Source organism: Schistocerca serialis, chromosome 6, assembly GCF_023864345.2.
Source record: "Schistocerca serialis cubense isolate TAMUIC-IGC-003099 chromosome 6, iqSchSeri2.2, whole genome shotgun sequence".
NCBI lineage: Eukaryota > Metazoa > Arthropoda > Insecta > Orthoptera > Acrididae > Schistocerca > Schistocerca serialis.
The window spans coordinates 273,064,024-273,194,026 of record NC_064643.1 but is presented as its reverse complement, the minus strand read 5'-3'; the positions used below and the strand labels follow the sequence as shown (position 1 = coordinate 273,194,026).

At 41.0% G+C, this 130,003-nt stretch overlaps 1 protein-coding gene across 1 annotated transcript; it reads right to left on the bottom strand.

Moving 5' to 3' along the window:
- Nucleotides 1-15,133: 15,133 nt before the first annotated feature.
- On the bottom strand, nt 15,134-52,555 carry LOC126484571 (pickpocket protein 11-like). The gene is made up of 3 exons (XM_050108130.1): nt 52,453-52,555; nt 44,066-44,255; nt 15,134-15,353 (listed from the first exon to the last, which is right to left on the bottom strand). Exons 1-3 carry the CDS (start codon nt 52,543-52,545, stop codon nt 15,316-15,318), a joined length of 321 nt encoding a protein of 106 aa, XP_049964087.1. The 5' UTR covers nt 52,546-52,555; the 3' UTR covers nt 15,134-15,315.
- Between the last annotated feature and the right edge of the window lie 77,448 nt (nt 52,556-130,003).

Here is a 130,003-nt window from a genome sequence, read left to right as displayed (position 1 = left end):
AGATAGTGTCTCTTCACCCTCAATCAACATCAAAAAGACATCATCAGTGAATGTGAACCACATGCTTTGGAATTCTGGTTGGCTGGAAGGATTCCTCTAGATGACCCAAGAATAGGTTGGCACAGAATGGTATTATGTCAGTGCCCATTGCTTGTACCCCAGATTTGTTTGTAGGTGATGCCTTCAAAGCAGAGTTAACTGTGGTTGAGGATGTGGTTGGTCATGATGACCAGGAAGCAGGAAGGTGGTTGTAGGTTTGGAATCTGTTGGATGTTGGGAAAGTTAGTGTTCAATAGTGGCTACGCCAAAGGCATTAGGGATGTTAGTGTAAAGGGAGGTGGCATCAATAGTGACGAACTGGGTCCATATAATAAAGAAACAGTAACTGTGGTGAGTCAGTGAAGGAAGTGATTGGTATCTTTTGTATAGGAGGGTAGGTTGCAAGTAATAGGCTGAAGGTGTTGGTATATGAGAGCAGAGATTCCCTCAGTGGGACATAGTAACCAGCCCCAATGGGGCATCCTGGGTGGTTGGGTTTATGGACTTTAGGAAGCATGTAGAAGGTAGGAGTGTTAGGAGTGGTAAGGGTGAGACAGACTCTGGGGAGAGGTTCTGGGATGGACCCAACAATTTGAAGAGAGACTGGAGATCCTGCTGGATTTCTGGAATGAGATCACTGTGACAGGGTTTGTAGGTGTCTGAATCTGACAGTTGGCATAGTCCTTTTGCCAGGTAACTCTTGTGGTCCAAAACAACAGTTTGTAAAAGAACACCATCCTCCAACATTGTCTTTATTCAACAAAAGTTATCGATACCAAAAATACTTTCTACCTTTTAAACAGGTCAATATTATGTCAGCTGTTTTTCGAAAAGAATTTCATACATTTTGTACATGAGATGGCATATTTCAGGCTAAAATGTATAAAAATAAATCACTTTATTTTCTTTGTTACAATTGATATGTACTTACCCTGTATAAACAGTTAAAATTACTCTTCTTTTAGAAATATTTGAAATTACGAAATATCTGGCACACTTAAAACTGCTATTATTAATTGTACAATCTGACAATATTTATTAAATTTATTTCTGGATTCGTTTATAAGATAATGATATAACTTGGTGAAGATTCTTCTTTTGTTGAGAAAGTTTGCAAACGCTTTGAAATATTGTTAGTACCACACAATGAAGTAGTAGGAGGCACGCCTCTGATGTGATCAGATGTGTTTTCAATTTTGGCAATAACAATATAATTTTTTATTTAAAAATGGAGATTGGAAAAACTGTGTGCTACAGAAAAATGAGAGATCATAAAAATTACAGAAACAGAAACTACGGAGTAGGCAACTGCCCAGTTAGCCGTGCAGTCTAACCCACTGCTTTCCGGGCAGGAAGACAAGCCGGTGGATTAGTGTCAAGGTCCAGTGTGCCAGCCAGTCTGTGAATGTTTTTTAAGATGGTTTGCCCATCTGCCTCGGTAAATGTGGGCTGGTTCCCCTTATTCTGCCTCAGTTACACTATGTTGATGATTGCTGCACAAACACTGTCTTCACATACGTGTACACCATAATTACTCTACCACGCATACATTGGCGTTACACTCATCTGGTGTGAGATGTTCCCAGAAGGGGGGGCAGGGGGAGGTGGTGTCCACTAGGGGCTGAACTGCACAATAACCCTGGGTTCAGTGTGGGGTGGCGGTGGGGTGTGTGGGCTGCTGTAGCCTGTTGTGGGATTGTGAACCACTGAGGGCTACAGCGGGGACAATGCCTTTCCATCGTTTCTAGGTCCCCAGTTTCATATAATACAATACGGAGAAGGTTTAGTTCAGAATTATCATGTCATTTGGAACACTCAATGCCAAAAATTTCAGCCTCAAGAATCAACTCCTAGACATGACAAACTGGAGCCAACTATGAGAAAAGAAGTTAAGTAAAAAAGTTTATTTGTAAATCTTACTTCTCACAAAGCTTATTAAAAGAAATTAATTAGGAAATGAGAGACAATCAACAGGTGATGTGAGGGAGGATAAGATTACAATTGGTGGCATCTTCCGGGATCAGATGACTGATAATTTAGTTTTGTCTGTTGCAGAAGAAGCGACAGTGATCTGTGCAATTTGCAGTTTAAATATAAATGAATTTTTGATCACGCGAAGAAAAAGGACCAAGGACAGCCCAACAAAGTCGTATCAACAGTGATGAGTTATTACCAACAATGACAGACTGGATCAATTGAAAGAGGACTTTACAACTAAGATGAGAAACACCAAAAAGAAAAGATAAGTACAAACTATTTGTGAAATTAATTTGTTTGTAGACTCATGTGATTGTTAACAAAATGAATGAGATGGGGGTAGTAGCAATGCAGAAGTGAAAGCTGTGGGACCCAGACAGGACATGTTTGAGCCAAGTGAAAGTATAGTTGGCAAAGAAGCAGTAAAAACTGATATTCTGTAGTTAATTTTGGCAGAGCTAGAGAAAATGAAGATAGAAAATAATAGCAAACTTAGTGCAGTTAATGACCAGTTAACTGAAATAAGGACAGACAGTGTTAGCAAATTTACTTCACTACAAGGACAATTAAAAGACCTAAAAACTGAAAACAATAGTAAAATGAATAGGGTACAATACCAAACAGACCAATTTAGTAATCAGTTTTTGGAGTTAAAAAATGGGTTGACAGGGGGGTTAAAAAGTGTGAATGAAAAGGCTGATATGTCTTAGAAAATAAATTTATTGTTTTGGAGAATGAGTTCATTGTCATATCTGCAAAACAGATAAAGAATGCTAATGACATCAGAGTTGGACAGAAGGCCAAAGCAGAAAAAATGAAACAGAACTTTAGTAGTTTGGATCAAAAAATTTTAAATGTTGAAAACAATATACAAACTAATGTAAATGTCTTAGATCAAAAAATTTCAGCAGTTCAGGTAAACTGTATTCACAAAAAACTGTCTTCAAACAATAGGATTGTGTGGTCCAACATTCCTATCAAAAGTTTTCCATCAGGCTATGTACATCCAGTGGAATTTCTACACCACTGTAGAGATAGTTTTGTGTCAGGCATGAGCGACAATCAAAAAATTAAATTTGTTAAAAGATATCTTGAAAGCGAAGCTCTGTCTTGGGTAATTTTAAATTTTAAGTCGATGGAAACATATCAAAGTTTCAAAAAAAAATTTTCTTAATAAATTTTGGTCAGAAGCTGAACAAGGGAAAATAAAAGGTGAATTTCTGTATGATCCTAATTAAAGGAATATGGGTAGTATTCTGAAAGAATTTTACAAGGACCAACTTAAGAAATTAACACACCTTGACAAACCATTTAATGTAATGGCATTGACTGATGCACTCAAAAGGAGATTACCAGAAAGATTGCAGTGGGATTTAGTACATGGACCTGATGATTGTCTTGAACAATTTTTACAATATGTTGACAGCCTGGATAGGGCAGCAGAAAGAGGTATGCATCATAATTATCGAAATGACAGACATCACAATTGTAATAACTACGGAAACAGGGATAATGGAAACTCCTATCAGGGTCAAAATGTTAAGAGAGACAGAAATTTTGAACATCAGCAGAGTAGGAATAATGGGAATAACCATGGGCAATTTAATAGAAGAAACAATCATAGAGGTGACTATTGGGAAATGGTGGTCTGCCTCAGTGAAGGTCCACAGTTTTAGAGTGAGGAAACACAAGAAGCACAGGACCCCTAATTTACTCTTGCAACTAGACAATAATAGCAATGTTAATGGAAATGGAAATGCTGTGTGGCTAGAGCCTCTCATCAGGTAGACCATTCGCCTGATGCAAGTCTTTCGAGTTGACACCATGTCGGTGACCTGCATGTCAATGAGGATGAAATGATGATGATAAGGATAACACAACACCCAGTCCCTGAGTGCAGAAAATCTCCTACCCAGCCAGGAACTGAACCCGGGCTGTTAGGTATGACATTCCATTGTGCTGACCACTCAGCTACCAGGGGCGGACACAATGTTGATGATATGACACAGGTATTTGAAGTTGAATAGAAGGAATATCAGATTTCTCATTTGTGTTTTGATCAAGAGTTTTGGGATACTATGTTTAATTATGGTGATGTAGGTGCTAATCACAAACCAGAATGTGAGAGTAATGAGAATTTTGATGTAGTATCCACTAATGATTTCTTCTCTTTGTCAGAAAACAGTGTTATCGACATATGTAAAACAGGTGATGACTGTATTGGATCTGAATTAGGCAGTATATTTGATACAGGTGTGAATGAGAGCTGTGAAATGACTGAGGTTGGTAAGTCTTGAGACTGATAGCTTATTGTAAATGAATGTAAATGAGGTAAGTAACTTTGATGAGATGAGACTCATGTTGCTAATGATGTTGCTGATGATGTAATTTTGGAAGAATATGATGATGATAATGATGATAAGTATCAGGTATTTGTGGAGTTTAGGAATAACAAAGTTACAGAGTTATTAGTGAATAATGTTGACGATACAGGTAAGACAAATAATGTACGTGATGATGTAAGTGAGAGTCGTGGCATACAAGTCCAGTCAAAGCAGTTTTTCATTAAAGTCATGTAGAGTAATGGTCCAAACAGTAAAGGTCAATTATCTGTAAGTGTAGAGAATACAGGTGATTAGATTAGATTAGATTAGATTAATACTAGTTCCATGGATCATGAATACGATATTTCGTAATGATGTGGAACGAGTCGAATTTTCCAATACATGACATAATTAGGTTAATTTAACAACATACTTAAGTTAATATAACAACTTTTTTTGTGTTTTTTTATTTTTTAATATTTTTTTTTCTTAATTTATATCTAAAAATTCCTCTATGGAGTAGAAGGAGTTGTCATTCAGAAATTCTTTTAATTTCTTCTTAAATACTTGTTGGTTATCTGTCAGACTTTTGATACTATTTGGTAAGTGACCAAAGACTTTAGTGCCAGTATAATTCAAGATTTAATCTTGAATAGTGAAGATCGTCCTTTCTCCTAGTATTGTAGTTATGCACACTGCTATTACTTTTGAATTGGGTTTGGTTGTTAATAACAAATTTCATAAGAGAGTATATATACTGAGAAGCTACTGTGAATATATACTGAGAAGCTATACTTTTTAAAGTTTGTTTGGGAGCAGAATGATGATAACATAGATAAATGTGCATTCTGGGATAAGTTAGCTGTGGTTAGCAAAATTTGTATCCAAATTGGTGGAATCAAGTGAAAAAAGATCTAAGCAGGAAATGTAATTTTGACAGTAATATGTTTTGTGTTCTTTCTGTTATAAGTAATGTTAGTTGTGCTATGGATTCCATCTGTTGTGTTTAGTCGTTACCTGACAACATGAGTAACCAAAGTAATGCTATGATACCAGTTAAGCTGATAAAACCCAGCAAAAACAGTGTGAATGTAGCATTTGATGAAATTAAAAGTGATCTTTTACATGAAGTGTCTAATAACAGAGATGGCGATTCAGATTTTGTGTGTCCATGCATTAAGATTAAGACTGACCAGTGAGAAGGGAACTGTTTGATTGATATATGTAGCCCGATTTGTGGTATATCTGAGCAATTTAGAGACAAGATCCAGTATAATAAGAATTTTGTGGAAATGTCCATTGCACCTGTAAAGATAAGATGAGCTACTGGTAAGCAAAATAAGGAGGTAAAATGTCAAGTACTTTTAACATTTAGTATAGAAGACAAAAACTTTGAACATGGATGCTTAATGACTCCTAGAGTAGAAGAAAATATACACTACATTTGTAGATTCATAAGACTATATAATTGTGTTTTGGTTGTCAGGAATGTAATATGTAAGATGATGTGAATTTAAAGTTCCATCTTATCTACTGACTGAGTTTAAATCTATTTGCAGATTCATACGACTATCTGCTTGTGTCTGTATATGTGTGGATGGATATGTGTGTGTGTGCGAGTGTATACCCGTCCTTTTTTCCCCCTAAGGTAAGTCTTTCCGCTCCCGGGATTGGAATGACTCCTTACCCTCTCCTTTAACACCCACATCCTTTCGTCTTTCCCTCTCCTTCCCTCTTACCTGACGAAGCAACCGTTGGTTGCGAAAGCTAGAATTTTGTGTGTATGTATGTGTCTGTTTGTGTTTCTATCGACCTGCCAGTGCTTTCGTTTGGTAAATCACATCATCTTTGTTTTTAAATATATTTTTCCCACATGGAATGTTTCCCTATTATATTCATATAATTGTGTGTTGTTTGTTATGAATTTAGTATGTAGGATGATGTGATTTCTAAAGTTTTGTCTTATCTATTGATTGATTTAAAATTTATGATACACTATATAATTATGCTTTGTAATAGATTTGTGCTTTAGAGTTTGATACATATATGCCATGACACTAAATGAGCAGATCTTTTTACAATTTTGAAATGGAGCTATGTTCATAATTTATACTGTAAAAATTAGGACTAGTATCTTAGTATATCTGTGTGTATCAGCTTGTTAGTTCATTTTTTTGTTGCATTTAACTCTGTTTGTTAAAGTTTTGCATGTGAACACTTTCTAATCTCATCTGACGTAAATCCTACAAAATTGCTTTTGGAATATAAATAGAGAGAGCATCTGCCAAGTAACGTGAAGAAGGTATTGAACAGCATATTTGGAACACAAAATAATGTTTCAGGATATGATGTGAATGCTAGATAGGAAGTTACCTATCTGTTGGAGCATCTGATAATAACTCTAGGGAGGAAACTGAAAGATGTGGTCAAATTCGCTCCCCACACTGCTGTATGGCTGTACCCTGCTGGACCAGTCTACTTACAAGAGATCATAGGTGCTGGGTAATGTACTCAAGCATCTATCAACTACATCAGTGTTCCAACTGAGGTTTGTAAAATATTAGTCAAGACTGCCAAAGACGGTGTTATTTCACATAAATGTATGGTTCCCCCCCCCCCCCCCCCCCCAAGTAGGGGGACTGACTTCTGTATACATTATGTAACTTTAAATCAGTATCTATTTTTTTATCATCTGTAACTGAATCTTCTAGGTCTTCAAGTATGTAGGTTAGATTGTATGGACAGTTATCAAATAGTGTGGAAGACATTTACTAGTACAGACAACATAACAAGCTGTATACAAGTTTACTTTCATACAATGATTTGGTCTCCAGCTACTTGATTACGTCATCATTCAAAGCTAACTGTGACTCTGTTTACCTACTGCAATATTGTATCTGATTGTAACTTGAGTTGTGGGCAGACTCATGCTTAACTCTGTTTTGGGAATCCCTGGTCATCGCGACTGTGTGTGTGTACTCAAGGACAGCGTACAACTATTGACTGAGCATAGACGCTTCTTACAATTACTCTTTGCATATAATTGAACTTACTGATGTGATTATGAGCTTTATTCATTTTGTTGTGTTGAAACATCTTTGTTGGTTTGTACCTGGTGTGGTTTGGATTCCCGGTCGGTCCCCACATCGTAAGCTTAGATCCTAATATTTTTTCATTATTTCGTCCTTTCATGAGTCAACATATTCTTAAATACTCTGGTTTATTTGGATGACTGATTTTGTACTATATTCCAACTCACGTTTGAGTATATTCTTCTGGTCTGAACCCATTGTTGTGAGTTTTTCGAGTTGCTCACTCATCGTACACTTAGGCTCTGAAATTTTTGTCTTCTCTTCTGAAGATTTCGAAGGTGTGATTGCATGGCTGTAAACTTACAATTTGTAATTCTAACAATTTACCTTGTCTTTGTATTTATTTCTACAGATTAGTGTTGCAATGTCATAGTTTGACTTTGTATTATTTGTCTCGTGACAGTATGTTCCACAGATTTGAAAATCTGAATGCCATGTCCTGCTTATGTATAGATTATGACTTGAATAGTAGGTATTTTTCTTATGTTTTCCGTAATATAGGCAATGGCCTTGCCGCACGAGTAACACCGGTTCCCATCAGATCATCAAAGTTAAGTGCTGTGGGGCTGGGCTAGCAAGTGGATGGGTGACCATCTGGTCTGCCGAGTGCTGTTGGCAAGTAAGGTGCACTTGGCCCTTGTGATGCAAACTGAGGAGCTGCTTGCTTGAGAAGTAGTGGCTCTGGTCTTGTAAAGTAACATACAGCTGGGAGAATGGTGTGCTGATCACATGCCCCTCCATATCTGCATCCAGTGATGCCTGTGGGCTGAGGATGACACGGTGGCCACTCGATACCATTGGTCTTTCCAAGGCCTGTTCAGACAGAGTTTAGTTCTAGTTTAATTTCTGTAATATGTTATGTATCAGATACTTCTGTCCACCTATATTCTATTTTTTTGGCATCATTTTGTACGCCGTTTGGTAAACCTTACAGTCTGTCACAAAATATTGTAAACACATTGTTTCCAAATATTGTGAAGGGAATATTGTAAAGGGACATCCTCCTCTAACACTGCCTTTATTCAACAGAAGTTATCGATACCAAAAATACTTTCTACATTTTAAACAGTTTAATATTATCTCAGCTGTTTTACTAAAAGAATTTCATATGATTTTGTACACAATGTGGTATATTTCAGGCTAAAAATGTATAAAAATAAATCACTTTATTTTCTTTATTATGATCAATATGTATCAACTCTGTATGTATGGTTAAAATTACTCTTCTTTTATAAATATTTGAAATTGAAAAATATCTAGCACACTTAAAATCCCTATTATTAATTGCACAATCTGACAATACTTATTAAATTTATTTCTGGATTCATTTACAAGATAATGATATAACTTGGTGAAGAGTCTTCTTTTGTCAAGAAAGTTTGTAAACTCTTTGAAATATTGTTAGTACTGCAGAATGAAGTAGTAGTGGGCATGCCTCTGATGGACGTGTTTTTAATTTTGGCAATAACAATCTAATTTTTGATTTAAAAGTCAGTGTGATATAGAAAAATGTGAGATAATAAAAATTACAGAAACAGAAACTACAGAGCAGGCTTAGTGTAGACTCATCATGTTATTTGGAACCTACAATGTCAAAAATTTCAGCCTCAAGAATCAACTCCTGGACTTGATGAACTATAGCCAACTATGAGAAAAGAAGATAAGTAAAAAAGTTTGATTGTAAATCTTACTCTTCTCAAAGCTTATTAAAAGAAATTAATTAGGAAATGAGTGACAATCAACAGGTGGGAGGGAGGGTATGATTACAAGTTGTAGAGGATTTGTCAGTGGGTAGATTATAAGACCAGGATCAGATTTTATGTTTCAGATTGTGGTTCCTTCTGCAGGTCCAAGGTTAGCTTGCATGTTGAGGGATTTGGGAATGATGATGAGGCAAGGTTCAAGGTTAAGAATTTCTGGAAAGTTAACAGAGGGTGATTTAGGAGCAGTGGGGGCAGATCATGATTGGAAGGAGGAATGAACTGAGTCAGGCAGAGTTCAACATTGGTCTTTGGTTAAGTCTGATTGGTAGGTCTAACCCCCAAACTGCACCTACCTGCTCTACCCTCTCTCCACCTCAACCCTAGAACACTCTCACAAAGAGCACTTTCCATCCCCCACCTGTACCCTGCTCTCCCTCCCCATCCCTGCCCCAGTCTCCTTACCACCAGCATTCAGATTCCTTCTCCTATCAAGCACAGTTGCTTGCAGTCTGGTCTTGGCAGACAGAGACAGTGGTCATGTGTGCATGAGCTGCATTTGCATGAATGTCTGTGTGCATGTTTTCTATTTCAGAATAAGGCCTTCTGGCCAAAATCTTACATGTTTAGTAGCCTTTTTGTTGTGCCTATCTGTGACTCAACATCACTGCTATATAGTGAGCAGCAATCTATCTTTTTCATAATGTTGTGTTCTTATTATATTTTCCAGATAAAATTTGCTCATGTTTTGAGGTCTAATTTTCATTTTAGATGCTGCCTTCAACTTGACTACCATTCTACTTAGTAATTGATTGTGGTCAGACCCCTTAGCTGATATATACCATGACTCCTTCCACACATGGCCCTGTCTTTCATTGGATGGGAGATGCCTGTCACTAAACAGTGGTAGAAAATGGTGGGTGGATGTATGAGACAAGTTTTGCGCTTGGGTTGACCATAAGGGAATGACTCATGGGATGCAGGATTGGAGTAGGGATGGACAAGAGTATTCTGTAGGATGCGTGGACAGTGGAACACTACTTTGGGTGATGTGGATAGAATTTTGGGTAGGATATCCCTCATCTGAGGGCATGGTGAAAGGTAGTCAGAGTCCTGATGATGGGCGTGGCTGAAATTTTCAAGGCCAGGATGAAACATGGTGTTAGAGGAGTGCTTGTCGGTGGTTTGTTAACAACAGTATTATTAGTGTCAGAGGAGGAGATGGCATGGGAGGTCTGTTTATGGATGAGCTGAAGAGGACACTGTCTCTCAAAAAAATCTCTGGTAAGGTTATGGGTATATTTCAACAACTTCAGCTTGGGGAGGGGAATGGGGAGGGGGGGGGGGGGTTTGGACAGTGAGGCACTATGAAGGAGTTTCCCAAATGAGACAGATTTTGGTAGATGTAATATACATGTACACAGGCAAATGATTTCAATTTCAGAACAAATGAATATTTTATTCAAGAAAAAGAACTTAACAAACTGAACAAGTCAATAATGTGTTGGTCCACATCTGGCCCTTATGCAAGCGGCTTGCCACTGATTCACAGAGTTGTTGGATGGCATCGCGATGAGGGATATTGTGCCAAATTCTGTCTACTTGGCGTGTTAAATTGTCAAAATCCTTAGCTGACTGGAGGACCCTACCCATAATGCTTCCAAACATTATCAATTGGGGAGCAATCCAGTGACACTGACTGCCGAATTCAGGTTTGGAAAGCATGAAGACAAGCAGTAGAAACTCTCAACTTGTGCATGTGGGCATTATCTTGCTGAAATATAAGCCCAGGATGGTTTGCCATGAAGGAGAACGAAACAAGGCATAGAATATCATTGACATACTGCTGTGCTGTAATGATGCTGCAGATGACAACCAAAGGGATCCTGCCATGAAAAGAAATGGCACCCCAGACCATCACTCGGTTGTTGGGCCATATGGCACGTGACAGTCAGGTTGGTATCCCACTGCTCTCTAGGGCATCTCCAGACATGTCTCTGGCCTGGAATCTCATTGACTGAAGTTGAATGTCTTCAGTGATGAGTCCCGCTTCAAATTGAGCCCCGATGTCCATTGAAGATGTGTCTGGAGATGACCCACACAGTGATGGGATAAAACCTGACTGTCTCCTGCCATACAGCCTGAAAACCAGCAGTGATGGTCTGAGGTGCCATTTAATTTCATAGTAGGACTCCTTTGGTTGTCATCCATGGCACTCTTACAGCACAGCAGTACATTAACAATATTCTATTTCTCATTTTGTTGCCCTTCATAGAAAACCATCCTGGGTTTACTTTTCACCAAGATAATGCCCTTTCCCAAAGGTGAGAGTTTCTACTGCTTGTCTTTGTGCTTGTTGAACCCTTCCTTGGCCAATAAGGTTGCTGGATCTCTCCCCAGTTGAGAATGTTGGATCACTATTGGCAGGGCCTAGGACTCTGATGAACTAACACACCAACTGGACTGAATTTGGCACACTAGCCCTCAGGAGAACATCTGACAACTCTGTCAATAAACACCTTGTCAAATAACTGCTTACATAAGGGCCAGAGGCGTGCCAATGCATTATTGACTTCCTCAATTTGTGGAGCTCATTCTCTCGAACAAAACATCCAATTTTTCTGACATTATAATGATTTGTTTGTCTGTACTTGTACATCACTTATACTGATTTCCATCTCTTGTGAATAATTTCTTCCTGATACATCATTTACTTATTTAAACTGTATTTATGGAACCAGCTGAGAAGTAGAGATCAACATCTAGGAAGTGGCTCACTGAGTTGAAAGAAAGTGAAGCGGATTTGGGAGTAGGTGTTAAGGTTATGGGGGCAGGAGTAAAGGTTATCCCTTCAATGGAAATGTCATCAGTGAATCTGAACCAGACAAGAGGTTTTAGGTGTTGACAGAAAACGAAGGATTCCTCCACATGGGACAAAAATAAGTTGGTATAGGAAGGTGCCAAGTGAGTAGCATGGGAGTACCACAGATTTGTTTGCCTCACACTATCCTGCTACACCCTCCTTGTCTTGTACATTGCTCCCTGCTCCCTCCCCATCACCATCCACTTACAGGAAACTGCTTTTGATACTCAATATTCAATAATCAGTCTTTCTACTACTGTGAGCATGTGCATTTGGGTGCTTGTGTGGCTGCATGCATGAATTTGTGCACTCTTACTAGAAAAAGAACAAGAGCTCAAAAGCTGGTGTTTTCTATTATGTGTTTCTGTGCACCACACACCATTCCTCTATAGGTAAGTTGTTGTCTTTCCCTTATTTCATGTAACATTTGGTTCTCTCTTATTTGCCCCATCTTCCTTGTAAGAAACCTACACAACCAAATCCAATGATACCATCTATATCACTTTCACAGAGCTTCCAAGAAATTTCATTTCTGAGAAAAACAGCTTTCTTCTTAAAATTTGAAAATTATTATGCTCCTTATTTAAGAACTATAATAGCAACAAACACTGACAATGCGAGCAACACTGTAAACTACATCATCTAAAATCAAAGTGTTCATTTATCAGTGTTTCCCTTACTGCTGTGAATACCAATACGGGTCTTCTGACTATGGCTACATGATCTTGTAAATTGAGGGAATATAGCTTCTTTCCACCTCTGTTTGGGAAAATCAGACTTTCTGTCCTTTTTTTCTAAATGGAATGTAATTCTGTTTCTATATTGCCTTATTCAACTTTCTGTGGTTTACCGGTTTGGACTACTGTCTCACAAACCTTGCCAGATTAATTGTTATCAGCAGGTACATTCCAACTGTGAATGAATGCTGTTAGATTGCTGCCAGTCATGCTGCAAGGCCACCCAGGTGGGTCATGGCCTCAGGCAAGCAACTGAAAAGTATCCTGTGATGAACATAACTTGTAATATTTTAGAATTCCTTGCCATTTTGTGATAATTAGTTCTGATACAATTTTATCCTCTGAAAGTGGGCAAAGTAAATTGGAAACTGGTGTATGTAAAAATGTAAATTACCACCTCTGTAGCCGAGGGTTAGCATCATTTCATTTAGTTCAGAAGGACTTGGGCTTAATTCTCAGCAACTCTTCAGATTTTTTTTGAAGCAGAGCGATCTAGTTAGGTGGCCCACTCAGCCCTTAGGAGGCCATATGCGGAGCTGCTTGAATAAAGAAACAGTGGCATCATTAAAATTCATTTACTGGAAATAGCAGCTGGAGAGATTGGCAACATGCTGGTCACATGTACCGCGATCTTAGATTGCTCCTTGTACTACCATTTAGGCAGAAGTTGGCCGTTGGGAAAAGGCGTAACACCTAATTCATGAGCAGTTTATACATTGAAGTGACACAAGTCATGGGGTACCTCCTAATATTGTGTCAGACCTCCTTCTACTTGGTGTGACATGTTCTCAACAAGTCACTGGAAGTTTCCTGCAGAAATATTGAACCATGCTGTCTCTATAACTGTCTATAATTATGAAAGTGTTTCCAGGGCATTATGCACCAGAAATGTTTCATGGGAGTCATGTCAGGTGATGTGGGTGGCCAGATCATTCACTCAAACTGTTCAGAATGTTCTTCAAACCAAACACGAACAATTTTGGCCCAGTGACATGGCACAATGTCATCCATAAAAATTCCATGATTGTTTGGGAACATGAAGTACATGAATGGCTGCAAATGGTCTCCAAGTAGCTGAACATAACCATTTCCAGTCACTGACTGGTGTAATTGGAGCAGAGGACCCATCCCACTCCATGTAAACACTACCCACACCATTATGGAGGCCATAATGTGTTTACATGGAGTGGAATGGGTCCTCTGCTCCAACATTGGTTTGAAGAAAATTCTGAACAGTTTGAGTGAATGACCTGGCCACCCACATTGTCCATCATGACTCACATCAAACATTTCTTTTGGACTTATTGCACCACCTTGCACAGTGTCTTGTTGACAATCTGGGTCCATGGCTTCACGGGTTCTGTGCCATCACGATCTCCAGCAGGCAAAGCATTTGCGGTCATGCATTGTCCAGAGCATCCGGCAACAGGACAACCCCATGGCTAATATGAGCGCGTTTCACCAAGTTTCTGTAGTTTAAAAGATGGTGCATTGTCAACCTACACAACATTAGTAATTTTGGTTTCTACTGGCATCAGCTATCCAGGGTTAAAATTTTGTGACAATTTTTCTCCACCCTGTATATATGTCCTTCAACTCTCTGATCCACTTTTGCACATTTATGACATCCATACATTGTGTCCCATAGACTTTGCATAACTGATGATAAATGTCAATAGAGGTAGTGCCTTTAGCACTCAAAAAACAGACCAGTGCCTGCAACTCATACATGGTAGGAGAAGGGTGATATAGCTCATTGTGAATGGCTGCTCAGGCAAGATTGAGCATTGCAGCTGGCTTAGCTTGGTGGGAATTTAAAGGGAAGGGATGGGGGTGGGGGAGGGAGAGCCAAGCTGTATGCCAGTGTTGTCAGATCTCTTGTAAAAGTGTTCCTCATGGCACCAGTACCTTGGAGACCTTATTTTATGGACACACCTTGTAATAAGCACATTTTATTGGTCTGATAAGATGAGGTTCTCATGCTCAGTAAATGCTGCTCAAAAACATATAAAAGTAACCTTTACAAATAATTTCAGTATTGTGAACAGGGCTTTCAAATATGACAAAAAAGTATTATAAAATCTTTAAAACTGGAAAATTATTTTGACTATAATAAAAATATCAGCAAAGTTAAATGATGAGTATTCTGAGTTTATTAACTTATTTGTATAGCTAATCATTTATCAGTTACAAATTTAATGTTTCATAGAAATATGTGGAAGTTAAGCCACTGAATAGAGGAAAGGAATAAAGAAATACCATAACAGTTCTGTCCAATTCCACTTTTGCTTGCATTCTCAAAAATTTAAGGAAATCACAGGTATTGAAGCAGTTTCATCTTTTGATAACAGTCAACACAATATCAAGATTTCATTTGCTTTTCTAAAGAATTCTGTTACTGTTAAGTTTATTTATTCTTATTATGAGAAAGTACTACTCAATTCACTAGACAATGAGTAATAGCTTAATTTATAGGTTGGCATTTAAATTACAGACACAGAATGTTCAAAGTTGAACAGTTGTGAACAGCTCAGAATGTTCAAATGCTCGCTCATATAATGGTTTGATAATGAACACAAACATTCAAAGCAAGTTGCCATTAACTGAAGCTATCACCACAACTGAAACAGAAAAATAAAGAATCAGTATGACTGAGTAGAGTTGCTGAATCTTCTGTCAACGCAATGTTGGAACTGCAAAAATAAATCATAGGCTGCTGGTATGTTCTGAAAACTGTCAAAGACACTTTACTGAGTAAAACACAATGTTACTTTCAGTAAATTACAATAGCATTATCCACAGAAAATTTGTAAAATGATTCAGCTTATATCTGTCAAGAGGGAAACAAATCTTATAAAGCTAAACCTACACCATCTCCCACAAATTATTATGAAGTGGATTGGAAAGGATACTTCCAATCGTACAACTTATTAGGGTTTCTTCTCATTCCATTTGCAACACTGCATCCAAGCCAAACATATTGCCATTTTGACCTGTCCTCAGCTTCTACAGTATCTCCACAAAAGTTTGCAAATTCTAATGTGATGCTTGTGATGTGACACAGTACCCCACTGCAGGCTGTTAATGAAGGTATGAATGTGTGGAATAAGTTGACTGATATGTGAGTGGCTCAAAGTAATAGAACTTAGTATGTTGTCCTCAATGTCGAATATTCAACAGAGACAAGGATATCATCAGGAGTCCTCCAGGCAAGTGTGATAGGACAGCTATTTTTCTCTACATTCATAAATGATTTTGCAGACAGGGTGGACAGCAGTGTGTAGTTGTTTTTTGATGATGCTGTGGTGTATAGTAAGATGTCAAAGTTGAGTGATTGTAGGAAGATACAAGATGACTTAGACAAAATTTCTAGTTGGTTAGATGAATGGCAGCTAGTTCTAAATGTGGGAAAATGTTATTTAATGTGGATGAGTAGGAAGAACCTGTAGTGTTCCGTTACAGTACTACTAGTGTCCTGCTTGACACAGTCAAGTCATTTAAATATCTTGATATAATTTGCAAAACGATATGAAATGGAATCAGCATTTGAGAACTGTGGTAGGGAAGGTGAGTGGTCAGCTTTGGTTCATTGGGAGAATTTTAGGAAAGAGTGGTTCACCTGTGAAGGAGACTGCGTATAGTACACTGGTGTGACCTATTCTTGAGTACTGCTTGTAATCTACCCCTGCCTCACGTCATTTGTTGATTGAGTGGCACTGCCTTTAGGATTAACTCTTTTAATAAGTTTCTAGAGGAATAAGATTTACAATAAACTTTTTACTTATCTTTTTTTCTTTTCCAGTTCATCACATCTAGGGGCTGATTCTTGAAGCCAAAATTTTTGGCACTATAGGTTCTCATGGTTCCAACTGACTTAAATAATGCTGAAGTGAGCCTGTGCTGTATTTTTTGTTTTACTCAAAATTTTATTCTCTCACAATTTTCTATAACACACTGTAGTTACAATTTCCACGTCAACATAGCGGAAAATTGCATTGTTCTTCCCAAAAATAAAAAAACGTCAGATCACATCAGAGGCATGCCCACTACTACTGTACTACTCTACTACTTCACTCTGCGATACTAACAATATTCCAAAGGATTTACAGATTTTCTTGACAAATGACTTTATATTACTGTATGTTATCATTTCATAAATGACTCCAAAAATTAACATAATAAATAGTGTCAAATTACGTAAATAATAATAGAAATTTTAAGTGTGCCAAATATTTTGTAATTTTAAATGTTTCTAGAAGAAAATAATTTCAACTGTACATTCAGAACTAGTACATATTGATTGTAACAACGAAAATTAAGTAATTTATTTTTACAGATTTTAGCTTGAATTATAACACATCATGTAAATAATCATATGAAATTCTTTTAGAAAAACAGCTGAGATATTATCAACCTACTGAAAATTCAAAAACATACTTTCAGTTACTTTATTTCAGGAAAGGTAATGCTAGATGAGGGTGTCCCTTTACAATATGCCCCTCACAAAATTTGGAAACAATGTGTTTACAATATCTACCAAACGGTGTACAAAATTATGCCAAAAGATGGAATACAGATGTACAGAAATATCTGATACATAACATATTACAGAAAAGACAAGAAAATTATCTGCTATACAAGTCATAATTTATACATCTATCAGGACACAGCATTCAGATTTTCGGAACTGTGGAAGATTCTGTCACAAGACAATTGATACAAAGTCAAAACTACAAAATTGCAACACTAAACTATAGAAATAAATACAGAGACAAGGTAAATTACTTGAATTACAAATTTTAAGTTTACATCCTTACAATCACACCTTCAAAATCTTCAAAAGAGAAGATAAAAAATTCAGAGCCTAAGTGTACGACGAGTGAGCCAACTCGAAAAACTGACAAACGTCCGACGGGTACAGACCAGAGGATTTCACTCAGCCGTGAGTAGGAATATAGTACAAAATCAATCAGCCAAATAAACCAGAGTATTTAAGGATGTGTTGACTCATGAAAGGACAAAATAATGAAAAAATAGTAGGGTCTAAGCTTACGATGTGGGACTGATCCATGAAACCAAGCCACTATGGGTACAGACCAGCAAAAATGTTTTGGCACAACAAAATGAATAAAGGTCATAATCATATCAATAAGTTCAGTCATATGTAAAGTGTAATAATAGGTAGCATCTAGCCTCAGTCAACATTTTCATGCTCTCCTTGAGTACACACACACACACACACACACACACACACACACACAGAGTCATGCTAATCAGGGGTACCCAAAGCAGAGTTAAGCATGAGTTTGCCCACAACTCAAGTTCCAATGAGATACAATATTGCAGTACTCAGGATAAATATAGGAAAACAGAGTCATAATAAGCATTGAATGATGACATAATCGAGTAACTTGAGGACCAAAATGAGTGTATGAAATCAAACATGTATACATCTTGTTATACTGTCTATACTACAAACTGTCTTCCACACTATTTGCTGATTGTTCATACAAACTAACCTACATACATAGAGGCCTAGAAGATTCATTTACAATTTATATATATAAAAAAAGAGTACATACTGATTTAAAGTTATATAATGTAAAGGGAAGTCAATCTCCTTATCTGAAAAAAATACATTTATATGGATTAACACTGTCCATAGCAATAATTATTTTTTCTAAGCAAATAGTTCCATGAATTCTTCATATATGATGATTTCCTGACTAATAATTTGCAAACCTCACTCACGACACTGATGTAATTGACAGATGCTTGAGTGCATTACCCAGCACCTACGATCTCTTGTAAGTCGACTGGTCCACCAGGGTACAGTCAAACAGCAGTGTGGGGAGTAGATCCACCCACATCTGTCAGTTTCTTCCCTAGACTTTCTAACACTTTGGACTACTTAAAGTGGTGAAGTATGTGTGTAAACTCCCACTTCTTTAATGATATGACTTAATTGAGATTGTCAGCCGACATTCCTTGCTGCTTAGCTTGCTGCTGCAACCTCCTTTTCTCTTCTTCTCCAAAGTATATTTGCTAGGAACAGGAATTTCCCAAGACTCTTTATACTTATAAAAATAAGCAGACATACGCAGTTTCTTTTGCTTCACTTAATGATGTATATTTAAACATCAAACTTTTACAAATCTCATTTTCCACATAAAAAAACACTGTCAAGTAAGTATCCTCATGTATCCAAAGGTTAGAAACAAAGTCCATTTACACATAAGAGAAAGTTGGCTCAAAAACCAAATCCATTCTGAATACTTGTCTTATCCTCTCCAAGTCCAAGATGAGCATTAATTAACAATATTTCAACTGTTCTTCTTTTTTTTCTACTACAATAGTCAAAGTTAAAGAGCAGCATGGAATAACACAGAAGTTCCTTGAGTCTGCTGTGTTCTTTCATTAAACTTCCATGGCGACACCAGCAAACACTTGTCGGTGCCGTTTGACTGTCGTGTCTACAGTCTTCTTACTACACACTTCGGACCTGCACACAGAGACAGTCGACTCACAGTAGATAGGCTCTCTCACACTTATGTTTAAAATATCATGTGTTCGAGATGGTAGAAGGCTGAGTGGTTCTAGAATTTATGCGGAAATTCTCAAAACAGTACATATCACCCTCCTCAGATCGAACACATGATATTTTATACATATTCATCATGTACGTTAATATCACACATAATAACAATTCACATTTTTACTGTATGCATTTATTACATAGGTTTACATGTACCTTTTTCACACACACACAAAAAAAGAAATACTTTTTAGCTGAGCGATTCTTTGATATCAAGACCTGAGTATTCATTAGTGATCCAGTAATCCTGACTAGTATTTAGGAAACATGAGACTTTATTTTTATTTTCAATCATAAACTTCAGTTGTTTGTGATACTCAAGTAATCTAGTTTCTGTTTTCATCTTTAATACTACGTTTTGTAAGTGTGTATTACTTCTAATATTTTATGTAGTTTGGAGGAACTCTGGGAAACATGAAAGTGTTCCTTTTGATGCTTGTAAACTTACATAGCACATAATAATCCTTGTTGTGTATAGAATTCAAACTTACCAGAATAATCCCTATGAAATGTGTGATTTCTGTCATGATACTGTCCTTTTCTCCTAGGATCAGTATCTATACCTTGCCTGTGGGTTGACCATATGAGTGCAGTTCCTCTCCCTATTATGGTAGGTATGCCCCTTTATACAACATCCCTATACATTAGGCTACAGGTCGTCCTATTTCCATGTAGGTCCGCCTGCCCTGTATATTCAGTAAATGCTGGTTACACCCTCTTATTCTCTCTGAGTAGGCCTCATGGTTCATTACCCCCCAGTATATATTCCTATGTATACTATAATGAAATATTTTCTTGTAAAGGTAAAACATCTATTCTACACTTCGCACCTACTTCTTAATACTTCATCTAATCCCTAGAGTCCTCCTCTACTTATCAACTTCTGTACTTCCAGTAGAAACCATGCCTGTATACACTATTCAGTAGATAATATGCTTACTTAGGCTATTTGAGTCTCACTATCCTACAACTCCTCAATCTGTCATAGTATTTGCTACACTGACTTTTCTTAAATAAACATCATGAGTACTTCAATCTTGCTTGTGTTCTCTTTCATTACTCATGCCTCCTCCTTATGTATACTCTCTTGATGTGAAATCGTCACAGGTTTTTTTCTTCTTTTTTTGTGTATATATGTGGTATATAATTGTCATAGGACAGTTTTTATATAAATAGGTGATGTAGAACCACCATAATAAAAAACGATGTGTGCGTATTTCCCAATGTACACGTATCTTTCCCCCTGCAACACTTGGTGGTTCTCACATCTTTCTAATCTGTTACCTCATTGTTTATGTATCTGTCTCTTTTTGTGTGTATGTAGATGTGTGTTCATGTAGTCTGATTCTTCAGCTTTCTTATCAAAGATAAGATGTAGGTTATTGGAAACCACGGAAACGAGGAAGGACTTCTGCAATAGAAGTAGATGAATATGGGAAGAGGGAAAAAATAGATAGGTCCTCAGATGAGAAGTAAGAAAGGAAATAAATAGAAATGGTTGCTAAGATTGAAGAAGACAGGAAACCCCTCCCACCCCCCTTCCCCAGGGTCCCTACCTCGCAGGTACTTGAGTGAGATGCCAGAGGAGGTTTGGTGTGAAATCATCTCCTACAGAACGGACATTCCCACCTTCACCCTTGAGGTCCCCAAAGCAAATCTTAGCAACCCTTTGGAAATGGCAAGTGATGAAGAATCAGACACACTTGTTTGTGAGGGTCATCGGAAAGGTGTGGTGTGTGTTTTGTGTTAGTCATGATTTCTGTGTTTTCATAAACCATGATTTTATCCACAAAATTCACCCCTTTCAAAACTGATACAAACCCTCCCTTCTACATCAGACCTCATAAAAGGTATAAAATATTTTATATAAAGTAAAAAATCTATATACTATGTTATCACAGTTGTTTAATTAATCACTAATATTATATGTTCTGCTAACTTAATATTTCCACTAAGAAAAGTATGCTTCAAGAAATATAAACTGGATCTCTGGCTCGATTATGGTGGTTCATCTGTCAAAGAATAATGCAGGTGTCCTAAGGTCAGCTCAGCAAGGACAAAAACCTTGCGTAGAGCAAAAGGGCAACAGCTGGCTTGACTATATTACAGTCAGTATGAGAATAGTATTCCCATGACTTCAGAAATTATTTGACAAAGAAAGGGATCACCAGGCAGCCTTCACAAAAACCATTGTTGAGGTCATCGTAATGTCACCTCACATCATCATGATATACAAAATTGATGACATTGGTTTCATCCAGACCTCTACACACAGGTTTTCAAGGAAACTGGTGAAGAAATTATATACTAAGATCATTCCAAGCAAAAATATGACCTAACTATACGTGCAGACTGAGCCGGTCAAAACCAAGGGAGATAAGAGCTGACCAGGTGCACCTAATATGTCTTGTCCCAAGCTGTGCCAAATGCCGGAGATCAGAGACAACATGTGAGCTAATTTCTGCCTCATGCTGCAGCTGAGCAAAGTCAGGACAAGTCCGAATTAAGGACAGGTAGGTGCAAATGCATTGTGCAAATTCCTACCTCATGTGTGCTCTTGCAGGATACAAAGAGTAGTACCAGAAGCACTTATGCAGGTGCTTCTTTAGCTCCACAAGAGATTATATAGGGAGCTAGAGATCGTTAGTAGTCTAACTGGCTGGAACAAGGAAATCTCTCACCTGGAGCAATTTTGGATGATGTGATCACAGATTCTCACTGGTATGGTTTTTTCCAGTACCTCTAAGTGGGGGATAATAGAACAGTTTAAGAATTTGAGGGAATTCAGTTCTGGAAAATTATTACAGAAGAAACACCGAAAACAACTTGGGAACTGACGGTCTTCACTGTGCCCGTTAACTCAGAATGTTAACATCCCTGGGGGATATACAACTTTACGTCCTTTACATTGTAATTTCCCTTTTCTGATCCAGTTGTAGTATGCACTAAAAAATAATGTCTTGGGATGGATTACTGCTTGCACTTGGTAATATCCTTCATTTTTTTGGAAAAACTTATGTGTCTCTTTCTTCAGGGCAGAGCTTTGATGATGTTATTTTACAAGAATTAGGTCATTAACCTTATATTTAGGTTCAATAACTTTTTCATTATGTTTACTCACTCTTTGTTGTGCTTTTTCAACTAAATTCTTAGAAACTATTTCCTGATTCAGTTCATAATTGACAGCAGGTTGTTCAGGCCAATTAAACATTTAATTAGAGGTTCTCCTACAAAAGGTTTGCCTACTACTTCTAAAAGTGTCAACCCTGTCAACAAATGTGGTAATTCATTTAGAATAAGTTCAAAAACTTTAAGTTTCATTGCCCATAAAGTATGTTTTTCATGGCAGTAGGTACGGCATAGTTTTCCAATTTCCTTCATTACTCATTCACACTGATTCGAGGATGGGTTATAGTTGGATATTAGCCCTTGACAAATACACTCCTGGAAATGGAAAAAAGAACACATTGACACCGGTGTGTCAGACCCACCATAGTTGCTCCGGACACTGCGAGAGGGCTGTACAAGCAATGATCACACGCACGGCACAGCGGACACACCAGGAACCGCGGTGTTGGCCGTCGAATGGCGCTAGCTGCGCAGCATTTGTGCACCGCCGCCGTCAGTGTCAGCCAGTTTGCCGTGGCATACGGAGCTCCATCGCAGTCTTTAACACTGGTAGCATGCCGCGACAGCGTGGACGTGAACCGTATGTGCAGTTGACGGACTTTGAGCGAGGGCGTATAGTGGGCATGCGGGAGGCCGGGTGGACGTACCGCCGAATTGCTCAACACGTGGGGCGTGAGGTCTCCACAGTACATCGATGTTGTCGCCAGTGGTCGGCGGAAGGTGCACGTGCCCGTCGACCTGGGACCGGACCGCAGCGACGCACGGATGCACGCCAAGACCGTAGGATCCTACGCAGTGCCGTAGGGGACCGCACCGCCACTTCCCAGCAAATTAGGGACACTGTTGCTCCTGGGGTATCGGCGAGGACCATTCGCAACCGTCTCCATGAAGCTGGGCTACGGTCCCGCACACCGTTAGGCCGTCTTCCGCTCACGCCCCAACATCGTGCAGCCCGCCTCCAGTGGTGTCGCGACAGGCGTGAATGGAGGGACGAATGGAGACGTGTCGTCTTCAGCGATGAGAGTCGCTTCTGCCTTGGTGCCAATGATGGTCGTATGCGTGTTTGGCGCCGTGCAGGTGAGCGCCACAATCAGGACTGCATACGACCGAGGCACACAGGGCCAACACCCGGCATCATGGTGTGGGGAGCGATCTCCTACACTGGCCGTACACCACTGGTGATCGTCGAGGGGACACTGAATAGTGCACGGTACATCCAAACCGTCATCGAACCCATCGTTCTACCATTCCTAGACCGGCAAGGGAACTTGCTGTTCCAACAGGACAATGCACGTCCGCATGTATCCCGTGCCACCCAACGTGCTCTAGAAGGTGTAAGTCAACTACCCCGGCCAGCAAGATCTCCGGATCTGTCCCCCATTGAGCATGTTTGGGACTGGATGAAGCGTCGTCTCACGCGGTCTGCACGTCCAGCACGAACGCTGGTCCAACTGAGGCGCCAGGTGGAAATGGCATGGCAAGCCGTTCCACAGGACTACATCCAGCATCTCTACAATCGTCTCCATGGGAGAATAGCAGCCTGCATTGCTGCGAAAGGTGGATATACACTGTACTAGTGCTGACATTGTGCATGCTCTGTTGCCTGTGTCTATGTGCCTGTGGTTCTGTCAGTGTGATCATGTGATGTATCTGACCCCAGGAATGTGTCAATAAAGTTTCCCCTTCCTGGGACAATGAATTCACGGTGTTCTTATTTCAATTTCCAGGAGTGTACCTTCCCACACTAGAAACTCTTTAAATTCATTACTCACAAATTGGGGGCCATTACCCGTAAGAAACCGTTTTGGTTTACCTACTTTCAGAAAGTATTGTTGTAAACAATGTATAACTGTCTGCATACTGGCTCTTTTGATTGGATATAGTTTAACATATTTTGACCAACACTCTGTGATGACCAAAATGTATGACACTTCTTCCTTTCATTTCGGAACTGGTCCAAAAAAATCTGCTGCTGTGAGATTGCGCAATGACTTAGGCATAATCAGATACATTTTGTACTTCATATGAGTATTATTCTCTTTCACTTTCTGGAAAATTTCACAAGTTCTTATCAGAGATGCTACTTTATGCCCTAGCTTCTTAAAATAATAAAACTTATTCATATGGGCTATACATTTTTTTTTATTCCGAAGTGTCCATATCCTGTAAGAACATACCACACAAGTGCATTTTCCATTACCTTTGGAATGCATAAGTGCCAACATTGTGATGTTACACTGTCTCTCCAAAACAAATAATGACCCATAAATTTCCATTTTCCTACTTGATTAGGAGGTAAGGAATTCTGGATACACATAGAAAACATTTCTGTAAAATAGGGATCATGATGGATATTTTCTGTTATTCTTTGAGCCATCTCTTGTACCCTGATGTTTGGATATTCTACCGACATAAAATTAATTGCAAAAATAATGCTGGGTCCTTCCATATGTTTTAATTCTTCCATTCCTGTTGGTAACCTAGAGAAAGCATCCAGTACAATACTCTCAGAACCTTTTACATATTGTATCCTAATATCATATACCTGTAGGAAAAGCATCCATCGCATTAATCTAATGTGTAACAATTGCCTACTTATTAAAAAAGACAGGGTTTGATGATCTGTATAAATATGGATTTCTGAACCCCATATTGGTGTCTGAAATTTTTGGATACTCCATACAATTGCTAACAGTTCTTTTTCAGTAGCCGTATAGTTTAATTCATGTTTATTTAGACTATGGCTAGCAAAAGCTATGGTTTGGTGTTCTACATTATTTAGATCCCGCCCTCCTTGGAATAGTTCTGCAGCAATACCATAAACAGATGCATCTGTTGGCAATTTAAATGGTTTGCCCATAACTGGATGGTGTAAAATGGGTGATTCAACAAGTGCTCCTTTGATGTTTTCAAACGCTTCATTTGCCTCTTGATCCCAAACCCGCAGTACTCCCTTTCTTAATAAACGTAAAAATCTTGGGTCATCTAGCTGTTGCCCTTGTATGTACTGTTGATAGTATCCAGCCATTCCTATAAATCCCTTCAACTGTCTTACATTTCTAGGGTGTCGACATTCTTTAATGCCTTTGATGCATTCCAGGTCCAGTCTAATTCCCTAAAACCTCAAGTGCTTGGCACACAAAATAGACAATTTCACTGTAATACCTTTCTCTTTAAATTTCTTCAGGGTCCTACTCAAGGCTAGACAATGTTTTTCCCAGGAAGCTGATATTATTAGGATATCATCTACATATAGTATTAAATCCTTCAATAAATCTCTGCATAATGCTTCATCCAGCACCCGTGTAAATACTGACACAGAAATATTAAGTCTGAACAACAATGATATGATTTACCATAAAACAAAAATGCTGTATACTTTTTTGACTCTGGATGTAACCTAATTTGCCAATATCCTGTGGTCAGGTCCATCGTGCAAAAAAACCTTGCTTTCTCAAATTTGGATAACAATTCATCGATGTTAACTAGTCTCTCTCTTTCTGTCTCTATATGCTTATTTGATGTCCGCACATATAACACTAATCGTACCCCACCTATAGCTTTTTTCACCATGACCAAAGGGTTATTCATGGTGCTGGAGCTAAGTTCTATTATATTGTTATCAATCATTTTGTTGATTTCCTCCCTCACTGCTTCTTTCAAACTTACTGGTATTGAATATGGCTTACAGAAGAATGAATTTAAAAATATAGTCGCTGTTGTTACTGGGACAATTGGAGAACACTAGTTCATACTCCAATAAATTTTTTATAAATCTTGCTTTTGTTGTTCTGTTAATATTAGTGACTCATTAACTTTGGCTTGTATGTCAGTTCACTGTGTTCCTGGACGTACATTATTGATCTCTGGTGACAATTGTGCTGTAGCTGTTAATCGCAGACACTGACATTCCGTTGTTTGTTTTCCAATGTAGCTGTCTTTCAAAAATGGTATCCAGCATCTACCATTCCTTTTACCAAAACAAAGAAGATTTTCCTCAAAATTTAAGATGACTTTAAATTCTAATAACCAATCTAAACCAAATAATACATCACTATTAATATTTCCTACTGTTAAAAGTGTTTGATGAAATAAAATATTTCCAACACTGCAGTTCACTTGGGTTTCATGTTTCACAACTTACTTTTTGTTCCTGTTATACCGACTATGTAAACTCCAGTTACTGGCAATGGCAGTAAGTGCTGTTCAGTCTGTAATAAATTACGGAATGTGCTAGATATGAGTGATACATTGCTCCCTAAGTCTATAAATATGTTAACTTCTGAATTTTCCACGGTCCCTACTATTATAGGTTGTGGATTGTAGATAACTAGGTTTGGTTCTTCTAGCAGTAACCATTTTCTTGTAGGTATTCTGTACATGAAATTAACATACTTATCATTGATCAGCCCCCCAGTGTATCTCTATAACCTGGGCCCTGGTCCTGGATCCAGATCACACCACGTTTCCCTCATTATTAGTAATCATAGGTTGGTTACCAAATCAAGATACTACGTTACCACTTTGTGCTCTGTTATTACTTGGTACAAATTCCTGTGAAGTTACTGGACATAAATTCAAAGGTGGATGCTTCTTCTGATAATTGTCATTACCATTTTGTCTATTGCACTGGTGTACTCTAGCTAGGTTGACTTCATGCTTTTTGAAATTATTCCCACTATTCCTTTTGAAAGTCAAATTTTCCACTTGATTCAAAGTTTCATTATGGTCTTTATTTGGGGCATCTAGGGCACCAACAAAGGACAACAATTCTTCAACCATCTTCCAGTCACTACACCAGATTTTTTTTCTTGCATAGATTGGTAATCATCTAATCAAAATTTGAACCAACCCCTCTACCTCCATCGGCTTATCTAAATACTTCACCTGTGTTAGATGCCAGTCAAAATATTTCCTCATGGTACCCCAAGTATTATTGTAGTATTTTTGGTCCCACAAATCTGATATTAACTTTTCCTGGGCACTTGCAGACCAATACTTCTTCTTAAATTTCTTTTGAAAATCTTCCAAAAGGAAAAGTTCTCAATATTTACTGCACCTCATTTGGAGGCTTCTCCTAGAAGGTAACTCACAGCAAATTCAATCTCTTTAGAATCCTCCCAGTTCTTTGGAAAAACTTGCTTGAATCTTTTCAAAAAATGAGTTGGATGTACATCCCCATCTGGCTTAAACTTATGGAATTGTGTTGATAACCCCAAATTCACTCCCCATTGTGAATCAGTAACTACTTCACTAGTTAACACAACATTGGGTGAAGTTGTCTGCTTTTCCACTTTGTCCTGGGTAAGTTTGAATTTTTTCCACAAGTCATCTATAACATTTTGTGTATCTAAAAGTTTGGAAGAAACAATAGGCGACATGTTCTCGGATTCTATTCTCTCAGTAACTTTTCAATCTATAATCCCTTCAAATTGTTCCTCCACACTACTTATATTTACTGTATCAGAGTTAGCTATCCTGTCTTGAAAACTTCTTTCTACATTTTCTACTCATGTATTAATGCCTGTAATTTGTGACTGGATTATTGGCATTAACTTATCTTGCTTTTCAACACTCTCTTTTAAAGTATGCAATCCCTGCTTTACAGCATCAAACTTAACATTGCATCCATTTTCAAATGATCCTAATTTTTCATTGATTTCTGATTTTAAGGTATTATATTTTTTCTCAGTATCAAATTCTAACTTTTTTGATAAATCTTGTAATTGATCATTCTGTTTCTGACTAAAGTCAATGAACAGTTGATTTACATGAATGTCCAATGAACTGGTTAATTCTTTCTTTAAGTCTAACTTCAGATCCTCCACTTTACTATTCAAGGTGTCGAATTCGATCTTTAAAGCATCCATGCCTTCACCTAGATTTCCAAATTCTTTGCTCTGTGAGTCGACTCTGGCATTTAACAATCCTAAAATTTCATTGTGAGCATTGAAACTAGAATGTACTAAGTTAGTTCTTTACTTAGAGTTGCATTTAGTGCCTTACTTAGAGCAGCATTCTGAGTTTTGATTAGATTTACTAACTCAGACCAGTCAGGCCCTTCTTTAGTAATTCTCATAGCCGTGCCTGGTTCTGACATCTCTCCAATTTTTTGTATACTGTCCATGCTTTTATAGGCTTTAGCTCTTGTGAGCATTTAATACTAATTTCAATTCTACCAATTACAGAGTAAAAGTTCAACCTACAGTATTTTGTAACACTTCTTACTAGAGTAATAAAGTTTTTATTTCATGCTCACCCGGCATAGGATTCTCGCTGCGTAGGTGGGCAGATGTAGTGGCAGGTCAGCACCAGTGAATAGAAGCTGGTGCCAGCGGCGGTGGATGTAGGTTGGTTACAGCATCTGCACCCCAACAATGTGTGTGAGAGCTGTATGCTCCCCGCACTGGATCTTCTTGGTCAAATCGTTCTAAGCGTCTCTCTCCTTAGTCTAATAAATCGAAATCTTCTCTCCGGTTTTTGTCGTTGTGACTTTCTTACATCTTCTTCCTTATTTGCCTGTACAAATTTTCTCCATTTGATTTTTAGGCTTAGTCCAGTTTCTCGTAATGGTTCTCTTGCCTTGTTATGGCAACATATAATATCTTCTTATCTTGTTTTCGTCTCAAAGTTCCTGTTCTCTTCTGTCCTTTCACACAGGTCGCCACATTCTAACTCTTTGGACTACTTAAAGTTGTGTATAAACTCCCCCTTCTTTAATGATACAACTTACTTGAGATTGTCAGCCAACTTCCCTTGCTGGTTAGCTTGCTGTTGCAACCTCTTTTTCTCTTCTTCTCCGAAGTATATTTGCTAGGAATAGGAATTTCTCAAGACTCTTTCTACTTATAAAAATAAGCAGACATACCCAGTTTCTTTTGCTTCACTTAACAATGTACACTTAAACATCAGACTTTTACAAATCTCATTCTCCACATAAACAAACACTGTCAAGTAAGTTTCCTCACGTATCCAAAGGTTAGAAACAAAGTTCATTTACACATAAGACAAAGTTGGCTTAAAAACCAAATCCATTCTCATCCTGAATCTGAATACACGTCTTATCCTCTCTAAGTCCAAGATGAGCATTAATTAACAATATTTCAACTGTTCTTCTTTTTTTCACTAAAATAGTCATAGTTATAAAACAGCACGGAATAACACAGAAGTTCCTTGAGTCTGCTGTGTTCTTTCATTAAACTTCCATTGCGTGACTGGCAAACACTTGTCGGGGCCATTTGAACACCATGTCTACAGTCTTCTTACAACACACTTTGGACCTGCACACTCAAACAGACGATGCACAATAGATAGGCTCTCTCACACTTATATTTAAAATATTGTGTGTTTGAGATGGTAGAAGGCCGAGTGGTTCTAGAATTTACACGGAAATTCTCGAAACACTACAACTTCTCATCACATGCTCCAACAGATAGGTAACTTCCTGTCTAGTATTCACATCAAACCATGAAACATTGTTTAGTGTACTAAATATGCTGTTCAATACCTTCCACACATGACATGTTCTCCCTATTTATATTCCAAAGCAAGTGTGTAGGATTTACATCAGATAGGATTAAAAGTGTTCACATGTGAAACTTAAATAAACAGAGCTAAATGCAATGAAAAAATGAACTGGTCAGGTGATACACACAGATATACTAAGATACTATTCCTAATTTTTACAGTACAGGCTATGAGGACACACTACTAGACATTTAATGGCATCGTCTCATTTCAAAATTGTAAAAGGATCTACTCATTTAGTCTTATGACATATATGTATCAAATTCTAAAGTAGAAATCTATTACGAAAGATAATTATACAGTTGTATGAACCTTTAAATATAGTGTATCATAGGTTTAAACTCAGTCAATATAAGAAACTGAACTTTATAAATTACATGATCTTACATAATACATACTACATTATTGACAAACAAAACACAATTATTTAGTTCTACAAATGTGCAAACATAGTGTCTATTTTCTTCCAGATTTGGGATCATTATGCATCCATGTTCAAAGGTCTTGTTTTCTATACTAAATGTTAAAAGTACCTGAGATTTTATCAATTTGCTGTGCTTACCTGTAGCTCCTCTCAGCCTTACACTACAATGGCATTTCCACAAAATTCTTACTGTACATGATCTTGTCTCTAAATTGTTCAGATATACCACAAATTGGGCTACCTGTATCAATCAAACAGTTACCTTCCCACTGATCCATCTTAATTTTAATGTAAGGACTCCCAAAATCTGAGTCACCTTCTCTGTTGTCAGATGCTTCATGTAAAAGATCACTTTCAATTTCATCAAATGCTACATCTTTGCAGGATTTTATCAACTTTACTGGTGTCATAGCATTACTTTAGTTATTCATGTTGTCAGGTAAAGGTTGAACACAGTAAATGGATTTCATGGCACCACTAACATCACTTGTTACAGAAGGAACACAAAATACATTGCTGTTAAAATTATATACAATAGAATAGAATAGAAGTTTATTGCCTTGTAAAACAGTTTCAAACCATTGACTTAATGCACAGGAGACTCATCAAAACACAAAAACTGGTTTGCAATTTTCCTTATAATACCAGTAATACAATATATGGAACTGAATAATTACTTAATTAAGCAATTAATAATTTTTCTTCAAAAGTAACAAATTTCTAAAATTAACTGTCCTAAAGACTTGCTCTTTCCTGCTCAAATTTTCAGATTGTCATTTATGAATTCTTCAACTGAGTAGTAACATTTCTGCTTAGTTCTTCTTTCACTTCATTCCACCAATTTGGATATAAATTTTGACTAACCACAGCTAACTTATTCCAGAATGCACATTTATCTGTGTTACCATCAATCTGGTTCCAAACAAACTTCAAAAAGTTTTCACCTTCATTCTCTAAGCTCACCGATAACTCACCTTTACTGTTTGGGTCGTTAATCTCCATGACATTAATGAAAAACTGTTTTGACTGGACTGGTATCCATGACTGTTACCTACAATATCACATACATCACTTACTTTATCTGTGTTGTCAACATCATTCACAAGTAACTCTGAAACTTCTTTATTCTTAAATTCCACGTATACCTGATACTCATGATCATTATCATCATCATATTCTTCCAAAATTACTTCATCAACAACATAATTAGCGATACAAGTTTCATCTCTATTAAATTCATTTACCTTACCTATATTCAGTTGCAATACGCTATGAGTCTCAGCCTTACCAACTTCAGTTATTTCACAGCTCTCATTCTCATCTACTTCAAAAATGCCACCTGGCTCAGATCCAATACAGTCATCACCTGTTTTACAGACATCAATAACACTGTTTTCTGACCAAGAGTAGAAATCATTAGTACATACTATATCAAAATTCTTACTACTCTCACATTCTGGTTTGAGATTAGCACCTACATCACCATAATTAAACAAAGTACCCCAAAACTTTTGATCAAAACATAAATGAGAAACTTGATATTCCTTCTGTTCAATTTCAGATACATGTGCCAAATCATTAACAATCTTATTATTGTCTAATTGCAAGTGTAACTTGGGAGTCCTGTGCTTTTTGTGGTTCCTCGCCCCAAAACTGTTGGCCTTTATTAAGGCAAACTGCAGTTTCCTGAGTAGTTACTTCTATGATTGTTTCTCCTATTAAAATGCCCATGATTATCCCCTTTATTCTTGGCCTGTGCTGTTCAAAATTTCTGTCTCTATTAACATTTTGACCCTTATAAAAGTCACCATTAGCTCTGTTTCTGTAATTATTCCCATTGTGATTTCTATCATTTTGAATATTGTGGTACATGCTTCTTTCTGCTGCCCTATCCAGCCTGTCAACATATTGTAAAGAATGTTCATGACAACCGTCAGGTCTGAGAACTAAATCCTACGGCAACCTTTCTGGTAATCTTCTTTTGAGTGCATCAGTCAATGTCATTTCATCAAATGGTTTATCAAGGTGTGTTAATTTCTTAAGTTCGTTCTTACAAAATTCTTTCAGAGTACCATCCCTATTCCATTAATTAGGATCATTCAGAAATTCACCTTTAATTCTCCCTTGTTCAACCTCTGACCAAAATTTATTTAAATATTTGTTTTGAAACTTTGATATGTTCCCACTGACTTAAATTTAAAATTATCCATGACAGAGCATCACCTTCAAGACATCTTTTAACAAATTTAATTCTTTATTGTCACCCATGCCTAACACAAAACTATCTCTACAGTGGTGCAGCAAATACACTGGATGTACATCATCTGATGGAAAACTTTTGGTAGGAATGTTGGACCATGCAATACCATTGCTTGAACACAGATTTTTGTCAGTGCAATTTTCCTGAACTGCTGAAATTTTTTGATCATCTAAAACAGTTACATTAGTTTGCATATTGTTTTCAGCATTCAAAATTTTTTGGTTTAAACGGGTAATGTTTTGTTCCATTTTTTCTGCGACAGCCTTCTGTTCAACTCTGACATCATCAACATTTTTCGATTGTCTTGCCAATTCACTTACTAGCTCATTTTCCAAAACAATAAATTTATTTTCTAAAACATCAACTTTTTCATGCACACTTTTTAACCCCTCTGACAACCCATTTTTTAGCTCTGAAACCTGAGTACTAAGTTGATCTATTTGGTGTTGTACCCTCTCCATTTCACTATTGTTTTCAGTTTTCAGATTATTTAATTGTCCTTGAAGTGAAGTAAATTTGCTGTCATTATCTATTCTTATTTCAGTTAACTGATCATTAACTGCATTATCTGTTCTTCTTCCAGTTAACTGATCATTAACTGCACTAAATTTGCTATTGTTATCTGTCTTCATTTCCTCTAGTTTTGCCAAAATTAACTGCAAAATACTAGTTTTTACTGTTTGTTTGCTGACTATGGTTTCACTCAGCTCACACATGTCCTGGTTGGGTCCTACAGCTTTCACTTCTACATCACTCCTACCCTTGTCTCTATTCATTTCGTTAACAAGCTCACAAGTCCACAAACAAATTAATTTCACTGATAGTTTGTACTTATCTTCCTTTTGTGATGCTCTTGGTTGTAGTTGTAAAGTCCTCTTTCATTTGATACTGTCCATCATTGTTGGTAGTACATTGTCACTATTGATGTAATTTACTTTGTTGGGCAGCCCTTTGTCTTCTTTCTTTGTGTCATCAGAAAGTCACTCAAACATGAACAGCAAATGACACAAATCACTCTCCCTCTTCTGCAACAGACAGAACTTCATTATTAATCAATTGAATCCCGGACGGTGCTACAACTTATAATCTACCACTCCCTCACATCATTTGTTGATTGTCACTGTATTTATGGTTAACTCGTTTAATAAGTTCCCAGATGAGTAAGATTTACAATAAACTTTTTTACTTATCTTCTTTTCTTGTAGTTGGCTCTAGGTCTTCACATCTTGGGGCTGATTATTGAAGGTGAAATTTTGGACATTATAGGTTTCCCACGGTTCCAACTGAAGTAAATAATGCCGAAATTTACAATTTAAACGTCAAACAATCTGAAAATTAAATTGTTCCTCCCAAAAATAGAAACACATCCGATCACATCAGAGGCATACCAACTACTACTTCACTCTGTGGTACTAACAATATTCCAAAGGGTTTACAAATTCTCTTGACAAATTGTCACATAGTCCACTCTTAAGGGATGGAATACAGCATTAAATTCACAGTTGTAAGCGAGAGGTTGCTTGGGAAGACCTCGGAGGAGTTGGCGGAATCGGGTATTCATACAGTGACAGACTGGTGACGGTTAGTACACAGGCTAAGTACACATGGAAACAGCTTCTGGTCAGCCAATGTGTGACTGAGGTCCCATATAGCAGCTCGAGACGTGACACAAGTGCCTCATGAGTTCCCCATATATGGTAATGTACACTCCTCATTGGCATTGTGCATCAGAGGGAGTGTTGCAGAACTTGATGAGCGTTACAAAAAGGGATTTGCCCCAACCCAAGTGGGAGCACAATTGGTAGTCATCTGGGGTGCTACCACTGAGCCAGGTGTCGCCAGGCTGTGGACTTAGAACAGCTAGTGTCATATTGGGATTGAGAGAATACTGTGAAGATAGTCTCAGAACCATGAGATAGAATGCAGGTGACAGAGTTATGTGAAGCTGTTTATTGTTACATTGTGAATTGAATAGAAGAAGCTAAAGTCAGTACTGCCAAGAGTGAACTTCCGATGAACTTATTAATCTGAGTATGATTAGACCTGAGTTTCCTTGTGCTGTTAACCGAGTTCTGTGTCCCCGAACACCCTCTTTAACTTGTGGATTCTTACAGGGTGAGTTCTGCAAGCTGCCTACGTGAAATTTGCCCATCTATTACATCCATCAATGTAAGCCCTTGCAACTCCAACATGTCCTTCTGACTCCCTCTTGGGACACATCAGGGGTGGCGAACTCTTTTTGGTGTTAGGTTTTAAGTACTGAATAGGCAAACCAAATCTAGTACTTACGCAAATAAGGGCACTGAAATAGGCGTTGGGAAGCTCAGTGAATCACTAATGTCAACTGGGAATGTGTTGAGGGAAGAATTTCAACACCAAAGGGGCTGTCGCTGCCACCAACACTGCTGCCACCACTGACACTGCAGCCTCAGCCGCAGCAGTGCCATCATGAGCGAGAAGCTCACCATAGCGAAGAGCCTGCCATTGCCACCACCACCACCACCACCACCACCACCGTTACCACTACTGACACCAATGCTGACAGCGACACACACAAAGTGAGCAAGAGGCTCACCTAACTCAGAAGCAGACACCAGGAGAATGACGGTGAGAGTAACAGAAGGTTAGTGAACATGAGTCCACCTAACAAGGCAGGGAATGACTTCTCAGACAGTAGGGATCGAGAATTTTTAAGTTATAGTAAAGCAACGAAATTAGTGCCAGTAAAATATAATGGTGATCGTGAACAATTATCCGAATTCATAAACAATTGTGATAACACATATGAGTTAGTGGATCCTAGTTGTAAGAAAGTATTTTTAAAATTTGTTACAGGGCAAATCACTGGCGCAGCTCACTGTAAATTATTAGTATGTGATCATATGGAACAGTTCGTGTGATTCTAATTAAAAATTACGAAAATAATTGAACTTTAGACTATTAAGCTTGCAAATTATTTGGCAGTAGTCAAGCACGGTATGAGAGTGTGGCTCAATGGGGCACCAGAATAGATGAGATGCAATTTCATTTCAGGGAGGCCATGAAAAGAGTAATAAATGCAAAAATATCTTGGAAAGTAACACATTGATTGGAAAACTTGGACGGGCAGTTTACATTCAGGGACTCTATGAGGATAGGATAAAAACGATTGTTAGAGCTCAAGGGGAGTGTCTAACATTGTTGGAAGCCATTGATTTAGCAGCAATCGAAGAGAGTGCCATGGCCATGGATCGAGAAAAGTTCAAGGGGACAGCCCTCTAAAACAAAGCCATGGAGTGAGTACCAAGAGTTTTACGTGTTTTTGGGAAGGTAACTTGGTGTGCGATTGTAGGCGCAAATATCAAGTAAGGCAAATCAATCGGACTCTGATGCCTACTCCAAGACAAGGTCAGAATAGAATTCCTATTAAAGAGATTGATGTTTGTCACTTCAGAGGAAATGGGTCCAGATGACAGAGTCCACCTCCAGTACAGTGCAGTCTGGACAACCTGACGTGACATACACCCCCATGTACACAAGGAAAACCAGGGACGTGTTTTACCTGTCACCACCTGGGACACTATGCCAGGCACTGTACACTGTACAGAGAGCTGATGGCTGAATATTGCCAAGAAGACTGGGCAGGGAAATGAACATAAAGCATAATGGAGCAGTCACTTTACACTGCATCTGGCATTATACTTGCTGCGGACTGTACCAGCAAGAATGATTTTATTCAACTGAACTGCGCAGATTTGTGTAACCTTCAGGTAAAGTTATTAATAGATAGGGGGGCTCATGTGAGTTTAATAAAAGAAGAAGCACTGAAGCCCAGGAAAAACTGGGATAAAAAGAAAGCTGTCACTATACGAAGTATTGCAAATGAGGAGATCCGAACTGAAGGCAGAGTGAGATTAGTCTTGTACACTCTGCAATTGGCTGAATCTGTACAAAATTTTCAGGTCACTGGGGCAAGCATTGATTTACTCTTTGATGGACTATTGGGAAGGGACTTCCTGGACCAGCAGAGTGTAATTGTTGACTACACTGACCAAAGACTTAAGATATGGAATGATTGGATCGAGTAGCAAGAGGCAGACAAATATGCCAAAATAGCTAAATTGGGAGCTTTGCCAAACAGAATTACTGACATACAAGTTACAAGGAACCAGAGGTACACAAACAGGAAGCAATAGCACAGAAACCAGCAGCTGCACATTCAAGGAGGGGATGTTTACCCAGGCAAATAAACACAAGCAGAATTAGAGATACGGGCCCCTGGCAGAGGCAGCCAAACAGACTATTAGCACCTGTTGCAATTGACCAAACTAAGGCTATCAGCATCACAAAAAGAAAAGAATTGCAACTGTGAATTTCGCCAGAAGGATGCGTTGCCAGGCAGGGGAGGAACAACAGTAGTCAGATGATAAGAAGCCAGCAGCAACAGCGACCAGAGGTTAGCACAGAAGTGCCGATAGGACCACAAGAAGAGTGTTTTGTGAAAGTAAGATTAATTCCGAGACAAGAAGTACGACCAGGTGTGTTCACCCCAGATGCAATAGTGTCCTTGCAGGATGGATTGTATATTATGAGCATGATAAACACTCACAAAGAAGAAATTTGAATGCCAGTACCAGAGTTAATGGCAAATCCTGTGCCTCCCCCAACTGACTGCAAAATCAGACATGTACGAAGAGATGCAACCGCTACTGTTAAGTCAACAAAAGGCCTTCTGCTAGAGAACATGCGAGTAGGTCATATGAACAGTGAAGAGAAAGAATCACTTACCAAATTGTGTGTTGCTTACAACAACGTGTTCCATTTATCGGGAAGTCAGCTAATGCATATAACAGTAGTGAAGCACCAGATGCCGCTACTGCCAGAGGCAGCAGGCAGGATTATCAATCAACAGCCATACAGAATTCTGCACACCCAGCAAGAGGCACTGAACAAGGAGGCTGACAGTATAATATCCCCTAGTAACAGTCCTTATAACTTTCCTTTAATAATGTTGCCAAAGAAATTAGATGTGAGTGGACAACGAAAGTGGAGAGAGACTACAGAAAGTTAAATGAGATATCACTCAACATGGTGCATACTCTTCCCCATATTGATGAAATACTAGACAGTGTAGGAAAAGCAAAATACTTTTCCACATTAGATCTGGCAAAAGGATTCTACCAAGTGCTTATCAACAAAAAAGATAATGAGAAAACTGCCTTTAGCAAACCTACAGGTCACTTCGAATGTAATAAAATGGCCATGGGATTGAAGACTGCACCATCCATGTTCCAAAGATTGATGAAAACAGTGTTGACAGGGATACAGGGTAACCAAGTTTTAGTATATTTAGGAGATACAGTCATCTTAAGAACTTCGCTCAAGGAGCATAATGCTTGATTAGAGGCAGTGTTCAAATGACTGAGACAAAACATTTTAAAGCTACAGATAGATAAGTGTGAATTTCTGAGAAAGGATGCCATTTTTTTGGGTCCTATGCTGATGGCCAAGGGGCTTCATCTAGATCCATCCAAAGTGGGAGCCATCTGGAAATAGCCACAACTGCAAATAACAACACAGCTGAAAGCGTATTTAGGCCTGGTGAGGTACTACCGGCGTTTTTTAAGCAAACAGCGGGAACAGCCAAACAGTTGTATGAATTGTTGATGAAGGGAGTTCCATATAGCAGGGGGACTCCACAGGAAGAAGCTTTCCAACAGTTAAAGGAGAAAATAATTAGTCCACTTGTATTAAAGAACTCAGATTCTGAACAAGAGTTTATAGTGACCACAGACAATAGCCTTTATGCTATTGGTCTGTAATCGGTCAAGGACCAATTGGCAAGGATCTACCAGAAGCCTTTACATCCAGAACACTCAACAAAGCTAAACAAAATTACAGCACAGTAGAAGGAGAACTACTCATGATAGTGTGGGATGTTAAGTACTTCTGACCTTATCTGTTCAAAAGAGAGTTCAAGATAGTGACAGATTACAAGCCGCTCACATGGCTCGGTAGCATCTCTGATCTATCTTCCTGTCTGATAAAGTTTAGGCTGAAATTAGAAGAATATGACTTCCAGATTTAGTACAAGGAGAGCAAACAAAATAAGGTTGCAGATGCATTGTCTCACATTCGGACTGTATGTGAAGCAGAAAGTGACACAGCAACTAGAGCAACAGGAAGCACCATGTTTGGAGAAGATAACACTGTAGACTCGCAGATAAGGCTAGGAGACAGCAGTACCACCGAACTGTCAGAAACATGCCAGGGGAGCTGCCAAAAGGAGTAAATGAGGCCGATGTAAGTAACAAAGAGAAGCTAGCAATAATGAAGCAAATGCACATGTCTCCAATTGGAGGCCACCAAGGTATGGGTAGAACATATGAGAGAGTGAAGCAATATTGTAGCTGGCCAGGAATGAAGACAGACATAGAGACATTTATTTGTGAGTGCAACAGTTGCCAGAAAAACAAAATTACACAGGTTAAGACTAAGCAACCATTACAGATAACGCCCACCCCAGAATTTAAATTCGAGAGATGTGATGTGGACATAGTGGGCCCATGGTCACAGTCGCTGGTTGGTAATGAGTACCTTTTGACATTTCAAGATTCCCTGATGAAATTCCTTGTGGCAGAGCTACTGAACAAACAGGATACAGATACCATCGCAAGGAAGTTGGTAGAGAACATTACACTAAAATTTGATATACCAATTGCACTGCTGAGTGATATGGGCAGTAATTTTGTGAGTGACATGATGAAATGTATGTGCAAACTGTCAAGAATTGAGAAGCTGTAGATGATGAGCTGTCACCCACAAATGGAGCACTGGAGTGGACACACAGAACATTAACGGAAATGTTAAGACTTTTGTAAATAGAGATGAAACCGATTGGGATATGTGAGTGCCATTCGCAACATTTGTATTCAATATGACGCCCCCCCCCCCCCCCCCCCCCCCCCCAAAATCCCTCATAGTGCTATAGGGTATATGCTGTTCGAATTATCCTTTGGCAGAAAATGCAACCTACCAGGACTTTTGCAAAGGAAGCCAGGGAATGTTACCTATAACTACCATGATTATGTCACAGAGATACGTTAGAGGATGCAATTGTTACATCAAGAGGCCAGGACAGCTACACAAGAAAGTAAAGAAAAGAATAAGTTTCAGTACGATAGAACACAAAATCCCAAGACATTTAAGGTTAATGACCGAGTGTTATTGTATGATAGAGCTTATGAAGGTGTAGATCAAGGAAATTAGACAGTCAATAGAGAGGACCTTATCAAGTGGTCACTGTGGACAGACCAAATACAATAATTAGGATAAAGGGACAGAAATGTACGAAGGTACATGCAAATAGGCTGAAGGAATCCTTCTAATTACAGATGGCAGGAGTATGAGACTTGTGGGGATGGCTAATCGCTGGCAATATGGTAACCAGCATAGTGGGACAAACAGAGACAATGAAGGACATACAGTTACAATGATTCCAGTCTGCACCTGGATGTATTATGACAAGCAAGAATGGTTAGTTTACACAGTACTACTTGGCGCATAGCGATATATTTTACTTTGAAGGACTTGCACGATAAGTTTGACAAGACTCTCCAAGCCGTGAACCTAGCGGTGTCAATCTGCATAATGAGATTACATACAGTGAAGTTGGCCACAGAAAAGTGTGAACATGCACAGCAAGCTATAATGTGGCATGCAGAAAATATAAGTAGAGTGGAAGAATTGATAGGGCAGTTAGCAAGACAAGAAACCATCAGACAGAAAGAGGAATTTTGAATTTTATAGGGGAAGCAAGTAAGATTTTGTTTGGCACTTTAGATGAGGAGGATGCATCATTTTTTAAGGCTAAGATAAATGTTCTGGAGGAACAGCAATGGGAATAACTAAGGCAGTCCAAGGTCCAAGTGACAATAGTGAAGGCCTCCCTAGTGAGTTTTAATCAGACCATCAATGTGGCCATGAAGAATGAGAAAATAATCACTGAAGGAATTCAAAAAATACGTATACAGGTGGCAGATTACAAAAATAGTACATCTAAAAAGTTGCTGCAAGCCTTAATTCCGATAACAGTGACAAAGTTGGTACAATTAACAGCAATGTTTAATGAACTGGAAAGGGAATATGATTTGCTAATTATAGCCTCATTGAATGCACAGAAAGAGTTGTTAGAGCATCACTTAATAAATTTGGTATGATGGTGTGATACCTAGAGTTAATTAAAGATAATATGAAAGACAAGAAGTTCCCCATTACGCTAACTGAGGACCAGGGTTACCAACTGCTAGGTATTACAGATTTAGATGTATTTTTAGCTGGTAGTACTTTAAGCTATTTTCTAAATGTACCACTAGTGGATAGCAATGAGTATACTATATGTAAGGGATGGCCATTACCCACAGAAGCTGATACAACTAAGAGATTGTTTACATATATTACTCCCACAACAGAATTCTTAATAATTGATGAAGCCAAAAGCTAGTATGTACAGTTGTCTCTTCCACAGCTGAAATGTAAACATATTAATAGTAAGCATTAGATGTGTAAGCAGAGTTTGTTTCTTATGTCTACCTATGATCATGAGAGATGTGAAGCGTGAATGCTGCAGCTGGTTCAAGAGGTACCTAAGGATTGCAATCAAAAATACATAATTCTGAATGAAAGTATCTGGATGCAGACACAGGAGAACAAATGGTTATTGTGGCTCCCAAGGACTAAGGATTAACAGTTCTGTGTAATGAGTTACAGCTGATTGATGCCATAGTATGTGGTACCAGAAAGTTAACATTTCTAGGAACATTTAAGGGCTATGGAGCTCAAATTCTGCTACAATCAGAGTGTATGCTACATAAAAATATAAGTAATGTAGATATAGTACCTTCCTTAAATACAGAAGTAGACTGTTGTATTATAGAAGATGAAAAACAGAAAATATCGGAAATACCTGTTAAGTTACCTTTAGAGCATGTAGTTCATCAGATGGATGATCTGAAAGCTGCATGGCATAAGATTGATGAGTTGCCAGATGAAATTAATTATCAACAAAGAACTGCCTTCAAGGGATGGCTGATGAGTGAGTATTCCACCTGGAGATACTCAGCATCCCCTATATTAATTATAATTATAATTTTGTGATTTCTGTGTGTTTATTGTGACTGTTGTAGGAGTTGTGGTAAGAAATTGTATCAAATAGGCAGTACAGATTGTTGTACGAGAATTTGTGTAATAAGTACCATTGTAAATCAATGTGCCCCACGAACATGTGTCAGATATAGCCTAGCTCAGCAAACTGATGTGAACTATAAGGAGAATGAGCTGGACTCTTATGACATTTAGGTCAACCCAGTATCCTGCTTCAGCTGAACAATGACTAAGAAGGACTACCAGTACTCTGCCAGGGAGGATTAAGGAGAATGACTCCCTCGCCCCTATAACAGATTCCCCACAATTATGCACAGATAAATGATAAATTCCCTTCACAGACTGGACAATAATACTTGCAGCATTAGGGTGTTGAATTATTTTATAAATGTTTAACTATATTGTAAATGAAAAATAAGACCAGCTATACTTCTAATGATGTAAAAATATATGGAATGTTGTCCAATCCTGTTGACAATGAGAAAAATGAATGGTCACATGTGATGATGTATGTCATGTTACAGTGTAGAACAAATGTAATAAATGGAACCAGTGATCCAATGGCCTTACTGATGACGCAGACAGAAAACTTTATGGTCCCTGACGACAGGTTCTACAAAATTTTTTGTGGGGGATGGGAGGTGTTATGAAATCCGTAGGGATGGAGTATGGCATAGAGCTCACAGTTGTAAGCTAGGGGCTGCTTGGGAAGATGATGGTGGAGTTGGGGGGTCAGTCGGGTATTTGAACAGTGACAGACAGGTGACGGCCAGTACATAGGCTAAGTACACATGGAAACAGCCTCTGGTCAGCCAACGCATGACTGAGGTCCCATATAGCATCTCGAGACAGTGACACAAGTGCCTCATGAGTTTCCCATGTATGGTAATGTGCACACCTCATTGGTGATTTCTGTCAAAGGGAATGTTCTAGAAACTTGATGAGTGTTATAAAAAGGGAACCTGCCCCAAGGGGGAGCACAGTTGGCAGTCGTCTGGGATGCTAACCCTGTGCCAGGCATTTCCAGGCTGAGGACTTAGAACAGTTAGAGTTGTTTTGGGATCAAGATAATACTGAGAAGATAGTGTCAGAACCATGAGATAGAAGGCAGCTGATAGTTAGAGTTATGTGAACCCGTGTATCGTAGCATTATACATTGAATAGAAGCTAAAGTCAGTAGTGCCATAAGTGAACTTCCAATGAACTTAATTAGTCTGAATTTGATTAGACCTGAGTTTCCTTGTGCTGTTCATCAAGTTCTGAGTCCCTGAACACCCACTTTAGCTTGTAGATTCTCTACAGGGTGGAATTCTGCAAGCTGACTATGTGAAATTTGCCCATCAATTACACTGATCAAGGTAAGCCCTTTTAATTACAACGTGTCCTTCTCACTCCATCTCCGGACATGACAAAATTACTTTCTATTACTTTACATTATCATTTTATAAATGAATCCATAAATTAACATAATAAATAGTGCCAAATTGCATGAATAAAAATAGAAATTTTAATTGTTCAAGTGTTTGATAATTTCAATAGAAAGTAGGTTCAACTGTACATTCAGAGCTAGTACATTCTTTTAGAAGAACAGCTGAGATATTATTAACCTACTGAAAAAAAAATTGGTATTGATTACTTCTGTTGAGGAAAGGAAATGCTAGAGGAGGGTGTCTCTTTACATGCTCAAGTGTTTGGGATCCATATCAGATTGGATTGAAGGAAGACATGAAACAATTTAGGTTAGTTACCGGTAGGTTCGAATGACACAAGTTACAAAAATGGTTTGAGAACTCACATGGGAAACCCTGGAGGAAGGACAACATTCTTTTTGAGAAACAGTATTGAGAAAATTTAGAGAACCAACATTTGAATCTGACTGTTGAATGATTCTACCGGCACCATATGCTGCATGTAAGGACCATGGAGATAAAATTTGAGAAATTAGGGCTCATATGGAGGCATATGGACAGTCATTTTTCCCTTGCTCTTTTTGCTTGTGGAACAGGAAAGGAAATGACTAGTAGTGGTACAGGGTTCCCTCTCCCATGCACCACACAGTGGCTTGCAGAGTATCTATGCAGATGTAGGTATACCATCTGGATTACAATAAACTATGACATATTTTATGAGTCTGTAAGTAAGACAATGTCTTTAACAAAAATTTGGTCAAGAGGAACCTCTCTCTTATGAAGATGCAACAGTTTGAAAATATTTGGTTGTCGGAAAGTGTGTAGAATTAACAAAAAAGAGAGCTAACCTTTGTTAGGGAATGTAAAAGGCAAACAACCACAGAGTTTGACAGCAGCATCCATACGACGCTCCATTAGACAGTTTTTGTATGTATATCTTTTCATTGTAGCTAGTTTCAACTCATCTTCAAAATAGCAGCCATCATAGCTTCTTTTGTATGGCTGAAGGTCTCGTACTGCCTCTTCAGTGTCTATAATCTGTAGAAAAAAAAAATACTTTGATATTGTTACAACATTTTTTTAATAAAAATGAAAATAGCATTTAGTATTTGCTCATAAAGATTTGCACTAACTGATGTAACTACAGATACTTGGAGTCATGCTTACTGGAGGCTCAACAGAACTACACTGAAGTGAAAAAAGTGTCAGACCTCCTTCCATCTACCATAGTGCAGCAACTTTATGTGGCATGGACTGAACGAGCCACTGGCAGTTCCCAGTAGGAATATTGAGCCATACTACCCTATAGCCACCCATAATTGCAAAAGTGTTGCCAGTGCTTGATTTTGTGGATGAACCAACTTCTCAATTATGTCCCATAAATGTCTGATGGGATTCATGTCAGGTGATCTGGGTGGCATAACCACTCATTCAAATTGTCCACAATGTTCTCCAAACCAACCACAAACAACTGTGGGTAGGTGATGTGGCACACTGTAATCCATAAAAATTCCATCATTGTTAGGGAACATGAAGTCCATAAATGGCTGTAAATAGTCTCAAAGTAGTTGAACATCCAGAGGACCCAGTCTATGCCATAAAGAAAGCACGCACCATTATGGAGCTACCAGCACCTTGCACAGTGCTTTGTTGACAATTTGGGCTTTGTTGGCTCTGCACAACACTCTAACACTACCACCAGCTCTTACCAACTGAGATTGGGAGTCATCTGACCACGCCATGGTTTTCCAGTCATCTAGGGTTCAACTGTTATGGTCACAAGCCCAGGAGAGACACTGCAGGTGATGTTGTGCTATTAGCAGAGGCAATCATCTCCATCATCTTCTACCAGTGCCCATTAATGCCAAATTTTACTACACTGTCCTAACAGATATGTTTGTCATACATTCCACTCTGATTTCTGTGGTTATTTCAGGCAGTAATCAGTGTTGCACATCTCTTAGCACTGACAGCTCTAAGCAAATACTGCTGCCTGGGTCATTAAGTGAAGGCCATCAGCCACTGTGTTGCCATGGTGAGAGGTAATGCCTGAAACATGGTATTCTCAGCTCACTGTAGACACAGTGGCTCACGGAGTATTGAATTCCCTAACAAGTTCTGAGATGTAATGCCCCATCATCTAGCTACAACTACCATTCCGTATTCAAAGTCTGTTAATTCCTGTCATGTGGCCATAATTAATCTGAAACCTTTCCACATGAATCACCTGAGAACAAATTACAGCTCTGCGAATGCACTGCCCTTTTTTACCATGTATATGTGATACTACCGCCACCTGTATATGTCCATATTGTTATCCCATGACTTTTGTCACCTCAGTGTATTATGGAATTGTACAAAATAATGTATTTTATATAGACAAATATCTATGAATTATGCAGTACTTAAAAATTCCAATTTCAGTTGTAAACCAGCTGCCTGATATATGCTGTATTTAGAGACACAAGCAATACTTTCTTCTACAAAAACCTGTATTAACATATTTAAACCTTAATAATTGTTTCACATTAACAACTCCATTCTTATAAATAAGAATAAAACAATGTGTAGAATTCAGTCCTCTTGTTAATATAGCATTGCAATGTCTAGAGTGAAATACAAATGCCACATGGATCACATGCCTGTGGAAGACCAAGGTGAAATATTTGTCCTTTTATTTATATATTTATTTACATTTTCTTTACAAGCTGCCAGTACAATTACAGCTTTTGTAAACATCACAAACAATTACATAACCAATAATTAAATTTACAAAAAAAGTTTTGTATTACAGTTGTTGTGAAGTGATTGTGCATCATTATAGAAAATATATTCAAGACACAAAGTGTTCATGCTAAGCCACATTTTTGCTCACATTTCTTTATTCTTCGGTTTTTGTAATTATTCCTTGTATTGGTTCTTACTATGTATTCCCAGACTGTTTAATTCTTTTGTACACTATGCTATTAAATATTGCAATAATGCAGATTTACTTTAAACTGCAAAATTTTTGGCAACACTGGTGCAATCCCAGTGATCCTGGGCACCAATCAATGTAATATCTGACAATAACTGATGCAATACCCAGAGTTAATCAATGTTTCATACAGTTTCTCTCTGAACATTGAGCATGAACCAAGAGTACCAGCCAGTGATGCACAGTCCATGCATTGCACCACAGTTCCCTCTCAAACATCAAGCATGAATCAACTGCACCAGCCATGTCATGTACTGTCCGTCTTCTGAATCATAATTTTGCAATGTCAGATCTGCCACTGACTGTTGATGTGCCTCTGAGCACGTTGATTAACACAGCCTTGGTCAAACTAGAACCATTCTAGCAACAAAACCCAGTATTGTGGCTTGCACAGCTCAAGAGCCAGTTTGTAGTAGTTCATGTCACCACTGATGAAACCGAATACACTTACATTGTTGCTGTGTTTAATGAAAGCAGGGCTACATAAGTGCAGGATACTTTGCCAATACCATCAAGCACCAACTGATACTTGACCATTAACAATTCCCTATTCACTCACCTGTCACAGTCCATAGCGTAGCATCTAGAGAAGGTACTGTATGCTGTGGATTTAGGTGACCACATTCATTCATAGTTACTTAACAGTTATGGGCTCCAATGAGTAACACTGTGAATGAGGATATCCTACAGAACATCTGGATCTTGTGCCTACCAACAAACATGCAGAAAATACTCACTGTATGCGGCAGAAGATCTTGATGCACTTGCATGAACTGCAGACCACGCCACAGAAATGTAACTGTCCACAGGTGTAGTAGCTATTGGCTCACAGTCAGATAATATTTTCAAATCATTAAAGGCACAAATCGCTGAACTTTCTGTGCAAGTCGCTGCTCTGTAAACACATCATTCTAGTCACCAGCCACAACACCACCAGTCACTGAGGAAACACAACAGACTGTCCTCAGCCATGATGATTTGCTTGTATCTTAGGTGGTTTGGCTCTGAAGTACAGTCCTCTGTCAAAAATCAAACAGAGGAAAATCCAGGATGGAACATAACAATTATGAGACGGAAAGTTGCTGCTCACCATACAGCGAAAATGCTGAGTCGCAGATAGGCACAACAAAAAGACTCGCACAATTAAAGCTTTCAGCCATTAAGGCTTTCGTCAACACTAAACACACTTACACACACACACACACACACACACACACACACACACACACACACAAAAATGCAACTCACACACACAACTGCACGAGTTGCCTGAGACTGCAGTCATGTGTGTGAGTTGCATTTGTGTGAATGTGTGTGTGTGTGTGTGTGTGTGTGTGTGTGTGTGTGTGTGTGTGTGTGTGTGTGTGTCTAGTGTTGACGAAAGCCTTAATGGCTGAAAGCTTTAATTGTGAGAGTCTTTTTGTTGTTCCTATCTGCGACTCAGCATCTCCGAAATATGGTGAGTAGCAGCTTTCCCTCTCATAATTCGTACAGTCCTCTATGTGAGATAGAAAGTGTGTCCAGAGGTCAGTAATGACAGTGACTGACTTCCCACATGTCAGCTGTCAACTATTTGTCACTGAGTTTGATACAAAACTACAATTCTTAATGGATGCAGGAGTATCCATCTTCCTATTTGACTCACCTGAGTAATGATCACTTTTGTCTCTCGGCCACGTATGGTTCTGTCATCCAGATATATGGACATATGACACTGTCACTAAACCTAGGCCTATTTCACAAGTAAAAATTTATTGTAGCAGATGTGATGCACCCTATCCTTGAAGCAGGATTTCTATCATTTTATGGCCTGCTACTGGACCGTTGTCATTATTTTTGTATGTCCATCCTTGTGAGTGGAGGTTTGAGGGACTTCAGCTGTTCACTTATGAGTAAAGTGGACCACCTATAGCTGTCCTTATGATGTTAGTTATTGTATGGCTACCAGTTTTGGTACTTCAGTGCACCACATTCAGGCCTTAACTGATGCTAATGGTGTGAACTCCATCCATATACATGATTCAGCAATAGCCAACATTTATGAACTGGTTTTTGCAGACTACTTGTGATAACAGTGTTTTGTCTCCAACCAAAAACTACCAACTGGTAGTTGGCCACTGATGAATCATGTATACAAATGGAGTTAAACCCACAGCATCAGTTAAGGTCTGAAAATGGTGTACTGAAACACTGGAATTGGTAGCCATATGATAAACAATGTTGTAAGTACGGCAGTAGATGTTCCATTTTATTATATTCGTCATTAGACAGTCATAAACGTGTATGCTATGGAGATGATACTGCTGTGCAAATGATCGCAGATGATTCTCCATACAAAGATCCTCTTAAACAGTTCCTGGAGATAACTCAGCAGCTATCTACACTAGTGCCAGTTCAGCATTCTACAGTACATTGCATACTGACAAAACCAGGACCACCAATTAAGGCTCAAATTTGTCACCTGACACCAGGAAAGTTGAAAGTAGTGACACCTAGAGTTTTCCTTTATGGTTGTGCAAGGAATCTGTCCACCTGGTGAGCAGCATCTGGTCCTTGCTGCTACACGTAGTTCCCAAGAAGAGTAATGGGAGGCATGCTCAATGCTAGAACACTTCCTCATTGCTATGTGGTTCCACATATTTAAGACTTTGCATTCAACATCCATGGCAAGCATGTCTTTTCCACATCAGATCTGGTAATTGTGTTTTATCAAGTACTCGCTGTTCCAGAAGACAAAGGTAAATCCACCATCTGTAGCCCATCCAGTCTCTGAATTTACGAGAATGTCTTCCAGGTTATGCAGTGCTGTGCAGATCTTCCAGCATTTTATGGATGAAGTTACACGAGACCTTGACTTCTGTTATGTTTACATTGATGGTGTCTTGATGGTGCCCGTTTCCAAAGCTGAACACCTGGAACATTTATGCCATGTCTTTACTTATCTGCATCCACAAGGATGACTCATAAATCTGTCAAAGAACATCTTTTAGGCATCAGAAGTTACTTCTGGGTTAGTTCACTTCTGGGTTACACTATAAATGCCCAAGGCACACAGCCACCACAGGATAAAGTAGAAGCCACAAAAAACTTTGCCCAGCCTGTGACTGTCCATGAGATACCACGATTTCTTGGCATCATTAATTTCTACCATTGTTTCATGGGCAACCATGGACTCTTGGTTCACCAAAACCAAGTGACAATTTGCCATGGACAAGCAAAGCTGAGATAGCCTTCAACAATATGAGGACTGCAGCCAATGGGCTTGCACTGTTAGCACATCCTATCCTGCAAGTGCCACACCTTAATGGTAGATGTGTTTGTGACTGCAATATGTGCTGTACTTCAGCAACAAGTAGGTGAACATTGGCAGCCCTTAGCTTTCTTTAGCCAGAAGCTATCTTCACCACAGAGAGCTTGCCAATGTATGATCATGAATTGTACATGGTGTACAATTCAATAGAGAAATTCTGGCACATGGTCAAAGATGAACACTTTATGCTCATCACTGACCGCAAGCCACTGACATATGCTTTCTATCAGAAACTGGATAAAGCCCACCACATCACCTATACTACGTACATTATACAGGACAATTTATGACTCATATAGTGAATATCATGGGGGAACTGATGTGTCAGGAGATGCCCTCTCTCATGCAGAAGCAATTACAGGTGCAGTTGATTATGAAGCACTCACTTTGGCACAGCAATCTGTCTATGAATTCTAAGATTTACTGACACAGCCATCTAGTCAGTAGCTCCATCATGTCCAAGTACCACCATCAGTTGTGCTGTAGTGTTGTGATGTCTCCGCATCGAACCACAACCGATTGTCATTGTTAATGTTTGACAATAGACAATTGCAATCCTGCAGGATTTATCTCATTCAGGGATCTGAGGTATGACAAATTTGCTTAGACAAATTTTTGTGTGGCCAAATGTCGGTAAAGATACAAAGCATTTGTGTACTAGTGTATGGCCAGTCAGTGGAATAAGATCAACCGCCCTGTCAGTGCACCTTTGACACAGTTGTCACCTGACCACTGATTTGACACATACATTTTGACATAGTCAGACATTTATCAACATCTGAAGGATATACTTACTGACTGACTGCCATCAACCACTTCACTCATTGGTGTGAAGTCTTTCTCATACTTGACATTATTGCTGCAACAGTTGGAACCACATACTTTTATGGATGGATTTCTCATTTCAGTGTGCTCTTCGCATTACCACAGACCAAGACAGACAATTAGAATCCTACCTGTTTAAGGCATTTTCCACCCAGTTAGGCATGAAGTGTATTCAAACAAAGGCTTGTCACCTGGCAGCAAATGGTTCAGTGGAATGTATGCAATGACAGTTAAAGGTATCCTTTTGATATCACAAAGTTGGATGGAAATGCTGCCAATTGTCCCCCTGGGACTCTATGCATCTATCAAGGATGATCTGAAATCTACAGCAGCAGCTCTTGCCTATGGCCAATCAATCCAATTGCCAGGGGAGTTCCTCAACAATATGTTCCTTCTCATCCTGTCCAGTAAGTCCCTCCTGACTCGGGGTTCCGGGCAACTTTTCTAAACTGTACCCCTTTCCTTAAATCTCTCCAGAACTTTCCTTCGCCCTTCTTCCTTCCCTTTTCTCTTCTGCCAGGAGAAGGAGCCACTGGCTCCAAAAGCTTGTGAAAGTTAAATTCTTTTTGTGTGTGTGTTCCCGTGGCCCTGTTCGGTGAGTAGATTTTTAATCTGTGAATTTGCATTATATTATCAAAATTTGATTATTTTCATTGCTATAAACACTTATCCCATTGTTCAACAAGGCACTGAAATCCTGCAGTGGAGAATTCTTGTGACAGCGTTTGAGTCTAACAAATGACCTCTTGGGATATGACAAGTTTATTTGGTTCCTTAAATTGCTGCAACGCACAAGACCGATGTTTTGTGGGAGTAGAGAAATAACCCTACTTGTGGATACAATATGCCATGACTGGATAACCAGGGTGGCATGGGTGATCCTTGTTTCTGATTTTATTTCTTGTCCTTTACTGAATTCCTATGTACAATTGAACACAAATTTCTATTAATTACAGTTATAACCATATATGAGATGAATTTTACTGTGGATGTGCTCTGCAAACAGCCCCTCAACTGACAAAAACACATTGTTCTTCAAAAATGGTTCAAATGGCTCTGAGCACTATGGGACTTAACATCTCAGGCCATCAGTCCCCTAGAACTTAGAACTACTTAAACCTAACCAACCTAAGGACATCACACACAACCATGCCCGAGGCAGGATTCGAACCTGCGACCGTAGCGGTCACGCGGTTCCAGACTGAAGTGCCTAGAACCGCTCGGCCACCAGAGGCCGGCACACATTGTTCTAGTTGGGTAAATACTCGTAGCACATTTGACATCTTGGTCTGAATTCAGATCATTAACCATTGGCCTTGGAATACTGTGAACTAGCTACCTTCTACATGACATGTGCTGCTACCTTCTAGATAAGTATAGGCACAAAATTTAAAACAATGTGTATGGTATTCTGTGCAATTCAGAAAAGCTGGTGTTGTTGGCAAGGATCCATATGGCACAGGCTGTGAAGCAGTCATTGAGATGAGGGATATCATGTTTGGTAGTGTGTCCAGCAACAGGGTGGTCCACTTGGGCTACAGTTTGCAGTGGCCACTCATGGAGACAGACAGCTTGTTGGTTGTCATGCCTACATAGAATGCAGCACAGTGGTTGCAGCTTAGCTTGTAAATCACACGACTGGTTTCACAGGTAGCCCTGCCTTTGATGGGATAGGTGATGTTAGAGGGGTGGGAAGGATAGTGGGCAGGACATTTTTCATTTCAGGGCATGACTAGAGGTAATTGAAACCTTGGTGGAGGATGTAATTCAGTTCCTCCAGTCCTGGATGGTACTGAGTTACAAGGGGCATACTCCTTTGTGGCCAAAGTCCCACAGTGTGGTTTCAGTTATCTGAGAGCTCAGACATGTGTGCAAGTTGCATTTCTGTGAGTATGTATGTGTGTGCATATATGTGTGTCTATTTCTGACAAACGCCTTAATGGCTCAAAGCTATAACTGTGCAAATCTTTTTGCTGTGCCTATTGTGATTCGGCGTCTTTGCTATATGGTGAGTAGCAACTTTCCTTCTCTGATATTGTTACATTCCATCCTGGATTCTCCATTGTTTGATTCCTACCTTAGAAATAATTCACTAAAAACAAAAGTATTACAAATTTTAATACCTGTGGCCACATAGGAAGAAATAGTTCATGCCCAATAGGTATAATCATCTGCGGTACACTCTCATCTGGGTAGCTGTAAGAGTAATGTAGCATGACCTAAAACATAAATATTTTATCTTACTTTATTGTTCTAATCAAAACAAAACTAGGATTATTTTATTATGGGCTGTTTTTGTACAGCCTGCACTAATACCAAAGAAATAAAATAGCACTGAAAGACCCAACGTAACTTTCAACTCAATCAGTGATTCAGTTAACAGGTAGCTACATATTCTCTGTGCAACAATAATTGCTTCTCATGTATGATAAGTATGTCATCTATGTTTGTCATATACATACTTTTGGATTAAAGGAGACCCTGCACAAAAAAGTAGAAACACTGAGTTATTGCCAGGCACACTCAAAAGAAAGAAAACTTGCTAGCTTTCAGAGTCATCCTTTTAACAGCTAGAATAAAATGCACACACACACACACACACACACACACAGTGGCTAAGAGCTCAGGTGGCAGCCTGTTTGTCAACAAAGATTGCAGGAGGGAAGGTTGGCGTGTACAAAGGCTAGGCACGTAATGCACAATGTGGCATGTGGTGGGGATCAGCGCACACTGAAAGTGACATAGGGACATGAATTGGGAGGGGTGACAGGGTGAAGGAGGGGGAAACTGTTCGGTGGAGGGTGTGGGGACACTGGGTTACCTAAGACTGAGGACAGGACAATTACAGGAGTGGGGTATGTGTAGTAAGGATAACGCCCATCCGCATAGATCAGAGAAGCTGGTGGCGGAAGCAGTGGTCATTCATTCTGGTGGACAACTGGTTGGTAGTCATACAGATTGAAAAAGCTGTGCTGAGTTGGTGTATGGCATGGCTACTTACTCAGGTAGCCCAGTGTCTGATGGGGTGGAAAAAATCTGTGACAGGGATGGAGTAAGAGGTGCTGGGTGGGTGGACTGGGCAAGTCTTACACCTAGGTCTGTCACATGGTTAGGACCCCTCTGGCAAGGGGTTCAGAGGGGGAGTTGTGGAATGGTGGTCTAGGATGTTGTGGAAGTTGGGTAGGTGACAAAACACCACTTTATGAGGGGTGGGAAGGATCTTGTGCGGGATGTCCCTCACGTCAGAGCAGGATGAGAGATAATCAAGGGGCCAATGGAGGATATGGTTCCATTGGTCTAGTGTGGGATGGTATTGGATGACGAGGTATGTACTCCTTTGTAACTGATTCTTGATTCTTGAGGATGGTGGGAGGATTGGGGGTGTGTAGGACTATGGCACAGGAAATCTGTTTGTTCACTAATTTTTTTTGGGGGATTGGGGGTGGGGTGGGTTGGGGGGGAGGGGTGTTGCCATCTGTAAAGGCCTTTGTGAGGCCAACAATTTCGCCCCCACTGTCATGTCCCTCCCCTCCCTCCCTCCCCAATTCACATATTCACATCACCTTCAGCATATGCCACTCCCCACTGGCTCCCTCAATCATATATTACATGCCTAGCCCACATACCCTCCGACCCTCACTCCCACATTCCTAGCCAGCATACCAAATGCCTCCCTACAAACTGCTAGCCACTCATCTCTTGGCCCTCTCTGTGCCTCCACCCCATTTTACACTATTCCCAGCATAACCAGTTCATCTGCCAAGGTATGGCATTGGCACAGTTAGTCCAGGTGGAACCAAGTAGTGGCAGTAGCATGTGTATGTGTGCACGTACATGCACACATGTGCATGTGTATTTACTCTAACTCATAAAATGATAACTCCAAAAGCTACAAAGTTTCCTTTCTTTTAAATATGCCTATCGACAACTAAATGCTTCTACTTTATGTTGAGTGGTCCCCTTTAATCCAAAGTACACCAACAGAAAAAAGTACACCCTTTAGATATTTCCAGTGCGCTCACAATTTATTGTTGCAACAGTGCACATAGAGTACATGAAATGATTACATTTACAGATCAATAACACAAACAGTTTTGAGGTACCATGTATCAACCCATGCTGAAACATCCATATTAGTACATGGTGTAGCGTTCACAGGCAGAAATGCAGATGCTGACTGTAATCCAGTCAATCATACATATGGCAAATACTGTCGTGGGATGTGTTATTTGGCACCTGCTTGATCTGTTCATGTAGTTCTGTAAGAGCTGTTTCTTGATGAGGCACATGAGTCACTTCTTGTCACATCATATCACACAAGTGCTCGATTGGAGACAAGTCTGGAAGTTTTGCTGACCAAGGAAGTTGCTACACATCTTGCAGAGCACATTGAGTTTCACAGGCAGTGTGTGGGCAAGCATTATCCTACTGGAATAACACATCATCTTCCTGTTGGAATAATGGCAAAAGAATGGGTCTAATAACATTCTGCACGTACCGAGCACTGATTAGTGTCCCCTTCAGAAAGACCAAAGGAGAGCAAGTGTTGTAGCTTATCACACACTGGACCATAAGGTCGGGTGTGGGACCGTTGTGTCTTGGATTAATGCACTCTATGAGTCAGCACTCATGAGGTCTACATTGTATGTGGAAACAACCATCACTTTTGTCACTGAAGACCACGGTGCACCATTCCATCTTCCAAGTGACCCTCTGACAATACCAATTGAGCCATGCACATTGAAGCTGTGATGTGCGTGGAAGATGGGTAGGGGTGTGCATGTCTATAGCCCCCTAGTAACCAGTTTTGCAACAGTTCATGTTAACACATCTGGGCTTAGAAGCCCTCTTATCTGTGATGTGGTAGCTGTACGATCTCTCACTGCTGTCCTTATATTACAACAATCCTGGCATGCAGCTATGCTGCATGAGCATCCAGAACCTCATCTATGGGTGTTAGAATGTCCACAAGACCAATGACACCAACATTATTGCACAATTCATGTAGCACTTCCAACATGTGCGGCAATTCTCTGAAAGGACCACCCTTCCACTCGGCAGACCACTATTTGACCCCTTTCAAAGTTACTCAGTTGGATGTAGGAAGCATTAGTGTGTCTCTTTGGCATGATTGTCTGCTTCCCTCACACGTTTTCACCACACAGAGTCTTCTGACTGTGAGCTTTCCCTATTAAAGGGCAAACACAGATGGCACTCTGGTAGCTATACCACTACACTCTCTGTTGGCAGACAATGTTGAAACCATTATCAGCACATCTACCATCTGTCAGTTGGTACATGCCATAATTGTATGGAAATTGACACTGTCTTTCCAGATGTTCTAATGTTTTTTCATCATTGTAATTACATTCTGAGATAACTTTCCTACAACATTTATACTGCCTAGTGGCTCTCTACTTTCCAATCCTCATGTCATCCCTCCTTTGCTAGCGTCCATAATTAAATCCTCTTTATCTCTCCTGTATAGTCCATCTGCATCTTTTCCTATAGTTTTACTCTTGTCTTTGTTACAAACAAACACTTTGTTGGTACTGACCAACTTGGTTGCATGCAACTTTTGTGACACCCTATAGCATTGGTTGTGGCCGTTAAGACTGTATCGCACACCATTCTATGTACCACCTGTCCACCAGATCACAGTTATAACACTTTCCAGCAACTAACCACTACATTTAACCACTGAATATGCCCATCCCTCTTCACACATTTCCTTTCACAGAAGTGAGGACAGCCGTACTCAACCTGAAAACAGATCCTGATCTAATCATCCTCCCTGCAGACAGAGGCAGCACCTCTGTTATTATGAATCGAAGTGACTAGCTAAAGGAAGGCCTCCACCACCTGGCTGGCTCCATCGCTTACAAATTCTGCCTGAATGATTTCATCCCAGAAGTCCAACATGACCTCCAATCCCTACAGAAATCCATAGGCCCTTCCCAGAATCTCTAAACTGAGCCCATCACCCTCCTCACTCCAACAACACACTGCACACCCACCTTCTACATGCTCCCCAAAATCCACAAACGCAACAATTCTGCACATCCCATTTAACTGGCTATTGTGCACCCTCTAAAAGAATTTCCACTCTTGTTGACCAATACCCGAAACCATATGCTTGAAACCTAGCCTCCCACATCAAACATACTAACCACTTCCTTCACTGACTTTCCATCATTGCCTCCCCCCACCCCATTTACCTCCTGCACCCATACTCATCACTGTTGATGCCACCTCCCTATAAACCAACACACCTAATGACCATGGCTTGCTGCTGTGGAACACTTTCCCAATATCCGTCAGACTCCAAACCCACCACCTCACTTCTCAAACTTAGCATCTATATCCTCACTTACAAATATTTTTGCTTTGAAGGAAGATGTAGAAAGAAGTTCATAGCACATTCATGGGCTCCTTCCTATGCCAGCCTGTTTATGGGCCATCTACAGGAAACCTTTCAAGCCTCCCAGAACTCCCACCCCATAGTATGTTTCAGGTTCATTGGCGACATCTTCATGATATGGACTCAGGGCCAGGACAACCTATCTACATTCATTCACAAAATCAACACCTTCTCTCCCACTTGTTTCACCTGGTTCTCCTCCATCCATACAGCCACCTGTAGACAACTATCTGCAGTGATGAAAACTCCTTTGCCTGGCATGCTGAAGGCCTCATGAAGGTGTTTACAGACTGGCAATACCCTTCAAACCTAGTCCAAAAACAGATTTCCTGTTCCATATCCTCATACATCACTGGTCCTCCCACCAACTGTATGAATCAGCTACAAAGGAGCATCCCTCTCATCAACCAGTGTCACCCCAGACTGTAACAATGGAACCATATCCTTCACCAGTACCTTAATTATCTCTCCTCCTGCCCTGAAATGAGTACCATTCTACCCAAGATCCTTCCCCCACCTCATAATGTGGTGTTCTATGAGCAACCTAACCTCCACAACATCCTAGTCCATCACTGTACCACTCCCATTCCCAACCCTTTGCCACAAGGATCATATCACTGTGGCAGATAAAGGTGCAAGACTTGGCCAGTCCACCCAACCAGTACCTTCTACTCCAGTCCTGTCACAGGCTTACCCTTCCCATCAGAGGCCAGGCAACCTGTGTAAGCAGCCATGTCAAGTAGTGTTCCTGCTGCAAATACTGCACAACTTTTGCTATTGGTATAACTACCAACTATCTGTCTACAAGGATGAATGGCCATTGCCAAGAACAAAGTTGACCACCTAGTGGCACAACATGCAGCTGGCACAACATGGACACATTCAATGGTTGCTTCACAACCCAGGCCACCTGGATCCTTCCCTCTGCCATCAGCTTCTCTGAACTTCTGAACTATGCAGGTGGGAGTTCTTCTTACAATACATGCTCTATTACTGCAATTGTCCTGGCTCCAATCTCAGGTAACCAAATGTTCCCCCAATACCTCCCCCACCACATTTTCCATCTCCTCCATCCTGTCTCATCCTCCCAGTTCACACCCCCCTGTCACCTTCAGCATGTGCCATTCCCTATAGCCCCCAGAATTGTGCATTACATGCCTAATACCATATACCTGCCACCCCTCCCTCCCACATTCATAGTTGGTAAACAAGCTGCCTCCCTCTGAGCCATTAATAACCAATGTCCAGTCTCCCTCCTGCCTCCCTCTCCCAACCCCCTCAAGTACACTATCCCCAAAACAACCAGTTCACCTGTTCACCTGTGAAAATTCAGTACTGGCACTGTTAGTGCTGCTGGCACAAGATAGGCATATGAAGGTAGGTGTGTATGTGTGTGTGTGTGTGTGTGTGAGTGTGTGTGTGTGTGTGTGTGTGTGTGGGTGGGTGGGTGGGTGAGTGGGTGGGTGTGTTGGTGTGTTTGCTTGTTTTACTCTAGGTTGTGGAAGGATAACCCTGAAACCTAACAAAGTTTTCTTTCTGTTATGTGTGCTGTCAACAATACAATACATATACTTTTTGGTGAGTGATCTCCTTTAATTCAAAAGTACTTACTATATACAAAAATTTTCCTACAACACTTGTCTTATGTTTTATATGTTTATGAATGCGACTAAATACCTTTTACTTTAACAAATGCATCACTTTAGTTTATGAAGGGAAATATAATTTTCTGAGCTAATCTGACACATATTCTTTAGTAATGAGTTGGTCCAACACATTGAACTCGAAAATGTATATATTTCACTATTGAGTCACTAATTCACTCATATAATTGTAATGTGGCAGACCAATATGCAGTACAGTGAAGTGATCAGTACCACAACTGATATACATCCTGATCCATACACAGTGAACAGGACAGATGTTGTGTAATATCTGCTAACTTTGCCTTTCATAATTTTCCTAGAACAAGACTCTACAAATTTCATTACAGTTTAAAAAAAGCATATTGTTGGATGTCAAATTATCATTATTTTACATAAAACTGCCTTTGCTGAACATTCTGGAAAAGTGACATATTATTGGTTCCCTTAAGTAGCATCTTCAAATTGTATATTTTGAAAACAACTGTTGTAAAATGTTAATCATCTAAACAAGAATTATTGGAAATGTTAGTATTAAAAGTGGCAATGGAATTAAAATATTAATTTGAATTTTGTCTGCTTTAACTGTTTCAAGAGTATATTTTGTACTAAAAGTGTTACTCTACCACTATATCTGAACTACTGAGGAACTGTTAGTGTTAATAGTAAGTCTGTTTCCTCAATCATGTTAATAATGACATACAAAGTCTAATTATCATAATGTAGAAATTATGGACATCACTCATCAGTCAATATCTGTGTGTTAAGAGTCAGTGTTAGTCAGAGTATGTATTTTGTCAGTCAATATGCAGGTTTTGTCAGAACTGATGTAATTTGAGAAGTTATGTTCGAATACAGTATCAAAATACATATAAACTGCCTTCATTGCCTACTGGAGTGCATAAATGAGATCCTACATGCATGAATACCCAGTTTACATTGTATGCAATGACACTGTTATGACAATCACATTGATTTGATTAGATTAGATTAATTATTCATTCCATAGACCCATAAAAGAGGGAATCCTCCTGGGTGTGGAACATGTCAGATAAACACATTACAAAAATGTAATTAGAAAAACTTGAGTTTCATTAATTTTAATGATCTTCAGTCAATAAACAGTAAAATTATGTACATGAATTAAATTTAAACTTCTAATATTTACAGGTTTAATACTTACATCTGCTGTCATTAAATCCATCATTCAGACATTTCCTAGTTTCTTGGCTATTACAAGCAAGTATTGTCAAAAATTAAAGTAAATTATTCATTTCAGTGATCCTCAGTTAAGAACAATCAGATTATGTACAAGATTTAAAATTAAACTTCCACTATTTACAGACTTAAGACTTACATCTGCTTTCCATACATCCACCATTCACACAGTAGGTACTTACTTGGCTGTTACAATCAAGTATTGTCAAAAATTAAAGTGTAATAAATTTTTATTAAAATGGTCTACTGCACTTGTTGAGAAACTCATGGATGGTATAGAAGGAGTTGGCCACCAAAAATGCTTTTAAATTATGTTTAAATTGTCTGAAACTAAACTCTTAATGGGTGCTGGTAAATTATTGAAAATATGCGTTTCTGAATACTGGACTCCTTTCTGGGCAAGATTGGTGATTTTAAATCTTTATGTATATTGTTCTTATTCCTAGTATTGATACTGTGTACTAAGCACTTAGTTGGAAAAAGAGATGTATTATTTACAACAAACTTCATTAAGGATTAAATATACTGAGAAGCTGTGGTTAATATGCCCAATTCTTTGAATAGCTTTCAACATGAAGTTCTTGGATTTACCCTACTCATTACTCTTATTATACGCATCTGTATTCTAAAATTTTTTTCTCTGTTTGTGGAGTTACCCCAAAATGTGACACCATATGACATGATGGAGTCAAAATAAACAAAATATGACAGTTTTTTTATTTTTATATGTTCCTATGTCTGACATCATTCACATTGCAAACACAGACTTGTTTAGGTACTTCAGCTGTTCATTAGTATGTTGCTCACAACTGAATTTATTATCAAGTTGTAATCCCAAGAATTTTACACTCTCAACTTCTCCTATTTCCATGTCATCATATTTTATACACACACCAGAAGGAAATCTCTTCCCAGCTAGCACTCAAGCTTATTTCAAGGCAGATATAGAGTTCAGGTTCAGTTGAAAATTCAAGATCGAAAAATCAACCTGTTACACAGTTTACATCAAGCTGTAAAAATTCAGCTTGAATTAAAATAATTTTCCCAAGCTTGAAATAAACTTTAATTTCCCTGGAAGGCTGTACAGCAGATGCGCACGAAGCATAGCTTCCATAGATGTCCACGGGAAGCGCCACAAGCGTTTATAAGCATTGCACTGACTCTGCTAGGTTTACAGCCATTTTACCTTTGTGACGCACATTAATGATTGTTGACTGTTGTGAAGTTTGTTTTATACTGGAAAATAGTTCGGTAAGTGTGTGGCGTCTACTGCCTTACTGCTACACTGGGTCTGAAGAGGATATATAGTGTATTACAGGTACGTTGGTGCATTTTTCTCTAGTGGTACGTTAATATTACAAATGTTAAATGTTATTATGTAACGTAAAGAAATATATTCTTTTACATAGAAAAATTGAGCCTGGATGAAAGTGAAATGGATTACCAGCTAAGAATAGATATTACAAGTTGTTCAGCAAATAGAGGTCATTTTAAACTAGCTCTCTAGTATGTGGCACCAATAAATTAAAACTTAATGTTATTTTACCTTTTTAAAATCTCGCCTTTTTTTGCTCTTTTACATTTCAGTTCCATTGAACTGGTAATTTCTTAAATTCATTTCGATTTCATCTTTTATTTCATTTTGATTCAGTTTTACTCACCAAAAAATAATTGTGGTTAGAATAAAACGTCTACATTTTTCTAAACGGTAGTTTCTTTATAAGCTTACAGTATGAGGTGTATATGATTTCAAGTAATTGTTTCTTTATAATTCAGATTAAATGGCCCTGAAACTGTTAGAAATAGTGATGTGTGGCTTCTTCATGAAGTCATCGCAAAACTACCTAAATGTCATCTTTACTTCAAAAATTTCAAACAAAAAGTTATTTCAAATTACTTTAAAACTCTTTGGAATGAAGTCACCAGAAGCAGCTGCTTACTCAGTGACGTTTATACTAGTTAATGATTCTTACTACATCAGCGAGTTTGAAGTTATTTTGCTAATCTGGAGCATAAATTATATTTAGGTTGATCAGTTTCAACTTTTTACATTTTTTATGTTTAGGTATGGCTAACATTTTCTTTTACCTGTTACAGTATCATTATACCGGCAGAAGTCAGCGATATTTGATCCTGCTCTGGTCTGTGTGCTGGGGCCAGAGGGGCTTCAGATTAATTAAATTTTAAAATAAAACAATTTTAAACACTTTGAAAATAAAAAATTTTAAACATAAATGTCCATTCTGATATTTATTCAATTAATTAGGTTCAATAAATTCAGATTAATAATTATATAGCTTAAAACAAGCTGTAAATACCAGGCTGTATTCCACGTGTGTAGATATAGTTGGAGCCAAACTTGATAAGTCAAGCTTGAAATATATCTTGAACTCTGCCAAGTTTGATGTTTGTTTCAAGCTAGAATCCAACTAACAGGTCTGAATATTCCAGCTTTGATCAAGCTTATATACTTGAACTTTACATCTGGAAACAAGTTTGAAACTGGCTTACTGTGCTATCTGGGTTGGAAGTTCTGAACTGCATATAGTGGGTCTTCTCAAAGTTTAATGACAGTGAATTGGCTATGAACCACTTATTAATGTCAGTAAAAATTTGATTAGCTACCCTTTCTAAATTTATATTTGATTAATTATTTATTACAATGTTTGTATCATCTGCAAATAACTCAGACTTGACATCTGGTAATGTAACAGCTGACAGGTCATTAATATACACAAGAAACAGTAGTGGACCTAGTATGGAACCTAGGGGAACACCACATGTAATTTCTTCCCAGTCAGATGATGTCTGATTGCCTACTGCTGAAGTATTACATAATGACACCCTTTGTTTTCTATTAGTAAGATGACTGAAACCACTTTGCAACACTACCAGTGACTCCATAATATTTTAATTTAGTTAAAAGAATGCTGTGATTCACACAGTCAAATGCCTTTGACAGGTCATAGGATATACCAGTTGTTTCTAATTTGTTGTCCAATGAATTAAGGACATTTTTGCTGTACTTTTAAACAGCTTTCTCAATATCAGAACCCTTAAGAAACCCAAACTGTGACTTTAACAGTATGTTATTTTCACTAAAGTGCTTAAGTAGATGCTTGAACATAACCTTTTCAAAGATTTTTGAAAAAGCTGGCAAAAGTGAGATCGGTCAGTAATTTGATGGCATTTCTTTGTCCCCTTTCTTGTGGAGGGGTATAACCTCAGCATATTTAAGCCAGTCCGGTAATGTTCTTGTGACAAGTGATTGATTACACAAGTAACTTAAGATATGACTAAGCTCACATGAACACTCTTTTATTAACTTTGTTGATATGTTATCATAACCACTAGAATGCTTTGATTTCAAGGACTTTATGATGGATTCTGTTTCTTTGGGTGAAATAAGTGTCAATTCCATTTTACTGAGATTGCTTGCGTGACTGGTCTCAGATATTCCATTGCATTATTTACTGAACCTGACAACCCCATGCTATCAGTAACAGAGACAAAATATTTGTTTAAATGGTTTGCAACACAACATGCATTTGTTACCAGGGTTTCATTTATTTTTAGAGCTATTTGTTCCTCCTCATTTCTGGTCCTACCTGTCTCTTACTTAACTATATCCCATATTGTTTTTATTTTATTGCTGGATGTATTTGTCTTCTTCTCATAGTGCAGGTGCTTAGATTTCTGGATAACCTTCTTCAATACTTTGCTGTAATTTTTGTAATGAGCTATAATGCTAATATCAAAGGTGTCCCTACGTATCAGATACAGTTTCCTTTTTGTCTCACATGATATCTTTATCCCCCTTGTGATCCATGGTTTCTTATTAGACTACTGCTTAATTTGAGTTACCTTCAGGGGAAAATAATTTTCAAATAAGGTGCTAACTTTATTAATGAATGTTTTATATTTTCCATTTGTGTCTTGGATGCTGTAAACATCCATCCAATTAATTTCTTGAGCGATCTCCTAAATTTCTCAGTTTTTTACTGTTTTATTGGTCTTCTGTACTCAGTTCTGATAGATGTTTTACCCTGACAATTTTCAAAATTTAATGTTAGGTGTTGCATGTCATGGTCAGATAGCCTATTTACTACTGATCTGTAATGTGGCTTAGTTGCCTAGAATTGTCTATAAATATATTATCAATGGCAGTCATGACAATGTAACTGATTTCAGTAACTGTTCACTGACAGTGTTTTTCAGGACATCTATATTAAAATCGCCAGCAACCACTAGTTCTTTGTTTTTTAACTTTAGATGAGATAATAAATTTTCAAGACCGTTTATAAACAGGGTGAAATTTCCTGGAGATGCTCTGTATATGGCTACTATTATAAAGGACCTATTATGAAATTCTATCACTGTTGCACATGCTTCTAAGTGCTGCTTTAAGCAAAATTTATTAATGTCAATATTCTTAAATTTAAAACTGTTTCAACAAATGTGGCAGCTCCTCCTTTCTCCATCTTTTGTCTACAGACATAGGATGCTAACTCAAATTCCGTAAGGTTTAACATATCTATACTAGTGGTCACATGATGTTCAGAGAGGCAGATTATATCAACTAGGTTCGATGATTCTGATTCATCAATGCACATAAGTAGTTCATTAATTTTACTTCAAGCCCTTGAATATTTCGATGCACTAAAGATAGTTGGCATTTCACATTTACCGAGATGAAATCAGGTGGAAATAAAATTTCTGCTTATTGGTGTAAATTTTTAACCAACAGCTGTGTTCGCTGATCCAATGTACCAGGATTATGCTGTATGATTTCTTTATCTTTGTTTCAATCTTTACTTCTCTCAGAACTTGACTTCATTCTGTCCTACTTATCCTAAAAAAGGTGCTGCTCCAACAACTATCACCACTGGTATATTACCACTCATAGCAGTGCCTCCCCCCTTACATTTGCTGCTATTAGCCTGGCCAGTTTACCCTTCCCTTTCCTTGATTATAAAGGAACCAGAAGCTAAGTAGCAGCTTCATAACTATCAACTACAATTTATATCTGCAACTCTAAAAACCTTCATGAGTTATTTTGAAGTGAATTACAAGTTATTTTTGACATCAATTTATCTTACCATTTGTAATTGATTGTTAAACAGTCAAATAATGCAACTCTACATTCAGATATCACAGTGCGATGCAGGACCTCAAAGTTACATGGAAATACCATCAACTCATGAACACAGTAGTTGTTAATCAGTAAGCAGTTAAGAAGAATAGATGGAAAGTGTAAAAATGTAAGGAATAAAGCCTTAATATTAATCAATCTTTATTTGATTGTTCTCACAACAAGAACTTTTTGTTGCTATCATCTTTAGTGATTTAAACCTACTGTGTTAACTGTCAATCTCAAAATACTTTAAGTGCTGCACCTTTTATACAAGAAGTCTTTCAAACTCTGTATTCCCCTAACCTTTAATATCATCACCCACAGTGGAAGCTCTTGTTAGGGCACTATAAAAGTCCTGAGCATCTCCAGAAATTGAGCCAATTATGGAATGTAGATCTTTAGGTTTGAAGCCCGTGTGAATTTTCTGCTAGGCCACAGAGGTGTTACATTTTCAAATAACTTTGTACTTGGTTGTCAAGCTCATCATTTCTTAACATCAGTTGCAGAAAACTTTACCTAAGACATTTTGGACATTAAAATGGAGAATGGCTTTTCTTCCAAGGATTATTTTCTGTATTTATGACCAAGAAAACCTTTTTTTTTTCATGTCCACTCTTCTCTTTGTTACCATCACCTCCAAACCTCTTTTTTTTAAGAAAACTGTTCCCTGATACCACTTACAATGGGTGTATTGTTTTTGTTATTTTGATATAATTATTATGTGAAACAAATACTAACAAAGAGATAGAGGGGCTGGCCAGTACTTACCTCAGCTCAGTACAGCCGATAGATACACATAAAACAGAACTGAAAATTTACATTCCTAGCTTTCGGAACTTTGTTCCTTCATCAGGGAGGAGAGAGGGGAAAAAAGGGAAGAAGGGAAAGTGGATTCAGTTACTCACAACCCAGGTTATGAAGCAACAGGGAAAGGTAAACAGGGAGGGTAGCAAGGATGGAGGCATGGTTGTCAGAGGGAAGCCAAAGATATTCTACTGTAAGTACTGTGCCAGCTTCAAACCAAAGAGGATGCATACAGAAGTAAAGAGGTATATAGTATAAAGATAAACACAACTATGTAGGATGAAAAGATGCGTGAATGGCTAAAGAGGAAAGGGAAAGAGGAGAAGACTGAAGAGTGAATGGGAGTGAGGTTGTTTAACGTAGGTTCAGTCCGGGGGGATGGCGGGATGAAAGGATGTGTTGGAGTGCAAGTTCCCATCTCCGCAGTTCAGAGGGACTGGTGTTGGGTGGGAGAAGCCAAATGGCACATACGGTGTAGCAGGTGCCTAGGTCCCTAGAATTATGCTGGAGGGCATGCTCCGCTACTGGGTATTGGGCATCTCCTAGGCGGACAGTTCGTCTGTGTCCGTTCATGCGCTCAGCCAGTTTGGTTGTTGTCATGCCGATGTAAAAGGCTGTGCAGTGCAGGCATGTCAGTTGATAAATGACATGTGTAGTTTCACACGTAGCCCTGCCTTGAATTGTGTATGTTTTACCAGTAGCGGGGCTGGAGTAGGTGGTTGTGGGGGGATGCATGGGGCAGGTTTTGCAGCGGGGTCGGTTACAGGGGTAGGAACCGTTGGGTAGAGAAGGTAGTCTGGGAATATTGTAGGGTTTAACAAGGATGTTACGGAGGTTAGGGGGGCGACGAAAGGCAACTCTGGGTGGTGTGGGGAGAATTTTGTCAAGGGATGATCTCATTTCAGGGGTTGACTTGAGAAAGTCGTATCCCTGGCGGAGTAATTTGTTGATGTTTTCGAGGCCAGGATAATATTGGGTGACAAGGGGGATGCTTCTGTGTGGTCTGGGGGTAGGAACATTGTTGTTGGACGTTTGCCATCTTTGTGGTCTGGACTCATGGTGAAGAAACACTCCTTAATTTCCTCCATAACCTCAACTCCTTTTCGAATCTGAATTTCACCTGGTCCTTCTCCAAAACCCAAGCCACCTTCCTGGATGTTGACCTTCATCTTGTTGAAGCTCACATCCACACCTCTGTCCATATCAAACCCACAAACAAACAACAGTACCTTCACTTTGATAGCTGCCATCCTTTCCACATCAAACGCTCCCTTCCCTACAGCCTAGGTATTCGTGGCAAACGTATCTGCTCCAGTGACGAATCCCTCAACAACTACACCAATAACCTGACCAGTGCTTTCCTCTCCCACAACTATCCTGCAGACCTTGTTCACAAACAGATTTCCCGAGCAATACATTCCTCCCCGTCCAACAACAATGTTCCTACCCCCAGACCACACAGAAGCATCCCCCTTGTCACCCAATATTATCCTGGCCTCGAAAACATCAACAAATTACTCCGCCAGGGATACGACTTTCTCAAGTCAACCCCTGAAATGAGATCATCCCTTGACAAAATTCTCCCCACACCACCCAGAGTTGCCTTTCGTCGCCCCCCTAACCTCCGTAACATCCTTGTTAAACCCTACAATATTCCCAGACTACCTTCTCTACCCAACGGTTCCTACCCCTGTAACCGACCCCGCTGCAAAACCTGCCCCATGCATCCCCCCACAACCACCTACTCCAGCCCCGCTACTGGTAAAACATACACAATTCAAGGCAGGGCTACGTGTGAAACTACACATGTCATTTATCAACTGACATGCCTGCACTGCACAGCCTTTTACATCGGCATGACAACAACCAAACTGGCTGAGCGCATGAACGGACACAGACGAACTGTCCGCCTAGGAGATGCCCAATACCCAGTAGCGGAGCATGCCCTCCAGCATAATTCTAGGGACCTAGGCACCTGCTACACCGTATGTGCCATTTGGCTTCTCCCACCCAACACCAGTCCCTCTGAACTGCGGAGATGGGAACTTGCACTCCAACACATCCTTTCATCCCGCCATCCCCCTGGACTGAACCTACGTTAAACAACCTCACTCCCATTCACTCTTCAGTCTTCTCCTCTTTCCCTTTCCTCTTTAGCCATTCACGCATCTTTTCATCCTACATAGTTGTGTTTATCTTTATACTATATACCTCTTTACTTCTGTATGCATCCTCTTTGGTTTGAAGCTGGCACAGTACTTACAGTAGAATATCTTTGGCTTCCCTCTGACAACCATGCCTCCATCCTTGCTACCCTCCCTGTTTACCTTTCCCTGTTGCTTCATAACCTGGGTTGTGAGTAACTGAATCCACTTTCCCTTCTTCCCTTTTTTCCCCTCTCTCCTCCCTGATGAAGGAACAAAGTTCCGAAAGCTAGGAATGTAAATTTTCAGTTCTGTTTTATGTGTATCTATCGGCTGTACTGAGCTGAGGTAAGTACTGGCCAGCCCCTCTATCTCTTTGTTAGTATTTGTTTCACATCTTATATGAGATTTTCCATTAATCATTTAGATCACCTATATGGTCCACATCCTTCATTGTTTTGTCCCTTTTGTTAGCTATCACTTACGTCTGTCATCTTAACACTTTCTCTTCTTCAGTGTTTTATATATACATAAATAAATATTTTCGTCACCAACTGTGCTAGTTGCATCTTCCTCCTATTATCTTGTTCCGTTTATAGTCCTCTTCTCTTTTTTATTTATTGATTTATTTATTCAACATTTCATAGTTTTAACGTTCGTTATTCGCTGTTTCCCAGCCAACAATCACTGCCAACAATCTCTGCCACACCTACCAGTATCATCCATTTCCGTCGATTTCTTGTTGCCGGCGATATTTTTGTGCCATTGGCTATCTTTCTCTGCCACAAGAATAATTTTTTGGGACATTTCTGCGCCACCCGCGATCTTTTTTGCGGCACGCGCGATCTTTTTTGCGGCACGCGCGATCTTTTTTGCGGCACGCGCGATCTTTTTTGCGGCACGCGCGATCGCTTTTGCGGCACGCGCGATCGCTTTTGCGGCACGCGCGATCTATTTTCGCCACTCGCTATCTCTGTTTTTGAGCTACGTGTGTTCTTTTTCCCCTGATCTGGACATACTTGCTTGGTCTGGTCAACTTTTTCCGTATTTTTCTTATTTAGTGGTCTTCCTTTGGTATTGAACATTACCAACACAATTTCTTTCCTTCTCGTCCTTCCCTCCATGTTTTACTCCTTCTTATGATTACTATTTCAACTTTAGTTATTTAATTTCCCTACCCACCAGTTACCCACTATGTACCCCAATCCTATACCACATTATTTATATTCATTCCGGAAACATGCATTCACTGTAGCCAAACTGCAATCCCACATACTTTTCCTCCAGTCCTGCTTAACCTTTGGAATTACCCCTAAAGGGCTTACCTTAAAAGTTCCCATCTCCGGGTGCAATTCCTCCTTCCACCAGTCTCTCCTGGACTTCCAGAACCTTCAATCCTTAGCCCTTACCCAACTTGTCCTGAATCTCTACACTACTTCATGTAACCACCACTCCCAACAGCTCCTATCTCTCTTCAAAGTCCTCCACCTCTCAAACCCTTGCTTGGAGAACACACTGAGGAACATCATCCTAGAAGCCAGCTGCAAACTTGAGTTCCATGCCACACACCACCTGAAAAAACTATCCACAGTGCTAGTGCAACACCTAAGAAGTGGGGTCCCTCTCCCTATCCCTCACAAACACCAACCACAACAGAACCTTCAACAAACCCCCCTCATAGCCAACAAACCTAGCCTAGCCACCCTACTCAATCTCCCCATCCCAGCACATACCCCACACAGACCAAATCGCAACTATAACCACAGTCAAATGCCACATATCACCAGTCCCAATTCAGTCCTAAACCTCTCATCCAGATCCCTCTCTCCTCCAGAGACATCTGTTCTATCAAAAGGCTTAACCTTTAGCCCCACACCTAAATTCAACCACACTGCCCTGGTTAAAGATCTCCTCTCATTCACCCGGAACCTCAACTGGAAATATCACTTCACTACCCAAACACAGCCCCCAAGTACTAGACCCAGTGTTGAACCCTGTCTAGAACAGTTCCGACTGCCTTCTCAAAGGGATCCTCCTCCCCTCCCCCAAAACCATCCCTTGCAGACATTTCAGGAATTCCTCACATCCAGTGTTGCCTCCCATTCCTTCTTGAAGAACATCCCGACAACCCCCAACATCACCCCAGCTGAATCCCGTGCCATTAAGGAGCTGAAAATAGACCGCTCTATTGTCATCCTCCCGGCGGATAAAGGCTCCACAACTGTCGTACTTGACCGTGTGGAGTATGTGACAGAAGGACTACGTCAACTCTCTGACACCTCAACCTACAAAGCTGTTACCCAGGATCCCATTCCCTCCATCCAGACTGAGCTGCAAAAAATCCTGAAAATCCAAGGTCCCTCACAAGGCCTCACAACGGCTTCCATAGACTTACTCACTCCACCTGAGCCACGTACCCCTACCTTCTACCTATTACCCAAAATCCACAAAGAGAACCATCCTGGCCGTCCCATTGTAGCAGGCTTCAAATCCCCAACTGAACGTATCTCAGCTCTGGTAGACCAACACCTACAACCTATCACCCGCAGACTCCCATCCTACATCAAAGACACAAACCACTTCCTAGAACGCCTCAAATCCATTCCCACTCCTCTCCCACCTGAAACCTTTCTTGTCACCATAGATGCTACATCCCTTTACACAAACATCCCACATACCCATGGTCTCTCTGCCCTTGAGCACTACCTCTCCCAACGCCCACCCGAAGATCTTCCAAAAACCTCGTTCCTTATCACACTTACCAACTTCATCCTCACCCATAATTACTTCACTTTTGAAGGCCAGACCTACAAACAAATCAGGGGAACGGCCATGGGAACCAGGATGGCTCCCTCCTATGCCAACCTCTTCATGGGCTGCATGGAGGAGGCTTTCCTGAAGACCCAACAGCTGCTTCCCCTGGTCTGGTATAGGTTTATAGATGACATCTTTGTGGTCTGGACTCATGGTGAAGAAACACTCCTTAATTTCCTCCATAACCTCAACTCCTTTTCGAATCTGAATTTCACCTGGTCCTTCTCCAAAACCCAAGCCACCTTCCTGGATGTTGACCTTCATCTTGTTGAAGCTCACATCCACACCTCTGTCCATATCAAACCCACAAACAAACAACAGTACCTTCACTTTGATAGCTGCCATCCTTTCCACATCAAACGCTCCCTTCCCTACAGCCTAGGTATTCGTGGCAAACGTATCTGCTCCAGTGACGAATCCCTCAACAACTACACCAATAACCTGACCAGTGCTTTCCTCTCCCGCAACTATCCTGCAGACCTTGTTCACAAACAGATTTCCCGAGCAATACATTCCTCCCCGTCCAACAACAATGTTCCTACCCCCAGACCACACAGAAGCATCCCCCTTGTCACCCAATATTATCCTGGCCTCGAAAACATCAACAAATTACTCCGCCAGGGATACGACTTTCTCAAGTCAACCCCTGAAATGAGATCATCCCTTGACAAAATTCTCCCCACACCACCCAGAGTTGCCTTTCGTCGCCCCCCTAACCTCCGTAACATCCTTGTTAAACCCTACAATATTCCCAGACTACCTTCTCTACCCAACGGTTCCTACCCCTGTAACCGACCCCGCTGCAAAACCTGCCCCATGCATCCCCCCACAACCACCTACTCCAGCCCCGCTATTGGTAAAACATACACAATTCAAGGCAGGGCTACGTGTGAAACTACACATGTCATTTATCAACTGACATGCCTGCACTGCACAGCCTTTTACATCGGCATGACAACAACCAAACTGGCTGAGCGCATGAACGGACACAGACGAACTGTCCGCCTAGGAGATGCCCAATACCCAGTAGCGGAGCATGCCCTCCAGCATAATTCTAGGGACCTAGGCACCTGCTACACCGTATGTGCCATTTGGCTTCTCCCACCCAACACCAGTCCCTCTGAACTGCGGAGATGGGAACTTGCACTCCAACACATCCTTTCATCCCGCCATCCCCCTGGACTGAACCTACGTTAAACAACCTCACTCCCATTCACTCTTCAGTCTTCTCCTCTTTCCCTTTCCTCTTTAGCCATTCACGCATCTTTTCATCCTACATAGTTGTGTTTATCTTTATACTATATACCTCTTTACTTCTGTATGCATCCTCTTTGGTTTGAAGTTGGCACAGTACTTACAGTAGAATATCTTTGGCTTCCCTCTGACAACCATGCCTCCATCCTTGCTACCCTCCCTGTTTACCTTTCCCTGTTGCTTCATAACCTGGGTTGTGAGTAACTGAATCCACTTTCCCTTCTTCCCTTTTTTCCCCTCTCTCCTCCCTGATGAAGGAACAAAGTTCCGAAAGCTAGGAATGTAAATTTTCAGTTCTGTTTTATGTGTATCTATCGGCTGTACTGAGCTGAGGTAAGTACTGGCCAGCCCCTCTATCTCTTTGTTAGTATTTGTTTCACATCTTATATGAGATTTTCCATTAATCATTGATATAATTATTAGATATATAAAGCTGCTTCTTATGCTTCAATACTGATTCTAAGTTAGAAAAGGTGGAATTTGAAGTAATGCATGTATGCTTGAAAGCTACGGGATATGTGGAGTTGCCCACAAATGGTTTGAATCATATCTGTCAGACAGGTATCAGAAGGTGGAGATAAGCCAGGCAGATAGGACATATTCATCAAGATTCGAGAGAGTTTTGTATGGAGTACCCCAGGGATCCTTATTAGGGCCATTACTGTTTTTAATATTTATCAATGACCTACCAAGTCAACTATCTGAAGCAGAGGCAGTACTGTTTGCTGATGATACAAGTTTGTTTGTTAAAGCAAATAGTGAAGCTGACTTACAGGAAAAAGTCACATTAGCAACAGACGAAGCAGACAGATGGTTTAATGAAAACAGACTCGTTGTGAATGCCAAAAAAACAATGTGGATCAACTTCAGACATATTACAAATAAAATAAAAACTAACCTTACAGTAGAACTGGGTAAGTGTAAGATTGAACAAGCATCATACACTAAATTTTTGGGAGTATGGTTTGATGAACACTTAAGATGGGAAAAGCATGTAATATCATTGAACAAAAAATTAAGTCAAACATGTTATATACTTAGAATGCTTAAAAGCTCACGTAATATTAAAACAGTGTTATGTGTTTATTTCCCATTCATTCACAGTTTATTAAGATACGGCGTACAGTTTTGGGGGAACATCAGTCTAACAAAACACTCATTTAGACAACAAAAGAAGGCAGTCAGAATAATAAAAGGTATAGGATATAGAGACTCTTGTAGGCAAGCTTTCAAAGAATTAAAAATCATGACACTACCATCTTTATACATATATGAAAGCATATGTTTGTTAAAAGAACACGAGGAATTTTCTACATTAAACAGAGAATTTCACAACTACGAAACAAGGAATAGGAATGATTTCCACAGAGAAATTCATAAAACAGCTATGTATCACAAAAGTGTACTATACCAACCCAAAATCCTCTACAGTGGTATCCCCAAAGAACTAAAAATAATACCAAAACTGTACATATTTAAAAGAGAATTAAAAAACATGTTATTGAGCAATAGTTTTTACAGTATTGAAGAGTTTGTGAATCGTTGACAATAAAAGCGCAGTTAATATTTCCCTGACATAATAAATATGTGTAATTGCTCACATTTAAATACTTGCTGTTTCTATGAAAGTGTGAAACTGTTAATGTAAGAATGTAAATAATCTTTGATGTGAGAATCACTAACTTTTTTTTTGTACATTGTTATCCTACTTGTATATTTTTATGTTAATGTTCTAAAAGTTCTATTAAAATTGTAATGTCTAAGTGACAAGTAAATTCAATTACAAATTTTCATGTATATGTATTTTAAATTGTAATGTTTATTGACAAGTCCTATATCATTTCGATGATTTACTACAAGGACGCTAATAAATTGAATTGAATTGAATTGAAGCTGTGTACATTGGCAGTGTGTTGCCATTTGCGAGACTGCACCATGGAAGATCAGTACTGTGAACTTTTGATAGAGGTACCTATTTCAACCCTGCCGCACTACGCTTGTGCTCAGTCGTCATGTTACTATTGCTTGCATACATTTGCCTTATCTTACTGTGTTCGGTGTACATTATGGTGATTGACATATATGCCACAGTCTAATAAAGTAGTAATAACATTATTGGTTGTGTTGTGTATCCAACATACAACACAAGTGACGATGAATATGGGATTGTTCTCCATGCAGTCTTAAGTCTCTGGTTGGTCTTCCATTGCATCTACAGTGAATGACAGAGCTACTGATGAGTTTTTGCACCAGGTGGTTGATCAGGAGGAGGCTCTTACTGCAGCACCAAAGCATCTCAGTCAATGGCAGAAGGCATTCGCCACAGCGCAATACAGTCAGACCCAGGAATTGCAAATGCTTACCTCTGTTTTGGCCACTTTGGGTCTGTCTCAATCTACACACCTGCTGCATCGCCCCTTGCACCTCCTGTTTGGCCTGTCACTCTGTCACTACCCCAGTCATTTATACCCCACATTCTCAGGCTTAAGATGAGTCCGTTCAAGAATAGGAAGCCTATGAAAAACATTTGTAGCAGCATTCTCATGCATTTGGATTGACTGATGTTACCTTGTGCTGTACTTTCCTTTTGTCTTGGTTACAGCCTCGTATGTATCAACTCCTTTGCCAACTGGCCTCCCTGCAGGATCCATATTCACTCTATTTTGATAACATGTGTGACCTTCTTTCAAAAAACTAATGTAAATGGATGCATGTCTTTGCCACTCGAGTTGAGTTCTATTGGTGTTGTAAGAAACTGGAACATTCCTATAAGACTTGTGCAACTGAGCTTCACAGTTTAAACCGTCATTGTCACTTTGTCATTGATGTAAATAAGTTTTTATATGCTGACCAAATGGTTCGTGATGCAATCATTCATTTGGCCCCCAATCATGAGGCCCCCAATCATGAGGCACATGAGTGGACCCTTCAATGTGAAAACACCTCCCTCTCTGATGTTCTGACTATTGCACAAACGTTTGAAGTTTTGAGGGCTGTGGGTGCAACATGGTGTGAGGTTGAAAGGTCAAAGAAGTCCAAACCACTTGCCTGCTCCTCCCGTTTGCCGGACAGTTCACAGGGGGACGATATGGTGGCAGCAGTCTGTGCATGAGCAGAACATCTGTGCAGCTGGCCCAACTCACTGCAGCAGCTATGGCCACAGCAGCAGCACAGCAAGCCCAGTAACAAACAACAATGCAAGGGCTCCACGCCTCCATTTTGTCTGTCATGCTTTGTCACTCATGACAGGCTGGATTGTCCTAAATGGTTAGCTGTTTGCTACCACTGCAACAAAATGGGCCACATCGCTGCTGTTTGTAATGCAAAATTCCAACAGCCTATTGGAGACACTGACATGGATGTCAATTGTGTATCAGCAATCTCCAACGCACCCAACAAGCTTTTTATTTATGTCAAGGTTTATCAGAAGGTTTTGCAAATGCAAGTTAATGCTGGTGCTGCTGTGTCATTAATCAACTTGCAAATGTACATTGACTTGAATTCTCCACCTTTAGCAACCACTGAATTTTCTAGTGGTGAACAATGCACACACCAAAAATTTGCTTGGTCTGGATGCCTTCAACCTTTTCAGGTTTTCTATTTTACTACTTAATCTCGTCTTTGATCAATAGCATTATACACAACACCACTCTTTATGCTCTGAATTTTCCGCCATGTTTTCTGTGGAGTTGGGTTGTGCCAATAATTTCAAAGCCCACATCACAATGAAACTTTTGGCCAGACCCCATTTCTTTTGGCTCACCCAGTGCCAAAGGCGATCCATGACCAAGTCAAGACAGAGCTTGACCACCTCACAGCGTCTGGGGTTGTTCAACGACTCACATTCAGCAAATCTGCTACCCTCTTAGTCATTGTCAAGAAGCTGTCAGGATGGATACACCTTTGGCTGTACCAGATATCTTGATGATATTGTTGTCTCCAGCTCCCGCACCGCTGAACATCTCAACAACTTACGTATGGTGTTTTCAATGTTACAGACCACTGTGTTAATATAATTTGGAAAAGTGCCACTCCTTTCAACTTTCTATCAAACCCCTTCATCAGAATGTCTCTACCATTGTGGCTCTTCTATGTCAATCAAGGAACTCAAGGTTTTTAGATAAGATTGGTTATTATCATTAGTTTTAGCTGGGGGTGGCTTCGATTGCACAACTGTTACATGCCTTGTTACATAAGGGGATGTCTTTCCACTGATCATAGGCATGTGAAATGACATTTTCCAAACTAAAGTCAGTGTTACAATCTGCACCTTGCCTCGTAACCTACCAACTGGGTCAACAGTTAGTGTTAGGAAAAGATGTGTCCCATCATGGGCTGTGGACGGTGCTAGCTCACACGTATTTTGATGGCTCTGAGCGGTCTATTGCATATGGGTTGAAGACACTTAATTTGGCTCAGATTAGATATTCACAAATAGAGAAAGAAGCCCATGCCATTGTTTATTCCTTAAAGAAGTCTCAGGTTTTCCTGTATGGTGTAAAATTCCATCTCATCACGGATCACAAGCAATTAGTTTCGCTGTTTAACCCCTCAGTGTCATTTCCAGACAAAACAGCATGTCGCCTTCAGTGTTGGACACTATTCCTCCCTCACTACAACTATGAGGTTCAGTTCTACCCCATGGCTAAACATGGAATTGCTGATGCGCTGTTGCATCTTCCAGCTAGCCCAGATCCAGGTTTTCATCAGGAGGAGTTACTGTGTTTACACAATGATGAATGTGCTCAACAAACTGTTGATGGTTTTACAATCACCAGTGCTTGGGTTGCGCAGGATAGTGCTACCAATCCGATTTTACGGAATGTGATGCATTGCATACAACATGGCTGGCCTGAGGTGCCTTCATTGCGGGCACTCGACTCGATATGTAAGTACTATGTGTTTCTGTATCATTTCTCTGTTGTTGATGGTGTTCTACTCCTTGATACGGCAATTCAGTTCCTTGTGTAGTGGTTTTTTGGCTCTCCATTTGGAGATCGTGGAATTGCTGCATGCTGATCACTGGGAGGGGGTGGGGGGGGGGGTGGAGGGAGGGGAGGGTGTGTCACACACCAAGGCGTTAACCAACCACCTGTCTTTAAGTCTGGTTTGGATGGCAACATCACTCATTTGCTTCCGTCATGTTCTCAATGCACACCACATCAAGTTGCCCTGTGGACAGTGTTCTCTCTGTGGCCGCATCCTTTGCAGGCCTGACACTGTCTCCACAATGATTATGCCAGCCGTTTCCTTAATGCGTAATGTCTAATAGTAACTGATGCATTCTCTCAGTTCCCATATTTTGTTTGTTGTCCGTCAACTTCAGCCTCTTCCACCGTGCCAGCGCAGGCAAAAATTTTTTCCACTGAAGGATTTCTGGCAATGTTGGCCCTCAGTTTGCGTTGCAGGAGTTTGCCTCCTTTTGCAATGCCTGCAGGATTCCCCACTTTTTCGCCCTGCCCTTCCACCAACAGTCCAACAGTGAAGCGAAAGGTTAGTTACAACATTCGAAACACAAATGAAAAAAGTATGTGACGTGGTTTTTGGACAATACTGTCTTTGATCAGTTTCTATCCTCTTATGTGTTCACATTATTCGGCGACCTCAGCCCACCCAAACTGCTCCATGGGTGTCAACCCTGGACACTCCCTCATCTTCTGCAGTCATTGTCCCGTTTCCTGCCAGGGTTGGCTGTCTGGGTGCATGGGTTTGGTCGTCACACATAATGGATTGTCATCGTGATCTCGTTATGCTGCGGGCACTGTCTCTGCGATGTCCTTATGGAGGAAGACATCTGTGGGCGTCATTATGGCCAGTTGCTCCTGTACGTGGATGACCAGATAACACAGCCGGGATACCGGCATCGCTACGCCTGTCTGCATTGCTCACTGGGTCACCTGATGCAGTTGGGTCCCTGCCATGACAAATGAGAGGTCCCCCGTCACTGGTGGACGAACTTGACGTGGCTTCTTCAATACTGCTACCTGCGCCGATGCAGCTGCTGTCCACACCAGAGCCATCTCACCCACCTCAGCCACCAACTGCAGAGCACTACCACCACCAGGCCCTGGACCTGATGTGGACATGGAGTTCGTGCTGACATTACCCATCCTACCATATGGGTTGACAGGAGAAGGCAGACTGTGACGTTGCCTGCACCCCAGGTACCTCTGACCAGACGCCCCAGTATAAGCACATTATATCAGCCAGAGTCTCACGGAGCAAGATGCCATGGACATCTCGCAAACCCAAGCTGTTCCCCAAGGAATGAAGTAATGTGCGGACACTTGAAAGCCGTGCACATTAGCAGTGTGTTCCAATAGAGCCCACCATGGGTGGGTTCCTATTTAAACCTTGGCACACTATACTCGTGCTCAGTTGGCATGTCATTACTGCTTGCATACACTTGTCTTATCTTATTGTGTTCAGTGTATGTTGTGGTGATTAGTGAGCCTGCCACAGTCTAATAAAGTTGTACTAACATTATTGATCGTGTTGTGTGTCCAAGTTACAAAAGAATTATCTTGCAGAAAACTGTGATCTGATACAAGAAAGTGGAAATGATATGTCCCTGCTTTCAATATTTATCTCTAGTACAAGATTAAGAAATTTGTCTACACTCCTGGAAATTGAAATAAGAACACCGTGAATTCATTGTCCCAGGAAGGGGAAACTTTATTGACACATTCCTGGGGTCAGATACATCACATGATCACACTGACAGAACCACAGGCACATAGACACAGGCAACAGAGCATGCACAATGTCGGCACTAGTACAGTGTATATCCACCTTTCGCAGCAATGCAGGCTGCTATTCTCCCATGGAGACGATCGTAGAGATGCTGGATGTAGTCCTGTGGAACGGCTTGCCATGCCATTTCCACCTGGCGCCTCAGTTGGACCAGCGTTCGTGCTGGACGTGCAGACCGCGTGAGACGACGCTTCATCCAGTCCCAAACATGCTCAATGGGGGACAGGTCCGGAGATCTTGCTGGCCAGGGTAGTTGACTTACACCTTCTAGAGCACGTTGGGTGGCACGGGATACATGCGGACGTGCATTGTCCTGTTGGAACAGCAAGTTCCCTTGCCGGTCTAGGAATGGTAGAACGATGGGTTCGATGACGGTTTGGATGTACCGTGCACTATTCAGTGTCCCCTCGACGATCACCAGTGGTGTACGGCCAGTGTAGGAGATCGCTCCCCACACCATGATGCCGGGTGCTGGCCCTGTGTGCCTCGGTCGTATGCAGTCCTGATTGTGGCGCTCACCTGCACGGCGCCAAACACGCATACGACCATCATTGGCACCAAGGCAGAAGCGACTCTCATCGCTGAAGACCACACGTCTCCATTCGTCCCTCCATTGACGCCTGTCGCGACACCACTGGAGGCGGGCTGCACGATGTTGGGGCGTGAGCGGAAGACGGCCTAACGGTGTGCGGGACCGTAGCCCAGCTTCATGGAGATGGTTGCGAATGGTCCTCGCCGATACCCCAGGAGCAACAGTGTCCCTAATTTGTTGGGAAGTGGCGGTGCGTTCCCCTATGGCACTGCGTAGGATCCTACGGTCTTGGCGTGCATCCGTGCGTCGCTGCGGTCCGGTCCCAGGTCGACGGGCACGTGCACCTTCCGCCGACCACTGGCGACAACATCGATGTACTGTGGAGACCTCACGCCCCACGTGTTGAGCAATTCGGCGGTACGTCCACCCGGCCTCCTGCATGCCCACTATACGCCCTCGCTCAAAGTCCGTCAACTGCACATACGGTTCACGTCCACGCTGTCGCGGCATGCTACCAGTGTTAAAGACTGCGATGGAGCTCCGTATGCCACGGCAAACTGGCTGACACTGACGGCGGCGGTGCACAAATGCTGCGCAGCTAGCGCCATTCGACGGCCAACACCGCGGTTCCTGGTGTGTCCGCTGTGCCGTGCGTGTGATCATTGCTTGTACAGCCCTCTCGCAGTGTCCGGAGCAAGTATGGTGGGTCTGACACACCGGTGTCAATGTGTTCTTTTTTCCATTTCCAGGAGTGTATTTGAAAGATGTGTGTCTATGTAGTACTCATTTTAAAAGAAAAACCAACCCATTTCCAGGATCACTAGTTTAAGATTTACTTTTAAAGAACTCACAAATTGGCCAAGGAACGGGAATTGAGGTCTGTTGCAGAAAGATGGGGGGGGGGGGGGGGGCATATGATATCTCACTCGTGCCAAAGAATGTTCTCAAAGCGGCCCTGTTCCTCTTCACATCACAAGGGTTATTACAAAAGTAAGTTGTGTTGAAACCACATTTTTCTATCTTAAATCAGATCACCAAACATTTTTGTTCAATTTTTTAAGAGTAGGTTAATGGAAGCCTGTTTATGACAATAACATTCATTAATGGTTTCATGTAATGTAAGTATCCTACAAACAGGAAAACGAGAAAGTTCTCTTCTTGAAGTGATGGAGATGTTTGATACAGCGAATGAGGTTTCTCAGAAGAGAAGAAAATAAAAGTTCGCTAATCTAAATGTTAGGCTGGAATCTGAAATTGCAGGATAATTGAGAACTGAAAAATGAGTTTGCATTCTTGGCAAAAAGCAGTGTTTCTGTGTTATGCGCGCTATGGATATTTTAAAATATGGTTCCTTATGTCTGTTGAACTTCTCCTGTTTAAAACTGATGTTCTCACAAAAGATTTCGAATGCAGGCGCATGGGAAAGTATTTTGTTTTTTACCTTTACGCCGTGCGACACATGTAGGGTGGAGACGTACTCATCCTGGACATCACTGACCACCACAGAGAGGCCCATCTGATGCCCAGCAGAGCTGATGCGTCGTGGGCTCCCCACGTTTAGCTGCCTCTCGTAGCTGCAGCAATGACATAAAACAAAGAATTAATAAACTCTGGAGAACATCTCAAGTCGTCGACATGCATGTTGGCACATACGGATACAGCGGATGGACGAAAATGTGGATACCAAAAACACAACACATTACCATGTCTACCACAGTGTTGGAAAGCCGAATGATGATGGAAATGGATAGCGATCACGCACCATTCTCTCCACAGTAGACCACGAAGGCTCAATAATATTGAGCTCTGGTGACATTATGGGCCAGGACAAATGCGTCTATTCGACCTTGTGCTCACAAAGCCAGTCCTGGATGAAAAAAAATGGCTCTGAGCACTATGGGACTCAACTGCTGTGGTCATAAGTCCCCTAGAACTTAGAACTACTTAAACCTAACTAACCTAAGGACAGCACACAACACCCAGCCATCACGAGGCAGAGAAAATCCCTGACCCCGCCGGGAATCGAACCCGGGAACCCGGGCGTGGGAAGCGAGAACGCTACCGCACTACCACGAGATGCGGGCAGTCCTGGATGATGTGAGCTGTGTGAAGAGGGGTCATCTGATCCTTGAACACAGCATCACCGTTACGGAACAAACATTGTACCATAGGATGGACCTGGTCAGGCAAAATGATTATTCTTGGAACAAAACTTGGCCATAAATTCGAAACAAGAATCATCTGACCAAATGACTTTCTTCTATTGCCCATAATCCAGGTTTTATGGCTTTTGCAGCACATTTTCCTGTAAGGGCATTTGAATCTCGGAGCTGACAGCAGTTTGTGCGACATTCTATTTTGCAGTGAGTTTACAGCTGTTGTCATCCTATTTTTTCGTCACAGTCCTCTTCACTGGCCATCTGGTACAGTCACTCAACACACACTTTCGCCTGCAGTGTGACTTAGCGGATGGCGGTTTTCTGCTCTGCCTGTATGAGGTATAAATCTTCGATACATCGCCTCTTGAAACCCCAAACACTTGAGCTGCCTTGGATACGGAAGCACCAACGATTTGCCTGGGATTGACTTTACTTACCTCTGACATAACACACTCACAACTACACAGAATAGTGTTCTGACCACGACTGACTCTTGCAGTGTACTGAGGACATCGCACAGTTGCTATTGGTCGTCAATCGCAACAGCGCAGTCTGGAAGTTTAGCTAGCGGCTGCATTTATTTATGTTCGAGCACGCATTTCTCGCAGTGTTTCCATATGTTTGTCCAAACCCTGTACTTGTACTATATGCACAATATACTAGGTGTACAACTTTGCTTCCGCCGTTTGCCGATAGTTGGCGACAACGATAAGTAACGGTCGCAAGAAACAGATCGCAGACGTCAGGCAGTTAGTTTGGAGCTCGGTCAACATAACCTCATTCAAACATTAGTCGATTTGTGTCTGCATCATAAAGTTGTTCTTGATTGAAAATGTCAGTTTACGAGCCTAATTCTCATCATTTGTGGGAAGTGTTTTGTTTCGATATGAAGAAAACAGCGGCTGAGTCTCATCGAATGCTCCAAGTACGTATGGTAAGGACGCTATTAGTGAAAGAACGTGTCGTGAGTGGCTTCAACGCTTCTAGAACGGTGATTTTAACGCTGTAGACCGGCATAGTGGTGGAAGAGAGAATGTTTTCGAAGATACAGAATTGGAGACATTACTGAGTGAAGACGCGCGTCAAATTCAAGAAGAATTGGCACGATTAGTGGAAGTGACACATAAGCCATTTCAAAACGTCTCAAGGCTACGGGCATGATTCAGAAAGAAGAACCTTGGGTCCCATGTAAGCTGAAACCAAGACACGTTAAATGGCGTTTGTGTGTTTGTGAACAATTGGCTTAAATTGCTCTGAGCACCATGGGACTTAACTTCTGAAGTCATCAGTCCCCTAGAACTTAGAACTACTTAAACCTAACTAACCTAAGGACATCACACACATCCATGCCCGAGGCACAATTCGAACCTGCGACCGTAGCAGTTGCGCAGTTCTAGACTGTAGCGCCTAGAACCGCTCGGCCACTCCGGGCGGCTGTGAACAGTTGCTTCAGAGGCAAAAACGGAAGGGATTTCTGCATCGCATTGTGACTGGCGACGAAAATTGGGTTCATTATGATAACCCTAAACGCAAAAAATCATGGCGATATCCCGGTCACGCTTCCACGTCGACAGCCAAACCGAATATTCACTGCTCCAAGATCATGCTCTGCATTTGGTAGGATCAGCTTGGCATTGTGTACAAGGAGGTGTTAAAACCAAGTGAAACAATCATAGGTGCTCGTTATCGAACGCAATTAATGCGTTTGAGCAGAGCATTAAAAGACCAACGGTCGCAATACAGCAAGAGGCACGGTAAAGTGATTTTGCAGCACGACAACACTTGGCCCCACGTTGCAAAAGAGGTCAAAACGTACTTGGAGATGTTAAAATGGGAAGTCCCATCCCACCCGCCGTATTCTCCAGACATTGCTCCCTCTGACTATCACCTGTTTAGATCAATGGCGCATGGCCTGGCTGACCAACATTTCCGATCTCATGAAGAAGTCACAAACTGGATGGATTCATGGATCGCTTCAAAAGCGAACAATTTTTTCGACGCGGGATTTGTACACTGCCTGAAAGATGGGAGGAAGTGGTGGCCAGCGATGGAAAATACTTTGAATGATACATGTGTAACCAATGTGTTTCATTAAAGCCTCAAATGTTGGGACTAAACGGCGGAAGCAAAGTTGTACACCCTGTAACTTCACACTTGTCTGGGAGCAGAGGAATTGGTGGAAGGAAGTAGGATGACTTGGGGCCAGTATGAATTGTCTTCACCCATTTCCAGCTTCAGTTATAAAACAACAAAACAGCGCATCATAGCCATATTGTATTGTAGTAGGAATTGTGAATGCAGTGTTCAATCCACTCTGCTGTCTGCCTTGCGAGGAGGAGGCAGGGCTTGTTCCTCCCAAACCTGCCCACCTGCCCTCCTCTCCCCCCCGCCACCCTCCGCCACCTGGGTGTCACCTAAGAAACAAATCCATCAGAGATATTTCAGCACTTCCAAAACTGTCCAAGTCGACTGTTGGTGATGTGCCAGCAGATTGATGCCGTATTCCTGGACTTCAGGAAGGCATTTGATACGGTTCCGCACTTACGTTTAGTGAAAAAAATACGAGCTTACGGAATATCGGACCAGGTTTGTGATTGGATTCAGGATTTCCTAGAAGAAAGAACACAACATGTCATTCTTAACGGTTCAAAATCTGCAGATGTAGAGGTAATTTCGGGAGTACCGCAGGGAAGCGTGATAGGACCTTTATTGTTTACAATATACATAAATGACTTAGTTGACAACATCGGTAGCTCCGTGAGGCTATTTGCAGATAACACGGTTGTCTACAAGAAAGTAGCAACATCAGAAGACTCGTACGTACTCCAGGAGGACCTGCAGAGGATTAATGCATGGTGCGACAGCTGGCAGCTTTCCCTAAACGTAGATAAATGTAATATAATGCGCATACATAGGGGCAGAAATCCATTCCAGTACGATTATGCCATAGGTGGTAAATCATTGGAAGCGGTAACGACCGTAAAATACTTAGGAGTTACTATCCGGAGAGATCTGAAGTGGAATGATCACATAAAACAAATAGTGGGAAAAGCAGGCGCCAGGTTGAGATTCATAGGAAGAATTCTAAGAAAATGTGACTCATCGACGAAAGAAGTAGCTTACAAAACGCTTGTTCGTCCGATTCTTGAGTATTGCTCATCAGTATGGGACCCTTACCAGGTTGGATTAATAGAAGAGATAGACATGATCCAGCGAAAAGCAGCGCGATTCGTCATGGGGACATTTAGTCAGCGCGAGAGCGTTACGGAGATGCTGAACAAGCTCCAGTGGCGGACACTTCAAGAAAGGCGTTACGCAATACGGAGAGGTTTATTATCGAAATTACGAGAGAGCACATTCCGGGAAGAGATGGGCAACATATTACTACCGCCCACATATATCTCGCGTAATGATCACAACGAAAAGATCCGAGAAATTAGAGCAAATACGGAGACTTACAAGCAGTCGTTCTTCCCACGCACAATTCGTGAATGGAACAGGGAAGGGGGGATCAGATAGTGGTACAATAAGTACCCTCCGCCACACACCGTAAGGTGGCTCGCGGAGTATAGATGTAGATGTAGATGTAGATGTGCTTGTGAAGCAGAAACGCGAAGGAACAACCACAGCTAAGCCAAGCCCAGGTAGATCTCATGTACTGACGGACGGGAACTGCCAAGTATCACAAAGGATGATCATAAAAAACCGCACTAAATCCTCAGAAGGAACCACTAGTGACTCCAAAGTGCCTCCAGCAACCTAGGTAGAACAATGTCTGGTTGTAGGGAGCTGGAAAGAGTGAGGTACAGTCGGCGAGAAGCTCCTCGTAAGCCATACATTACTGTAGTCAATGCTAAGAGGCACCTGAGGTGGTGTTAAGAGCAGAGCCACTGGACAGTGAATGACTGGGAAAAATGATCTGGAGCGATGAATCGTGCTATCCTCTGTGGCAATCCTATGTAAGGGATTGGGATTGGCGAATGCCTGGAGAACCTTAGCCGCCATTATGTGTAGTGCCAACAGTGAAGTACAGAAGAGGCGGTGTTAGGTTATGGAGGTGCTTTTCGTGGTTAAAGTGTGGTCCCCTTATTGCGCTTAAGAAGTCGTTAAATGCGTAAGGATATGGACACACTCTACAGCACTCTGTTCTGCTTAGAGTTTGGAGACAACAAACTGTTTGGAGACAATGATTGATTGTATCAGCATGGCATTGCACACTGTCATAAAGCCGCATATGTGAGGCAATTGTTTTTCGAGAAATGGACTGGCTTGCCGAGAGTCGTGTCCTAAATCGAAGGAACATCTCTGGGATCAGTTAGAATGTCGACTTTGCTCCAGACCCCAGCATTCAACGTCGCTACTTTCGCTTGGTTCTTGAGGAAGAGTGGGCTGCTATTCCTCCGCAGACATTCAGACACTTCGTTGAAAGTATCCCCCGCAGAGTTTAAGGCGTCATAACCACGAAGGGTGCACACACCCTTAAGTGTCCATATGCTGAAATTGCGCACTACAAGATATGAAAACGCCAGAACATTGTAAGTTTATTTACCCTATGCACAAATAGAACAGTAAGCTCTGGATGCCTATGAATAACAACGCAATGCTTCTTGGGCGCGTGGCTTGGTGCCAGTGTAGTGTCTTTCACTGTGCGGTGGAATGTCCTAGGATTGATTGCAGCTGATGTCCCACAATGTTGGGAGCTTCTAGTCGAAATCGATGGTGACGTTCCGCGATGTGGTGCAGAGGCAGCATTCAGTGGGGACCGGTAGGCTGGACACGGCAGCTGATGATCCTTGGATTGCGGATTTAGTCAGACGTCCGTCAGGTGTGCCTAGCACCCTTGGCAAGGGGAGCTCCGTACAGAGGACCTGCAGCAAGGTAGCCACGGCTTTACTCCCTATGGGTTTTGGCTGCGATCGGTGAGGAGAGCCCCATACCGAAGACAGCAGAAGGTTGGCGCCTGTGGCCATGGAGCTGCTCCGGTGAGCAACTCACAGACACCAAAATCCAAAATATCAGAAGGGCAAGGCCCGTGTTACGACACGGAAACAGAACGATTGCAGTGCTCCATGTGGCCTGGCAGTGAACTTTGAACACGAGAAATATGACACGGAAATCCCTATTAGTGCTTTTTGGAATACTAGTCCTAGATGAAAATATTTTTCATTTATACTTTATGAGTGAGTCTGGTAGCTTTTGGTAAAACATATTTATTTTTAAAAGCCAACATTGAAATTTCGACTGTGTGGCTGTTATCAATTGAAAGTTACGTTCCTGGTTACGACCATCTTGTACATATTTCACTCTTTGAACTGCAACATAAATATGTTGTTCGTATGCTGTTTCGTTTTTGCTCTAATCTGTAATACTGAGTTGGAATTATTAACTCTGCCCAGTATTATGGATGCCAGAAGAAAGCAATCAGAATACGAGTAACATATTTACAATGCAATTCGAAGAGTGCAATACACGCGAGAGGTTGCAATCAGAAGCACACTGCGATGAATCCAACTTCCGTTAGCTATGAAACCAAAACAAACATCAGCCAATAAGAACGCGAGGTGATGGACTGATAAACTGGCACTGTTCCAAGTGGTGTGGCAGCGAACAAGTGAGTTGCACCTCTGTGGTGCAACTGACGTAGATGCTATCTACGTAATGACCTCCTTACACTAGGATGTTCTTTCAAAAAGGATTTGGCTTTAGACATTTGCTTCAGAAGTATGGGCCAGTTTTATTTTGTTAGCGTACAGCGTATGCTTCTAACTTTTCTGTGATGCCTAACGTTTATGCGGTTTTTAAATTTCAAGACTCTACAGTTAATGTTTAGTTGCGTTGGGTCTCTTGTAGGATTCATGCACCTGGGGATAATTCCCTAGTTCGCTTATCAGTGGATCGTCAGAGTTGCTCGCCATCTAGCAAAACGCAACCACTAGTTCTCGAAATCGTTCTTTCAGGGTTTTCTCTTCTGTGACTTTGTGAGTGTCAGCTGTTGGGAACCGGGTGTGGATGCGCAGCGGTCGTTTTAGTGTCCTCTTTCGGTTTCTTAACAGCCTCACCATATGTGATTTGCCTGTGTAGCCCCAAACAGGGCAGACATACTTTAGGATTGGCTTCACTAGCGTGCAGTAAAGTCGCACACTTGCTGTTGCCGCGAGGCTGCTGTTGATGTTGGAGAGGGGGTACAGAGTATCCAGTCTAGCGCTAGCTTTTCTCCAGAGATCCTCGATGTGGTGCCTCCAGGTGGGGGGTTGATCGAGAGGGACTCCTAGCCTGCGGTGCATTTCCAGGGCATTTCTCACCTGTGTAGATGTAGTGATATGTTTTGTTGCATGGTGTGGAAGGAAGCGCTTACCTCGTCTCTGTGACAGCATGACTGCTTATGTTTTTTCATTACTTATTATGAATCGCCATTTCTTGGCCCAGTTTTCTGTCTTGTCGAGCGAGTTCTGTAATTTACTTGTAACTGTTCTCCTCCTGTTGCTGCTGCTTGAGAAGAATTCTGCGTCGTTAGCGTAGTGTGCAGTTTGTGTCTGTGGGGCTGTCGGTGTGTCGGCAGATACAAGTTGTACAATGCTGGGCCTAGCATTGACCCCTGTGGGACACCAGCACATATGCTGCGCTTAGACCACTTGGTGATGTCTGCTTTGATGCCCAATGTGCGGCTGGATAAGTAGCTGTTCAGTAGCTTGACAATTTGGCTGGGGAACCCTAGTGTGTACAACTTGTACACTAGACCAGCGTGCCACACACTGACGAACGCCTTGCCTACGTCTAGCAGCACTAGGCCTCATTAGCCTTTCCGGTTATGGCTACTGTGGCGGCATCGACTACTCTCATTAGTTGTTACGGTGCTGAGTGTCTATTTCAGAATTCGAACTACACTGCTGGCCATTAAAATTGCTACACCACGAAGATGACGTGCTACAGACGCGAAATTTAACCAGAAGGAAGAAGATGCTGTGATATGCAAATGATTAGCTTTTCAGAGCAATCACACAAGGTTGACGCCGGTGGCGACACCTACAACGTGCTGACATGAGGAAAGTTTCCAGCCGATTTCCCATACACAAACAGCAGTTGACCGGCGTTGCCTGGTGAAACGTTGTTGTGATGCCTCGTGTAAGGAGGAGAAATGCGTACCATCACGGTTCCGACTTTGATAAAGGTCGGATTATAGCCTATCGCAATCGCGACATTGCTGCTCGCGTTGGTCGGGATCCAATGACCGTTAGCAGAATATGGAATCGGTGGGTTCTGGAGGGTAATACGGAACGCCGTGCTGGATCCCAACAGCCTCGTATCACTAGCAGTCGAGATGACAGGCATTTTATCCGCATGGCTGTAACGGACCGTGCACCCACATCTCGATACCTGAGTCAACCGACGGGGACGTTTACAAGATAACAACCATCTACACGAACAGTTCGATGACGTTTGCAGCAGCACGGACTATCAGCTCGGAGACCATGGCTGCGGTTACCTTTGACGCTGCATCACACACAGGAGCGCCTGCGATGGTGTACTCAATGACGAACCTGGGTGCACGAATGGCAAAACGTATTTTTTTCGGATGAATCCAGGTTCTTTTTACAGCATCATGATGGTCTCATCCGTGTTTGGCGACATCGCAGTGAATGCACATTGGAAGCATATATTCGTCATCGCCATACTGGCGTATCACCCGGCGTGATGGTATGGGGTGCCATTGGCTACACGTCTCGGTCACCTTTTGTTCGCATTGACGGCACTTTGAACAGTGGACGTTACATTTTAGATGTGTTACGACCCGTGGCTCTAACCTTCATTCGATCCCTGTGAAACCCTACATTTCAGCAGGATAATACACGACCGCATATTGCAGGTCCTGTTCGGGCCTTTCTGGATACAGAAAATGTTCGACTGCTGCTCTGGCCAGCACATTTCCCAGATCTGTCACCAACTGAAAACGTCTGGTCAATGGTGCCCGAGCAACTGGCTCGTCACAATAGGCCAGTTACTACTCTTGATGAACTGTGGTACCGTTTTGAAGCTGCATAGGCAGCCGTACCTGTACACGCCATCCAAGCTCTGTTTGACTCAATGCCCAAGGCGTATCAAGGCCATTATTACGGCCAGAGGGGTCGGCCGAAGTGGCCGAGCGGTTAAAGGCGCTACAGTCTGGAACCGCACGACCGCTACGGTCGCAGGTTCGAATCCTGCCTCGGGCATGGATGTGTGTGATGTCCTTAGGTTAGTTAGGTTTAAGTAGTTCTAAGTTCTAGGGGACTTATGACCACAGCAGTTGAGTCCCATAGTGCTCAGAGCCATTTGAACCATTTTGAACGGCCAGAGGAGGTTGTTCTGGGTACTGATTTCTCAGGATCTATGCACCCAAATTGCGTGAAAATGCAATCACATGTCAGTTCTAGTATAATATGTTTGTCCAATGAATACCCGTTTATCATCTGCATTTCTTCTTGGTGTAGTAATTTTAATGGTCAGCAGTGTACAAATGAAGGAGCATTCCTTCGCTGTATATGTGTTGTTCAGTGTGAACCATTAGGAGGCGCTAAGCGTGGGGAATAAGGTTATTGGACAGTGGTTCTGAGGGAAGATGGAGTCTTTTCCTGGCTTAGGGATAGCGACCACTTTGGCATGTTTCCATTGTTTCGGGAACTTTTGTGATTGTGTGATCTCACTGAATGTTTCTTTTAGTTTCTCTCGATAGCTGGGGCAGGTTTTTAAGCAGTTCATTGGAGAGGAGATCGTGGCCTGGGTTTTCTTAGTAGGTAGTGACTTGACAGCATTGGCTACTTCCTCTGGTGAGAAGGTAATTGCGTTGTCAGCGACGTCATCTTCTGCTGCAAGAAATGCTGCTAGTTGTTGTCTGGCCATTCTTTCATGTTCTCAGTCCTGTGCCTCTGCTGGTGTGAACTGTTTTTCCAATACGTCAGTGAATGGGTTGGCTTTGTCCCGGGCGCTTATCACTAGTCCTCTGTCGCCACGCAGAAGTGGCATCCTTGTGCGTTTTTTTCGTGAATTGTTTGGCGGTTTGCCAGAGGCTATTTTCCTGCACTTTTAGAGCCACGAGGCACTTTGACCATCTCTCTTTGTAGTCTACTGAGCAACCTCCTGGTGTTCGATTTCCGCGTTAGTTTCCAGTCTTTCACGGCCCTATCTTTGTGTCTGATCTGGGCAAGCAGCTGGGGTGCAGTCGCTTGGTGGGGAGTGGGGCTGTAATGGTTCTGGGTGTAGCGCCCTGTGAAGTGTTCTCAGTTTCTGCGCTTGTGCACGGCGGAATGCTGGGTGGGCGGCAGCCATCCGCATATGTCGATCTCAAAGATTAGAGGATTGCGGTCGGAGGACGTTCTGTTCAGTGAACTCGCGGCCACAGATCCTGCGAGACCTTTGTAACAGCTATATCGGGGGCGCCCGACCTGTTGCTATACAAGGGGAAGTGTGTGTGTTTCTCAGGGCCCCACACATGTAGGTGGTGGATGCGCTTGGTGCGTTTCAATTGTCAAAAAAATGGTTCACATGGCTCTGAGCACTATGGGACTTAACTTCTAAGGTCATCAGTCCCCTAGAACTTAGAACTACTTAAACCTAACTAACCTAAGGACATCACACACATCCATGCCCGAGGCAGGATTCGAACCTGCGACCGTAGCGGCCGCGCGGTTCCAGACTGTAGCGCCTTTAACCGCTTGGCCACCACGGCCGGCGTCAATTGTCAGCCCGCTCTGTTTGCACACCTGCTACGACAGTCTGTGCGTTTTGCATTCAGGTCGTAACCCAACTATGAGCTTGCCTCCAATTTGCCCTAATTTCTTTAGATCGTCTGAGCCGCGACCTTTATAGCCGTATCGTGTAAGGATACTGAGACCAGCGCTCGGAGGCACGTGACTAGCGGCACCGAGATAGCGCAAGCGCTGGCAGCGATAGCTGCGGTGACACCTGCGCCCCCAGGGCGCGTGGCGAGCGCTGGAGATTTGGAGGACGAGGGCTGTTTGGAAAGTAAGGAAAAATCGGTCGCGAAATGGGAACCACAGTGAAAATATGTGTTGGGCAGTGTCTGTAGTATACCTGTGGGTACTGTCACGTCGCTCTTCTCAGTTCTGAGCGCACATTGAGCCTAGAAAATAATGTCTCCCGCCAAGCGTGGGTATCTACCGAGAAATTTCGCCTGGTTTCGTGCAACTCCACGTAAGGTAATTGTCATGCAGTTTCTTCTTCATGACAATTCTCGCCCGCACACTGCAGGGGCAGTGGGGGCGCTGCTGCAGTCTTTTCGATGGGAAGTGTGTGATCATCCGCTATAAGCCCGGACTTGGCTCTCTCTGATTTTCATCTAATGATCCGCTGGCCATGAAGACAACATATTGGCACAGAGAACGAGCTGCAGTCAAGCGCAGAAAATTGTCGGAAAAAACAAGAGGTTTCCTTCCATGACGAGGGTATTGGAAAGTTGGTACAACGCTACGACAGATGTCTATGTCGGGAGCGTTGGTTGTGTAGACAATTACCTCGAAGAAAACGGTCTATTGACACACAGTCAACATGGGTTTAGAAAACATCGTTCCTGCGAAACACAACTAGCTCTTTATTAACATGAAGTGTTGAGTGCTATTGACAAGGGATTTCAGATCGATTCCGTATTTCTGGATTTCCGGAAGGCTTTTGACAATGTAGCACGTAAGCGGCTCGTAATGAAATTGGGTGCTTATGGAATATCGTCTCAGGTATGTGACTGGATTAGTGATTTCCTGTCAGAGAGGTCACAGTTCGTAGTAATTGACGGAAAGTCAGAGTAAAACAGAAGTGATTTATGGCGTTCCCCAGGGTATTGTTATAGGCCCTTTGCTGTTCCTTATATATATTAACGATTTTGGAGACAATCTGACCAGCCGTCTTCGGTTGTTTGCAGATGACGCTGTCGTTTATAGACTAATAAAGTCATCAGAAGACCAAAACAAACTGCAAAACGATTTAGAAATTATATTTGAATGGTGCGGTAAGTGGCAGTTGACTCTAAATTACGAAAAGTGTGAGGTCATCCACATGAGCACTAAAAGGAACTCGTTAAACTTCGTTTACACGATAAATCAGTCTAATCTAAAAGCCGTAAATTCAACTAAATACCTAAGTATTACAATTACGAACAACTTAAATTGGAAGGAACTCACAGAATATGTTATGGGGAAGGCTAACCAAAGACTGCGTTTAATTGGCGGGACGCTTAGAAAATGCAACAGATCTACTAAGGAGATTGCCTACACTGCGCTTGTCCGTCCACTTTTAGAATACTGATGTGTGATGTGCGATCCTTTTGAGATAGGATTGACAGAGTACATCGAGATAGTTCAAAGAAGGGCTGCACATTTTGTATTATAGCGAAATAGGGAAGAGAGTGCCACTGAAATTATACAGTATTTGGGGTGGACATCATTAAAAGAAAGGCGTTTTTCGTTGCGACGGAATCTTCTCACGAAATTACAATCACAAACTTTCTACGCCGAATGCGAAAATATTTTGTTGACACCGACCTATATAGGGAGGAACGATCACCATGATAAAATAAGGGAAATCAGAGCTCGTGCGGAAAGATATAGATGTTCATTTTTTCCGCGCGCTATAGGAGATTGGAATAATAGAGAATTGTAAAGGTGGTTTGATGAACCCTCTGCCAGGCACTTAAATGTGATTTGCAAGAGTATCCATGTAGATGTAGATGTAGATGGAGTAGCTGGAAGGTGTAGTTAGCTGTTGCAAATAAAATTGTTTTGATTTTCACTGCGGTTTCCATTTCGCGATCCGTCGTTCCTCACTTTCCGGTAGTTCTCGTACTTGCGTTGGATTATTTCCTTGTGATTTCTGGACTCTATGTGGCGAGCAGGCGAGGAATGCATGCCACTTCTGCTGCACGGTTGTCTGAAGGGTAGTCGAGTCATAGGCGTTATCTGTACGATTCTAAAGATCCCGTATTAATATCAACAAATAGTCCTGTCCGCGAAGTAAAATTGAGGGAAAAATTCGTGTAGTCGCAAATTTTTGTACAATACCATGAACAACAGGTGCTGGAGGGGGGAACGTTTTAAAAAGTCACTTTTTTACGTTCCTTTTGAATAACTCGAAAACCGCGGCTTCTAGCGAAAATATTTCCTAGTACAAAATTAAACTACATTAAATTTCCTGCAAAAAAATTGCTGCTAATTTTTTCTCTAGAGCTGATAGTTCAGGTATTGCAGGGGATGGAAAACTCACAGATTATTAAATATATTGTCTTAGTAGTATAAAGTTAATGTTTATCTTTACATGACGTGGTTCAGTAACAGTATTAAATGTGTGTACAAAATCTATGCGCAGTAGAGCCGTGTGAAGAATTAAATGTGTTCCATGGGTTTAACAGGCGTGCTTTGAAACAACAGCTTGAAATTGATCCAGATTTTCTGCCAAAGTTCACATTATTGGTGATGAGTCATGGTGCTACGGTCACGACCCAGAAACAAAGCAACAGTCGAACCAATGGAAGACGTCATCGTCGCCCCGTCCAAAAAATGTCGTAAAGTCAAATCGAACATCGAAACAATGCTAATATGCCTTTTTTCTGCCAAGGGTGTAATTCATTCAAAGTTTGTTCCCCCAGATCAGACCGTCAATCAAATCTTTTATTTGGAAGTTTTAAGAAGACTGCGCAACAGTGTTCGTCAAAAAAGACCCGATTTGTGGCAGGCAGGAGACTGGTTCTTCCACCACGACAACGCATCTGCACACACAGCCATCTATGTTAGACAGTTTTTGGCTGAATATAGCACGGTTCCTCTACCCCACGCACCTTACGCATCTGACCTGGCTCCTTGCGACTTTTTCTTATTTCCATGCATGAAAAAGGGAATGAAAGTACTCGGATTTGACAGCAATGAAGAAGAAAAAAAAAAAAGAGGGAACAAGTCTACAAAAAATGTTTCGAATGGAGGATGCATCGCTGGGACAAATGTATTAGTTGTAACGGATTGTATTTAAGGGGTAGGGTTGTTTTGTAAGCAAGTTGAAAATATATAGCTTTTTAAAAATATTTTTTTTGGTTACCACCTCGTACCTCCAGTACGTTGTCCTCGACGGCGAGAGTTGCTCAGAGACAAAGGGTGTTGCCAGTAGTGCCCCAGGGAAGTGGAAGCAGGACCGCTGTTTTTCTCTAAATATAAATGACCTGACGGGGGGTGAACAGGAATTTACGGCAGTTTGCTGGTGACACTGTGGTATACGGCAAGGTGTCGTTGTTGAGTGACTGTAGGAGAATACAAGGTGACTTAGGCAAAATTTCTAGTTGGTATGATGAGTTGCAGCAAGCTCTAAACGTAGAAAAATGCAAGTTAATCCAGATCAATTAGAAATGTGGTGCTTGACACAGTCATGTAGATTAAATATCTAGACGTAATGTTGCAAAGTGGTACGTGTGGTGTCTTGCCCGCTCGTTGCTAATAGGGTGCCTATGGGATGCAGTGTTCTCGCAATGCTATACAAAAATTTCAAGCAAATAACATTAGTAGTTTTATTTCTACAAAAGCCAATTGACAATACTTTACTGCAACAAACGTCGTTAGCGAGAGGCGACGTGAAAACAGAACTGTTCTGACGATACACAGAGTCCAAGGAAAGACTTGAGACTATATATTTACTAAGATGGTATCTGTTCTTTTGGACATGTCCGAAAGAACAGATACCATCAGAGTCCAAGGAAAGACTTGAGACTACATATTTACTAAGATGGTATCTGTTCTTTCGGACATGTCCGAAAGAACAGATACCATCTTAGAAAATATATAGCGAAGGCTCGCCGGCCACTTGACCATCTTCTTCTTCTGTGCGAATGCACAAACAGTGCCTGAACTCTTACGGGAATCGGCAACGCGCCGCGAGTAATGAGTATAATAGGCGGGGGCACAACGAATGTAGTGCGGGACAATACGTTTGAGAATGTGGGTTTCGCGGAGACGAGCTGCCTTGGCGTAATGGGTAACGTGTTTGACCGATAATCGAAAGATTTTGAGTTCAGACCTTGTTCGGTGCTTGATATCTAGCCGGCACGGTAGCTCAGCGTGTTCGGTCAGAGGGTTTAGCTACCCTCTGTAATAAAAAACTGAGTAAACGGATCAACGAACAACCTGAACGGGTGTCACTGGACGTCCGCCACGAACGATTTCAACGAACAATATAGAACAAAATGAGATTAAAAAAAAAAAAAAGATGGATAGAGCGTCTGCCATGTAAGCTGGAGATCCCGGGCTCGAGTCCCGGTCGCGGCACACATTTTCATCTGTCCCCGTTGACGTATGTCAACGCCTGTAAGCAGCTAAGGGTGTTCATTTCATTGTAAAGACTTGATACTGTCACGTTGCAGACTCTGGCCGATCTTGGGCGGCCGAAGCTAGTAAGAGCTGAGTTTATATGCAGCTGCTGCAGATGGCGCGCCCAGCGTGGCGCGGTCCGATTCCGCGCACCATTGGCCGCCGATTCTTCACTGCCTTCTCCGGTCTTTACTTTCACCTCTTCGTTCCGGCGTTTGTGGTTACGCCAGAACAGTACGAAATGGAATGAACACGTCAGGTTGCTAGTAGGGAAGGTGAATGCTCATCTTCGTTTTATTTGAGAATTTTGGTAAAGTGAAGCTCATCTACACTCCTGGAAATGGAAAAAAGAACACATTGACACCGGTGTGTCAGACCCACCATACTTGCTCCGGACACTGCGAGAGGGCTGTACAAGCAATGATCACACGCACGGCACAGCGGACACACCAGGAACCGCGGTGTTGGCCGTCGAATGGCGCTAGCTGCGCAGCATTTGTGCACCGCCGCCGTCAGTGTCAGCCAGTTTGCCGTGGCATACGGAGCTCCATCGCAGTCTTTAACACTGGTAGCATGCCGCGACAGCGTGGACGTGAACCGTATGTGCAGTTGACGGACTTTGAGCGAGGGCGTATAGTGGGCATGCGGGAGGCCGGGTGGACGTACCGCCGAATTGCTCAACACGTGGGGCGTGAGGTCTCCACAGTACATCGATGTTGTCGCCAGTGGTCGGCGGAAGGTGCACGTGCCCGTCGACCTGGGACCGGACCGCAGCGACGCACGGATGCACGCCAATACCGTAGGATCCTACGCAGTGCCGTAGGGGACCGCACCGCCACTTCCCAGCAAATTAGGGACACTGTTGCTCCTGGGGTATCGGCGAGGACCATTCGCAACCGTCTCCATGAAGCTGGGCTACGGTCCCGCACACCGTTAGGCCGTCTTCCGCTCACGCCCCAACATCGTGCAGCCCGCCTCCAGTGGTGTCGCGACAGGCGTGAATGGAGGGACGAATGGAGACGTGTCGTCTTCAGCGATGGGAGTCGCTTCTGCCTTGGTGCCAATGATGGTCGTATGCGTGTTTGGCACCGTGCAGGTGAGCGGCACAATCAGGACTGCATACGACCGAGGCACACAGGGCCAACACCCGGCATCATGGTGTGGGGAGCGATCTCCTACACTGGCCGTACACCACTGGTGATCGTCGAGGGGACACTGAATAGTGCACGGTACATCCAAACCGTCATCGAACCCATCGTTCTACCATTCCTAGACCGGCAAGGGAACTTGCTGTTCCAACAGGACAATGCACGTCCGCATGTATCCCGTGCCACCCAACGTGCTCTAGAAGGTGTAAGTCAACTACCCTGGCCAGCAAGATCTCCGGATCTGTCCCCCATTGAGCATGTTTGGGACTGGATGAAGCGTCGTCTCACGCGGTCTGCACGTCCAGCACGAACGCTGGTCCAACTGAGGCGCCAGGTGGAAATGGCATGGCAAGCCGTTCCACAGGACTGCATCCAGCATCTCTACGATCGTCTCCATGGGAGAATAGCAGCCTGCATTGCTGCGAAAGGTGGATATACACTGTACTAGTGCCGACATTGTGCATGCTCTGTTGCCTGTGTCTATGTGCCTGTGGTTCTGTCAGTGTGATCATGTGATGTATCTGACCCCAGGAATGTGTCAATAAAGTTTCCCCTTCCTGGGACAATGAATTCACGGTGTTCTTATTTCAATTTCCAGGAGTGTATAAAAGGCGATTACTGTTCCAGTGTTTGGAATGCTCACCGAGTTGGATTGAAGGAAGACATCAAAGCAGTTCAGAGACTTGCTGCAAGATTTGTTACCGGTAGGTTCGACCAGCACGCAAATATACAGATATGCTTCGTGAAGACAAACGGGAATCACGGGAGGGATGACGACGCTCTTTTAGCGTGGCACTATCGTGGAAATTTAGAGAACCGGCATTTGAGGGCCACAGCAGATCGATTCTACTACCGTCAAAGCACACTTCGCGTAAAGACCTTGAAGAGAAGATGAGCGAAATTAGGGCTCGTGCTGAGGCTTATAGATAGTCATTTTTCCCTTGCCATTATCGACTAGATTAGGAAAGGGAGTGACTAGTAGTGGTACGTGATACCCTCCGCCATGCACCGTATTGTGGCTTGTGGAGCACGTATATAGACGTAGATGTAGGATGACTGAAAATGAACTTCCCGTCTAGCAGTGTAGAACATTGTGTTGAGATTTACGTAGGTTGTGTCCATATGCATTTCTTGTGTTAGTGTCATCAGTAACGCATAGATTTTCCACGTAACGTTAATGCATTTTGTAGAAAATGAACACCCACCGGGTATGGCTGCGCACTGTATCGTTAGTGATTCATTAGGAACCGTGTGGAGGCTTGGTATAACTTTCTGAAACACCTTGTAGTTTCTCCTTGTGACGTAGTGGAGTAGATAGAGTGGGAAATAACCTGCTCAGTCTTCAGTTTGCAGACTTCTGAAGGAGGGACGCGCATTGACACAACCAAGCGACCTACCTTCCCTCGCTCTTCCACCCTCTCCCCTTTTACTCCCTCACCATTTCCCTCACCCTGTTACACCCCCGGAACACAATTTATTAATTAATATAGCTCTACAGTACTTAGAGGTACTGCACACGTTTAATATTTACTTTTAACCTACTTCCATTAAGGATAAACAAAAATTTTATACCGTTAAAACAATATTTTTAATCTTCTACGATTTTTCGTCACCTGCACAGCGGAAACTATTGGTCCTATAGAAAGAATTAATAGGACCATTTTACAGGAAATTTAATGATGTTTAATTTTGTACTGAGGACCATTTTCGCTAGAACCTGTGGTTTTCAAGTTATTCGGGAAAAAACGTAAAAAAGTGACCCTTAAAGCCCTCTCCCCAATCCCTATCCCCTCGCTCACACCCCATTGGCCAGGATTTTCAGTATGTTGTTCATGACAGTCCCTCCTACCACTGTAAAAAAATTTGCGATTGCACGAATTTTTTCCTCTAGTCGACATTTTTTGGTCTTCGTTGTCTGGGCTACAATAGGTGTTCGGATACTTTTGATCAGGTAGTGTATGTTATACCAGGTGCACACTGGGACGCAGCCGACGCTGGGTTAGGCAGCGCAGCGTAGGAAAAACTATGCAACGCAGTACGGCCGCGCTTTGGCAGGCAGTAGCGTTCCTTTGGAGAAATATCTGAACTCATCTCTATTAGTTCAGAACCTGCTTCAGATGCTGAAATGGAAATGCTGATGTTATTGTACGATTCTCCAAAATAGTCATAAAATCAGAATGGCAAAATGGATACGTGAACAAGCGAAAAACTCATGGTGAATTCCCTGAGACGTCTCTGCTTACTGACAAAAGGGTCAGAATATTTCCGTTTAAATAGATGTCAGTTCTGCGAAGATTCACGAGCTTTTGCGGAAGCTTATTTTTCTGAAGTTTGCAATGCCCGCAGTAAAACTAGTCGTGTCCTTAAGGTAATTTTTATTTAAAATAACCTAAATTTAGGTCGTAAAACATAATTTTTTACAACGAACCACAGTGGTGCTGTTAAAATTCACAAAACTGGTAAGTACAATTTACATAAATGCCAATTTTACGGTTTAGTAGTACACAGTTAAGCCTGTGGTATAATAGCCCATAAAATAAAAACCAAAAAAGTTTAATATGGGAAATAGTTCATATAGTCGCAAATTTTTCTACAGTAACAGGAAGAAGTTCCATGAACAACATACTAAATATTCTGACCGTGAGGGTTGAGTGTGCGATGTGGGTGCATTTGAAAGTCACTTTTGTACGTTTTCCTTGAAGCACTCCCCTGATCTCTAGCGAAAACGTATTCCAGTACAAAATTAAACCACATTAAATTTCCTACAAAAATGTTCTTGTTCATTTTTCCTATGAGACTAATAGTTCGCGCAGAGATCGAGAGAACGCTGAAAATCTTTCGCACCGCGGATGCGATGTAGCTTAGGTTGTTTTTAACCTCCGACGCAAACAGAGGGGTGTTGGAAGTGTAAGGTGCGTATTTGTCTGTGGCATCGTAGTTCCCAAACGAACGGTCTGCTTTTAATGCAGATTTTTTATTTGAAAGGTGGGCTAATTGGGACGGTTCTTAGCTATGTTCCACGAAAGTCTGTTCAGCCGTTTAAATTTCATCAGCAATATTCAATAAAAGTGTTTCCCGCCAATGCGCTCTCCTGATATATGCATAAGAGATACATCAAGTTACGTAGACAGCAGAGCACAAACAGGTGTAAATAAAAGTCGTCCAGGACTTTGACCAACAAGTATGATTTTTGTCTTTTGAAGTTGCCCGTTTCAACACCTACAAAGCAGAAAAAGGGAGACTGTGACTGAATTGCAGAACATAAACATATGCTCAGACTTTTTTGTAGTTCTTTTCGGAGTCTACAATTCAGTACTAAATCAAATGATTTTGCCGTAATAGTCAGGCAGCCTATGGCAAGAGAGCGCAATGGCAGTCCACTTTCTTCCAACTTGATTAAGATTTATTGTCACTGCTTATTGCTTGCGTTACCTAAAGTAGGTAAATATATACTATAACATAGTCAATGATTATATGTGTAAATTAAAAAGAGAAACACGTAAATCGCATAGGTGAAAAAGATCTCTCGTCGCAATTTCGTGTTTCGTCCGGAATGTATTTGTGGGCATGTGGGGATAGCTTGTCGATCGTAGCTCTTATACTTGTAAAATATAAAGTTTAAAAAGCGTGAGATAAAACTTTAACCAAAATTTTAAAATACCCCGACACAAAGAATCTCTAAGAAGTAAAATATGCTGCCCCTTTAAGTTTAATATAAGCAGTAATATTTTGATCCAAGCAGCGTCTCGTCGAGTGACCTGTAAGCAAATAAAATAAAAACGTAATACAGTATAAAAAAGAATCATCCCATTTGCACGACTATATTTCTGAAATTATTAAAATATGAAATGAATTTTGTTTTTTGATGAATGGGAAACTAAAAAAGTTTTTTCATACCTTTTCGTAGATGTTTAACGTGCCTCCCTTGAGGAGCACGGCATATGTCAATGTGGTATTCAAACTGTTCCCATACTGCAGCGAGCATGTCTTGAGTTACAGATTCCTCAGCTGCTGTTATGTGATGTCTCAGTTCATTCATTGTTGGTAGAGGAGGCACATAAATGGTCGTATAAACCCCCGCAAGCAATAATCATGTACAGTTAGGTCCCGTGACCTTGGAGGTTAGTAATGTAAGGCTGAATCATTTGGTCTAGTGTGACCGATGCATTGTCAGTAATCCTTTGATTTAAAAATTACCACACTTCCAGATGCCAATGTGGTGGTGCCCCATCCTGTCGGTAAATGCTGTCGTTCGAATCAGTCTCCAATCGCGAGAGAAGGAAGTTCTCAAGCATATCGAGATATATGCTTCCTGTAACAGTGTTCTCGGCAAAGAAAAATTGACCATACACCTTTTCCCATGAAATAGTACAAAACACATTAAATTTTAGAGAATCCCTCTCACATTGTACCCCATATGCTCACATTATGACGGTTCATCTTCCCATTTAAATGGCATGTTGCTTTGTCACTAAGCACCAAGCGTGGAAGAAAACTGTCATCCTCCAGCTTGCAAAGGACGAAATTACAGAGCTCCACACATTGTTGTTCACGAAGAGCTTGTAGTAGCTGAATTTTGTATGGTTTCATGTGTAAACGTCGACACAACATACGCCAAATGGACATCGGTGGCTTGCAGAACTGTCGAGCTGCGTGGCAAACGGATTTCTGTGGACTCCTTGTGAAACTATGGCGGATGCGTTCGACGTCTGTGTCAGACATTCGCGAACGGTGTGGTGATTTGCCTTTACACACACAACATGTTTCTCGGAATTGTCCGTGCCATTGTCTAGAGCTGTGTGCTGTAGGAGGATCCACACCATATCTAGTGTAAAAGTCACGCTGAACAGGTATTACTGACCTGCACTGCACAAAACGTAGAACACAAAACGCTTTCTGTTGTCCCGACACCGTTTTTCTAGAACTGAAGTGAGCACACACTGCTGGTACCTAGCGGGAACCAGGTAAAACTCAAGAGTTTGCTCTTTCAACAGTACGTTGTTTCATGCACATATCTCAAATAACACAATAATTATTTTTTTAAATTGGGTGAATCTTATTGAAACACCATGTATATCAAACAACGGTAAAGTGTGAAATTTAAATACAAGTAAGCTACCTAGGTAACGTAGGTAAATATCAAAACAACAATATAAAATCGTTGAAGGTAAGTCTTAATTCATTTACTCCGAAAAATTCGCAGTACAGGCGCAACCGTCAACAACGCCTGCCCTCATGCGACTGCACTTCGGGTCGCCATACTTGGGGACGCGCCACGCACAGCACGACTCCCTCTCGCGGTTTAATGAAGCGAGTGTTCACAGTATAACATAACAGTCGCCACAGTTGGTCTCGTTTTTGTCAGGCATAGCGATAGCAGCGCCCCAGGAGGCCAGCAGGCGATACTTCTGAATACCATGTCGGATGAGTGTGAGTACTATCGTTTACATTGATTTGCAACATAATTTTTGCAATAAGGAGAGTATGTAGTGCCATTAAAGTCGACAGTAACTGAAACAGTGCACCACGTCCGTGATTATTTAGTTTCCTAAGGATCCGGGGATACACGAAACGGTGCATTACAGGGCAGTTTATTTACGATTCTCTTACAGAGTACAGAAATTTACAGAATAATGTCGTTTTCATTAAATAATAAAAAAATTGCTGGTAAATACCAGAAGACCTGACCCGTTGCAGAAAGAGAAGAGTACCTACTCAACAAAGCAGAGTTTTGTTCGCTACAGCCGGCCGGTGTGGCCGAGCGGTTCTGGCGCTTCAGTCTGGAGCCGCGCGACCGCTACGGCCGCAGGTTCGAATCCTGCCTCGGGCATGGATGTGTGTGATATCCTTAGGTTAGTTAGGCTTGAGTAGCTCTAAGTTCTAGGGGACTGATGACCTCAGATGTTAAGTCCCATAGTGCTCAGAGCCATTTGTTCGCTACACTTTCAACCAAAGCAGTGAGTGTGGAGCGTAGGCAACCTATAGGGAATGTATTTCGTAAATTATTAAATATGTCAAGTAAGCCACCACAACTGTAGCTTAGGAGAGAACCACACAGACGTGATAACAGTTCGCCGAAAGCAAGAAAACTGTTACCCAACTCATAAGAACCCAACTCCATAGTTGTTGCTAAATCTGAGCGCAAACATTCGTTTTTGAAGCAAAAGTAATTACTTTCACAAAAATATTCTTGTATTAGAAAGTCGAGTGAAGTACGAGAAAGGGCGAATCGTTGGACGCTATAAAATTTTTTTAAAATGTCAACGTCCCTTTTATAATAACAGAAATATGTGTTTCTTACGCGTGATACGTGTTTATAATCTCTTGCATCCAGCGGAGTAAGTTACAAATATAGATATATTCTGAAGTATTTCTTCATGAAGTATTTGTAGCTTATGTGATCGAATCAGTGTGATTCGGTTGTTTTTACATGTATTTCACGATAATTCAAGTCTCTTGGTAACTTACTAACGCACGCAACGCCAAAATGTAAAAATTATCCCTTAATTAAATTCAAAATAATTAAAAAAAAACATTACTCTTACAATGCATATGGCTGCTTTCTCACCGCTTGGAGCGCTAGTGTTGTTCCAGCTGTCAAATGGTAACAACTTTCGCACCAGAGAGTGTCGTTGTGGTGAGTTGGAAGACTATCATCAAACCACTGCAGGACATAGGCCTCGTAAGAAAGATCATTGCCTGAAACTAAGTTCGTACGTAATTATATAAAAATGTGATATAAAATAAAGAGGTACCGTAACTCTATTCTTTAACAATGTTAGGCTAGTCTAAACAGGTTTGTTTTCATATTTTTTGCAACAAGTAACTATGGCTTCACCAGCTACTTTGAAGTGTGGGTGCGTGACACGCAGGACAGGAAGAGATGACGCCAAACAGAGGAGGCTTTTACCCAGCAGTAATGAAAGCACGCTATTCTAGAAAGGATAGCTGCTGTTAACTTCTCTTTTTTTTCTTCTTTTTTTGTTTACTTAGCGATTCCCCGACGTGACAACACTTAGCTCAAAATACTGCTATTTATATTAAACTTAAAGGGGCAATACATATTTTTTTTTTTACTTTTTAGAGGTTTTTATGTAATTTTTAAAATTTTTAGTTTAACCATTTAGTAGGCCAATTTGTGTTTCCCGACTTGATGTATCACAGGTCTCCTACATCAAATTGTTCGTCTCGAGTTCCTGTACGCCATTGTGGTACGCTGTAAATAATAGTTGCTTACACTCTGTTTAAATGTGTTTTCACGCCTTAGCAACTAGAGGAAAAAAGGACTACATAAGTAGCTTTAAAAAATTAATTAGGTATATTGTTGACAGTGTGAGCTGAGCTTAGGTCCAGCAGTTGAATTTGAATCATTTCTTCTGCTGAGTAACAAGCAGTTTTAGCGCTCAGAATCGAGGCATTTCGGATTCTTGAACAGAAGGACACTGCGTCTAAATTCTAGCTGTTGTATAGGAACCAGTGAATCACAAAAACGCGCTGCACTGCCCAACCCTCGCCTCAGTGTGCAATCGGCTTACAAAATTAATTTTGTCAAGTACGTGGCGCAGTGTAAGAAGACACTGGACTTGCATTCGGGACGTTGGTGGGCAGTTCATTCAACTTGTTCAAGAAGCTTTTCTGGTAGCTAGAAAGAGACTTGCTGGCGAAATGTGCTTGGCTGTCAAAATGGGTCATCCATAAGATTGTGGAGACTTAACTTTGGACCGTAGGCAGCCTTTACTCATGACCGGGATTTGTTTGGAGTTTGTGAGAGGACATTCGATAAGATTCTGTTGCAATAACCGTCGAAGGCAAGAGTTGTGGATGTTATTCACACAAAACAGGATAAGAAGAAAAAAAAGGTGCTTCAGTCTAACGTTCCTGGGTGAAAACCTCATTAGAGACTGATAGGGAACGAAAAACGTGGTGGCCCTTTCAGAGCAACCGTCCTGTCATGTACGTTATCTAAGATAGCCATGGAAAACTTTAATATTTGCTTGTCTGGACAGAGAATGTGAATTCTGCTCCTCGTGAATGGGATCCTAGTGGCTTATCCACTGCGCCATCTCGCTCGTTAAAAACTGCTAATGGTTCAAATGGCTCTAAGCACTATGGGACTTAACTTCTGAGGTCATCAGTCCCCTAGAACTTAGAACTACTTAAACCTAAATAACCTAAGTACATCACACACATACATGCCCGAGGCAGGATTCGAACCTGCGACCGTAGCAGCCGCGTGGTTCCGGACTGAAGCGCCTAGAACCGCTCGGCCACCGTGGCCGGCAAAAACTGCTAATACCGCTGGTATGCAGAAATAAACTGCACATAATAAATGTACGGAATGTTCTTCACAACTCAACTCAACCAGTGCTGATATCATTTGGAGAACTTACTAAAAGGAAAAAAATAAAAAGAACCTCACACTGTTACCTGACTATTTCGTCGAGCACACCGAGGTAGTTGAAGGAGCAGCAGTAGCCCTCGAAAGTTTTTCTCAGAACGAAAATTTCACTGCAGCGCTGTGTTCTCCCTTTCCACTTGCATGTTGGCAACATGCTGTCGCAGGACGGTGATATCTGTGAGTTAAACAAAGAAGCAGGCGTGAAATTGTAATTAACTCTAAAAATAAAAAAAGTCTTTCACATGTATTGTCTAGATGTAAAAAATGAAATAGACTAGAGATACATTTGAAGCATGCCATTTGCTGTACATGATATCGAGTATCAATCAAGGTGCGCCAAATGTTTCTCTAATCTGTTCTATTTCTTACTTTTGGACAAATCATCTACTAAAACATTTGACCATTTTTTCACATTTTGTTTTTATTTTCAAGTTTGTTGCTTTCCTATCGTCTTTTGTTCTTGAAATTGATTGTGATTCGACATCACACCAATGTAACTTCTTATGCATAAATTAGCGATGCTCTAATGAGACGAAATTTTTGACACCTAATTTTCCTTCCCAATGCCTTCCATTTTCTAATGTCTTAAATTTAGACCGTGGTTCGAAGGAAGCCTTTATGGCAGTTGCACAAAATAGTTAGGCTTTGAAGAGATGTACTTTTTGGCACTTCATTTACATAACTAGCAACAGCTGTTCGTGAAATTTCCGTTTCCCCTCACATCATTAATTTTCTTAATTACCCTGATTATTTTCAAACAAAACCTTTTTGTTTGTAAAATTAGAACTCACGCTGGTCAAATCAATAGCCCATTTGTCAATTTCCCCCTATTCATTTCACTATAAATATTCGGACACAGACCCGTCTAAAATTTATATGGAGTCTTGTTTTCGCTCCACTCAAACATTTGAAGCAGAACGTAGCTTATAAAAAGTCCCTAGTTTGAAAAATTCTTGAGCATTGCTCTTATTCTGATGGGTAGACTAATACAGGAGATACAAAAGATACAAAGAAGAGTGGAATCTTTGTCACGGGCTCGTTTAATAAGTGCGAGAGTGTCGTGGAATCACTCATCAGAAGAAATAGGCAGATTGCACAAGAGAGGCGTTGAGTTTTATGAAAAGATTTACTGGTAAAATTCCGAGAGCGTACATTGTAAAGTCAACTCACGAATATTACTTTCTCCTACGTACATCTGAACAAATGATACCGACGGTAAAACGTAGAAATGCGAATTCATACGGAGACTTCTCGACAGTTGCTCCTCCCACACAACATTCGTGAATTCAACAGGAATGTGGAGAAATTTTAGTGACACCTACCCAAGCTATCCTCCGCCACAAACCGTAAGGCGTTCAGAAATACAAGTCACTGAGGAATGAAATGAAATGAACAGGAAGTGCAAGGAAGCTAAGGCGAATGACTGCATGAAAAATGTGAAGCAATCGAAAAAGAATAGGCTGCTGGAAGGACTGACGAATCATACAGAAAAGTCAAAACAAACTTTGGGAAATTAAAAGCAACGACAGTAACGTTAAGAGTGCAATGGATATTCAACTGTTAAAAATGGTTCAAATGGCTCTAAGCACTATGCGACTCAACTTCTGTGGTCATCAGTCGCCTAGAACTTAGAACTAATTAAACCTAACTAACCTAAGGACGTCACACACATCCATGCCCGAGGCAGGATTCGAACCTGCGACCGTAGCGGTCGCTCGGTTCCAGCGCCCAGAACCGCACGGCCACTCCGGCCGGCCAACTGTTAAATGCAGAGGAGAGAGCGGATAGGTGGAAAGAGCACACTGAAGACTTGTGCGAGGGGAAGACTTCTCTGATGATGTGATAGAAGAAGAAACAGGAATCGACAGAGAAGGGATATGGGATCCAGTATTAGAATCAGAATTAAAAAGAGCTTTGTAAATCTTAAGATCGAATAAGACAGAAGTGATGGATAACATTTCATCAGAATTTCTAAAAGCCCTAGGGAAAGGGGCAGCAAAACGACTATTCAAGTTGGTGTTTAGACTGTATGAGTCGGGCGATATACTATCTCACTTTTCGGAAAAATATCATTCACACAATTCCGAAGATTTGCAAGAGCTGAAAAGTGCGAGAATTATCGCACAGTCAGCTTAACAGCTCTAGCATCCAAGTTGATGAAAGAATAATATACAGAAGAATGGAAAGAATATTGAAGATCTGTTAAAAGACGATCAGTTTGGCTTTAGGAAAGATAAAGGTACCAGAGAGGCAATTCTGACGTTGCGGTTCATAATGGAAGCAAGGCTAAAGAAAAATCAAGACACATTCATAGGATTTGTCGATCTGTAGAAAGCGTTCGACAATATAAAATGGTGCAAGATGTTCGAAATTCCGAGAAAAAATAGGTGTAAGCTACAGGGAGAGACGGGTATTATATAATATGTACAAGAGGCAAGAGGGAATAATAAGGGCGGACAACCAAGAATGAAGTGCTCGGATTAAAAAGGGTGTAAGATAGGGATGTAGTCTTTAGCCCCTACTGTTCAACCTATACACTGAAGACGAAAAAGGTTCAAGAGTGGGATTTAAATTCAAGGTGCAAAGATGTCGATGTTATGATTCACAGGTGACATTGCTATCCTCCGTGGAAGTGAAGAATAATTACAGGATCTACTGAATGGAACGAACAGTCTAAGGAGTGAAGATTATGGATTGAGAGTAAATCTAACGGAGATGAAAGTAAAGAGAAATAGCAGAAATGAGAACAACGAGAAACTTTACATCAGAATTGCTGATGACGAAGCAGATGAAGTTAAGAGATTCTGCTATCTTGACAGCAAAATAACCCGTGACGGACGAATCAAGGACATAAAAAGTAGACTAGCACTGGCAAAAAGGCATTCCTGGCTTTTAGAAGTCTACTAGTATCAAACATAGGCCTTACTTTCAGGAATAAATTTCTGAGAACGTACGTTTGGAGCGCAGCATTGTATGGTAGTGAAAGATGGACTGTGGGAAAACCGGAACAGAAGAGAATCGAAGCGTTTTAGGTATTGTGCTACAGACGTATGTTGAAAATTAGATGGACTGATAAGATAAGGAAAGAGGTGGTTCTGCGCAGAATCGGAGGGAAACACTGACAAGGAGAAGGGACAGGATAATAGAACATTTGTTAGACATCAGGGAATGACTTGTTTGGTACTAGAGGGAGGTGTAAAGGGTAAAAAAAAAAACTTTAAAGGAAGACAGTTATTGTAATACATCTAGCAAATAATTGAGGACGTAGGTTGCAAGCGCTACTGTGAGCTGAAGAGGTTGACACAGGAGAGGAATTTGTGGTAGGCCACATCAAACCAGTCAGAAGACTCATGATTAAACAAAATAAATAAATAAAATAAAATAAAAAGTAAAAAAGTTGACGTGTGCTTAGTGTACCCAATGAAAAACATAACCAAAGCAATTTGAAAGAATAAAGCAGAGTCATAATCAGCAGTGATAAAAGTAGCGACAGCGTATGACCTCTGGACACACGATTTAATGGATGCAATGAGGTGCGAAAATCGACTTCCTGCTGCGCCTCGAGCCAACCGCCTGGCCGATGTGGCGAAAAGCGAGCGAAGAATGTTGTTCGAGAGAACTACGGCAAATGTAGCCTCAGTTCTCAGTTACGGAAAACGGGAGAAAGACGAACGCTACAAGTGAAATACTGTACAGCAGTTGCCATAAACGACAACGTCACAATTTATACATCCACGGTTAAGATCACAATCAAAATTTTGGAGCAGACTACCATTGATGTCAATGCCACACTATAAATCCAAGGGTCTGGGGTTTATTCCTCAGTTCTACGATTTTTCTGTCACATATCGCTTCTTTTTACGTTTGAAAATGGTCTGTAAACATGAAAAATGCGAAATTGCGGCGTAGTATGGAGTCCACATTAAACTTTATGTGTCTTTAACTGATTGGGTAAATCAGTTTCAGTGTTGGAGGAGTACAAATAACGGCAGCTTTGTGGGTACCATACCTGGCAAAGCACTGCTGCGTTGAAATAAATCTTTTGATTGAGGGCTGATTTATTTTAGCACAGGTATGGCTATTGGTACATTCGAATGTACATGTGAACTTAAACTTTTAGTAGCCAAATAAGCATCCAATAAAGACTGATCATTGCATTAAGTTAAACTACATTTATTTTTTCTACTTTTTACCTTGTAACATAACAAGCACAGAATTTTTTCGTGGTTTATTAGCAGTTTGTTGTTTAGTATCACGCTCCGGAAGCACAGTAGCAAGATTCTGGTCTTGTCACACAGGCAGTTATCCTGCTGGAAAATGGCTGGCCGCTGTGACCGAGCGGTTCTAGGAGCTTCAGTCTGGAACCGCGCGACAGCTACGGTCACAGGTTCGAATCCCGCCTCGGGCATGGATGTGTGTGATGTCCTCAAGTTAGTTAGGTTTAAGTAGTTTTAAGTTTTAGGGGACTGATGACCTCAGATGTTAAGTCCCATAGTTCTCATAGCCATTTGAACCAGTTGGAAAATGTCGTCGCTGTCGAGGAAGACATTAAGAATGAAGAGCCCCGAGCAGTCCCAAATAGCATTCACGCAGTCCACAATTGTCACCGTTACTACGATTACTGCCACAGGCTCCACGGAAGCCCAAGTGTACCTCCCCCATCGTATAATTCTGTCCCCATCAGGTTGTATTCATGGAAGCACTTCGTCTGGAGGATGGTGCATGCGCACAAGGCCATCGATCTGGAGTAACGAGAAACGTGATTCATCCTACCACGCGACGCGTTTCCATTGATCCACGGTTCCAGTTAGATGAATCCGCGCCCACTGCTATTATAATTGAACACGTCTATGGATCGAGATGGGAAAACGAAGGGGTCGTCGGCTGCGAAACCCATGTTTGCTGTAGAAGGGGCGGCCTAGGGGCAGGTGCCGATTTCCGGTCGCGGTTTCCTATCCTAAATTTGTTCTTCAAGAGACTCCCTCCAATCCCTACAAGTTCGTCGGTATCATTTTGTAACATCCTTTATACAGGATAAGTCATAATTTGTGACGAAAACTGACACAGTTGAAAGCGTATGATAATAGAAGCATAAACTTCCCAGTAAACATGTATCCTCAAACGACGTGTCTGCGTGATAATTGCGGATGTGCGGTTACGAGCCATCACTGACTTCATTTATAGTAAACATCTTTTATGATTTACCCGCTGCTATCAAGGGGCTGTCCGCGACGTGATGATGGTTACAGTACAGAACACCTGCAAGCGGCGCAGTTGTTATTAAACCACACTTACAGCACGGCCAGGGTTGATACTGTGTACAGTCGTAACAGTCGCGTCACTTGTCTGAACAGTGTCACATATAATGACAGCGACGAAGAGGATGCGGACATTAGCTGACGGCATTGCATTGGAAGCTGCACCTCTGACAAAAATACCCTGGTCGAATGCAGCCTGGTAGTCGTATATTTACGACGATCGTCAGCATCTCCAACAGAAGAGCGTAGCTCAACCGAGGTTCTACATATCTTTACATATCTCCTCAAACTCTTCTGGTCCTGGTAGGCTAATGGATGGTGGATGGGGTTGTCAGAGGGTCTACAGCGAAGTTCCATTATTTCATGAATTTCCTTTCCTCGTAGACCTTACGATGCAAGGAAACGCACTAAACCACTTTGCTCTTCTTTTTAGGCCTCAGTTTCTCCGTTTTCAGCACGAGTGAGTGCAGTGGACGGTCAACGCGTGCAAGCGTTCGCTCTGTCGTCACGTGGGTGTGCGCCGAGGTCCACGACAAAGACAGGCTGCGGCGCGTATCTCACAGCACGTGACGCTGCAGGTCACGAGTGACAGCAGCCACCTATGGGGAGAGCGAGTACTATTTCAGGTGAGTTTATTTATATAATATGAATGCATGATGTCTGTTCTGTCGAACATGTCCGAAAGAAGAGACACCACGCATTCATATAACGATTCGCCTCGATGGGCAAGGAATCCGCAACCTCCAGTGCGGATGTACATTTATGTTCGACCTCCAGTGGGAACCTCGACTACGGATAGGCGGCGCTAGGTGGGAATGTGAATCGGCCAGGAGATGTGTCCAGATAGTCCACGCCTGTGTGGTGACACTGTGCCTTGGTGGTTCAGTGGTTGCTGCAACTCCCTAGAAAGTAGGAGGTTCCTAGTTCGAATCCTAGCCTGGCATACATTTTTACTCGTCATCGTTGATTCCGCATAAAGTTCCGATGTAGCTGATATCATTAGTTCACTACCTTTCGCCTCCCCTCCCCTTTCCACTTCCACTTTCACTTTACATAATCAGACGAGTTTAATAATTCTTAACTCTGTATGTAAATGCATGCAAGCTCTAGATAGCATATGACAAAGTTAAGATCTTTAATAGATACCTTTCCATTGGCATACTGTTTTCCTGTGGATCCTGCTTGGAGCAGAGCGTTCGCGAAGGGTGGGCAAACTGTGACGTCACGAGTATCTTGAGCGGCCTGTATTTCTCGTGGGCCCCAGTGTGTGCCCACGTCGCTCCAACGGCGAGTTTGAGTCTTGTAGGGACCACACCTTATTCCTTAGGCAGTAGCATTACGATCCATTCAGCGGTTTTCATTTTACTGTCTCCGACTCGTTTCTTTTTGAATGATCCAAATAAATCGGTACACCACAATTTCATGGGATAGAACTGATGAAAGGGCAGCTTAGTGCTGAGATAGAGACCTGGCCTTTATTTTTTGCAATGACCAGGAATGTGTCAATGTCTTTTTTCGTGTTTCTCAGTTACCACTAGAACTCTTAGAAGTTCTAAAGAACTAAGAATAATGAACTTTCCACTTTAAATTTCTTTATACTTTGGCATTCTATTTTTATGATATCTTCTACATTAATGGATTTAATTAATTTTAACTAGATCCTTTTACTGAATTTTTAGTAGATAGTTTTTGGATTGTGACTTAATCATGAATGGTAGCCAATGGTCGTGCTGTGGTGCGCCCTAAACCAAGTAATAGCAACCATTCATGAATGATATGTACGAAGAAAAAGTCACGTGAATGAACTATCCCGTTTCGAAATGAGGCTCAACCCGACGATTTCAATACTCTCAAACCGATACGGAGGATAATTCTTCTGTAATTTATACGCCTTCAAAAGCTGCTGTAATGTGTGTTTGTTAATCGACAAGCAGCTTCCGTCAAGCGACAATCTTAAAGTTACGATTATCATTACACGAGGATTAAGGAAGCTTCCTTGACGTCAGGTACATAATTACTGCCAGTTCAAGAATCTGTCATTTACACATGTGTTCATTTTCTCATATATTTCATTATTTTTTTTGTATAAGACAAAGGGTGTATGTGTGACAGATGCTGCAACTGAAAATCATGCACATCACGTTAAGGAACCTCCGTTTAACCTAAGGCTGTTTACAATTTGTACAGAAACCAGATGGTAGTTATAAGAGTCGAGGGACAGGAAAGGGAAGCAGTGGTTAGGAAGGGAGTGAGACAGGGTTGTAGCCTATCCTCGATGTTATTCAATCTGTATATTGAGCAAGCAGTAAAGGAAACAAAAGAAAAATTCGGAGTAGGTATTAAAATCCATGGAGAAGAAATAAAAACTTTGAGGTTCTCCTTTGACACTGTAATTCTGTCAGAGACAGCAAAGGACTTGGAAGAGCAGTTGAATGGAATGGACAGTGCCTTGAAAGGAGGATATAAGATGAATATCAACAAAAGCAAAACGAGGATAATGGAATGTAGTCGAATTAAGTCGGGTGATGCTGAGGGAATTAGATTAGGAAATGAGACACTTAAAGCAGTAAAGGAGTTTTGCTATTTGGGGAGAAAAATAACTGATGATGGTCGAAGTAGAGAGGTTATAAAATGTAGACTGGCAATGCCAAGGAAAGCGTTTCTGAAGAAGAGAAATTTGTTAATATCGAGTATAAATTTAAGTGTCAGGAAGTCGTTTCTGAAAGTATTTGTATGGAGTGTAGCCATGTATGGAAATGAAACATGGACAGTAAATAATTTGGACAAGAAGAGAATAGAAGCTTTCGAAATGTGGTGCTACAGAAGAATGCTGAAGATTAGATGGGTAGATCACATAATTAATGAGGAGGTATTTAATAGAATTGGAGAGAAAAGGAGTTTGTGGCACAACTTGACAAGAAGAAGGGATCGGTTGGTAGGACGTGTTCTGAGGCATCAAGGGATCACCAATATAGTATTGGAGGGCAGCGTGGAGATTAAAAATCGTAGAGGGAGACCAACACTAAGCAGATTCAGAAGGATGTAGGTTGCAGTACGTACTGGGGGATGAAGAACCTTGCACAGGATAGAGTAGCATGGAGAGCTGCATCAAACCAATCTCAGGACTGAAGACCACAACAACAACAACGATATTCGTTTAACATGAAGATGGTCGCCGGACCGAAAATGGTTGTCGATAAATAAATACACATTACAGCAGCTTTTGGTGGTTTCGTAATGACGTCCTTTAAGTCCAGCGAAGACATTCAGCACTGTGCCTCTATCACAACAATAGCGATGCGATATAATAAATATCGTTTCAGATGGGGACCTAAGAAGCTACGCGACGATTACATTGTCTCATCAAAAGTATCCGGTCACCCCTATGTAATGCGGAATGAACAACTGGCTGTCACTAGAGGGTGACCCGCCAGTGTAAAAGGTGGCGGGAAGTATTGTGTTGTCAGTAGGGAAGCAGTAACAGCAGATTATGTCCGAAGGATAGCTCAGTGACTTCTAATGCGAACTATTCATTGGATCCAGAAGGAATTTTTCATTCAGCAGTGGAGTGGGCGCTGATGTGAGTCTTCCTGGCAGATTAAAACTGTTTGCTGGAACGAGACTCGAACACGACACCTTTGCCTTTCGCCTGCAAATGTTCTGTGATCTTTTTTCTTTAGTTTTCCCTTTTTTAATCTTTTTTTTTGGACGGGGGGGGGGGGGGGGGGTTACACTGATCTTCGCTTAACGTGAGCGGTCGCCTTAAGAGCCTTTTCTTTTTTTTCTATTGTATGAAACTAAGGCGATGTTGTGTATAAAATAAAATATTTCTAGAAAACGTATGTAATAGACTTCTCCAACAACACTATTTTAAGTGGTTAGACACTGGATTCGCATTCGAGAGGACGACGGTTCAATCCGCGTCCGGCCATCCTGATCTAGGTTGTCCGTGATTTCCCTAAATCGCTCCAGGCAAATGCCGGGATGGTTCCTTTGAAAGGGCACGGCCGACTTCCTTCCCCGTCCTTCCCTAATCCGATGAGACCGATGACCTCGCTGTCTGGTCTCCTTCCCCAAAGAACCCATTAACACTATTTTACATGAATGGTATAATTTTAATAAACATAACAAAGTGATTCGTTTAGTACAAAACAATAACTGTTCGTGGGCACGTTCCTCGCCGATCCCGTTGTACACGGTGTTGGTACCGGGTTCGTCTTCAAGTATGTTGGTGGATCTTCTCCACTGTCCTTGTCCTTTCTTATTCAGAGTAATTTGTTCAAATGGCTCTGAGCACTATGCGACTTAACTTCTGAGGTCATCAGTCGCCTAGAACTTAGAACTAATTAAACCTAACTAACCTAAGGACATCACACACATCCATGCCCGAGGCAGAATTCGAACCGGCGACCGTAGCGGTCGCTCGGCTCCAGACTGTACCGCCTAGAACCGCACGGCCACTCAGGCCGGCTCAGAATAATTATTTGCAGTAACTATATTCTCCTACCCGGTCCATCCCAACTAGGCGGGGGATCAAACAAGACACTCCGTAAAAAATTAGCGTAATATGTTCGATATCTCGGATTTTGCTTAATCAATGAGTGACGTTCTTTTAGTAAGGCCTAGAAGTCTAGCACATTCTTACTGACCTCTCGGAACAGGTAAAGTACAGTCAGACCCCGAATCCAAGTCATTGCATTCGTCTTCGTTCGGGAAAAATATGTAATATTTACAACATAAAAATAATAACAGATAAAATAAAATGTTAATAAACCCAAAAAATAAGCTGTAAGTTTAAGTAAACGCAATCAACAATATAACATAGGAATCAGTTTAATTTTTAAACGAACTCCTCGACAGAGTAAATGGAGTGACATTTGAGGAAACTCTTCAGTTTCGATTTGAAAGCGCCTGGATTACTCCTAGGATTTTTGAATTCTTGTGGTAGCTTATTGAAAATGGATGCAACAGTATACTGCACATCTTTCTGCACAAGAGTCAAATGCAGGCTGGATTTCTGCCTAGTATTAATTGAGTGAAAGCTGCTAGTTCTTGGGAATAAGCTGATATTGTTAACAAGAAGCGACAGTAAAGAATATTGTCCGAACTGCCCGTTTCTGAGACAAAAGTATCCTTTGAGAATGGGAAGCTTTGCCCCAAAATACAACACCGCACGACGTAAGTGAATGAAAATAAGCAAAATGGACTACTTTTCGTGTCGAACATTCACTTACTTCAGGTAACGATCGAATAGTAAAAATGGCAACATTAGGTTTTTGAACAAGGTCTTGAATATGGGCTTTCCACGACAGTATACTATCTATCTGAACACCTAGAATTTGAACTGTTCAGTTTCACTAATCATATGCCCATCTTGTGAAATTAAAACGTCGGGCTTTGTTGATATGTGTGTTACAAACTGTAAAAACTGTGTCTTACTGTGATTTAGCGTTAGCTTATTTTCCACAAGCCATTGTCGTATGTCATGAACTGCACAATTTGAAACAGAGCCCACGTTGCACACAACATCCTTTATTACCAAGATAGTGTCATCAGCAAACAAATGTTTTAGGATTACCTGTAATACTAGAGAGCGTATCATTTATAAAATTAAGAAACAGGGGTGGCCCCAGCACTAATTCCTGGGGCACCTCCCATATGACCATACTCCACTCAGCCACCACATCACAGGCATTCTCAACACTGTGAATAATGACCTTTTGCTGTCTGTTGTTAAAGTAGTAGGTGAACCAATTGTGAGCTACTCGCCGTATTCCATAACGGTCCAACTTCTGGAGCAATATTTTTTGATCAATACAATCAAATGCCTTAGTTAAATCAAAAAAGATGCCTAGCCTTCGAAACCTCTTGTTTAATCCATCCTGTACCTTGCAAATAAAAGAGAATATAGCATTTTCAGTTGTTGAACTACTTCTAAAGCCGAACTGTACATTTGATAGCAAATTATGTGATATAAAATGAATAATTATCCTTACATTCACAGCCGTTTCAATAACTTTAACAAACCCTGATGGCACAGAAATAGGTCTAAAATCGCTTACATTATCCCTTCCTCCGTTCTTATAAAGCGGTTTTACTACTGAGTACTATAGTCGTTCAGGAAACTGGTCATTCCTAAAGGAAAAATTACAAATGTGGCTACGTACAAGGCAATCATATGCAGTAGAGTACTCTGATATTCTGCAGAGAGTCCTTAGCCTTCAGTGATTTAATTATTGACTCAAGTTCCACCTTGACACTATCACAGAGGAGCATTTCAGACATCAATCTCGGAAAGTCATTTTCCAAGAGAGTTATATGATTCCCTATAGAAACTAAGTTTTTACTTAATTCACCAGCAAGACTCAGAAAAAGTGGACACAGTGACGTATCCATCACGTGATTGTGTGTAACCTCGAACGAATTACATATTTCCCATTTACTACCTAATAACCTTATAAAGCTGTTCAAGTCGACTTTGATGAAACGCGGAGGAACAATCACATCTTAAATCTAGACCGTGCAGACATCATGTACTGATGGACAGGGATCCTCAAGCATTGGGGAAGGTAGATTTAGAAAAATCGCACGAAATCAACACAAGTAATCACTCGTAAGTTCCAGAGTGCTACCAGGAGCCCAGCTAGCACAGTGACTGTGCACAGGAAGCGAAAAAGAATGGTGCACAAGGGTCAAACTGCCCCTCATTCTGTAGTCTTTGCTATGAGATGTTCGAAGTGGTGTAAACAGCGACTCCACTGGAACGCGGGCAATTGGAAACGAGCAATTTGGAGTGATGAATGTGCTTTATCCGATGGAATATGTGGTGTACGGGAAGGTGTCATCGTTGAGTGGCTGTAGGAGGATACAAGATGACTTGGACAGGATTTGTGATTGGTGTAAAGAGTGGCAGCTAACTCTAAATATAGATAAATTAAATATAGATAAATGTAAATTAATGCAGATGAATAGGAAAAGAATCCTCTAATGTTTGAATACTCCATTAGTAGTGTAGCGCTTGACACAGTCACGTCGATTAAATATTTGGGCGTAACATCGCAGAGCGATATGAAGTGGGACAAGCATGTAATGGCAGTTGTGGAGAAGGCGGATAGTCGTCTTCGGTTCATTGGTAGAATTTTGGGAAGATGTGGTTCATCTGTAAAGGAGACCTCTTATAAAACACTAATACGACCTATTCTTGAGTACTGCTCGAGCATTTGGGATCCCTATCAGGTCGGATTGAGGGAGGACATAGAAACAATTCAGAGGCAGGCCGCCAGATTTGTTACTGGTAGGTTTGATCATCACGCGAGTTATACAGAAATGCTTCAGGAGCTCGGGTGGGATTCTCTAGAGGAAAGAAGGCGTTCTTTTCGTGTATCGCTACTGAGGAAATTTAGAGAACCAGCATTTGAGGCTGACTGCAGTTAAATTTTACTGCCACCAACTTACATTTCGCGGAAAGACCACAAAGATAAGATAAGAGAGATTAGGGCTCGTACAGAGGCATATAGGCAGTCATTTTTCCCTCGTTCTGTTTGGGAGTGGAACAGGGAGAGAAGATGCTAGTTGTGGTACGAGGTACCCTCCGCCACGCACCGTGTGGTGGATTGCGGAGTGTGTATGTAGATGTAGATGTAGAAGGGTTTGGCTTTGGCGAATGCCTGGAGAACATTACCTGCCAACACGTGTGATACCAATGTTGTAGTTTGCAGGAGCTGGTGTTACGCTGTGGGGATGTTTGTCGTGGTTAGCGCGTGGTCGCCGTATTGTGCTTAATAAAATGCTAAATGTGGAACGATATGATCACATTTTACAGCATTGATTAGTGCGTACAGTAGAGGAACAATGCTTGATTGTATCGGCATGGCAACGCACCCTGTTAGTTAGTTGGTGTCGTGTTCCATTGATCAATCGCACGATACGGTAGCCGTTATGATGATGTGGAATGTGCCAAGTCCACAAGCAATGCACATATGAAACAAGATTTTTTAATATATATATATATATATATATGGTGAAGAAGGAGTTGTCGAGGAGATATGATTTCAATTTATTTTTAAAGCTATTACTGCTGTCTGTCAGATCAGACATTTTATTTCATCTTGTAATTAGACGAAAATTTTTAGAGCAGCATATTTTACACCTTTCTGTGCCAAAGATAGGTTGAGTAAAGGATAGTGTAAGTCAATTTTGTCTGGTATTATAATCATGAATGTCACTGTTCTGTCTAAACCGGTGCATGTTGTTGAGAACAAATTTCATTAGTGAGTAAATGTACTGCGAGGCTGTTGTAAGAATTCCAATCTTTTAAAAAGATGCCTACAAGATGTGCGACTATGAACCTCACACATAATTCTAACCACTTTCTTTTGCGCAGTGAAAACTTTTTATCTAAATGTTGGGTTACCCCAAAATATTATTCCGTATGCCATCAGAGAGTAAAGTATGCAAAGTATGTTAGCTTACTAATTTTTATATCCTCAAAATTGGCAATTATTCTGATTGCAAAAGTTGCTGAACCTAGTCGCTTTAGAAGATCCAAAATATGAATTTTCCAGTTAAGATTCTCATCTATATGTACACCCAAAAACTTTGTATGCTATACCCTGTCTAATGACTTCTGTTGATGTGTTATATTTATTTGCAGCAGAAAATTGGATGTTTTTTCAACGTTTAGAGCAAGCCCATTTGCAGAAAATCAATTAATGACTTTTCCGAAGACCTTATTTGTATCATCTTCCTTTGTATCATATTCCTTTACTGGATTAATAATGATGTTTGTATCATCAGCAAACAGTGTCAGTTCAGCTTCCTGTTTCAGATAGGAAGGGAGGTCGTTCACACATATCAAGAACAGCAGGGAACCATGATAGAACCCTGTGGAACACCTAATGTAATTTTACCCCAGTTAGATGAAGTGGCAAACTTATTTAAATCACTTGACCCATATAAGGAAACGTTTTGCTTCCTGTTCTGTAGGTATGACTTAAACCACTCATATGCTATTCCATTTATACCATAGAATTGTAATTTGTGTAACATAACGTCATGGTTCACACAGTCAGATGCTTTGGACAAGTCACAGAAAATTGCGATTGGTGACATTTTACTATTTTAAGACTATTATGTGGACAGTGAAATTGTATATTGCTGTCTCAGTGGAACAGCATTTTTGAAATCCGAACTGCGATTTACTAAGTATCCCATTACTGTTGAGATTGATACCACTCTTGAGTACATTACTTTCTCGAAGATTTTTGAAAATGCTGTAAGCAAGGATACCGGCCGATAATTATTGACATCTGTGGTGTCCCTCCTTTTGTAGAGAGGCCTGACAATGGCACATTTTAACCTGTCTGGGAAAATACCTTGAGTTAGTGATGCATTACATATGTGACTCAGAACATCAGCTGTAATTGCTGCACATTGTTTTAATATCTTATTAGAGATGTCATCTACCCCAACAGAACATTTATTTTTCAAAGATTTAATAATTTTACTTATTTCACAAGAGGTTGTTATGTGAAAGTTAATCTGACTAAATTTTTTCAGAGTTATAAAACAGCACCTGTGAGCCAATGAGTTGCAAACATTAACATTCCAGAAATGGACAGGCCTGCCTGAATCCAGTGGAACATCTTTGGGATGAGTTAGAAGCCTATATCGCTCAGGACCATAGTGTCCAATATCACTGCCTTCTCTGGTTTATGTTCTTGAGGAAGAACGGGCTGCCATCCTCTCGCGGAGATTCGAACACCTCACTGAAAGCGTCCCCAACAGAGCTCAAGTAGTCATAAAGGCGAAACGTGGACACAGCCCATATTATTGCTCACTAATATGTGTTTGGATATCTTTGACCGGATAGTGTGTATGAGAGTAATACCATCGAAAGTTTGGAATTTTCTGGTTTATTATACTTCCGGGAAAAGAAGTAATCAACAAATTTCGAAAATAGTCACAGTAACAATTTTATGGAAAAAGAGAACGTGAATATTGCCGGGGGGGGGGGGGGGGGTCATTAAAGCAGATCTCAACAGTAGATGTGTTCCACAGAAGGGAAATCGGGATGCTGAACGCAAATCAAAAATGGCAGGAGATATTTATTTGTTTGGATCACGGAAGAGAGTCCCTCAAATGCTGAAAAACCTTAACTGTCAGACGCGTGGAGACAGAGGCTGACTACCACGGGAATTTCTACTCAAAACGTTTGAAGAACCGGCATTAAGGATGAACCTAGGAATATGCTACCGCCTCCTACGTATAGCTGCCGCGGGGCTCAAAATGGTTCAAATGGCTCTGAGCACTATGCGACTTAACTTCTGAGGTCATCAGTCGCCTAGATCTTAGAACTAATTAAACCTAACTAACCTAAGGACACCACACACATCCATGCCCGAGGCAGGATTCGAACCTGCGACCATAGTGGTCGCTCGGCTCCAGACAGTAGCGCCTAGAACCGCACGGCCACTCCGGCCGGCCTGCCGCGGGGCTCACGAAGACAAGACTGGCACGTGTTTCACAGCGTGACGTACAGTGTTTCCGCAGAAATTTTTCCAGGGGGAGCGGCAAAGCTCTAAAATTGTTATTTTTTATTTAAATCAGTTTGCCAGTTTCGAGAAACGTCGTGCCATAAGAACTACATTCTATAGGTTACAAAAAAGCTTATTGCACCCCAGAAAATTGACGATTATGCACTCAATATATGAATAAAAAGTACACTTCAAGTTCAACGGGGGTACGGGGAGGGTCAGTTTCCCCACCTTAAGCATCCACAATACAACAATGTAACTCAATGGCAAACATTTTTGTAAGAACGATGTAGGCTTTGCTGATTTAAGATTAACAATAACGACTTCATGTTTCCGAATGTATAGTAACTGCTTTGAAAGAATTCAGCATCAGGTTAATCCAAAGCATACAAAGTGGTTTTGATACGTACATTATATCATAAATTATAGTTTAAGAAACTTCGAAGTGATGCTTGGCAAAAATAAGTATTTGTATGGCATAAATTTTCAGTTCGAAAAAAGTCTAGCTATTCATGAAACAGAAGTTCAGTTCGGGGTAAAAGCCTTACAATAATTGTCCTTTTTCTGGGAATAGTGATTATGGTTCTTATCTCTTCGTCAGCCAAATAGATTCGTTCTTTTGAGCATTCTAACAGTGAACAAGGAACTGAGTTCGTTAATCAGTTCTGCAAATTCATATTGAAACAATGTTTCAAAATCTTCTTTACCTGTCTTTCCGCTAGATTCTGCACTAACGTTACACATTTGGAAGTAGACTTTCTGCTTTTTTATCGTACTGAATTGAGACTAAACGTGTAACTTATTTCCCTCAAAGTAGGGGAACATTTTTTCGCTGACTGTATGATAGAAAAACAAGAGCGTCTAGAGCATGTTTGAGCTTTGTGCTGTGCATGGACTTTCAGTATTTTGTATGGAGCTTAGTCGAATAACAGGAGAAGATTCGTTGATGTATTTTCATCGACATATAAAGGCCACTAGGTTGTCATTCAAAGTGTGTGAATATTTCTTCTACACAATACATTGAAATCGATAGGAAATACTTCATTTAGTGTCTCAATATTAGGTCTACACAAAAGTATGCCTCATCAGACGTTTATATTCGCTAATGTCATACTATAGCAGTGGGATACCACTGGGTACACCTGTGAACCACGCCCAGAATGCATCGATTAATGTTTCACTAATCGACGGCGGCATATTGGTGACGTTAAACTGACAGACATACTGCGTTTCCTATAACACCGCACCAGTGTGACATTCTAGTAGTGTAATATCCACCGTCTTTGTCATGTCATTAGTGATCTCATGTAAATGGACATGCATCGAACTTACATGTCCAGAGACTGGTCCAGCCTGAAACACAACCAGTTGCCGCTAACGATCCGTGGACCCTTACACATGGAACGTAGCAGCTTCTGCTCTACGATTAGTTTCAGGAACTCGCACAGTCATTTCCGAGTCACGAACAAGAAGTTTTTGCTACCTGGGACTGTTTAACACTGTAGTGTCTTTCTTAGCGCTAGAGTGTTGCGCAGTACTGAAACGAAACGAAGTATCTCTTATGGAATGAATAAGCCGTTTAGTAATACTCTGTTATTCTTAGTGCCACAATTCGTATACCATCTCAGTGTGCAACTACTGTGACTACAAAATATGACCATGTGTCAGATATAACCGCGACCTGAGAATGAATATGTATTAAATTGGAATTTGACTTCAGATACGATGTAAGGAAATTGAGGGCTATGCGAGGGAATTATCACTACAGAAAAGGAATTTTCAGCTGCAGACATGTGGCGTTAACATGATTGGGCAGCTCACTCAGAATTGTTTTTAATGATTAAAGTTTTTGTTATTTCTTGATAGTCTATGAATACATTGTTCAACTTAAACAAAAGCTTTGCAGCCCTTTCTCTCTCGAATCAGCACTAGCTTTCTTCTGAAGTTTTCGACAACCTTCTGTCGATATTACAGTCTTTTAAAACATGCTACGTCTCTCTATCATTAATGAAGTATAGACATAGGCTCAAAAGCGTATAAAAATTAGAGTATCCTCTAGAGGGAAATTCACTTAAATTCTCTTCCCCATATGCGATGGATATTGTGGCCATTCTATTTTATTTGCAAATATTTATTTAAGATGAAGATAGTACCATTTGACATGACTAAGGAATGCCATGTATTTTCAAAACTGTTCGACCATTAACAAACTAATTTCAGTTTAACGAGTTTGTCTGGGCCATCCTACGCAGCAAGCACAGAGCTATTTGTATTATACATAAAAAGCGCCTTCTCTTGCTGCAAAACAAATAATTTCAGTTTTTTGAAGACTCATTTAGAGCGAGCTTTTCCTGAGAGAGAAATGTTCATCGAGTAAGCTTACTGACGACAAGGTCAGAATAACAGTATTTTCTGTTTTTTTTTTTAAATATATGTCCATTATTTGTTGTGTTACCACTCAGATTCGTCAAGTAAGATTTAATACATCTGTGCGGCTACGACAAACAATCCGCTAAAATTAAGATAACCTTAGTCTCATCAGTAGCTGAAAGAAAGTAACTGAAGCACTCGATACTATTGACATTGCACCAGGGTGGAAAATGTGCTATTACAGGGGTATGCAATACAACTTCATAATTTGAAAACAGAGCTCTCATTCGACATGGAAGAATAATTAAATAGGCACTGAGAGAGGGTAGAATAGGTATGTTATAGTATTATGAGAAGAGATTGCATTGTTCTCAGTTTTCGCTCTCACTAGTGTGGCGAAAATAATCCTAGATGCTGGACATAGTGAAACTGTGCAAACTAGACGCGGCGGATGTAGGGATAATACCAGCCTCCGTCTTCTCTCCAGCTACGAATTAATGGCATCTCCTCTTCAGCTTTACTTGAAGTAAACATCGCTGTTTTGTGACTTGAGACTTCCGGTAATGTACGATTTCTTGAACGTGCTTAACCAGATCGAAGAAGCCTTGAAACCAGCAATGTTTATCTCAGTTGCTATTTGGAGGGACCAGTCTAGCGATCTTCATCGGCAACAGTACATTGCCTCTCACGAGCAGCTTTACACGGTTCATATCTCAAGCAATACTTGTAGTGCGTTTTAGCAGTCAAAATTTTGAAAGATTGTTTCATTCGGTGTAATCTTCCGGTATAAAAATTTTCAGGACATGTTTCGACAAGTGAGATTAGACCTTTCCCTTGTTAGTAGGTCTATAGATTATAACCTCCTGTCTCGGCTAAATCCTAATTTGATTTATTTTCTGGATCATCAAAGTATCTGTTGTACAGTATATAACATTTTGCGAATAGTTGCGAAAGACCCTAAGTATTGGTAGACTGCGCCCAGCGAAGGAACATTCTTTCAAGGGAGTGAAACAAACCATTCATTGTAAACTGTCTAATGTTTAACTGCAGTGTCAGAAACGTATTTAAATTTTGATTACTAGCCACCGTTTATTTTTAATTAGTAACTGTTGAGTGGTTGTTCTGCACTTTATTACCCCAGTTCTCATTTCCAACACTAGCCACGATAACCTACTTCACTTTCACAGTGATGTAAGTTACAACACTCTTCTGTACCCCAACCTTCCCCAGAATAGTGCAAGCTAAGGAATTTTAATTGTCTTCCTCGCCGCCTTTATACTGGCAAGTCTAACAAACAGAATATCTTTTTTTGCAGATGTAATGGGAGGTCAGATTGCCGCATACCCGTGGGTTGATTAGAAGATAACTGTAAGATTCAGGCTGAAGTAATCCGAACAAGAAATAAATCACACGCCAAAATCATTTCTTGTTGGCTCCTAACAAGAGCTCACCTTCCTCATGAAGACGTCCAGAGACACGTTGTTAAGGTCCAGGATGGCTTGGGCCAACCTCAGGTGGTCGATATCCTTCTCTCGTGGTTCGATCAGTTCCACGAGCTTTCCCAGTTCCTGAACTCCCTGGTCCAGGCTCATACCTTCAGGCAGATACCTGTGAAGCCAACACGTCATGTTTACAGTCCGACATAAGGTAATTCATGCGAGTCAAGTGATGAGTATAATTATACTATTCGGTTGTAGGGAATCAGCGCGTTAAGATGGGTCAATGTAGAGATTTTGAGAGAGTGGTAGTTAGGAGCAATCGTGTCATGACGTTCCTATCACCACGCCGTGAATGAAGTTACCCGAGTTTTGGCTGTCTACAAGGAATGGTGTACCACGTCCAGTCATGTAACCTGTATAAGAATGGCAGGCGTAAATATATCCTAAGCGGCGGGGACAGAGGACCTTGGCAGTGACAATCGGCTTCAAACCCCGTCAGAAATTGCTGCTGTCAGTGAATGCAGGTCTGTCTCAACCAGTTTGTGAGCGAACAATGTAATAGACATCTGGAGTCGAGTACCTTGCAAAAAACCGTTCCTTAAAGCGGGACATAAGGCTGCACGTCTTCAGTCTTTTCAAACATCACAGAAAGTGGACAGCAGTTGACTGAAGGTGTGTAGTGTGGTCCAAAACGTGCTTCTTTTCAAATGATACAAGGCGTCGAGTGTTCTGGCAGCGCAATGAGGCGTTTAACACTCAGTGTGCGGAGAGTGTAACTCTGCGGTAAGCAGTTGTGTGATGTTTTGGGGGTGTTTTTCATAACATGATTTTAACCCACTCCTTCAGATTATCGTGAACATGATCCAGAAGTTAAACATTCTCAGTGATCAATTATTGACTTTACTTCTACATTTTCATAATGAGTAACTTTATATTATGGACACTCCCACCTCCCAAGATGACAAGGCCTTGTTCACAGGACTGCACAAATATGTTCCTGGTTTGACAAAAAAATCAGGCACCCTATAGCATCTGGAGTCGGCAACTAAATTACTCGATGTTAATCACATAGAATAAATCTAGGGTTACTTGAAACATCAGGTGAAAGGTAACAATCAGCACCCCTGCAGTTTGGTAGCTCTATTAGATCTAATCATCCGTCCATGAGTGGCTTCAGCTGGACATGGCATATATGAAGGAACTTACGGATTCTCTTCCTCGCCGAGTTAGGATTATCATCAAGGCCAGAAGCTGTGTTATGTGGTCCTAGCGTAATGTCTGTCCGCTGTGCGCTGCTGTAAGCGAGAGTAAAATGTAGTTGCATAATACACCTGCTGTATTAAATATTTTGTCAGTCCTAATTGAAGTTGGCGATTCACTAATCCTGCTGGTGAATTGAAATAATTCATGGAAAAAAGCATATAAGCATGTCGCACATTCTCATAAAATTCTCAAAGTGCATCATGTCATTTAGTATTATTTTTAAGTCTTTTCTGTAATTTGAAGAGTCATCATTGGAAAATATGTGCAAGCAGCAAGAATGACAATATTTCCACGTCGTATAGCACCCTGAGTCTAAAAATTCGGATTTTCTGCACTTAAATTCAAAATTCATTTTCAGAAACGTTTCTAAATCGGCTCAGTTGGTAGCTGAATACCATTATGTGGTCATTATACCGAGTTTGCACATGTGCTCAATTGAACCAGCGGAAAAATGTTACTATCGGAGCACACAAAAGGCGCTTATGCTGTTATTTAAAGTACTCTGACGGAAAAGTGGGGTTCCAGGTGCCTCATTCTGCTTTCCCCATTTAAAAATTTTCCTAAAAAGTTTGGTGTTCGAATATATTCGAGCCCTTTTATGCTGAGAGAGACAGAGAGAGTTGCAGTGGGAAATAGATGGAAAAGTAATAAATACTGGAAGATAGTAGACATTGCTTGTGATATGGAAAGAGTGAAGAATACAGCGAAAGTGTGAGAGAAAGAGAGGGCCACAATGGTAGTGGAACATAGTAGATAGTGACAGAATAGTGCCAGGAAAAGTGTGAAGGAGACAGTTCCAGTGGGAGAGAAATAAAGAAAAGAAGGAAGTGGATGTGGTTGAGAGCCAATGATAATGACTGGCATAGCCTATGACAATAGAACGAGGAAGATACAGATAGTGACAGTGAGAGGAGACAGCAGCAGTGAAAAGGAATGAATGAGGTAGTGGCTGTAATAGAGAGCAAGAGAGAGACAATGCCAGTGGGAGGAAACAGTAGGAGTAGCACAGAATGAAGGAGACTGTGACTGTGACAAAGGGTAAAATGTCAGAGAGACGCAAAGAGATAAAGACAATGAGTTGGGCTGAATGATTGAGTGAGAAGTGGGAGCGGATATGTATGAGCGACTTACAGGGACAGACTAATGGATGTGACCGAGTAATAGAGGAGCTTGTGGGAGTGCGAGGTGAGCTGCATGCTAAAAGGAGTGCGGATATGTTCACATGCCAAAATGGTTGGGAAAACTTTTGAAGTTGGTGAGGAAGGTAGAATGAGACAGTTGGTACCCCATTATTCAGTCAGAGTCTTTTAAACAGGAGCCTTTTTTGTGCTTCGATAGGAGCATTTTTCCTTCGGCTGTTTTACTGTGTGCATCTAAATTAACTACATTTAGACTGCCTACAAGAGAAAGCAAAATAATACTAAACAGATTCTTATAACAAAAGAAATTAGAATTAGTATTGGGAGGTGCTACATTATGAATGTGTTTACTGTCGGTGGTACGAATGATAATAAAAAAGTACCATTATTTTGATAGTCTTTCTCGGTTCTAATACACGTTGTTTCGTTGGGCACGGGATATGCATATATGCTGTAATTTTCTTCATATTGCATCACAGGTAGAATACCTTGCTTTTGTTACTGTTTGAAATTCCATGCTACAGTTAAATGACAAAAGTCCAAAAGATTTTCCCGTTTCTCAAGTACCAAAATTAAAGAAATAGTGTATTAGACATAGGCTAAAGATTTGGTTTTGAAGGACAAACTTCCAAATTAATATTATGAAATATATTAACGTAGACATTGTATATGGATGTATCAAAAAGAATTGTCGAGAACAGTGGTCCAGAATATGGGGAAGTTAACGAAATGCGTTGAATCTTCGATAACTGTATTTTCTTCACATTATTTGCACGATGAAGGTGCACCTCTTCACACATAGTGTCACCATAAACTTTAGCAAAAAGTGTGAGACAGGTGAAATATCCTCACATTTCAAAAAGAACGTAATATTTCCAATTCCAAAGAAACCAGGTGCTGACACGTGTGAATGTTACCGAACTATGAGTTTAATAAGTCATGGTTGCAAAATACTCAAATGAACTGATTACAGAAGAATTGAAAAATAGGTAGAAGCCGACCCCGGGGAAGATCAGTTTGGATACCAAAGAAATGTGGGAAGGTGCGAGGCAATAATGACTCTACAACTTCTCACAGAATGTAGGTTCAGGAAAGGCAAACCTGCATTTAGTGCAACTATAGACTTAGAGAAAGCTTTCGACAATATTGATTGGAGTATTCTCTTTCAAATTCTAAAGGTGGCACGGGTAAAATACAGGGAGCGAAAGACTATTTACAATTTGTACAGAAACCAGGTGACAGTTATATGTGTCAAGGGGCATGAAAGGGAAGCAGTGAGAAGGGAGTGAGACAGAGTTGTAGCCTATCCCCGATGTTATTCAATCTGTACTTTAAGAAATCAGTAAAGGAAACCAAATAAAAATTTGGCGAAGGAATTAAAGTTTAGAGATAAGAAATAAAAACTTTGAGGTTTGCTGATGCCATTGTAATTCTATCAGAGACAGCAACGAACTTGGAAGAGCAGTTAAACGGAATGGACAGTGTCTTGAAAACAGAATATAAGATGAACATCGACAAAAGCAAAACAAGGGTAATGCAATGTAGTCAAATTAAAGCAACTGATGATGAGGGATTTAGATTAGGAAGCGAGGGACTTAAAGGAGTAGGTGAGTATTGCCATTTGGGCAGTAAAATAGCTTATGATGACCAACGTAGAAAGGATATAATATGTTGACTGGCAGATACAAGAAGAGCGTTTCTTAAGAAGAGAAATTTGTTAACCTCGAATATAGATTTAAGGGTTAGGAAGTTTTTTCTGGATGTATTTGTCTGGAATGTAGACACGTATGGAAGTGAACGTGGTCGGCGAACAGAACAAATGTTTTTAAAATGGGGTGGGACAGAAGAATACTGAAGAATAGACGGGTAGTCGCGTAACTAATGAGGAATTACTGAATAAAATTGGGAAGTAAAGAGAACTGTAGCACACTTAACTAGAAGAAGGGATCCCTAATTTAGTGTTGGAGAGGAATGAGGGGGGTAAAAATTGTAGATGGAGACCAAGAGATGAATGCAGTAAGCAGATCCAAAACGATGTAGATTGTAGTTATTCGGAGATGAAGAGGCTTGCACGGGGTAGGAGAACATGTGGAGCGGTATCAAATCAGCCTTCTGACTAAAGACCACAGAAACAACAATCACAATTTAATGGTTCAAATGGCTCTGAGCACTATGTGACTCAACTTCTGAGGTCATTAGTCCCCTAGAACTTAGAACTAGTTAAACCTAACTAACCTAAGGACATCACACACATCCATGCCCGAGGCAGGATTCGAACCTGCGACCGTAGCGGTCTCGCGGTTCCAGACTGCAGCGCCTAGAACCGCACGGCCACTTCGGCCGGCAATCACAATTTACCTGAATGAAAACAAAATTACGATTTTGCAACATTTCCGTAATATTTGAGGAGAGCCTAAATCCAGTGTTGGTAACGTGTAACACTGTGCAACTGTTGTAAAATAATAGAAACTTTCATTGACTGAAGCGTGAATAAAAGAGTGTTAACTATATCAATAGATGAACACTTACAGCTGCAGAAGCACAAAACACTATTAAAAATCCAGAAAACTGTCGCCTGGAACTAGAAACTGTGTACGACATACTCAGAACATTGTGATCGTACTGTGGTTTGTGTTTCGATAGTTAGGAAGCAGCAGCAGCGACTCAGAACTGAGACTTGTGACAATCAACAAGTGTGACAACCTGAACTGGATTCTCCTGTTCAACAGGCTCGTAAAATCTTGAAACTCGATTTCCTGGAAACACTTAACAACATTGTATGAAGGGCGATTAAAACCCATTCGGAGGCCGTACAGTTCAGAATCGATATTCCAATCATACAGAATCGCCGTGAGCGTTGAGGCAATTGTCCTACTAACGCACCAGAGTGACGCTGCTAAAACACCACGTCCTGCTGC

Coding starts and splice junctions, on each gene's coding strand:
- LOC126484571 (XM_050108130.1), bottom strand. CDS start 52,545: ATGCTACATTACTCTTACAGCTACCCAGATGAGAGTGTACCGCAGATG. Junction 44,256..52,452: donor TTCTTCCTATGTGGCCACAG/GTATTAAAATTT, acceptor TTTTTTCTACAG/ATTATAGACACTGAAGAGGC. Junction 15,354..44,065: donor TTTTACATTCCCTAACAAAG/GTTAGCTCTCTT, acceptor TTTCTGTTTCAG/TTGTGGTGATAGCTTCAGTT.